This window comes from Eucyclogobius newberryi, unplaced genomic scaffold (genome assembly GCF_026437365.1).
Source record: "Eucyclogobius newberryi isolate DKJ021-1_F unplaced genomic scaffold, fEucNew1.0.hap1 SCAF_2, whole genome shotgun sequence".
In the NCBI taxonomy this organism is placed as follows: Eukaryota; Metazoa; Chordata; class Actinopteri; order Gobiiformes; family Gobiidae; genus Eucyclogobius; species Eucyclogobius newberryi.
The window spans coordinates 36,516,788-36,660,966 of record NW_027315834.1 but is presented as its reverse complement, the minus strand read 5'-3'; the positions used below and the strand labels follow the sequence as shown (position 1 = coordinate 36,660,966).

Below are 144,179 nucleotides of genomic sequence, written 5' to 3'. Positions count from 1 at the left end.
TTATAAATATTACACATCATTGCTCTACCGCAGAAATCCTTGCATCAGATCAGCACCGATATCACATCTTTGTCCGTTACTCCGTCACGTCTTCCTCACAACAAACCATTCCTTCCACAGCAGCCCCCTATTTTGATTCTAGCCTCGGCCTCACTGCGGAGAACTCTTGAGAAATGTCCCGAGTTACCCCCCCCCCCCACGCCGCCGTCAACCCGATAAAGAACTCAGGTAAAGGGAAACATCATCAACTCCACGAGCACTGCGCCATTTCTACTTCTCCTACCCCCTGCATCCTACCTCCTCGTCCCTTCTTCCTCCTCTTTTGCGCTCTCATCTTCCTCTTATGCCCCCCCCCCTCCCCCACCGTCTGTCTGTTTCGGGGGAAAGTAGAGCAACGTCTTAATCGAGGCTTTGGCGACGTGATGGGAATTTATAAGTAGCGAGTCTTCTCTCCACAGTAGGCGCACGCACACACACGCACACGCACACGCACACACACGCACACACACGCACACACACACTTTGCTCAGTAGCAGCCAATTAGCAGCCTGCGATGAGGAGTCAAAGGGATATGTGCATGCGGATGAGCCGAGTGGTGGCGTGGAAGTGCGGTGGCCGTCGAGATACATCCGATGATACGATGAGGGAGAGTTTAAAGTCTTCTATGTGTTTGGTGGAAGGGAGACAGGATTATACGGCATTAAAAGGCATCATCTTGAGGGACATGTTTAGATGCAAGGCCGTCCATTGGGATTGCTTGCGTTCTATAGGGTTTCCTACTGGTGTGGATCAGAATGAAGGTTGTTATAAATAGTAGTGGCGCTTGAGGGTTTCGATGCAGCAAACGCATCCAGTGTGACTACCTGGACTTGTTTGCTGTATTTATTATTGTAGGGAAACTCTTTAAACTAAATTATATGTTCTTATCAACTTCCATAAATCAATTTTTCAGTGCTCGAATAAAGAATTCTAACATAAACATCATTGTGTTATCTGAATACCTTTTAGATTGGTGTATTTTGTATTTGGGGGTATTTGAGTTGATATATTCTCATCAGTTTTGAAGAAAAAAAAAACATACAAATCTATTTAAATACGTGGTTGCACAAATGATTTGCTAAACTGATAAGATGTTTTGTTTCCATTGTAAATCAAACCCTGCTGACTGTGAAACTAAAATCTCAGTTCCATTTTCTCCCTTGGAATATTGGAATGATGAGCTGGTCCAAAGCAGAGCGAAGAGAGATCAGAGTCCTTAAATAACTTATTTCACTTACGAAACATTTCTCTCTGCGCTGCATTTTCCATTTACATGAATATATACTGCCAGAAGTATGGCATTATGGATGAACTCCATCATAATCCATTCAAGGGTAATACTTGCATGTGGTACTTTCAGGTGAGTTTTTATCTAGTCTGAGTTTTGGAATAGTTCTGCATAGTTTTTAGTTCTACATAAATTTAGTCTTGGAATAACAAACATTTAGACCTTTAGTTCTGGATTAAACAATCGTTTTTTTGTGTGCGAATGTTGTCGTTAAGTGCGTTTTATTTGCACTTGTCTATTGAACGCATAACTTTGATGGGCAAGTGTTTTGGTGGAGCTTTACTTTAATTATTTCGAGTTACAAAAAGAGAAAGAAAAAGTGACAGCTCACAAAAATAAGAATAACCAAAAAATACCATCTGATCCAAAATGTCAACATGTATGGATATGGGATTTTTGGAAAAGGTGCACTTTCTAAACATTTCATCAAAATGATCACAGCTCGCCAATATAAGTTCACAATTTGAATATAAAATGCTCAAAAATGTATATGCATTTGAAAAAAAAAATACCCAAAAATATTTAGTTTGATCACTTTTGGTCACACATCACTTTTTGGGGGTTACATTTGGGCTAAAGTCTGTACTGGAATATGGGTCACTCAACTTTAAGCTTAAAAACAAACCGTTTTAGTGCACGACTGAACTTCGTGCCAAATCATTTTAGTTTGGCGGAACGTAAAAATTATACAAATGAGAAAAGTGCAGCATGTGTGTTATTTACAGGCGGCATGAAGAGAACAAAGCCTGAAGAAGCTGAGGTTTGCAGCCTTCCTCTCTCCCTCCTCCTCCTCTTCCTCCTCCTCTTCCTCACTTGTATCTTTTTCCACTGCGAGTTCATCCAAAGGTGAACGCTTCACAAAAAATTCAGAACTTCCACCTCTCCAAAAAATATATAAAAAAAAAAAAAACTGGAATATTCCCTTTATGTGTCAGAAATATTGACACGCTCTTGACACAATATCCCGCAGCACTGCAGGTTTCATCACCCCAGCCGTTTCAGAAGTCTGCAATCTCTGCCGAGAGCCAAAAGAGTGGGTTCAAATCCTTGCATCTTTATTGCAGTGCCCTACTTTCCGTCCACTTGTCCACGCACTTGCTTCCCATGTCAAATCTAAATTCTAACGGACTCACTCGTTTAACACGTGTATGACCGATTAGGCCAAATGTGGGACGCATTCATGTCTTTTATTTTAAATTGCACTAGTGTTTTAATGACTAAATTGGCTGTGGCATTAGGATAAGCATATGGGCCTCCAAAAATAGACAGCGGAAATTTTGATGGGATGATTTTGGGCAATGGACCAGAACGATCAGATTTAAGCATTAGCAAGGAAACAGTGACATCTAGAGGTGATGCTGTTACACGACAAAATGCACCGTACACTATAGAATTAGCAATATTGCTGATGGAAATTCTAATTATCAGCCGTCTAAAATATTTCGATTGAATGCTCTAATTTAGTTTTACAATAACACTGTTACAAAAGCACACATCGAACAAGCTAATTATTTTTGTAAAAGTGATGAATTTGGGGGTAGAAATAGTTAATTGATAAAAAAAAAAAAAAAATGGACTGACTCTGCAGACAGTTGCAAAAAATAATAATACCATATACTGTAACAACCATTATTAATATGATTTGAGACACATAAGATGAACCAAAGGAGTAAATTATACACAATTTGAACTTTTAGAAATGTTTTATGGTTACAAAGAAATGCCACTTTTTTATAATGATAAAAATCAGCAAACAAAACCTATTTGCTTAATTTATTTACATATCTGCACATACCTAAACACATTTCAGAATAAAATATATCCAACATGTGTATATCTTCATTCAAGGAGCAAATTTAATGACAACTGCATAAGAGCAGTTGAGCCACATGGCAGTTATCTTGATATCTGGAGTTTAAATCTACTTTTTGTAAATGAATGTAAAGTTGATTCCCCACCAAAATAAAAACACACAGACACACAAAATCCAAGGCTACAAAACAAAACCACAGGAGTACCTTTCGATTAATTAAGAATGAGCTTGGTAGTTGTTGTTTAAATAAAATAACCACTAGTCTGCAGTAACTATGACACTAATGGTGGATACTATAGTAAACACACCCAAAGGGACAAGACAAGACCACAAAAAGCTCCCTGCTGCTATTCCTTTGGTCAACTGTGACAGCGCTGTATTGAACTGATGTAAGTTTGGAGTTTCAAGTGCACTTGTGTTGACATTTGTAGGAGAACTACGTCATCTAGTGGAGACGTCTCACATTATATACCGTCACAATAACCTCATACTTTATACACAATGTAGATGTAATGTACAGAACATGACAACTGGCAACATTATGCACATGTGCTTCAATTAAAAAAGTCAGAGAGGGAAAAAAATGGATTACTATCATCCATTGGACTTGTGTTTCTTCTGGATCAGGAAGCTTCAAGCGCCCCCTGGAGGCTGACGTGTAACAGTCTTGTTCAACACATGGCATGGGTTGCTTGACATCTCTTATACCAGCCTCAGTCTTGTATAATGTCCACTGTTTTGGGGAAAACGCAAGGGAGCGATTTGACTGATGTGCGTGTTGTGTCCAGGAGAGGGCGCTGTTAACATAAACCCCAACAAGTGTTACTCAAACGTAATCATTGCATGACAGAGAAATCATTCTGTTGCCTTACTTCTGAAAGGAACCGTCTGAAATTATATTAGTCTGCCGCTGTTATGAAACTGGTTCTAATTTACCGCATCAAAGTTGAGACTGAAAGAAACACAAGGGACATTTTAGGAAACATGGTAGTCACAGCATAATATTCATGCGCACGCTTTTGAGTTGAACGTGTGCATTATCCAGACATCGCATCAAACTTTGTTCGATCATCAACGACAAGTTCAACATGCAAAAGATCTCAGCAGAAGTGACGTGACAGCAATGTTTTTTGTTGAGTCCAAGTACAAGGAGCGACGCAGTACGAGGTGAAGTAGTGGGAGGAAACAATAATAAGAGTTGCGAACCATAAACCAGGTATGTCCAAACTTTCCATCAACATTGAGACGCAGCGAGGGGCCAATCAGGAGTTTAAGACAGTGGTCAGCACAATTTTACATTTTAACACGGGTCAGATTAAGCCTAAAGACCTTTATTTGGGGCTTAGAACCTCTTCGGGGCACATTAAAAAGAAAATGCACGACTTTCTCCAGGGAGCGTGAGGAAAGAGCGGGCCACAGTTTGGACAGGCCTGATAGAAACCATCAGAATGTTCATGACAATGACACTTGATACATGCAGTATTAAGGCGAGACACTTCAGGTGAATATCTTACATTTAAAGATATCAATTTGAAACTTCTGTAGTTTACGCTCATAAATGTAAGAAAAATGGTATTACAAGTTTTCCATCATGTCATGTTTTCTTATGGAAATATATTTAAGTTTGTGGAAAATGTTGTTTCCACGTGAAAATCTATTTGTTGAGAAAATGCCTTTTGCCTGAAGTGTTTCACCTTAATATAATAAACACTGCGATTATAATATTGTCTCTTTTATAATTATAATAAAAGGGACAATTATATTAACATGATGATTGTTGTTGTTTTTTCATTTCACAAGTGCCAAGGAACAAACAATCCCATTAAAAAGAACGACAGGAAGGGAAGTTTAATGCAAGCGGATGATTTAATGAATGGATTGGGTGGAAATGTGACATCTAGTGGAGACGAGACAATATGACACAAAACACAAGCTCGATGTTCTTTTAACACGCTTTATCCAGGAGAGGGCGCTGTACACATCGAGAACAAATATATTCTACCACTGTTTACCATTATAGAGAAAAGAGAAAAAACATTCTTACTTCCACTTGGGTTTGAGTGGACGGGAGACACTTTTGAGCATTTGGAGCGACTTGAATCACAACACTGTTTCCCCTTCATACATAATCTCTAAATCCGAACATACACCAACCACACGCATTATTAAACTATAGAAAGTCTGTTCTTACCTCGCAGCAGTCCCACCTCCATCACTCTGGGGCATCCTGTGGGCGTGTCCCGCTCCTGAAGGGACATCCTGTGGGCGTGTCCATCTCCTGCAGGCGTGTCCCGCTCCTGAAGGGACATCCTGTGGGCGTGTCCATCTCCTGCAGGCGTGTCCCGCTCCTGAAGGGACATCCTGTGGGCGTGTCCATCTCTTGCAGACGTGTCCCGCTCCTGAAGGACTGGGAGCCGCTCGTCGCACCATGGCACGTCCTGATGAAGCAAAACAAATTTCACAGAAGCATAGGACACGGAAGAATTTAGGATTAGAATATATTTGTTGCTGTTTGTTGTTATCATAAGTTTTTATTCAAGCAGATCCAACACACTCTTCCCAAATCCTGTCATCTAGAAATTTCAAGAACATTCTACCAGGTTCCAGAAGCCACACTAGAGGATTTGTAAAACTTGTGGAACTATGAATATTGAACATTTGAACATGTATTGTACATTCATGTCTATGTATTATATTGATATATGTACACATTTTATTGTTGTTTTTGTCAATATTTACATTTTTGATATAAAATTATTATGTTTGTTGTTATTGCATTTAAAATAAACGCTAATACTTTTTTATAGTTCTATTTTGGTCAACATATTATGAGGCTTAAATAACTATAATGCTTTATTACAGGTTTGTAATTTTCCAAGCGCCACTGTTTCTGAGATAACGTCACTCCTTCCAAATATTATGGCTAAGCATGGAGGAGCTAAACAGCTGATTGTGCATGTAGGTGCAGTGGACATGCGGCGGGAACAGACTGAAGTTTTGAAAAAAGACTTCTTGAAGTTATTCCACGTGCTTGATAAAATGGAAATCAAAACATTCATAAGTGGACCTCTTCCAAACATCGACAGGAGGATAAACAAGTTTAGCCAGCTTCTTCAGCTGAACACATGGCTGTCCAAAGAGCGTTCCGAGAGGACTACACTACATTGAGAACTTCTATCTATTCTGGAAACGAGAGGACCTGTTTAAGAGAAATGGCCCCCACCTATGCAGAGGTGGAGTGAGGGTGCTGACAGAGAACCTGCTCCACGCTCTGAGGCATTGGACGGGGCCTGGACAGGGTCCTGAGCAGATAGTTAGAGAAGAGAGGAATGAGAGAAGAATTCCTGCTCCATCAGCCAGAGACCGAGCCAATGTTTCAACATCAAAAGCACCACAACCTCAGCCTCCACCAAAGGATTCATCAGCAGCTGCTCCACCACCACCAGCAAAGGATTCAGCTCCAGCTGCTCCGCATTCACCTCCACCGCCTCCAGCAAAGGAACAATCTTCAAAGGCCTTGGACCCATCTGTGACAAGCCCAACAACATCCCTGTCATCGCCCCTGCCTTCACACCAGCCCTGGGTTCCCCCTGCAACATCTACTCCCACTAAAGATTCATCATTCTCCTTCTCATCTCCACTCTCACCCATGGGCCTTCCCAGCCATTTTGAAAGTCTGATCAAATCAGGCATTAAGATGGCTCCACTCACGCCCAATATAGCAAGGGCTATGTCTTCCCTGCACAAGCCGACTACACCAACAAAAGCCCCACCACCCATCCCCCCTCGCCTCTCACCTGGTCCCAAACTCTCCTTGGCTACAAAAGCCCCACCACCCATCCAACCTCGCCTTTCACCTGGTATCTCCCATAGCTAGGATGCACTGGGTCTCAGCGTTGCCGGGACTTATTGTCACATTAAAAATCAAACCAACCCGGGGCCCTATGTAAAAAGAGCCCCCCCTAGTGCTATTTCTGTAGTCACATCATCACAGAGATGGAAAAACAAAATGTGAGTCAGGCCCAATCTGAGAAATGTGATTCATATTCCCTGTGAAAAGATAAAGCCCAGTCCCACTGAAACTAGTCTGAAACTTGCTGTGCTAAATGTCAGATCCTTATGTAACAAATCTCTCTTAATTAATAATTGTATTTCTTCTTATAATCTTGATTTTATGTTTTTAACTGAAACATGGCTTGACAAAAACACAGGAAATGTAGTTCTGATAGAATCTGCTCCACCCAACTTTAAGTTTGAATCTGAAACACGAGAAAACAAAAAAGGGGGTGGAGTCTGTGCTGTCTTTAGAGATGAAATAATTACCCGCAGGTTGTCTTTTGGGGTGTTTTCATCATTTGAGTATGTGTCCTTTAAAATGGAGCTAAAACGGTCTCCATCCATTCTCTTCATTGTTTTATACAAGCCTCCCCAGCACTGCCAAAGTTTTATTGATGATTTTACTGAGATGCTTTCAGTCATATGCACAGACTTTGATGGTTTGGTCATTACAGGTGATTTCAATGTGCATGTTGATAATATTTGTGACAGAAACGCTAAAGAGCTTGATGCTGTCCCTGAAACCTTCAGTCTTACTCAGCATGAGAGAGGCCCCACCCACAGCAAAGGACACACTCTAGATCTCATAATTACAAAGGGGTAAATATTTCAAATGTTAATGTGATCGATGTTGCTCTGTCTGATCATTTCTGTGTCTTCTTTGACCTGTCTGTTTCTCCCCAACCTCCGGTTAGTCCTGCAGTTGTTCAGAGGAGACACATAAGTGATGGCACAGGTGCACTGTTTATGGAAATGATACACTTTGAAAATGTCTCATGTTCTAATGTAAATGATTTTTTGAACTCTGTTACATCTAGTGTTTTGAATGTTCTGGACACCATCGCCCCTATGAAGGCTAAAATGGTTAAAAATAAGCAGAAGGCGCCGTGGAGAAATGATGATTCGGTCAGGGCACAGAAAAGGGAGTGCTGCAGGGCCGAACGGAAATGGCGCAAGTCAAAGCTCCAGGTTCAAAAAGAGATTTACAAAGAAAAGCTGAACATGTACAACCTAATCTTATGTAGAACTAGGGAAAGATATTTTTCTGAAATAATTGGAAGCTGCAGTAACAACTCGCGTGTCCTGTTTGCCACAGTAAACAGATTAACAAACCCTCCAGCTCAGCTGCCGTTAGAACTCATTTCCACATCCAAGTGTAATGAGTTTGCATTATTCTTTAATGACAAAGTTCAGGGCATTAAAAATGCTATAAATCCCACAATGCAAAAAATTACCCTAAAACCACCAAGACACTTAGAGCTAACTCACTTTGCACCAGTAACTGACAAAACTGTCTATGAGATCATCACCAGTCTGAGTTCATCTACATGCTGCCTTGATGTGTTACCCACCAAATTTCTAAAGTCTGTGCTGAACAGTTTGTTAGCACCATTCACTCACATAGTTAACATGTCGCTTCAATCTGGAACATTCCCAATGTCTTTGAAAACTGCGGTCATAAAGCCTCTCCTAAAGAAGAGCAGTCTTGATGCCGCAGTACTGAGTCATTACCGGCCCATCTCTAATCAACCTTTTCAAGGACTTTGCCCCAAAAAGGTTGTTTACCAACAGCTCACAGATTTCCTCTTAATAAACAACTCATTTGATGTTTTTCAGTCAGGTTTTAGACCTCATCACAGCACTGAGACTGCTCTTGTCAAGGTGACAAATGACATCCGCCTGAACACTGACACGGGCAAAGCCTCAGTCTTAATTCTGTTAGATCTGAGTGCTGCTTTTGACACTGTCGATCATGGGATCCTCTTACAGAGACTAGAGGACTGGGTGGGCATCACTGGCACTGCCCTAAACTGGTTAAGGTCCTATCTGGAAGACAGGAAGTACTTTGTTGAAATTGGTAGCTGTGTCTCAGACCACATGACCCTGACCTGTGGAGTGCCCCAAGGGTCAGTCCTGGGTCCCCTTCTGTTCAACCTCTACATGCTGCCGTTGGGTCAGTTGATACGCAGTGAAAATGTGTCCTATCACAATTATGCAGACGACACTCAGATCTATGTTTCACTGTCGGCAGGTGACTATGGACCAGTAGATTCACTCTGTCACTGCATCCAACAGATCAGTGTGTGGATGCAAAACAACTTTCTCCAGCTGAACTCAGACAAGACTGAAATCATCGTTTTTGGCCCACAGAAACAAAGAGAAAGTGTTAGCGGTCACCTCCAGAGTCTCGCTCTAAAACCTACAAACCAAATTAGAAATCTGGGGGTAATAATGGACTCAGACTTGAACTTTAATAGCCACGTCAAATCAATAACATCAGCAGCTTTTTACCATCTAAAAAATATTGCCAAAATCAAAAATATACTGTCAAAACCAGATTTAGAGAGACTTATCCATGCGTTTGTCTCCAGTAGATTAGACTACTGTAACGGCCTGCTCACTGGTCTCTCCAAACGAGCTGTAAAACAGCTGCAGTACATCCAGAACGCTGCTGCTCGGGTCCTGACTAGAACCAGGAAGCACGATCACATTAGTCCTGTTCTCAGGTCTCTGCACTGGCTCCTGTGGCTCAGAGAATAAACTTTAAAGCAGCTCTGCTTGTGTACAAGTCTCTCCATGGCCTAGCACCAAAGTACATCTTGGATATGTTAGTGCCATATGAACCATCTCGGACTCTGAGGACCTCAGGGACCGGCCTCTTGCTGCTGCCCAGAGTCAGGACAAAACATGGGGAATCTGCGTTTCAGTTTTATGCAGCTAAAATCTGGAACAGTCTTCCTGAAGATGTGAGACAGGCTTCTACTCTGACAATGTTCAAATCTAAGCTAAAAACAGTTTTGTTTAGCTGCGCATATGACGGAAAGGATTTTTTCTTTGCACTCTTCTCTTTTGTTTGTGATTTTATTAGTTTAGAAAATCAGTTGGATTGATAATTTTTAATTTAGTTAATTTTATTGTAGTTAACTTTTATCTTTGCACTCTTCTCTTTTGTTTGTGATTTTATTAGTTTAGAAAATCAGTTGGATTGATAATTTTTAATTTAGTTAATTTTATTGTATTTCTGTAATTTCTTTGTGATTTGAATGCATTTTTCCTGCTGTGTGAAGCACTTTGAATTGCCTTGTGTATGAAATGTGCTCTACAAATAAACTTGCCGTGCCTTGCCAGGTTTATTCCAGATACTATTACAGTCTACAGAAGTAAACACCATCTAACGCCATCTAGTGGATATAAGAGCACATGACAGGAGGAGAGTGGAAATTTCCCGAACTTTCCAATGATCTAACTTCGTGTTGACTCACCCTTTGTGTAAAACTAATGGCCTTTTCTAATCTTGATATATAATTACACGATCATAAAGGTCAATATTAATTTAGTCTATCTTTTTTTAATTTTAATCAATTTCTCAGTGACAATATAAATAGAAAGACGTATCACTGTAAACACTTATAAACTCCCTGTTATATCCGGTTTGTTTGAATACTGTGTTGAATATTGTTGTTTGGCAAACGTATATTTAACTAATACAAATATGAGTATGTAAAATAAAATAAAACGATATAAAATAAAAAAAAAATTAAAAAATACAATGAAATACAATAAAATGAAAATAAAACGATTCGTGCAATGATTAGAATAATTATGAGACTTACAGTACAAAAACATAAATATATACGTATAAATGTGTATCTTACCTGTTGAATGTGTCCCGTGTCCTTCTTCATCCCGGTGAGGAACAGTCAGTCATGTCGGATGTGAAAACACGTAGATGAGCAGCTTTAAGCAGAGATAACCCGGAGTCCTCCATCCTCGCGTCTTTTCCCGTCGTCTTCGTTTTCAGTCGTAACTGAGCCTCACTGACGGGCGGCCTGGATTTATAACGTGATGCAAGAGATCTAGAACGTTCTGGGACGTTCTGGTAGTTACCTCGTTTGTCCGCTGGAAGGTGCTGTTTGTCTGTCCCCATACATAAGATAAACCATGAGACTGACTCGGACCCCCCACAGCAAAACCTAACTTCTGTAATAATTTAAAGTTTTAAACAATTTAAAATTAGGTTTATTTGCATTATTTCAGTGGTTTATTGTGTTATCGTCAATTTCACTAAAGCTGGCTGTTTTCAATTTAAAAAAAATAAAAATAACACTTTGGGAACCACCGGCCTAACAACATACTATAATATATTTGTTAACACACTAGGTAATTTCAAACACAAATATTTTGTATGCATTATTTTTTACTATTATCTAACCCATTGCATGCATTATTATTAGTATCTACAACAAAAAGTCTGCTAGTTTAATTATAAAAAAACAAAACAAATACCGGTGCATCTTATACACAATCTAGTGCAAGCTTAAAGGTTGTGCTGATTACAGGATAGGTCACACACTGATGCAGACTGAAAACGTGCAACTAAAGCACAACATCCTTCACACTTAACATCCAAATTCATAATCTGATCTAGGATGTCCAGAAATGTCAATACTTTTTTTAAAGTTTATGTCCACAGAGGGGAGCTGATTTCTCATAAATGGTGAGGTTACAAGAAAAAAAAATAATCAACAACTACGTGCAATAATGCAATGAAACATAACTCATCAACTAATGTATGAGGCAGAGGAATATTTGCAGCACAAAGCCGTTCTAATAATGTAGTTACCCTTCATGTCCACTAGATGTCACAGTCAGCTAATATTGAGGCCCCATCTCATTCCCAAAGAGAGACTCAGAATTCAATTTAACATATGGTATTTTTTCAAGAAAGCCTGCTACTGTACAAGACATGAAAATAGAAGTAGTCAGCTTTATACTTCAACTCCCTGACTTCCTCAAAGCATGAATGAACTCTGCATGGACCCCGTCGCTCCGTCAACACCATCACAAAACACAATATTATTTCAGGTAGCGCAGTGAATTAATAACCCCCTCCCACCCTGTCCCAGGTGGCTCCTTTGCCCCTTTTCTCCCCTTTCTAATGTCAGTAATTACTCTGCTCCCTTGGCTGAGCCTGGCTCCTGTCTGCCTCTCCAGATATTTCCCAGAATGTGAAGATTGTCCCATAAATGTGGCAGAAGAGGGTGGAGTTACAGTAAGGCACAATAGTAAATACACTACCGTAGGGATTTGGTGATTCGTTTGCTTTTATAATAGTGCTTATTCAAAACATCTATACATTTCCGGTTTTGTTTGATCTTCTACTTTAAGATAAGATAAGATAATCCTTTATTGTCCCACATGGGGAAATTTCATAACATTTAACATTGTACTTAGACAAATCTTATTGAAAGGGGAAAAAACATTAAATTTAAGACAAAATATCACTGCAAAAAATATATTGCATGGACGAATGCTTGAACAAGTTCTTGCGAAAATGGACAAATTTGACCAACATTGGACTAAATGGCACTTTTGTTTTGGACTTTGTGTGCCTTCATTTTATTTTCTTTGGATGTCACTCCAGATCACAATATGTTAATATACGTAGCTCAATATTTGTTGTTTGGAAGGCATCAATGTTTGACAGCAATATGATATCAAGTTTGTGGGTAAATGGTATTGGTATTGAAAACAATTACGCACAAACTATCGATACTGATCTAACCTCGTATGCGTTTCAATAAAGATATGTATAAAATGGGTTGTGAAGGACAAACAGAGCACCTGAAGCAGATGGACCAGTCCCATGAGCTGCTGATGAAGGCAATTTGTGCGTTAATTAGTATCAATATTTGTATTGCGGTATCCTCAACCACATTTTACTGAGTCATATATAACTGTCGATATATCAATACTTCCATGTTATTTAGCGTTTGTTGCGTTAGCGTTACCTGTATCTAACTTTGTTTCTTCTAGTTCAGGAAAGCACCCTTTTCTCAGCCTGATGTAAAAGCAGTTACTTCTAGGACAAAAACCATAAGCAGATCTCTACTTGGGACAGACAATTTTAACCAAATTGGAGACACTGTTGGATGAGAGCCATGCGTCCAAACAACTGCATCGGACTAAGTGGGCCGGGCAAGAAACATGATCCTCATTTTAATTGTTTATGTTGAAAGGCTGTCGTTTTGGGCTCTCTGTCCTCTCTCAATCTGCTTGTCCCATTGACTCTGTCCTTAGGCGCTTTAATTGTCCCGTAATGAGCAGGGTGTGTCCGATCCAGACACTTTTTACAACTTTCATGAGCATTTCACCAGTGACTCAAACAGTGTTTTCCTGTGGCTGTCTGCATCTTTTTACTCTTCAGAACTCCAGTCAGCAGTGACCATGCTCTCTAACATAAATGTGATGAATCAAACTCGCGTTCAACTGCGTTAGCTTAATTCCACAAATGTCTGTTTTTCTGTTGCAGTTGTGTTTTCCCAGAGCGTTCACAAAGACAGGATTGTAGCTTGTTTAGAGAAAAACAGGCCCCCCCATTGCCAGGCTTTTCCAATCTGACGCCTGCATCGCACCTCATAAAGCAGCAGACTGGGCATGTGGCGCAGACATGGCACATGAGTAATGAGAGAATATGGATGTATAATGGAATACTTGAATACTTATGGGATAGGGAGCATGTAGTCACACTTTTTTCCAATCCTGCGTCGCTGAAACAATGCATGATTGAAATGTACACCAAATGAATCAGCGACATCTCATTTGGTCCTTTAAATCCATCTCTCCATCCAGCATTAGTGTTCAAAGTTAAAACGCTGTGACATGCTTCAAACTATTGTCACGGTACATCAGGAGTGAGCTGAGATGTGCCTCTAAAGGCCTTGGTTTAGTTTTAAAAAAGGGCAGAAATATCACTCTTGTTTGAAATATTACACTTGAGGTTTCTTTTCAATTGATTTGTGATCAGCTCTTTTTGCTGTTGTTTTTTAAAAGGTTTAATTATAGATTATATTATCAATATTATAATTGTGCATATCTCCAGAATAACAATAGTGAAATTGTCAATGTATTGTGCATGGGGAAATTCCAGTGTTGCTAACTCGTGCTAACGTTTTTTTTTTTGAGGATATTAAACTTGTCTATCTCACGTTTAATTTCTTACAGGGGTTTTTATTGCTCAAAAACACATGCATTATTACTGTGGCTGCTCGCCCCTCAACAGATCTGACCTGTAACTTGTCATGGTGGTGCCATGACAAAGACCATGTCTCCATGAAGAGATATGTTTAATGTCATACTGTGGAACATTGCAAGCAAAGCAGTAACATCTTCATGGAGACAAGCAAGTTACGGCCCCTCACCAGAAAAAAAGTACACAGTGCACCTTTAATACAGGCAAATATTTTGTCTGTCGTCATATATTCATCCCAATTGTGATTACAGGCAAGCAGCCGTTGCAAAAAAGAAATACCGGTGAAGTCAATAAAAATAAAGTAAAGAAAATCTAAATGAATCCCTAATTAAGCCCCATTAATCTGGATCACTTCATTCCATATCGTTCTACTATTTCAAAACAACCATCCACACAAAATGTCAGTATAAAAGGTATAATCCTAACCCTGTCGCTTTTGTCTTCATACCATTTACACACAGCAGGTACACGCCACATTTCCTCTATTACTTATTGTGCAAAGGCCTTGTACACACCTAAAGGTCACTTTTATAAATGATCCTCACAAAGAGCAGATTCTATAGGGTGCACACTTGCTCACAGCTTGTTTCCTGTGTGACTTGGATTCTGTGTGGTATTTGAACAGATGTGGGCAGGCTGAGCGTGCCCAAATCCCCCTCCCTGACCCGGCGGTGCACTTCCTGAGCCAAAAGCTAACACCCAGGCAGAACAATCGTAGCCTGTAGCCGCTCAGCCCACGCTACACACCGGCTTCTACATGCAGATATGAGGTCAGCAAGAGGCGGTAAACATGTGAACACTGGAGGTTTACAGGAGAAATGAAGCCACAAAACAGCTAATGGAGCGTGTTGTGTTTGGATGTATAAGAGCAGGGACAGTGGAGCAGTCATGGGGCTGATCGGATTTGTCGAAAAAACCTATATTTACATTTTTTTGAATGAAAAGTTCATTTCATAGTCATTTCAGTGCTTACTAAACACTTCGGCTTACATTTAGCCATTGTGTTAAGCAAAATTCTTGGTAAACATTAAATTCCTGGAGATGCTATAATGAATGAAGTTTCTGTCCCATCTGTGAGCATGAAAATATAGTTGTGATAATAGTGATCGAGAGTCGTCCACAACAGTTACCCAATAGTGATGATAGTTATGCCCAAATCAGCTCCATGTAACAGTAGTTGTGTTCATTTGATGATGGGCAAGTGCCTGTTAAACTCTATGGGAGATGTAATGTTTTTGGAAGTGATATTGAAAATTTAAATTCTCAACTATTAACCTTATACTTATTTGTTTTAAATACAAACCTGTCATATTAAGGTTAAAACACTTTCAGTTGAGAATTATAACAACTTGAAGTTGAATAATGGCAACAATTTCAGCTATTGTAGAAAAACAGCTGAAATTGGTGCCATTGTTTATTGATACTGACAGAGAAGTTATTGACCTTTGTGCCTGATTCAGTTTTATGTGTAAAGGCCCAATAATAGCAGAGAATCATAAATCAGAAGACAAATCTACAATCAGTTCAACAGCTAATTTTATCATAGAATTTTGACCTGCAAACCAGCAATTTTAAATATAGAAATTCTACCAATTTGTGATTTCACATAAACGCAACCTACGGTATTTTGAAAAGTGAAACGTTTTTTTCTTTTGATTTTTCTCATTTATTATAGCGGATGATCAAGCAACAAAGCAACACAAGGGAGCGCTTTTTGCATAGAAGTGCTTCTCTGTGTTGAAATACCAGGTTTTGCTTGGATGACACATTATTTCAAAAGGTAAACACATCCCACTTCTTTCCTCTCAAGGCCTGTTATTGCTGACAGTATTATGAACAGATTTATATAAAAAAATGCACAGATCTACATTGCCAGAGTTGCCTGACATGCACAATACTAAAGGGGAACGTGTAGAAGAATATGGATGCCTAAATCTTCAGATCATGTGAAAAGATGCTTTAGTCTAAAAACTTCAAAAGAAGAAGAGTTGTCCTATATGTCACTTTGTAATAAACTGTTTGAAAATCTCCTCAATAAATGTTGTGCCCTTTTGCCTCTGCTTCATAAATGCACAGCTAAAACTGCTTTATGAACTCTATGGCTGGGAAATATGACAAAACATGAATCACATTTTCTCTCAATTTACCAAAGATCAAATTTCACCACTTACGCCTTGAATAATAATAATTGTAACACACGTTCTAGGAGTCATGTTAGTGAAACCACACTCTGGAGGTTACATTTTCTTTGTGATGTGTGTTAAGCGTCAAACTGTTTTGGGAACAGCGAGACAGTGAGAAAACACAAGCAAAGACAGATTTCTGAGGTCAAAGTGTGCGGACAGAGGGAGCCTGGTGAAACTGAAGGAATCCAACAACAGCAAAGAAAGAGAGAGATGTTAGAGATTTGGTGGAAGATTACAGCATTTCTGTTATTTCAATCTAATGGCTACATTGCTATTACTTTATTGTTTACTCAGACTTGAGATAGAGTGGTGTTAATAGAATAAAACAAGTATTGTGACTTCAGTCTATTGTACCAGGGATGATTCACATTATCATATAGTGCTGCACGTTATTACTACATATGGATGACATTTACAGGGCTAATTGTTAGCAGTGTTCATTATACACTCTGACAGCAGCAGGAAGGAAAGACCTGCTGAGCCTCTCCTACACACAGCAAGGGAGGATCAGTTTGTTACTGATGCTGCTCCCCAGAGCAGACTGGGGGTCTTGCAGGGGGTGGACTTGTTAATGGCCTTGTCCAGCTTCTTCCTCTCCCTCTCCGAGATGCTGCTGCTCCAGCAGACCACAGCATACAGTCTGATGCCACCACAGACGTGGAGACGTCCTCAGGAGTGGCCCCGCTCCGTAAAAGACCTCAGTCTCCTTCCTTTACAATGCGTCTGTGTTCTACCTATGGAAACAAGTCACTCAAAGACCATTCTTTTGGACTGAGGAGAAGTTACACTTATATACCATTAATTTGTTCATCATTGGCATTAAGTCCTTAAAATCATAATTTATGCAACATTATATTCTTCTGTAAATTAGTTCAATAAAATACAATAAGCACTCTGTATGAGAACATGCAAACTTAATAGATGCTTGACACACTTCTTGTCTGTTATCTTTTCTTTAGCTATAATTCAGATGTCAAAATAAAAAAAATATAGAAAAATGGGAGTTATGTAATAAGGACATTGGACGTTAAGGACATGGGAGAATGAAAAAGGCAACACAGTTCTGGAATCAAAAAAGGAAACCAGCCGTCTCAGGTCCCTGAAAGACTGCGGGTTCATGGACTTTGTAGTGGTGAATTTGGTCCAAAAAACTAAACAAAATGGAAACTGTAGTTGGCCGTAGTCTTACAGTGGGGGAACTGCCATGCACAGCGGCTGTCCTCCAAATCACTCCTCATATTCTCTATTTATATCTTCTGCTTCTCAAATCAATCATTATCTAGGACTTCAAGCATGAGTCTACTTTATAGTATGGTTAAATACAAGATTAGACTAATGTGGCTTCTGGGGGGGTTGGTCAGGCAGTAAAAAATGAACCTATTCAACTGGTGCAATGAAATGTAAAATTATTACTGTAGGGGTCATGTACAATTCAAGTCATAAATCAGAGGTAAGTATGAGATTGATCACAGGAGAAAAGACCTGAAGTGTGGCCACAAATAGCAGTGCACGAGCCACTGGCAACAATATGTTCGATTTAAGTATGAGGCAAATGGATCAGATGTAGACGGTTGAATCATTGGCCAGTATATACATTATGTAAAGCAGGTCTTCCAAGAATTATTCCAGTTTAGTGTGATGATGATAGTAATAGTGGTTTCTTGAATAAATAGGTTATAGATGACCAAAGGAAGAACTAATGCATTCAAGTAAACAGTTGAAATTGTCTTGACACTGAAGCGTTTGTGTAAAATAGATAAAATAATTCTTAAAGAAAATTGCTATTGATGGTATTAAATGGCATATGCTTACAGCCGCAATCCATTTCCGTTCAATTGCCTTCTCCAGCCCTTGATTCCTCGCACCAATCATGTCTCATCATGAAAACATGTCTCTTCTCTCTTCTCTGTGAGAGTGAGTGACAACTGATAAATACAGAACTGATGGAGGCAAGTGAACAAACATGGGATGCAGCCCAGGACAAACATGTATTTAATGTTCTAATTAGAAACTAGAGAAAGATATTGTACTTGCATTGTTGTTGTTGCTGCATTTAAAGAACACATATTAGTACACTGATTGCATTGTCATTATCTTTTAAACACGCTCTTGAGTACAATCAGTGTGGCATCTCATGTTTTACGACTAAAACAAATGTTCAATAACAGACAAAATTACATTTGGATCTCTGCTGTTAGTTTCAGGACTAGCTGAGTTTTGACGCCATCTACTGGCTGCTGGGGGAATTACACACAGTTTAAGGTAAACATTTCAACACATGTTTCAAGCTGGCCTCTCACTTCCAGGTCACAGCACACAGTTGTATTGATCGTGATTAGAAGGGAGATGGCGATGATTTATGGACTTAAAACACAGCAGAGAAGATTCTCAGCCACGTCACAGATGGAGAAAACTTCAGTTACAGAGGAGTGTTTCTGAGGCTCTGCGGGGAGAGGATTTTCTCACCAGGATTCATCAAACTAGCTGCAACTCAATGAAGCTAAATGCTACTCCAGGTTTGTTTTTTGATAAGAACACAATGTTGTGCACAAAGTTCAAAAAAGTAAATTTTGCATATTTTTGCATGGGTATTTTAAAGATATTTGAGTCAACTTTACCTGATAGAGAAAGAGCTTCTGACATTGTTATATCGTAGAATTAGTGTGCAAAATGGCTAGCAGGTTCTCTCTAGAACCAGTTGTGGCCACTTAGCCTTCAAACAATTTGAATCGTACAAGTTTCTTAAATTTTTGGTTAGAATCTTCTCCTCACAACAAGTTCATGTGCTACTTTAACAGGAAGGGCAACATAGAGAAGCTGCTGTAAATAGACTAAAATCACTGTCATGGAGCAAGTTTGTGAGCTCCTTGGTCAGTGATGTACTTGCCTCAGAATCAAGGCTATCACTCAATACTCTCAAAACCAAGCAATGAGTTCACTCTACTCATAAAAGAAATGAAAAGAACATTTACTCCAGGTATTCAGAGAAATGATGGATGTGGCATATTTTACTGATCACCACTTCAAAAGAAAACTTTGTCAACATCATTGTGCAAAAGGCTCGTCAAATGGTTTCTGTAAATGCGAGACATACCTCCACAAATGATAAAGCCAGCACCTAACGATTGGCTGAAGAAGATCACAGCAACAAGGTGGCAGAGAAAAGAAGAGCACAGCACTCTAGAGGAAGAGGTTGGTTTTCAAATGTAAATGTCAAAATTCTAAAATCGGCATAAAATTACCATTAAAAGTCAAAATCAGTGTGTGTGTGTCTGTATGTGCATGCGTGCGTTTGTGCGTGCGTGTGTTTAGTTTACTTACAACAAAAGGGTCGAACACAGATTCATAGTTTATTGGTTCATCATTAATCACAATTAAGTTGGTCACAGTAACCAATTCTACCATTTAATATCATCCTATCTAGTTACTAAAATTCTGCTTACCATAAAATCATGTGGGTCAGGTTGGCCTTTACTCGTGGTGTCAATAGTTGCAGTAGCTAAGGACAAACACTTTTCGTTGTCTACCTTTAATTTTAATGACAAAAAGGCACTTGTTGGTCCAAGTTTAGAAATGAAAATACAGAATCTCCTCTCCTGCTCCCACGCTTTAAAATTGCACTTTACTTTTCCTCCTGACAAACAGCATTTAATACACCATATAAAATGAAGTTGTAAACAGTCGATTTGATAGAGGCATGTTAATGACATTTACATAGCGGCTGAGGGGGGGGGGGGGTTAAATGTGATTTACACTGACAATGCCTGAGTGTGCGTTCACATGGGGCTGTGAAAGAGCGCGGCGTGACATCAGTGTTTCCACAGGAAGTCGTGTTTTCCAAAACTCTGCTTTTCCACTCTGCTGCCTTCCTCTGGGCCAATAATCACTTTTATGTCCCAGGTTTACTCTGTCTCCCGCTCGATGTGCTACTTAATGGTGGCAGTACTGAGTAAGGATAGTTTAGATGTCGATTTGGAGAGAATTCCATATGCATAAGTGTAGCATTGTGAATACATTTGGCCTCTTCAGCATTTGTAATTCATATTTTACAACTTATATGCAACACTTTTTCATTTGTGCGATACGATGGCCTCATAGCATGTCAACCTAAGACATTTTATGGCTAAAATTAGCTTTTATTCTCATTCTTCTCTCCAGAACTTGCTGCATCTGTAGAGCTCCTTCATCCACATTAATACAATTGTAGGAGACGCCATTACGACAGGGAAGAAACTGTGGTAATGAATAGCAACGAACATTAGCAACCCTCACCTGGTTTGAGAATGAGTTTAAAGAGTTTAGATTGCGTAGATTGCATCCTAAATGTGCAAAATCTGATTCACTTTCCACAAACTCACAGCACAGCCAGGCATATGTGCTGTCCCATCGAGCAGCCCACACTTTATATTTAGATTTTAATATAAAGTATCTGTGCTGCCTACAGCTGCTTTTACAATAAATCTGTAGTGGGGCAAAACAGATTTTACATTAATAAATGCAAACAAAAAATGTTTTCCACGTTTCAAAACAGTAAAACTCAGGTTTTGTTAGGGTTAATTGACTTGTCAGTGTAATAAATATCTGAAAATGATTGGTTTAACTTTAGTTTGTAGCTAAGGCCCAACGTCACTGGGATAGGAGAGAACAGGAACATGTGGTAAAAGATGAATGAATCATTATGAGACGATGGTTAAACCATTCCCCAAAGTAAAACCCAAATTAATGCAGAAATACATTTGTAGCTTAGTTAATGTGAGTATTTATTCTCTTGTCCATTTAGTTGCAGAAATCCTCTTCTCTCGTCAATCTGGAGCTTTAAAAATCCAGTAAAAGGCTCTGGCTTTTTTCAGCTGTGTTGATGATTTGAATGAAATTGTTCTTTGAATGGTTGTTTTTCATGTCAAACAGCCCCTGCTGGGAACATGTTGAAATAATAGTTCAATCATTTCAATTATTTTGTTGTTTTTGTTAACACTTTTTACACAACGCTTTTTGCGAATGAACGGTTGAATGAACGATTAAATGTTTATTGAGAAAACACAAACTTCACACAGAAAGACCACGTACATGTCTAGGAATTGAACTGAGAACCATGATAAAAATGTAATAAAAAGCTCACACCTGCTCGATCCATTTACCGCGGTCTCTTGGCTCTACGACACACTCTGGACACATAAACTATCATATGTAGAGAAAACAAACCGCCGATGAAGAGAATTCCACTACTTCCTTCTCAGTTCCCCATACACATACACTGCACACAGCGGACCATGCAATCGCCCCGAGGAGATGAGAGATACTGAACAAACATTCACATCCAATCACCAGCAAATCACAATGAACCAAATCTCTTTCATCCTCCATGATGTCTGTGAATTATGTCAACACAAATCAATGCAGGCATTTTCAGGTCTAATAATCTGTATAATGGAGTGTTTGGATAATATTTGGTTACTGTGGAGTCGTGTGGCTGTTCAAAGTGAAGCAGAGTATTTACAGTACACGAGATGTAGAAAAGGGGAATCTAAGTATTAAATAAAGGTAAGTGTGTTGGATAAGAAATAAGAATAATCTGATTTGATATGTTTCATACAATGTTTCTTTTGCTCTGGATAAAACTCAAAAGCTCTTTGATCTCAGTCCAAGTGAGCTATTCAAGTCTTTTAACAAAAGGTTTTTTATTTAATTCTAATCAGATTAATATGTCAATAACTTCAAAATTTCTATTTTTCAACATTCTCACTGCCACAAATCAAAAGCATTCAAAATAGTTCATAGCTGCATTAGTTTAGTGTTTCTCCTTTGATCTGAAAAGCTGGCAGTTCGAAACCCGCTCCTAAAATATAGCGTAGTGGTCTATAGTGGTCAGATCCACTGGCCCACAGGCTGATGGTGCAATTCCAGCGCCCATACGAGTACTGTTATTGTGTCTTTGGGCAGGACACGAAATGTGTGTGTGTGAATGTGTGAGTGGTTCCTTGATGTAAAGTGCTATATAAATGTGACCATTTACTATTAATGAAGGTGAGTGTCCTGAGCAAAGATGTTTTACTTTTTAAATTAACTGGCCCAAATCAAAATGTTCATTGTTCAAAGTTCACTTTTCCTTGTTTGTTGTTGTTGTACAGTTGTAGCGTGAAATGTGGGAAGAGAGGGTAGAGACATGCAGCAAGAGGAGACCCGGAATTTTACTCATATCATACAAGGAATTCCTGTACCAACACGAGTATGTACAATACACCTGAGAGACTTTTTATGGGGAGACTTTCGCCTTACAGTAGTAGTATTTGAGTCTTCAGAGCTATTCTCACCCACCATCGGCATGTCTCACACAGCCGGAGGTTTACATGGTGTAGTAATACTGACCGACATCTACACTACTTTCTACTGCTGACCTAGTTTTGGCAATCACCTCATTTGTACAACGTGACGTTGACACCCCGTGGCCGGTGTACACATGTGCAAGATATAACACCACAAATACATGCTTTTTTTCTCAAGCATTTATTTGTGGTTCTCCATCTAAATTTTCTGACGAAGATTTAAATGGAGAACTTTTCACAGAGCTATCTTATAATATCTTGTAATATCCAACGTGATCTTAAAATATCAGATAAAATGTGGCTTTGGGGTCACGGCCTATATACAACGCCTCAATACCACCACATCTGTGCAACAAACTGCATCTCCTTCACTTTTACCATGTCAATATATACAGATATATATATATATATATATATATATATATATATACATATACTTTTTGCTACTTTTTAAATGTTTTTTTTATTTTATTTTACCAGGCAAAACCTTATTCTTATTTACAAGGCTGAATGGATAAATCGTAGTCAGTAATTAAGTACAATAGTTACATTTTATAATCGTATTTAATAAACTATCTCCATGTCAATTTATGACTTTGTTGCAATGCACATTCAAAAACAATCCCCTATTACAGTTTTTTTGGATTGCTTCAGCACGGTTTTCAAAACAGGGCCCTTCTTTTCAAAACACTACACACAATCAGCACAACCACACACCCAATTAGCAAAACACTACAGATCCTTTGCAAAATTAAACACTCTTGTAAAAACTATACACTTCTTTTTAAAAACCACACTTTGTTACCATATGAAACGCACATGTTTCACATTACTATACTCTGTTTGCACGAGTTATACTCTGCTGTGATAGACCTAAAACACTTTTAGCAGTTCACAAGACCAATGTTGCAGACTGAAGAAACGCATTTACAGTTTTTTACGATTGAATAAACACAATTTTGACTGTTTTGTTTTATTTAGCAAAACCCTACACACAATTAGCACAACCACAAACCCAATTAGCAAAACACCTTATCTCCTTTGCAAAATGAAACACTCTTGTAAAAACTATACACTAACTTATCAAAACCATATTTTCTTACCATATGAAACACACATGTTGCATATGACTTAACTATGTTTGCACCAGTTACACACGGCTGTGGAAAACCTTAAACACTTTTGGCTAATCCTGCTTCTAAGTGCACAGAGTCGTATGGGTGAAGTACACTGTGAATTTGCTAAACATGGCTCGGATTTGCACAACTGGAAACACAATGTCTGCTCACACTTTTTGCAACACACACAGTGAACACTACACACACTTGTATGTGTTACTGTGGACACCACACAGGACGCAAGACTAATGCTGTTGACAACGTCATTTATTTTTTTCCATAAACTCAAGCCAACATGGCGAAAAAGAAATAAATCCCAGTTTTCATGAACATTACATTTTATCCAGTACAAAAAATAACCCCCCAAACTCCTCCCCCTCTTCCTCCTGCTTGAAGTCTTCCTCTTCTTCTACCTCCACCTCCACCTCTGGCACGGCTTTTCCCTCCTTCTCCTCCTCCTCCTCTTTCCCCGCTCATCCTCACTCTTCCTCTTCCTTCCATTTAGTAAAAAAACTGTATTTCGAACAAAACATCACTTTAGGTATTGTAAGTTACAGGTTTTTTTTTACAAATGAATAAACACTAAAATCTAAAGTTTAGCCCAATTATCAAAACCTTACACTCAAGGAGCAAAACCCGGCCTCAGATCTGCACCACTGTAAACACAATAAGTCAGTTCACACTTTGTGCAAAACAACACACACAGTGATTTACAACACTGAACACACTTGTATGTATTTAGACACAGAAGTTTATCAAGATGTCACTTCTTTGCAATTCTAAAGCATTGACTGTCAAATGACCACACCCATGTGCCAAATGACCACACCCATGTGCCAATCCATTGAACACTGCCATCAGGTGATCAAACACAAGATCGCTTAATTGTAGACACACCAATCAGGTTTAAGCACTATAAAAATGCAGCAGGTGAGTTCATCAAACTGAACCAAAATGGAAGGAAGAGGAAGAGTGAAGATGAGAAGGAGGAAGAGGAGAAGGAGAAGAAGGAGGCAGAGGCCGTGCCAGAGGTGGAGGTCGAGGTAGGGGTAAAGGTAGAGGAAGACTTCAAGCAGGAGGAAGAGGGGGAGGAGTTTGGGAGGGTTCTTTTTTGTACTGGATAAAATGTAATGTTCATGAAAACTGGGAAATGTTTTTTTTTCCGCCATGTTGGCTTGAGTATATGGAAAAAAATAAATGACGTTGTCAACAGCATTAGTCTTGCGTCCTGTGTGGTGTCTACAGTAACACATACAAGTGTGTGTAGTGTTCACTGTGTGTGTTGCACAAAGTGTGAGCAGACATTGTGTTTCCAGTTGTGCAAATCCGAGCCATGTTTTGCAAATTCACGTTGTACTTCACCCATACGACTCTGTGCACTTAGAAGCAGGATTAGCCAAAAGTGTTTAAGGTTTTCCACAGCAGTGTGTAACTGGAGCAAACATAGTTAAGTCATATGCAACGTGTGTGTTTCATATGGTAAGAAAATATGGTTTTGATAAGTTAGTGTAGAGTTTTTACAAGAGTATTTCATTTTACAAAGGAGATAAGGTGTTTTGCTAATTGGGTTTGTGGTTGTGCTAATTGTGTGTAGGGTTTTGCTAAATAAAACAAAACCATCAAAATTGTGTTTATTCAATCAAAAAAAACTGTAAAAAAAAACAAAAAGACAACAACAAAAAAACTAGCCTAGCTGGATCAGGCCAGAGAATTTCATCCACATCGCAGGCAATGTTGTCATTCACAAGACAAGAAACGTCTTGAATGACGAATCCATCCTTGGATTGCTGCATTGTCACATGTCTCCTCCATGGATTGGATGAGGGGGACCTCAGAAAAACTCTTCTATAGGGTTGAGGAATGGTGGAAGATATAAGACGGTGAAATGTTGATGTTGCTGAAACCAGGTCTGGACCAGAGCAGAGCGGTGGAAAGACACATTGTCCCAGACAACAATGTATTGTAAATTATTGACACCTTCTCCTCGTCCTCTTACTCTTTCTCTTTCCATTGTGCTTGAAGTCCGATGAACTCACCAGCTGCTTTTTATAGTGCTTGAACCTGATTGGTGTTTCTACAGTTAAACAAAACGAGTGTTTGCACCTAATGACTGATTTGAACCAATGAGTTTTGGACTGTGTGGTCATTTGACAGTCAGTGCTTTGGTGTTACAAGGAAGTGTAATGTATGTTAAGAGTGTTTAGTGTTTTGCAAATCACTGTGTGTGAGGTTGACAATGTGCTTGTAGTTTTGCAAACATGGGCTGATGTTTTGCTTCTTGAGTGTAAGGTCTTGCTAATAGTGTACTACTTTTAATATTAGTGTGTAAGCAATCCAAAAAAAACTGTAATACTACAACATACAGTTTAATTTTTGTGTCCAAGGAAAGGGCTATGACGTCAATAGCAGAGAGCAGGGGTGCACAACATCAGCATAGCTCTTCTTCCAGACCCATTCATCTTCTTGTTGACTCTCTTATGGCGTCATCCTTAAGTACAGTTTAGTGGACGATAAGCAAGGGTGTGGGTCTCCTGTACGTCTCACAGATAAGCAGAATATACACCCAACTTTTATTAGAAAAATGAAAATATGGCCAAATAGAGCTTCAGTGCTGATCTTTTCACAGTGATAAGCTAACACACACACACACACACACACACAAGCATTTCTCTCGACCCCTGATTGAACCCCTGATAAAAGTCGTAAACATGTTTTAAAAGCGCAACGGAAATTAATGCGCTTTGTAAGTTAACTCAAAATGTTTGTAGTTTGAATTTACCTTGGTTATAAAGTGGTTATAGCTTTCTTGTGTCTGTTGTCTCTCTATCAGCCACGTCTGTTGGTCTTGGACTGAATATGTGTTTCATAGGATGTCTTCCCTTGACTCAGCATTCTTTCCGTTGGCCCTATCGTGTTTCTCTATGGCCTGTGTGCTATTGTTTTTACTTCACATTCTCTGCATTCAAATTACCCCGATTACCTTTCTTTGAATTTAAGATTCCTTCCCATGAAAAGTGGGGCGTTAATACTCAAAGCTAAAAGCGGTATGATGTGATAAAACAGATTCTAATCTCCAATTATGTTTATTTTAACAACAGGTTCTAAGAGGTTGGCCTTAAAAATATATAATTAATATCTGTTTGGTAAATGGAGCAAAACCTAACTTTGTTGCTAGCTTGAGCTTCATGCTGGATAGCTTTACACGGATGTGTCACTTGGAGGAGAAGTGAGTAAGTACTGCCTATTTAATAAATTGCTTATTAATAGAATGAAATGTTTCATTGTCATACAAAAACTAAAACATTTAGCATTCATCTTGTCCAACACAACAGTTATATATTTTTCCCCACAACACTATATTAATTAGATTTTAAAGTAAAAATCTAATTCATATAGTGAATATTCAGCCAAATAATTACCGTTTTTGTGTGGACGTTACCCATTGGAAATACTTTTCACTGATTTGAATTGCTTAATTTCTATGGCGACAGAAGACCCTTGCCATAGCTTGAAAGTCACAAACAGCCAATTTTAAAGGCTACGTGGCTTTAACTTTGGGTTCAATTCATGGACAGGGCCTTTCAGAGGAGTTTCTGTGTTCCGCATAGGCTTCCTCCTGGTATTCCTGTCAGGGAAGCCTACAGTGACCGCTGAGGACTAGCGCTCCATCTGATCCAAGTGAGTGTGTTGTACAACGTATATGTGATTACCAGTAAAAGCACTAGATAGACCCCATTATTGTTGTTGAGTATGTATATATAGACATAATCAAATGAACACAGCATTTACAAACATGGCTGAGACAGACAGCAATAGGAATGTACAGAGAGTTAGACCCACACATCCAGAGTCTGTTCAAACACATGGAAATACACATATAATAATGGAGCAATAAACAAGGATGGTCCTCTCTAAATATGAAGATTTATTTAATATATACCAGTAACGATTGTGGCTCAGAGGCTAGTTTAATGTCTCAAAGTGAAATGAAAGAAAAAAACATTTCTCTATTTTAGCAAGAAGTGGAGGAACTAATAATACAGTTTATTTATGTATTTATTTGTATGTGTTTTTATTATTGTTGTTATTATTTCTGCTATGATTATTATTATTAGTTGTAGTAGTTTATAGTAGTAGTAGTAGTATATAGTATTTCATTGTATGTACTTAACCTACAATTTAGATTATTCTTCACTTTTTACTTGTTTTAATTCTCTTTTTCCTGAATTTCAGAATACCAGACAAAGTATATAGACCGCCTGTAATGTATCCTGTAGAATCATGGTTTAAGCATGTCTCAGTTTTAATCCAGATCTGGCTAATGCTCTAAACAGCTCCGATTGTGTTTCAGATGGAGTTTCAGATAGAGGAAGTGAAGCTGATTTGAGACAGTGATGGAGCGCAACACATGGCTCAAATTTAGGGGAAATGTATTTTACAAAGAAAGCATCTGTCGTATACTTTTCATGCATTCCAGTCCAATTACATTATCTCATTTCATATTTATGTGTATGTTAACCCCCGGTGCCTTTTATATCAAGATAGAACATCTCCAGATTTTGAAGACCTACTATACTGTTAGCAAGCAGGATTTTACATGACATTCGGTACACATGATATAATAATGCCATCTTATAATTAGTTCAAAGTAGTCTAGTTATGTTTTCATATGTGGAGATTGTCAGTTTTCAAACTCAAATGTTCACTTGTGGATTTCTACACAGTTGTTTGCTTCATATAATAATCATAAAGCATCACATCTCTTTGTTTAGCGTTGCTCCTTTCATCATCCCTTCAATCTCTGGCATGAATTCCATTAAAAAGTGCTAGAAAAGTGAAGACAACAACATCAAAATTTCACAAAGAAATACCATTGTTGGTGTGAGACAATTTTAACATATGATTTTTTTTTGTATTTATTGTTTCCCGTGGCATATTTTACATGCATTTAATGGTTTTAAGGCTGTATTGGGAGGTTTTTCAGTTGGTAGAGTATTTGTAGGTTGTTGGATCGATCACCATTCTCACTAATGAATCATTTTGTTGTGTAATTGGACAAGACGCTCATCCAAGCTTTTGCTCAGTGTCTCCCACATGGGACACAAATGTGCATTTTAAAGTGAGAATGATCCCTCACTTTAAAATGCTTTTAATGCCCAATGGAGGTTTATAAGTACTAGAGCAGGAGTGTCCAAATGTGGCCCTCAGATCACTTTTTGTTGGCCCTCAGGCTTCTTGCTAAGTTGGCCCAAACAATAAAAAGTAGTACTTTTTACTGTAAAATTGGAAAAAATCCAAACATGTTGATGTTATACCATCCTAATATTAATGTTCCAAGTCTTATTAAAGGTGTGGAGGCTCATCAAAACTATGTCAAAGGCAAAATTTCGAATGGTTCACTTCATTGTCGGGTTGTCTGTGGCCCTCTGCTCCATAAGTTTCAAAATGCGGCCCTCTGTGAAAAAAGGTTTGCACACCCCTGTACTAGATATAACAATTGACTATGTATCTGTCTGTCTGTCTGTACCATTCTTACGGCACATCCATAACAGACTCCAAACATGCGTGAGGCCGCAGGTTATGTAGCTTTGCTGTACTTGGGGTGTCAAAAAACCCTCCGCCACCAACAGAGTAAAGAGCCAACTCCGACCTGGTGACCTACAAACACTCGGACATATGCTCCATTCAGTCAGGCTGTGTCTTCTGTCGTCATGGGGTCGTGGAGAGCTCCAGGAGAACTACAGGAGCTTGGCTGACTGACATGTTCATCGGCCCGGCTGTGGGTGATCCTCGGCGGGTGACCTCTGATTGAAGCGGGGTGCAAAAAGTCGGAGCTTTGAAGTGAAGGTACAAGCGCTTCTGTGTCGGCTGCGTGTGTGTTCACTTCAGCATTCTTTACATGCCACTAGGACTGTCACACACAGTGGGGTCTACATGCACCCCGCACAGTGGATAAGCAGATGTGTGGGACAAGGCAGTGACAGCTGCTTTGAAAAACATCTGTGACCTAATGAGGTTTTGGTTTTGTTTGTTTCATGGACTGAAACACCAGCCTGGTTCCTCAGACTTTGAGTTAAATGTATAAAGTCTGGTAGAAAGTGTTGCTTGAAAAAGGTGGTTTTGATTCCAACCATTTCCTTCTGCTTTACTGAGATTTTTTTTATTTCTATATATTCAACAAACATAATGTACTAAGTGAGGGTTGAATCCAAGTAGCTTTTCTCTCTTAATTACTTAAACTTTCATGTTTTGTTAGTTTATGAAAACAAAATGATATGCTTTAAAAGGGATGTATAATGATGGAATTTTTCTCATGTTGCATTTAACTCATTCCATCAAAAGCATTCTTATGTTAATTGTGTTTTGCTGAAATAAAATGAGAAATCTGGCAGGGTTTCAGTACTCAAAACACTTTGATCTGCGTCACTGGTAATCCTGAAAGATCTTAAGGCTAATCCAATTTGTTCCTTTTAACCCTCAAATTCCCTTCAATAGACAGCTAACCAACTTCAGTGCTCACATAATATTGTATTGTTTTTACTCAAATGTACCACTTTTCTATACTCTGCAAAATGTATATAACCTTTAATATTAGATTATGGTTTTCTATTTGGCCTTACTATCAAAGCTCTTATAGTGGTTAATATCCTGTGGCTTTTCTAAACCTGGATTCGTGGGACTGACTTTGAGGTGACAGACTGACCAACAAACTACATCACACTCAAATGGTACTTTGTTGGAGCAAACAAGGGTTTCTTTTACCACTCTGGGTTGGGACCACTTCCTCTCGGCTCTCCCTTCCTCCTGCCTCTGTGCTACACTTCTGTTTTTAGGACCCTTATATCTCCATTATGTCCTCTGTCTCTCCGTCCCTGTCCCTCAGATGCTCCTTTGCTCTTTTAATATTCTGGCAGCAGAACTGAGAGCCGAGTGTTACCAAAGGTCTGGTGGTTGTGAAGACATCAAAGCCCAAACCAAAGTCTCCGCAGTCGCGCAGTCCCTATAAATCACACTAAGTGTACTGCAGATAGACACGGCCATAGCAGACAGATGGACGGGTGGAGGCAGGCAGATGAAAAGGGTACAGACAATACTGTTATGTGGAAGGCAGGAAGAAAGACTCCTATGTGATACTTCTGACTTACTTCTCTATCGCTATCAGTCCTCAAAGTCTGAGAAATGAGTCTGACTTATATGTACATTATGTTGGCTAAAAGTGCTGTACCTTCAAAAGTCTACCAAAGACACCAGTGGGTGAGTAATATTAGTTGTAGATTTGATTATTTCACTACAATATTGATGGTACAATCTTGGGACCATTTATCTCTTTAGGTTCTCTGGTTTCTTCGACCATCCGACACATTAGAAGAAACCAGGGAATCATTGACTCTGCAGTGGTAAAGGTTAGGGTAGATTTTATCCCCTGCATTTGTCTTCAGATTGTGAGCTAGGTTTGATCTCTATACAAAAATTCTTGACCGTAAACTGACCAACATACTGTATATCACTACTGTCCAATACTAGAGAAACACAACCTACTCCCCTGGTAAAATATGGTCCAATATGCTCGTCTGTGTCTCATTTACAAAATCTCCCCCACTCAGACACTTCATTAACACTCAGACTTCAGAACAACAGAACACAATAGAACCAGAGGAGCAGCGAGAGGCGACTGCATCATCCCCCTCAGGAAAAGCCTGTTATCTATTAATTGTTCTATGTTGCAACTTAATGTCAAAGCAAGTTCCCAGTTTGTGAATTCTGTTCACTGACAATGGCAATAAACCCCTTGCTGATTTTGATTCTGATTCTGGACTACATATGTAAAATAACCTTCTGCCTAACTCTATCATGTTTGCATATCATGTTGGTTAATATGCACTGTCCTTGAAATAAATAAAGAAGGTCTAAGAAGGTCTATTTTAGCTGGAAGATTAGTCTATTTTGCATATACTATAGAGATTGATGAGGGAAATGAGTGCCCAACCAGACATTGGAAGAACAACCAACTCCACACAGAACGGCCCCATCTAGAGAACTAAACCTGAGACCTTCTTCCTGTGGAGCAGTGTGAGCAGAACCATATGTACATAATATATCCACAAAAATCTAATTATGATCTAGCCCCAGTGATGATACAATTTAGGTGATAGATTGTCATATTGTGATTCCGTGCTTCTCTGTTTAATGCTACATGTGTACATCGATGATTATCAAACTTTGCAGTAAGAACATAATTAACATATTTAACATATTTGACCTTCTGAGTACCACTAGGTCAAAACACTAGGAATAAAAAAGGTCTAAAAGAAGACCACATAATTGCTATAGTTTTAAACAAGGAATAACCCAAAGGAATATATCTAAAGGGGCTTGTAAATTACCATTTTATTTTCTCTTTGATGCATATTCCCCACCCTTGCAATAAAAGTGCTTGCCCCTCTGCCACCCAAGTGAAACAAATGATTATGAAAGTAAATGGTTGTTAATGACACCCCCATCTCCCTGGAGTCTATCCCACAGTTTCTGGAATTTATGCTTTTACAACAACTCACCAACTCCATTATTCCCTTTTTGCTTGACCTATAGTTATCTTGGCCCATTTTTAAATACTTTTGCCATGAAATAGAATAATACTGAAAAAAGAAGATTTCTATTTCTATTTTGTTCTCTTTTGTTGATGCAGCATCTTGGCTTGGCCCATGCATCAGACTTGTCCCGCTGAGATGTCGACTTCTCACAGACCTCACCCTGGAGCTTTAGGAGCATGATGTTACCACGGTGTCAGCACAGTGTCACAATAGGAGGTAGCCCCACATCCTCTTCTACACCATTAAAACAAATACCCTTTTATCCAAGAATGTCTGACAGTGGCTTCTACTTGCAGCTCGGTCTGATTGAAAGCAGACATCCATGTGTTTACCTGCTTCCCGCAACAGGATGTGACCACACAAATTTGCATGTATGTACAAATTTGAGCACCATGCTGCCTGCACATGCTCAAAACTGATGCCTACTGCCATCCACTTTCTGACCATGCTTCTGTGGTTAAACTTAAGCACCGAGCGTAGTCTGTAAATGTGGGAAAGTTCGAAGAAGGAAAATCCTAAACAATTCACACAATGAATTCAGGGATTTTTTTACGCTTGCCAATGTTGGCATAACCTTATCCCAGACACTTTTGTTAGCTAAACATAAAGTGGGTGTATTTCAGTAGAAGTTTTAACAGGAGTAGTAGCAGGCTATCGCATTTCTACTGCAACACTTATGAACACAGTGTTACACCTTGTTAGCATTGTTGGGCGTTATGTCAGCTTGAATGTAAGGAAGTTGCGTGACATGGATAAGGCGTTTTCAGAAAGTTTGCCCCAGACTCGTTAAAGGATGGGTTGAATGCAGAAGACAGAACATGTTAACATGCACAATATTTAGATGCCTATAGTTTTACATCATGCATTATTTTGGCTTCATAAACAATGCTTACTCTGATATTTATATAACTTGGAAATTATTAATCTGTCTCAGAAAAGCACAAAAGCCTTAGTTGGCCTAAAGTGTATTCACAAATGCAGCAGAGGGCGCTGGGATTGCATCTGCTGGAGCAGCAGGGAATAAACAATTGTCAAAATACAAAACTGTGTGCATTGATTTCCAAAGGATTCAAGTAATGAATCATTATTTAAAGTAATGGTTAAAATACAACATTCTTTATCAGAGACTGAATGCTGTACTAAACTAAGTCGGAACAGTACTCTGCAAGACTAAATCTGGCTCTGTATCCAAACTCATTTATAAGGAATTCTCAATATTTACAAATGAGCAAGACGACAGATGCAACAGTTCAGACTATACAAATAATGTAAAAATAAATAAACACAACTGTAGCCAAAGTTTTTTTTTTATTATGATAAGTTACAATATGGTTAAAATCTAAAAATTATAAACTCTTTCTCAAATGGGCAGACAAGCACACCTATTGTCCTGCAGTACCACTAGAGGCCACTTATCGCTATAGCACTTAGCACATGTTTTTGCTTAAACGTTACAATTTAGACACAATAGGGTTAGTAAAATGGAAACACGACTAAAAGAAATTTAGTGAAAGAGAACGTAGCATGGCGAGGAGGGAGAAGAGCATTCAGAGTGTGAGGTTGACCACAGCTGTGCCACTGAGCCTGGTGTTTACATGGCACCACAGCGGCAGGCCCGGCCACAGCCATGGCACAGCCCACAATGTACATGTGCAGCTGCTACTTACCCCATGTATTTCTGTGACCACATTTCAATATGCCTCATCACCAAACCTATGATTTCAGAATGCGGGCTGTTCACAAAAGAAACTGTCAGATGATTGAGGAGTACTTGTATGGGTAAAGTATGGGCAGTTGTATAGCAATGTCAATACTAGTTGTTTGTATTGAAGTCTTTACTAGTTACATTATGGGGTTTTTCTCATTGTGGTGCGTTAGGCTAATGATTTATGTCAGCGGTGTCCAAGCCAGCCTTTCTAATTATTTTAGGAATTAGTCTGGCTCCTGTCAATTCTCATTTATGTGCAGAGGCTGAAACAAACATGGACACTAATTAAATAGACAATTGACCAGGACATCGGAGACAGAGTGAACGATGCGGTATAAAGAAAGGCTCCCATAAAGTGTGTACAATTGTTTTTTGATCATAGCTTCTTCTGTTTTTTAAGAATTAGCATTAATAATAAAACAGTCAGGATGGAAGAGCCAGACTTGTTTATGACTGGATCTAAGTTGACTCAAGTTCCGGCCTATGGACCTTCATTCTCTCACCTGGCTTGAGGATTTCCTTACCCTGGTGGTTTATTTGTTCATATTTTCCCAGTGAAGGAGAATCTAAGGACTAGACTAGAGAGAAGCAACCTAGAATCAAAGCAACTTTCAGGCCAAAGTCAGGGAACAATTCTGATTAAGTGCAGGTGAAATGTTTTCCCAGAAGAAAACAAAACTGGTGGGAAACTATTTGGGTAAGTTAAGTCATCAGGAAAAGGGTGGAGAGTAGGGAGAGTGAAAGCAGATAGAGAGGAGACAGGAAGGAAAGACTGTTCCACCAAGTTCTGCTGAATAGAGCTCCATCGGAAAGAGAGGAAACAGAGGACAGTGCTATAAAACAGATAGGACGACTTCAACTGAAATGACTATGACGGCGTTGGAGATGATGGTGGCTGCTGCTGCTGCTGCTGCTGCTGCTGCTGCGGCTGCTGCTGCTGCGGCTGCTGCTGCTGCGGCTGCTGCTGCTGCTGCTGCTGCTGCTGCTTTCGGGGGTACGCCAGTTGAAGATAATTGGTTCCTGATGTGAACCTGAGCTAAGTTCTCCAAATAAAAGGCCTTCTCTGTCTGCTGTAATGGCTTTTCCATGCCGCGCCACGCAGCTCTGCTCAGGTGGGGGCTGCATTAGCATCTTTGCATGGCCCCTAACCTGCTCTCAATTAAGGGCTTTGCAACCAGAAATGTAGCTTCCACAGCAGCCTAATTAGCTTTAGCCCATGGACAAATTGAGACAGTTTGGATTTAAGCTCGGACATGTCTTTGTATAAATATAGGTTGGTAATTATGCCATTTGGTGGACCGCTAAAATAGTACAAATAACATGTTGAACTTAACCTTAACTCAGCCATACACCATTTGCAAATACAATATGTCTACATGTACTACTAAGTTTATTTGATGACTGTTCCAGTGGGTTTAACAAGCATAAGACATGTGTAGCTTCCAAGCAAAATAATGAGCTTGACCTACATTGTAACATTCAAGAGTTCAAGGTAAACTAACTAACTAACTAACTAACTAACTATCTAACTAACCAACTTTCAATCATGTCGCTTAATAATGGTACATTATGTATTCACTACTTTTGTTGCAAACCATTAACAAAAAGATCTCTGTATCACTACTTCGCTGGGGCAGACTGATGGAAGAGTGACCATCTTGCCCAACGACACAACAATAAATCAATAGTGAAGATGGACTCTTCAACAAAACGCACTTTTAATACATCCTTCTAGTTTGGCAAACTTTGAATCATTTTAGCTTAATAGCTTAAAAAATTACTCCAGTCTTCACTTCAACTATACCAGACAGTTTTGAAATTCTCTTTCAAGTCTTCCATCCAATATTATTCTTTGGTTATGTGGACTACTTTCTGTGTGACTGGTTCACTCAGCAGTTTGGTAATAGGAGGTGGTCAGAGCACTGATGGCAGCAGGAGGTTATAACTTTCCAGCTGGTACAAGAGCACTGCACAGGCCCCCAGCGCTGCAAATGGGACCAAACAATGTCTACCATCTGGTTTTAGGACACAATGAGCAATGACAACAAGTCGACTAGTAGAATAGTAAGCAGTTTTTAGGGTAAGTAAGTACACATCTATTGTTGAACAAGAATATGGCGTTTGAAAAGACATTCTGCTAAATCAACTTTTAACCATCTCATAATGATTTCCCACATCTTAAACTCAGTTACATTACAGTATTATTATTGTTTTTATTTTTCACAATCGTCTCACAAATCAACCTAGCTAACATAAAAGGTCCTCCTGTATAACTTGTACGTCATGCTGCATCATGTAATGGAGATGTCATTGACTTTCTCTGGAGCCCTGACCCTCATGTCTCAGTGAGCGTGTGGCCCACTACAAACACTCGACCTCACTGACCCCAGATCCTCGATAACAAACAGATGTCCCCAAACAAGCCGAGATGTATGTGTGTTTAGCCAAAGCATTCCACCTCTCAGTGTTGTACTGCACAGTTTGAGGTAAGTACAAGTTCTTCTGTTTTGTTGGGAAGTGCCTTATACCTTCGTTCCAACTTTGCTCTTCCTAAGCCAATTTTAAACTGCCCTTGATTGGAAAGAAGTACGCTGAAGAATTAAAGATTGTTCTTATTTTTATTGTATCACCATAGATTTTGAATACAACATTGGATGCCATTTGCCTCAGACAAAATAGCTTTAAATGGACAACCTATAAGTCCATATTTTTGTAAGGTTTCACTATATGTTGTTACGTGTCGGTGTAATCCCTCATTCGTCCAGGCGTGTTCCATAGTAGAAAAAGCTTCAGTTGTAGTCATCTGGACTCAGTTTGAAAAAATAGACGTTTCGACTCTCATCCAAGAGTCATTGTCAATAAAAGAATTTAGATCGAGAACTCCGATATTAATACTGTTCTGTGGTAAGACCCGCCCATTGGGCGGAGCTTTCCTGAAGTAGAAAGAGTTGTTTGTTTCAACAGAAACTCCCCCCTTGTATCTACCGAGCTAGCCTATTCAGAATCTTAATGGGCTATTAGAATCCTCTTTGTCTTTGTGAGACCCTGGCTCAACCACCCTGAGTACCTGATTAGTATCTAAATGTCCTGGTCCTGGTCCTCTACCTTTCCAGGGGTTCAGTAACCCATTATAGATACCAGGAAGATTGAATCTTAACCCTCCATTTCTGTTTAAAGAAGGTCTTTCTTTTTTAACAAAAATAGCTTCCTTGACTCCTCTTTCAAACCATCTTTTCTCCCTGCTTAAAACCTTCACCTCACCGTCTTCAAACGAGTGATTAGAGGCTTCAAGATGGAGATGCACGGCGCTCTGAGGTCCTGAACTTGTATTTCTTCTGTGCTGATAGAGCCTCTTGTGTAGAGGCTGTTTCGTCTCACCTATGTAACGTTCTTTACAGCTTTCTTCACTGCATTGGATCGAATAAACTACATTGCTCTGTTTTTGAGTCGGCAACTTGTCCTTAGGATGAACCAGTTTTTGTCTTAAAGTGTTTCCTGGTTTAAAATAAACAGGGACTTCGTGTTGTCTAAAAATTCTCTGCAGTTTTTCCGAGAGGCCAGACACATAAGGGATAGAAACACCCTTCCTTCTCTGTTCAGTTTCCCTTTTGTCCTGCTTCTTGGTTCTCTTCACTCTGTTGAGAGCCCAAGCGGGGTAACCACAGGCTGAGAGGGCATTTCGGACATGTTTTTCCTCTTTCTTCTTGCCCTCTGAGCTGGTGGGCACACCTTGAGCTCTGTGTTGTAAGGTTCTGATCACTCCCAGCTTGTGCTGTAGAGAAGACGCTAAGGAGAATCGCTTGGCCTTTCTTGATTGTTCAACGATCAGAGGAGAGGACGGGAAACTCCAAATAGAAGTATATAGGAAACCTACACACACGGACCAGTATCTGCTCTTTGGCTCCAACCACCCACTACAGCACAAGAGGCTCTATCAGCACAGAAGAAATACAAGTTCAGGACCTCAGAGCGCCGTGCATCTCCATCTTGAAGCCTCTCATCACTCGTTTGAAGACGGTGAGGTGAAGGTTTTAAGCAGGGAGAAAAGATGGTTTGAAAGAGGAGTCAAGGAAGCTATTTTTGTTAAAAAAGAAAGACCTTCTTTAAACAGAAATGGAGGGCTAAGATTCAATCTTCCTGGTATCTATAATGGGATTCTGAACCCCTGGAAAGGTAAAGGACATTCAGATGCTAATCAGGTACTCAGGGTGGTTGAGCCAGGGTCTCACAAAGACAAAGAGGTTTCTAATAGCCCATTAAAATTCTGAATAGGCTAGCTCGGTAGATACAAGGGGGGAGTTTCTGTTGAAACAAACAACTCTTTCTACTTCAGGAAGGCTCCGCCCAATGGGCGGGTCTTACCACAGAACAGTATTAATATCGGAGTTCTAGATCTAAATTCTTTTATTGACAATGACTCTTGGATGAGAGTCGAAACGTCTATTTTTTCAAACTGAGTCCAGATGACTACAACTGAAGCTCTTTCTACTATATGTTGTTACATTTGATTTGGATTGTTGAGGGACAGGGGATTGCCTGGGACAGTAATCCATTTGCCTGTTGGTTAATACACGTGTCTCTTTTTGACCAATGACTGTTTCATTGTTGATTGTCTTACTTTCTGCAGGCAAATCCAACTATTTTGTGAAGTAGATTGTGATTTTGGGTTCTACAAAAATACATTTTGTGGAAATCTCCTTGAACCACCACCTTATCGTGGTGGAGGGGTTTGAATGCTAAAATGATCTAGGAGCTATGTTGTCGGAAATGAACTTTTGGACAAAACCAACAGCTATTTCAGAAACATGTTCTCCATTCGTGGTTCAAAACTGGGTACAGGCCCTTTTAAACCTGGTGCGGTGGATGTGCCTAAGATTATGGTATTAAAAACACAAATACAAATCAGTGAAATTTCCTTTTGAGTCATGGAAACATGAGCGCTTAACAGGAAGGTCATTTCTGCTGATATTGTCTTAAGCATATGAGTCAATTTGAGGAAAATCTGCAATTTAATCATACTATCTTTAATCACGGCGCAAGGGGGAACTGTATACTGTGGTCACATGATAAATGACTGTGTACCATGAAAACTGCCACCCAACCATGAAGAAACATCTGAAAACACTGGAAAATGACATGTAAGTAGTCTTTTAGTCATATTTTTTGGAGAGTTCTAGTGTTTATTTAGTCTCTGTGGGCTTATTAGATTACAAATGATAAATTATTCATTGCAGAAAATGATTCATGTTTGGAAAGCACTCGCATTTTTTCATTTTGATATATCCCGTATCACTGCATCACTGACAGAGAATCCAATCCTGTTACTTTACTGTCTTTCAACAAGTTTTTTTGCGCCTTTATTTAGGCAGGAGGTCCCATTGAGATTGTGAGATTTTAAAATGCCCTCTTTCTCATCCTTCATGCTGTTACGTAATTCTATTCAATCATTTCATTCACTGGCGTCTCTTCTTCCCAGGGTCTTTGCTCCAAAGTTTACATATATGTACTTATTGTGTCCTCATAGCCAAATTTGTCCTCTGCATTTCACCCATCCTTTACTGCCGCTGGGGAAACCTGTCAGGAGCAGTGGGGGCCACAGTGCAGCGCCCAGGGACCCATCTCCAGAGCTTGGCTTGTTCAGCACTCGCTTTACTGGATGATTTTTTACCTTTTCTTAACGCGGATATTACGATTGTATCTTTGGGCAAGACATTTTTTCTATTTTAAATTAAAAAAAAAAAAAATTGGCCTGTAGACTTTATTAGACAGTAAAGATAGCGTGAAATAGGGGATGAGAGAGAAGGGAGGACACGCAGTAAATTGTCGGAGTCGGGATACAAACACTGCGGTCGGCTGCACTAGGTTCCTGGCATACGTGTGCTGTGTTTAACCACTCGACCACCGGGCAGCACCACGGGCAAGACATTTCATCAAACTTGCCAATATATGAAAATCCTGAGTGATGATTCGTGATGTCCCAAAGAGACAGTCACCGTCCAACTGCAACGTTAACATTAACCCACCTCAGGACACCTATGGCAGTGAAGAATGAAGGAATAATGGCATACTTCTGAAGCATGTTAATGTACTGTAAATCCTAGCTACTGTTGCAATCTTGTTTGAACTGTGTCTTCTGCACTTTTACAACAGCTGCCTGACAACGGGGACAACCATGAGTGTTCTTTTGCAAATGCGGGAAAGGGCTGTAAACCGATATATGATAGTCCATTACAAAGAGACACACTTCATCACCAGCCCGGTCATTTGTGGTGAAAGGCTATTAGCGCGCATCACTTACCTAAGGCACAAGAAGCCAATGGGGCGCTAGTCTGTCATCCCCAGCTCATAGCGTGCTTTCTGCCTGGACAATAATGCAGAAAGATGGTGTCAGGGATGCAAACACGCAAGGCCGGGCGTGTCATCGCTGCCAGCCTCTGGAAAAAGGGTCATTTACGACAGATTGTAATTACAGCAATAAAGGAGAAGTCATGGGGCAGTGAGAATAGCAGGGAGAGCAGACAGGACTGTAGGTTAGAGATGGAAGAAACCAACCAAGTTTATTCATTCAGTTTCGATAATGAGTTGATGGTGCAAAAAAGGCTAATTTATGCCCTTACCTTTTTACATTCCACTCCAAAATATAAATAAATAATTATAAATACTGGCTATAACTGTTAGCAATGTATATATTTGGTGCTTCCAACATTGTCGGCTGGTAGACTTTAGTAAAAATACTGCAAAAATGCTGACAATCTGGTTTCCTTTTCTTCCTAAATTGAATTGAGTCTGTAATGACAAAAGCCTGCTCCTTGCTTTGGTTTTGCAGCAGATTTTGGAATTATTGAAAGATTTTACTTGGATTGGGAATATAATTGAATAAGGAAACTCAAGTTAGATCTATTTTCTTAAAAGCCCTGTCTAAAATCAATTGGGCTTGTGTGTGCTTCCCGTTGTAAGCCAGTGCTATTGCCCAACCCCACGCTGTCTTTTGTGAAATCCAGTATACCACAATATCAAGGCTTATTCCGGGGCATTTAAGGTGATAGGGTTTTACACTTTTTGTATTTAACCATTTCCCATATGGACACAAACACAATAACTCACTCATATTTCCTCAATGGTTCCCAAACAAAATAGTTTATAAAAGCAACAACTCATGCCAATACATTGCTTCTTTACTACCTCTAAATATTTTAAGTAGCTTTTTGTTCGAAAACACATTCATAAAAATCCAAGGTGTACTGTTATTCTCATTTCAATATCAGGGTTTATTGTGGTAATGTGGTTGATGGCTTGTAATCAGGTCTTTTTGCGCTCTTGCCTCGAGACCATGTTGACTTTGTAATGCCATTCATGTCCCTGCCCCTGGGTTGTTTATATGGCCTTGTCTGTCTCCTCCTGCGCGGCCCTTTTCCTTCCATTTCCTCTCCCTTACCCGATCTAACCCTCCAGTCCTTGGCTTCACCACTGAAATACAACTTGCAAAACCCCTGGACCTCCCTTTTATACCTACTAAAGCCTATCTGAAAAAATATATTACTCTTAAAACACAAATATCTTATGTCGGTGTAATCCCTCGTTCGTCCAGGAGTGTTCCATTGTGGAAAAACTGATGACTACAACTGAATCTTTTTCTACAACAAATATGTAATGTAATGTACACTAGATTTGACACTTTGTATTCCCCAGATTCTGATAATAGCCTTGTATGCGTGGCCATATCAATACACACATTATTATATATTTTGAATTGTGAAAAGGTTCTCAAAATGGGGGCTCTTAAAGGAAGCTGAAAGACACAACTACTCTGGCTCGTTATTGTTGTTTACCCTAATTAGATTCCAAACTCTTGATCAAAAAGTATTGCTTGCTAACACAATATCTGATTACAATCATCTGACCTGAGTAAACATTGTGGAGTCAAACCAATAGCGCTGTTGGTTCTCTGGCTCATCTTAAAAGGGATCAAGCCATTTGAACATCTCATATGTGGAGTGATTTACTAATGAAGATTTAAATTATTCAAGGCTAAATTTGTGTTGTGTGTTTGTGGAGATGGATGGCATCTAAGGATTCTGCTTGAGGTTTGATTTATACATTTCATCAATAATGGGAGGAAAATCATTAACTTGTGATGTTTCTTATCTCAATTATCATGACAATAGAATTTGATATCATGACTCCCAACACATGCCTTTTCAGCTTATGTGGCAATTTAAAGGTGCCATTAACAAACAAGCAGACTGATTTCTCCACACAAACATTTCATACACGTTCATTTTTTTTGTCCGACTAGAACACAAGGGAAAAGGATATATTTTTCTCAAATGCCCCTTAAATGGTTCAGTAAGGGTTGCAGGTCTTGTCTTTTTGTCATTACACATACTGATTGAACTATTGTTGATTCCTCAAATAAATAAAGACAATACGAAAAAAAATGTCCATAAACTTCCACCTTCACTGGAGCTTACTCTATCATGAGCTAACAAAGCGTGCTCTTGGTCACCTCTGAAGTAATTTGGTTCCAGCTGTAGTTTAAAATATTACCTTACTGAAAAACACTTTCCAAATTTTAAAGATGTATATTATACAAACCCACTGCAAGACCAGTCCATTTGTTGTCACATAGGTGGGCTCTTTGGAATAAGGCCACACAGGTTCTGCAGACATTGTTTGTTTCTATCACACTCATGTTAACAGTTGTGTCTGAATGAAAAGACCGTTTGTTATTCCATAATGAACGAAAAAATAGACAAGTGGCCTCGATGTTCGCAGCAGAGACTCAAATGAAAGGTATAAGAACTTTGAGATTAGCATTGAGCTCTCAGTCATTATTGCTGTAATTACGTGGGCTTGTTTATTTGAAACACCTCCGTAAATGTTCACAGATGCGGCACAGGGTTAAAGGTGTAATGTTTCAAAAAACACAGGATTTGTGTTCCATCTACCCCTTGCTAGGCCACAATTGATAATGGAAGCTAATGAGAGAAATAGGTTAATATAATATGTAGTTTGAAATAATGGCCTTTAATGAATCATCCCAGCTGTATGAATCATCCGCTCTAATCAGTCTGCTTGTTTGTTAATGGTACCTTTAAATTGCCACATAAGCTGAAAAGGCATGTGTTGGGAGTCATGATATCAAATTCTATTGACATGATGATTGAGAGAAGAAACATCAAAATTGAATGATGTTCCTCCCATTATTGATGAAATGTATAAGTCAAACTTCAAGCAGAATCCGTAGATGCCATCCATCTTCTTCCGTTTATCCGGGGCTGGGTCGCGGGGGCAGCAGTCTAAGCAGGGACTCCCAGACTTTCCTCTCCCTAGCCTCGGCGGAGGAAACTCATTTCAACCGCTTGTATCCGCGATCTTGTCCTTTCGGTCATTACCCAAAGCTCATGACCATAGGTGAGGGTGTAAATCAAGAGCTTTGTCATTCGACTCAGCTCCTTCTTCACCACAACAGTCCGATGCAGCGACCGCGGGGTCTTGTTCACGAGTGAGGGAATCCTTAGATGGCCAAATAAAATCAATCAATCAACTCTGAATATTTTTTTTATGTATTTAGTTTGCTTGAAATGCAGATGCCAGTTTGTGAAGAAAAAATAGAAAAAAATTAAAATTGGAGGAGGTTGAATTCTAAAATGGAATCTCTATGTCATCAATAAGAGACTTTTGACAGTTTAAACAATCATTTAATAAACCAAATGTTCTACAAGGTATTATTATTTGTCAAATGATAACTACTACATAATGTATATAGTTTGTTTACAATATGGTTGCTCGGTAACAGTGCTACACATGCCACATCTGCTGCTCACGTCGGACCCGGAATTAACACGACTTTAATCATATAATATATCATGTCTACCCCCACATGCAGTAAATCCAGTTAAAAATGACATTCAAATCCCTGATGAAAAAAAAAAGAAAAAGAAAATGCTGTGTATCATAGTAGAAATGCATCAACATTATGTTCAGGGAGGGATTTCAAATACCTTAATAAATAGCTCAATCTTCAAGGGCTAGTTTATGACTTTTACATATAGTCTGGCCAAAGCATATATGTATAAATCTCAGTCTGACTAGCGCAGTGTTACTTGACTTCACCCCTTGTATGCTAACGTGGTAGGTGGGATTCTCCTTTGGCACACGCTCCATGTTTGCTTTCCATTGTGGGACACCGCAGTTTAAATTTGGCCTGTTGGACGCGTGCGAAACAGAGAGGCTTCTATCACAACAAGAGCACAAACGAAGCTTAGTGGTTCCTCCAGCATTCTGACAAATCCTTTTAGCAAATAGAGTTCCCCCTAACTGGCATCTGTGGTTCTGCTCCAGTCTAGGTGATACTACACTGCAAACAAATTATAATAATATACCAGTTACACTCATCTATTCGAAATATGTTTCTTGTTGGCAATAGTCTATTAATAGACTATTGCCAACAAGACCCAGGTTCTAAACTTTTACTAACAATTATTTTCGGGTGTTGTTGGTTTTTCATGTTACATCAGGAGGTCAAATTAACTTGGACTGTTCAATCTTTGTTTTCAATCTGTGCCTAATCATTTGACTGCCATATTCATCTTGTAACATCCTGCATTCAAGGTTCGAGTGCTATGGACATTTCCGTTTTCACCTATCACATCGACCACAGCGGAGTCCTGACTTGGGGTTCTTCAAAAAATGTGTAGCTGCCACATAATGATGAAGGTTATAATGTCATAAATGAAAATCAGTTCTAGAAAAATGGGTTCTGCAGTTTTGAACAGGACCATCAGTGAACTCATGCCCAAACAACAACAAACAATAGAGCATCCTCATGGGAACAGAAACATCTTTACATCAGGCTCTGAAATGATGACCCCTCTATTTGAGGCTTGCAGCTCTGATACCCATTTGTTTTGGCTGAACTTGTAGTCACTGATTGTAAACTGAGTGTGCGGATAATCTCCAGTTTCAAAACTGTTTTAACTGAGTCAGGCCTGATTATTGTATTAATGTGTGTATCCAATACAAAAATAATAATATATAATATAATATATAATAATAATATTATACACTTTTTTTTTTTTACAGTGAAGCATCTGGATTTTTGTATTTATAATGGTGAAGACTATTCCTGCCTTTTTCACATGGTGAGACTTTTCAAATTGAAAATAAAGTTCAGACGGATGTGGTTGGCAGTTTTGGGGAAATGATCACTGGATATCTATGTGTGCAGTGAAGAGACTTGAAAGAAAATACTCCATCCGCGGTGGATCCAGCGTTTATAAGAAGACACATGTCCAGATTTTGCAGCAGGCATGTCAAACTAGGTGGTCGTTGGGAGTTGAAATCCTTCTGTTACTTGCCAGCAGACTTGTCACTCAACTCGACGGCTCGCTCCTTCCCTAGTTTAAGCCAGCATTTTTGGGTTCCTGGGTTGAACAGGACAAATATCATGTTCCCTCTGCCAACTCAAGTCCATTTTAATGTTTATACTATGAGTAATCAGTCAAGTCTAGCTCTTTTTTGGGTGATAATATGAGGTAATGACGCATGAACTTGACAGTCTAAAGGAAAGAAGGAAGTAATACCATGCTGGTCCAGTTTTAACGAATGCTAAAATGTTCTCAGTAAGTTTATTTTTAAAATGTTCGTCAAGACATTGCCACACAATTTCAAATTTTACCAGTTCTTCCAAGCAAGATTTTTGGCATTAAATTAATGCATGGGAATAAACAGAAGATACACCTAACATCAACTTAACTTATACGTTTTTTAGGAGTTATACTATTTTTTCCTCATATTTGTTTCTATCATTACGCCTTATTTATTTATTTATAGCAAGTGCTAACTTTGGACTCCTGTCAGTGGTTGGGCTTTTCTACACTTTCTACAGTACAAATTTACACATCTACAAAACTCCAGTGTGTATTTGGCCTTATACGTGCTGTGTTTGAACTACTAATCTTTCCAACCAAAACCTTCAAGTTATTATATGTTGAACAATAAAGATTCAAGTCCATCGTTTAGATTCCCAAAGCCTTAAAAAAAATAATAGAAAAGTAGAGAATGTGCATAAATTCATTACTTGCAGTGGCTTGCTTAGTCTTTGACTTTCACAATCACTGCATCCAAATGATTTCTATTACTGTAATGTTTGCTGCTACTGGACCGACATTGCTCCTACTCCCTACTAAATCTCCTCTAAACACATTTGCATTTTGATTTTGGACCAATTTATGATATAAAATTATAACGGTGCGTCCTAACCGCCCCGTGATTTCTCCACCCGGAGTGCCTCTCTCAGCGCGCTGTGCGCTCTTTGTATTTGCAGAGCACCCAGTTAACTGCATCATGGTCCTTCACTTCTCTGATCTGCCCGGACACTTTACCCCGCTGTAGAGCGTTCGAGGGTGCACACTCGGCGCCTGCACCACACTCACCTGTTGAAGCTGTTGCTGCCTTCAGAGGCCCAACCAGAGGCACTGCTGAGGCGCGATTCAAAGCGCATGTTGCCGCGCTTGGTCTGGTCACGTGACCAGAGGACTCAACTATTTCATTGAAATATGTGTTTTTATTATGCATCATTGTTTCATTATTATTCATAATGAGGCTTAATTTCAAGTTAAAGAGGCAAATTATGATTTGGGGGTTTGTGTTGATTTATGCAATTTTTTTTGTTTAACCCCTATATTTTGTTAATTGGTTTGCCCGGGGGAGGGGCTAGGGGGTTTAAAATGGAGCTTTGCTCATTGTCGAAAAGAGAGAGCCTATAGAGCATGGCTACTGTGAGACCCTATTATTGTCGCTGCTGTAAGTTTTTGGATCCTGTAAATACTTTGTGTGATACTCGTTTTTTCACTGTACATATTCTACCACTGTTTTTGGGACTGGGTGTAAATACAAATCACCACACAAGCTTTCTAGAGGTCCACTGTGGCCCCCAGATAGATGGATCATAGTGAATATAATGTATCCATTGAACAAATCGCAATGAGGCTGACAATACTATGGACTTGAAGAACATTTCGAAGTTCTAAAACCCATGAAATGAAAGTGTGTCACTGCTTTAACACTCCACTGTGCTCCCAGCTGCACACACCTCGCTAAGTGTTCACAGATGGACCAAAACTGGCAGCTCCCAGTCGGTGTCCCGACCAAATAGTTTCTCATCACCCAAGAAGGTGCAGGCGGGTGGACACCAGCAAAGGGCAGACAGGAGGCACATATTTCCTATGCATTATGGGGAGGTTAATTAGTTAGGAATACTATATGTCTTTGAGTGTGTGGGTGTCAGTCGCACACCCTCCTCCTCCATCCCTCACTCCACCCCTTTCTCTCTTCCTGTCTCTCTCGTAACAAGTCACTGAGAAAAAAAATGTGTTTCCAATTAGCAACAGGGACCAACCAACTAATGGCACACTCAAAGGATGACTACAGGGACAACTTTTGGAAAATGCAGTGAGCTAAACTGGACAATTATTCTTGTAGCCCACGTAATCTTGTATTTATTTTTTATTCTTACACATATTTTTTGCATGTCTCTGTTTGATCCTAGTTAATATTTTTAACTACTGACAGTTTTATGTTCCACCTTACAACCAAAGCAAGTTCCTAATTTGTTCACTGACAATAAATTAGTACCCTTTTTAATCTACTTACCATAATAACAAAAGTAAATAATTTAGATAGACTGATGAAGTATGGAAAATGTATATGACATGTATAGCTCAATGGAGAATTACAAAGTCACATGCCTGGAAAGAATTCTGTTGGACAAATGTATCCCGTTTATTCACAACACCATGCTCATTATTTGCAGGGAAAGCAAAATGTTGGAGACATTTCACATCATTACTATGTTTTGGGACTGTCCTGTTGCTCAAAAAATGTTGGACTGAAATTAACAAGGCACTGCCATCCCTCTCAATTTTAAGAACTATGTCCCTGGGCCTCAAAACTCATGCCATAGACACAATACACTGGAGCATACTAAAAAAGGCCACCACATAGAAGGACATAGAACAGGGGTGTCCAAACTTTTTTCACCGAGGGCCACATTTTGAAACTTATATGGAGCAGAGGGCCACAAACAACCCGACAATGTTGAATTAGAAAGTGAATACTTAAAAATGTTGCATTTGTTATTGTTCGATGCGCATCCACACCTTTAATAATACTCGGGACTTTAATAATAGGTTGTTATCATATAAAAATGCTTGAATTCTTCCAATTTTACAGTAAAAGTACTACTTTTTGTTGTCTGGACCAGCTTAGCAGGAAGCCAGAGGGCCAACAAATATTGGTCTGCGGGCCGCATTTGGCCCCCGGGCCGTAGTTTGGACATGTCTGACATAGAAGGACCAGACTGACATACGTAACAGACATTAGACAAAAGGAAAAAAATTACAATCGGATTTAATTGCTCATTGTGTTCTATAATGTTATGTTATTCTTTAAAAAATAAAATCTAAATAATAATTCTAACAAATAATCTATATATCTAAACTGAGTGATTTTAGTCATGGTTATACAACAAGAAAAACTGTGTCGCAAAAGTAAAGTAAACTTGGCCTCTGTCCCCATTATTAAAAAAAACAGCAATGCCAACTTAATCAAACGTTTACGACTGAAAGATAAGCCACAAACACGCGTCAATGCCACTCTTTGTCACTTTTCTGCAGCAGCGCGCGCGGCCCAGGGTCCGTGCGTGCGTGAGAGTGACGTCACGCGCAGACAAAGGTCCTCTCGCGTGCGGAGCGGAGCGGCGGCAGTGACGGGAGAGCGGAGAGCCAGCGCGGAGCGGCACGGGCTCAACTTTACGCACTGACAGGACATCACCCAGAGCAGCAGCAAGTGGACCCGGGCAGCACACCGTCCCAAACACGTCACCTGTGTGTGTGTGTGTGGGGGGGGGGGGAGAAAAGCGCGCGAGAGGAGATCGGATTCACGCACGGACCTAAAATGAAAGGCTTACCTGGCTGTGCTTCTGTGGAGTTTGATTTCACATCGATTCCACTTTGACACTGCGCTGTACAAACTTTTCCCTTGATTTGGTTATAGGAGGATTTTTTTTTGTAAACCAACTATAATTTACTGGACATTTCCAAACAAGTCGTGGACTAATCTGCACTGTCAACTGACCGTTATCTCTTTTTTAGGGGGGAAAACGCTGTAAGTACTTAACCATCTCCTTACATTTTGGTATGTACTGCTTAAATCCCAATGCTACTAAAGTGGGCATCTGTACATAATCCCACTATACCTGCCACGTAGACGCACAAGGAGGGCACCGGCTCCAGATAAATGCTTTGATGTCATGAGCAGATGCCCGCCTTCTGTGCGTCTCCGTGCCGTTAGTTGCCGTTTGTTGCGTGCGTCATGAAAATGTGTGCGCTCAGGACGCAGTGGAGAGCTACTACTTGTTGCGCCACGATTGGATCTTTTTCAGGCATTAGGATATTGACTAATGTTTCTAGAAGCGAGTAGTGGAAAAAGCAGAGCTGGGCAGGGAGGGGAAAGTTTCACACGCGTCTTCATCAATGTTTGAATGGGCTTCTCACTCCGGCACAGACACCATTTGGTTGAACGTAGCTCTGGGTTTGAGTAGAACAAACTTTGACTTTGACATAGACTTTTTTGTGTATTTTAAGGACTAGTTTAGTTCTAAGATTAAGTCCAAACTCTACAGATTTCAGTTGTCTATGATTTTCAATTGTGGTTTAATGTACACTTCATATTGACTTATTTATGTACTCGTGGTTTATTTCCTCGTAGCCAATTAGTACCAGTAATTTACCAAAGATAAACATATTATTACATTATAAGTCCATAGTCCTTTAGTCCTGCCTTGGAACTGCATTTGTTTTTAATTACAATGGTTTTAAATCCTGGATTAGTCCTGGATTTGCCCTGGAATGAGTCCCAGTTTGATCTTGCCTTTATTTTCTCCTCTAAATAAACATAAATCTTCATAAGCACGAGTTATCTAGATTGATTCTAAAGCATATAGTTTGTGTATAATGGTGAAAAGTAGAAATCCTGTTCATTAATAGTCTCAAATATTTCAAGTGGATTTGGACTGGCCCCAAAGTCCACGCCTTGACACTGGTTACTACGACGATAGGCAATGCCCGTGTTGAGTTCTGGACATGGACGTGGACATGGGATAACTATTTTTCTGTTCATGGTTTGCCATAGCAAGGTCTGGGAATGTGGCAAACACACCAAATCCAAGGTGTAGAATAAGAAGTATAAGGATAACTTTGTCTTGTGGTGGCCTGTATATATTATATTCATAGTTTGGGTATTGAGTTTAAGATGATTATGATTATGTTGGGACATCGTAATGTAAGGATTAGAGGTTGAATGGTAATATTGTGTGGTTATAAATGAAGTAAACTACCTTACAAATACATTTATTAATTCATTATTTTTCTACCACTCGGGGTCGCGGGTGACTGCAGCCTATCCCAGTGACTTTGGGCCTTAGGCGGGGTACACCCTGGACAGGGGCCAGCTAATTGCTGGGTTAAGACAGAGACTAACGTTCACATTCATGAACACTCACTCAGGACCAATGAGAAGAACACATGCATGTGTTTAGACGGTGGGAAAAAGCCGGAAAACCTGGAGAGAACCCACAGTAACACGGGAAGAACATGCAGACTCCACCCAGAGAGATCATGTGATGTATATTTTAGTAATATGCAAAAATGGTAATTTTTGGTTGGTAATTGAGATAGAACAGGCACATATGAATCCTGTATAGTTGTGTCCTTGGGCAAGACACTTTCCTAGCCTTAACTTGTTATATTTGTGTTAGTTTGTGCAGTTGTTGAGGTGGAAGTTGGAGTTGCATAGTCCAATTCCAACAGATTATTTTTCAAAATGGATGTACACACTGGAAGTACAATTGAGGTGTCATGATTCAAATCTTAAAGATCACAATAACACATCTAGAGAAGACCAGTTCTTTTGATATATTGCATTAAAATGAAAGTAAAATTGACAAGATACGAAAATCGAATGCTCAATGTACATTACATGATGCGATGTATCTATGCGGTAGCCATTTTTATTTGCAATTATTGCTACAAAGTTTTGTTGCTAGTGCTAAATTACTTGACGTCCCTAAACATCCCTCAGGTTCTTTTAGCTGCATGTAGACTGGGACATGAGTGGTTTATAGGTTTGGGGGCAAAGACAAATTGAGTTTGGCTGTTGAGAGGAATCAACGTTCTATGTGCATGTAAATGTAGTCTATTGCATGTAGTTGTAGTTGCAAAACAAATTTCCCATTGAAGGAGTATTGTATGTTATAATTTGTAATATTTCCATCCTTGATTTGAGTTGCGCTTCAGAGAATGCTAATTATTATTCCTTTACCTTTCCTTTTGCTTCATGCCGTTTGTTTTAGCTTGACAATGTTGTGACAATCACATTAGTATTTATTTTCTTGAGCTAAACTTCCATCAGGCCAAAAGGAGTCACAGATTGCTGCTGCAGTTGTCCATTGGTGTGATCCTTTATGGAGCTGTTGGCCTGCCAGGGTTTATATGTGTTTTGGGGGGGAAAGTGAGACCAGTGTTTACCTGTGCCCCACTGCCACAGACCGCAGGGGTGCTTTGATGCCACAGGCCAGTGTGAAAGCCATTTGCACTTCACTGGACCAGGCGCTTTCATGCTGCTTTCATGAAATGATTCGTTATATCTAATGTTTACCTAAGAGACTTTTACAGATTTGGGCCAAGCCATATGTGTAATCTTGTATCATCAAAGCAAGTTCCTAGCCTGTGACTTGTGTTCACTGACAATGGCAATAAACCTTTTCTGATTCGGATTCTGGGGTATGTTTCTAGTCTTAAGTGAAATATCAGGGGAAAACACAATGTAAAAGTGTTCTGAATATTCTGGAACCTAATGTAAAATGCCTCAGTTGTCCCACTTTGTTTATCATGAAGTAGCATTTTTAATCACTCAGCTCCCTGATGATCCTAGTTGCTCTTAACTTGGTGAAAAAACAATGATTTAAAGCAAATTGGATATATGTACATAGTTGTGATGCAGTATAGTCTGTATTAAACTCGGAAGTCGTATAACTACTAAAAACATGTACAATAGGCACCTCCCCCTGAAAAAGAGATGCTACATCTCAGTGGGACTAATAACGTCAGCCTGCCCAGGGACTAGAGGAGCTACAAACTAGTACACTGTATCTTTCCTGTTAAGGTTAATGCACGTTGTGCACTGTCCATGTCTGAAATAAATTAAACTAACTAAAATGTTATTCAAAACCATGTAAATTAAGCTTGTTCTTAAAAGCTGTGTTTTCACTCTTATTATGGTGATGCGCTGCTCAACAGAATCTCTTAGAAACATTCCCAGCAGATGTTTTGTTTCTGTGCTGTACAATAGAGCTGGAAAATAAGCAGAGACAGGTGATTGAGTCCACAAGAAAGAGTGACTAGAATAGAAGACTAGATTTTATTGATTGTATATTACATATTATCAATAAATCAGAATCAGAAGAGGTTTATTGCCATTGTCAGTGAACAAAATTCACAAACATAGGAACTTGCTTTGGTGATTCGGTGCAACATATAACAATGAACAATAATAAAACAACATACATACAATAAAAAGGGGCATGCATTAAAGAAAAACTATTTAAATGTACTGTACGATAACAATAGACTTAGTATGTACATCAAATTTACAGTTAGATTTACAGATGTAGTGCAGAAAATGAACAGTGCAGTGAGTGATTGATTAAGTTATAGTTAAAGTGACAGTGTTTAAGAAGTGTTCATGAGTCCAACAGCAGAGGGAAAGAAACTTTTCTTGTGGTGGGAGGTTCTGGTCCGGATGGACCGTAGCCTCCTGCCTGTGGGGAGTGGCCTCCTGCCGGAGGGGAGTGGCCTCCTGTCTGAGGGGAGTGGCTCAAATAGTCCATGTTCAGGGTGATCTGACCTGCTCGTCCCAGAGTCCTGGAGATTGTGCAATTCATACATTTGGTCACACACTTTCTGATTTATTAACATTTTTGTATTTTGATCTGATCAGATTGTAACTCTTTTAAACTACTGCTTCACCAGTGATAACCCTTTGTTGAAAAAAAAATGTCACAAGATAATTTTCCACATTGGTGCGCAATCGTATTCACTTGTCCAATCTCTAATGTACAGTGTCTATGTTGTTCTTGTACATAAGACAATTGATTTATGCCCTAAACCAACCTGCCTCAACCCACTCCCTTTTTTTCAAAGCCACACAGTCCAATCATTTGTAGGTTTAAGGTCACATTCCACATTATATTGCCCATTTGCAAGCTCAATGTTGACTGTGCCAGTCGGCTGAACCGAACATCACAAGACAAGCCAATAACACCATATGACCTCTTTACTTCACAATACCAATACAAATACAAATTGAGCCCTAAAGCCACTTAATGGTGTGCTTGACAATGTACCATAAAATAAAATTAAAGTAGAGCAGCTATTTTATATTATGTGCTGTCAAACTACTTCTACTAATGATAATATTCTACTACTAGCAATGTGTTTTTTTATTTTTTTTATTATGTTATTTATTATTATTAGATTAGACGAGTAATGGAGGGACAAGCGGACATAATATATATATTTTTTTCAATTACACCCTATTTTGTTTTGGAACAATAATTGTTTGTGGTTGAATGGAATTTCAGAAGAAATTTCAAAGATCTTTGCGATTTCTGGACAAAAAATCACAAAAGAGAGTAAAACACTGCCCCACAACACATGCTTGCACGCCGGGGCCACCCTGAAAGCGTCCTAATGCCAGATCATCCACCCCAGGGCGCACTGTACAGTAAATACTCCATGCTTTATGTCTATCTAGACTTCACAAACAGCGCAATAGTCTAATTTACTGTCTCGCTAAGAGCACATCTATCTGTCGCCATGGCTTTTACGCTGCACCTTTCCAAATATTGGGATGGTTCACAGGATCTCGACGGTCGCCTCGGTAACCAGGAAGAACAGAGAGCCCAGACTAATAAACACACTTATCCTCAGAGTCATTGTACGGCTTTGGGCCATGCTTGAGAGATCCATCACGGGATGAAAGTGAAGTGAAGGGAGAGGTGGTCCTTCTCTCGACTCTTTGACCTTTGGAGTTAAGCCCAAACTAAACTTTGGGAACAGAGACGTAAGGGTCTGCCCTAGAGATATCAGCTTCATGTTCTCCTGCTTGGGCTCTGACATCCATCAAAAGGGAAGGGTCCTTGAAACATCTGGATCTCCCCCGCGTCCAGCCCCACCTCCCCCAGCGCGACCGAGCATCTACATTCCTGCCATTCCGATACACTGAAGGTCAGGTCTGCGCTCCATCAGTCGGGGCTGGCAACTGTGTCCCTCCTCGATATGTAGCGTTTGGGGCTTTTGAATACATTTGAATTCTGATTTGATTCTGAAAAGTGTGAGAATGTAAAAAAAAACAAACAAAAGAAACAACAACTCCAACTAATCCTTTCTCCTGGATCTCTAATTGTCCCTATGCATGGGTTTCAGCTTCCTTTACATGCAATTTTTCATAATTCTGAAACCCATGGATTCTGCACGATACAATCTAAAACAGAGGTCTTGCCATCTGCTGGTGCATTCAGGAGGGACGTTATTTAATTAATGCTTAAAAAATAAAAAATAAACAAATAAATAAATTAAATATCAAATTAAATATTTTTTTCTGTCAAATATAGACAATTGAATGTATTATTTTATTAATTTCATATCATTTTTTATTAAGGATACAAGTACAGACAGATGCCTAAGGGAAAAGAACAACAACATACATATATATAACATATATATATATATATATATATATATATATATATATATTTTTTTTTTTTTTTAAATATTACTTGGCATGTTTGGCGGGCCGGATTATAAAGACCAGCGGGCCGTATGTAGCCCGCGGGCCGTAGTTTGCCCACCCCTGTGCTGGACATTACAAGGTGGAACGGAGTGTGGTCATCTTTGGAGAGGGCGATTGCCTGAATGTAGATTCTGGAACATGGATGACTGAAACAAAATACCGAGCTAGGTAGAGGTGGGAGATATGTTGAAATATTGATCATTTAAAAATGGATGTTTTGGAGATAAGCAAAATTTGAACAGCGATCTTTAACATCAATAATTTTAGAAAATAACTTCAACCATGTAGTGTAATCTTTTTAATGAAGGTGGATAAAAGTAAGTAAAACATTTGTTCTTCGGGCTATGATTGTATTGTAGAAACGATGTCAGGGTTAGGGCTGAGGTCATGTCAGGTTGGGTTGGAGCTTGGCCTTTAGAACCCAAACCAGTGTAAACCAGCTTGATTTACTGTAAACACATTCCAAATGATGGCGTTACACATATACATACATATCATTTATAGTTTCATAAATCAAATTACCTACTTCAACTTGGGTTAGGTAAGGATAATTACTCAACAAATCCTTCTTTAAAATGGAAATAAGTCACAGGTCAGATCTGTGGAAATCTGTGGATCTGCTCAAATTGAGCCAGAGGAAGTCAGTATTCTCAGGACGTGATTGTTGTCTGGTAAAGGACTTAAAGCCATGACAAGTTTGTGGAAACAATCCCAAACAAATAATGAAAAGGAGAGAAATGTGTGGATTTTTATTTTGGATATTTCTTCCAAAAACAGTAAATCTCACTGAGGCCCTTGCCCACCATCTGAGATTATCATCAAGTTCTAAAACGTGATCACAAGCTATTACATAAAAGCAAGATAGATACGTTGAATGTCATAATGTGGAACAATCTACGCAAAGCAAAACACCTCCAAGCAGAAAAGCAGGCGGCAGACTTCAAACCCAAAAAGTTATAAATATTATTTTTCTCACGAACACACTATCTCTTGACTCAAACCTTACTTGAAAGTTCCATTACATATACTTGCTGCTCATTCTAAGTCTTATCTCCAAACCTGATAAGTGTGTGAGAAAATGAAATTAAATGATATGGTCAATTGCTAAACTTACAACACTCTTTTGCTTTCTTATCTGTAAAACTGTCACTAACTTGAGGAATTAAACGTGTTAGACCAAGAGATTGGAAGAAAATTAAAGAATTAATAAACAAATTAAACTATTTCATATATATGTTGTTTGGTCACAGTCTCAATAATCATGAATAGATTTTTAAATTGTGATGCTCTTTTCTAGCGATAGTAGTAACTCTAAAATCTGATAATGTGACTTCACTTCTCTGAATTAAATGCGCTTCAGGCTGACCACAATTCCTGACATTTGTGTTTTTATATTACAGTGTGGGCGACTGTCAGACTAAGAGGAACTAGAAATATGCAGAGTAAAGGAAGTAAAGTGACAGTTTTGGGTGTAAATCTTATATATATACTGTTGGACATCAGACATTTTTTAAATATATTTTATATATAAACTTACCGAGGTGGATATAACTTACATTTACTCACATTAACTCAACTAACTTAAGTTACTAAGTTAAATTGTAATGGTCAGGCACAATACTTTTGCTTTTGCTTCTACTTCTACTAAGAAAAAAACACAGTAATCTCGTTTTGAAACACACAGCAACAAAAAATACAAAATTACCTATTTAAAGATTTAGGGAAGAAAATTAAATAAAACAAATATTTATACATACATGGATGTACAAATTTAAGTTCACTTATGCATACACACACACACACACACATACATTTTATCTTATACTTATATTAGAATAATAAATAATACAAATAAATAAAACAAATAATAGTTAGGGGATTAGTCACGTCCACCAGTGACAAAAGCTTAGTTGACAATATTAAATCCATTTGAAATGTGTGTTTCTTGCACCGCTCCTACAGAAATGTTAGTTTAGCACATTTTTGAGAGAAAACTCTTGCATATATTATGTGAAATCGACTCTTTTTTATCTCATTGGCAAAAATAATGAACATATAAAAAACAACAATGTATTTGTGCAACCTACAAGCGACAAAAGTCATGTTTGTATTTTGCTGCCTCATTAAACTGAATCGAATGTTTATATCAGTTCCAGGCTGTGTGCGCAACAATTCAAATCACGTCATTCCTGGAAACATTTATTCCTGATCAAACCAAGTTCAAGATCTGGAGATGGTCAGTGCGAAGATGAGCTTGCCACAGCGGGTCAAATGTAGGGGACAAATGTCTCCACGGAAACAAAATGAACATACATGTTTTTTTCTTGTGCACTTTCGTTGAGGACTCCTGGATAACTCTAAAGAAAGTTTGATGAGTCAGACTTTTCAGATCCCTAAAGACCGTTCCGACACACTCCCATCCCATTCTCTGTGCGCTGCGCTGATGTAATAATGCTCTCTGTGTCCAATAATGTGATTTCATCTGACTGAAAACAAGACCACACCCTGTAATAAAGAGCGGGGGGCTTACACATGTGGTACAGCTGTGAGCTCACTGCCATTGTTAGCAGTGGCGTTTGTGAAAGACTTTTTAATGGAAGTCTTTAAGTTGGTGACACACCCAGCGTCGACCCGGTGTTGTAGGCAAATGCAACACTGTGTTAGAAAGTTAGCTTTTGTTTTTTTTTCCTAAGGGTGTTTTATTGCTAACTGAAAGGAACGGTGGAAAAGCGGTCACTGGCACATTTTGGAAGATTGTATTGTAAATGTACTGTGCATTTGTCGCAGTACAAGCAAAATTAGATAAGATAAGATAAGATTTTCCTTTATTGTCCCACATGGGGAAATTTCATTGGTGCAACGCAGGTAGATACAGAGGTAGATACAGAAGAACAGATCACTTATAGGAAGTCTGAAAAACACTTTCAGTAGAAGATCTCCTATAAATAAATAAAAACTCCCATAGACAAATAAATAAATAAATAAATACATAAATACCATTGCATGTGATCACGACAGTAATTGCACATGAATATGTGCACATAGATTGCACATGAATTTCACAGTAATTGCACATGAATTGCACATGAATTCCAACAGCAATTGCACATATGACAGAATTGCACATCAGTATTAGGTTAGGTCAGTATTGCGAGTGTTCAGGACTAACAGTGTTTGTTATAAAGTCTAACAGCAGCAGGAAGGAAAGACCTGCGAAACCTTTCCTTCACACAGCGAGGGTGGATCAGTCTCTCACTGAAGCTGCTCTCCAGAGTGGAGAGAGTGTCCTGCAGGGGGTGACACTCATGGTCCAGCATAGATGTGAATCTAGCCAGGACCCTCCTGTCCCCCACCTCCTGCACCGAGTCCAGAGCACAGCCCAGGACGGAGCTGGACTTCTTGATGACTCTGTCCAGCTTCCTCCTCTCCCTCTCTGTGATGCTGCTGCTCCAGCAGGCCACACCATACAGGAGGGCTGATGCCACCACAGAGTCGTAGAAGGTCTCCAGGAGTGGCCCTGTCACTCCAAAAGACCTGAGTCTCCTCAGGAGGTAGAGCCGACTCTGGCTCTTCCTGTACAGTGCGTCTGTGTTATGAGTCCAGTCCAGTTTGTGGTTCAGATGAACACCCAGGTACTTGTATGAGTCCACTCTCTCAATGTCCCGTCCCTGGATGTTCACTGGTGAGGGGGCAGTGGAGTGGCGTCTGTGGAAATCCACCACCATCTCCTTGGTCTTCCCCGCGTTGATGAGGAGGTGGTTCCGCTGACACCAGTCCACAAAGTCCTGCGCCAGTCCTCTGTACTCCGCGTCATCGTCGTCCGTGATGAGTCCGATGATGGCAGAGTCGTCAGAGAACTTCTGCAGGACACAGCTGTCCGTGTCATGTCTGAAGTCTGCAGTGTAAAGGGTGAAGAGAAAGGGCGCGAGGACAGTGCCCTGGGGCGCCCCCACACTGCAGGTCCGAGTGTCAGACACACAGTTCCGGGCTCTCACAAACTGGGGTCGGTCTGTGAGGTAGTCCAGGATCCACTCTGCCAGGTCATACTCCACACCAGCCGTCTCCAGCTTGTCCCTCAGGAGCAGCGGCTGGATGGTGTTGAAGGCGCTGGAAAGATCGAAGAACAGAATCCTCACAGAGCTGCCAGGCTTTTCCAGGTGAGAGAGAGAGCGGTGCAGCAGGGAGATGACGGCGTCCTCCACTCCGATGCCAGACCGATATGCAAACTGCAGCGGGTCCATGGCTGAGCTCACGGTGGAGCGGAGGTGGTCCAGGACTAGCCGCTCCAGTGTCTTCATCAGGTGGGACGTGAGAGCCACTGGCCTGAAGCTGTTGAGGTCTTTGGGGCGCGGTGTCTTAGGCACAGGTACCAGACAGGAGGTCTTCCAGACCTGTGGTACCACCCTCAGCTTCAGGTTCATGTTGAAGACATGCTCCATAACTCCACACAGTTCATCTGCGCAGGACTTAAGGAGCCTGGGGCTGATGCCATCAGGTCCTGCTGCCTTCCTCACTTTAATCCTCTTCAGCTCACTCCTCACCTGTGCTGTTGTGACAGTCAGTGGTTGGCAGGGGGACCGTGTGCTGGGGGGATGGGTGAGTCCAGGCGAAGTGGGGAGCTGATGGTCCGGGGCAGATAAGCGAAGAGGAACAGATGCAGGGCATTGTCCAGCTGTGGAAGAGGGAGCATGCAGCTGTGCAGGGGGAGGGGCGGGTGACCGATCAAACCTCAAGAAGTGAGCATTTAAATCATTCACCCACTGTAGATCCCCCTCTGTCTGGGCAGGGGGGATTTTGAAGCCCAAGATGGTTTTCAGGCTCCTCCACACTCCCTGAATGTTCTTTTGCTGCAGCTGCTCCTCCATCCCCCTCTTGTAGCCGGCCTCAGCCTGCCTGATCTTCCTCCTCAGCTCCTTCTGCACAGTCCTCAGCTCCTCCTGACCTGAAGGCTCTCTTCTTCTCCTTCAGCAGAGCCTTCAGTTCACGGTTAATCCATGGCTTGTTGTTTGGAAAACACCGCACCGTCCGGGAGGGAACAATGTTCTCAAAACAGAAGTTGATGTAGTCCGTGATGCACTCTGTGATGGTGTTGATGTCCTCCCCATGTGGGTCATAAAGCTTAGTCCAGACAGTGGTGCTGAAGCAGTCCCTCAGAGCCTCCTCGCTCTCAGCAGACCACATCCTCACCTCACGGGACACCACAGGCTGCCTGCGCACGATGGGTTCATACACAGGTCTCAGATGTACAAGGTTGTGGTCCGAGCTGCCCAGGGGAGGGAGGGGGGAAGAAGAATAAGCCTCCTTGGTGTTGGCAAAAAACAAGTCCAATGTTCTATTCTCTCTGGTGGGGCAGGTAACATACTGGGTGTATGTTGGTAGAACAGAAGAGGGAGAAGCGTGGTTAAAGTCACCAGAGATGAGGAAGAGAGCCTGTGGATGCTGTGTTTGCAGCCTACAAGTGCAGGAGAGCAGTGCTTCACAAGCATTTTCAGCATTGGCAGACGGGGCCACATAGACTGCGATCAAAATCACATGTGAGAACTCCCGGGGCAGATAATATGGCCTCATGCCAATAGCCAATAGTTCAATATCCTTGTTACATAGCTGCTCCCTCACTGTGCAGTGTTCGGGTTTGGACCAGCTCGTGTTCACATACACCGCCAGACCTCCACCTCTTTTCTTCAAGCATTCTCTCGTTCTGTCCGCCCGCAGCAGATGAAAATTGTCCAAACCTACAATAGAGTCTGGCATTTCTGCTGTTAACCAGGTCTCTGTGAAAATCAAGACGCTGCTGTCCCTATAAATCCTCTGGGACCGCATGAGGCTCGCTATTTCCGTCATTTTATTTTGAAGGGACCTCACGTTACCCATGACTACGGTGGGAACCGACTTCCTGTTTGTCCCTCTCTTCTCTCGGAGTTTACGTCCAGCCCGTCTGCCTCGTTGCGTTTTCCTTAGGATGTCCGCCGGGATAACGTGACGATCTCCGGGTAAGACGACTGTTCTCCGCACTTTCATGAGTTCCTCCTTTGTGTAAACGTGTTACGGCGCCGGGCGGGGGGCGGGGCCGGAGCCGGGGGGCGGAGCCAAGACACATCGCAACGACACGACGAAAACACTCAATCCAGCCGAATAAAGTCAAAACAAGTTAATTTAAAGCGATTCCAGTGCGTGTCCCGATCGTTCGTGAAGTTCCTCTTTCATATAAACGTGTATATAAACGTGTACCGACGACACGCCATACTTTAGCGCGGCCGGAGGGCGCGGGGGGGGGGGGGGGGCTGGTGGGCTCGCTCGGAGCTAGCTCACGTCACAACAACACAACGAAAAACGCTCAAATCCAGCCGAAAAAAGTCAAAAACAGTTGAATTAAAAAACTATTCCAGCGCGTGTCCCTATCGTACAGTAAAATAGAAAAAATATACTAATTATATTTACAAAATATAGGAGATAAAGCACAATAAGTGTGAGAAAGAAGAGAGAGCGTTTACACCGGGCTGCCAGCTGTACCAGCGCCTTATGACGATAGTTTGTAATTTGTTTATTGAAATACTAAATTCACAAGACTTTTCATCATGTAACCTTCTTGATGTGCCAGGGATGTTTTCTTCATACACGTTTATAATTAATGCCATTATTCTATCCTCCATACATCAAACTGTCAAGGAGATAAAGTTCATGAAAGGAAGGACAAGACATAAACTGATTTCAACCTCATCATCTACTGTCCATAACACAAGAAATTAAATCAACCTAACTCAATGAAACAGTGGGGTTCAAGCTCCCGTCAGTGACCAGTGCTGCCCTTAAACATAACTCTCACTTAGGGCAGTTGAAGCTACCATTATGTGTGGCTTAAAGAGGGCAAAAATCATTTAATGTTGTCATTCCTGTCCTCTGTGATGAAATCAAACAATTTTTAATGATAGATTATAGTGAATAAGTCAATAATACACTGATAATAACATGTGAAATTAACATAAATAGCCAGATATACAAGCTTTTTACATTCAGAGTATAGATTGAACTGAAGTAACTGACATTTTGAACTGAAATAACTGACATTTTAATGCTAACAAATATACTGTAATATATATTGTGACCTGAATAATCATGATCATAATCAAATAATCTTGACATCTCTTGTAAATCCATATCATCTGTCTCAGGAATGCTTTGTTAAATTCAGGGAGATTACGAGACAATATAAAGTTCCACCCTTCTCTGTTTTGAACGTCATTCTTATGTCATTTAGCATGTGAGAGCCATTGTGTCATACCAAGTTTAGTTACAGAACTCTACTTATGCACTGGAACTTATTTCTGTGCTACATTTCTAGAGGATTAGACCGGATTATGTTTATGTTTTTACCTCATAACTTCCTTAAAACCTCTTGGACCCAAACATGTGGCACAGATCATGCTTGTGCTGGTAAAGAAGCTTATACCGACTGACATTCTCTCTAATGAGAGGGCGCCATGTGCCACTCTACAGATAATAACACAGGGACAAGATTTGGGTTGTCAACAGTTGCACCAGATCTGTGGATTTATGGACAAATTAACATGGGATTTATGATTCTGGTTGTTGTTTGGAAATAAAACAATGCTTCCAGTGGTCAATGGACAAAACAAAAGCCACCTTGAAATATGGTCACTTAATCTACAAATTGCTACATCTTCGATTAGGTCTTTTTCTGAGAAATCACAATTTACATAAGCACTAAACAACGATGAGTCATGCTTTAAACAGTTTTAATCACCACGTGCAGCAAAGTAGTGGTCCTAAGCAAAGTCACTATTTTTGCTATGCCCTTGGTATACATTTTAAAATCTTGGCATCAGCAAATATTGGTTTTCAGCCACAGCAGCAAGATAAAGAAAATCACATTTTGCAGTTAATTCCACCATGCCTTTCATAATGGTATGCAGTATGTAGTATCTGCTTCACTGGAACAGAAATCTAGCACTTGGGTTTGTTTGCACAGACTGGTAGCCATTTCAGCCCCAGGGCAGCTGTGACTACAATTGAGAAACTGAGAAGCATTTTGACTAAATATATATACATATATATTTTAAATGCAGGCGTTTGCCCTAAATGTGTACATAAAAGTGAAAAAGTGCAATTTGTTTAAGTAAACTGATTTATATTCAGCCCTGCGACAAGTTGGCCACTGTCCAGGGTGTACCCCGCCTAAGGCCCGAAGTCACTAGGATAGGCTCCAGTCACCCGCGACCCCGAAAGGGAACAAGCGGTAGAAAATGGATGGATGGATTTATATTCAGCTGTTGCTTATCCTATAGCATAATACTGGAGTGTGCATGTTAGTATGTACACAGACAAACACACAGCTCATGTTTGGAAGTGTTAGCACGCTGTTTCAGGTCTGTGCTGTGTGCTGTGGCCGGGGAGCGCAGGGGAACAATGGGGGCATTGTAAGGAGCTGGCAGAGTGGAGAGTGAGAGCCGGGGTACAGGAGGAGCACAGAGAGGCAGTCTGCTAGGAGAGGATAGACCAGCCAAAAGTCAGGGAACGTACAGACGGACGGCAAGAAAAACAAGGGATGAAGAGTGATAGATGTGGGCTAGGTAATGTATAGGCTGGGAGGAGGAAGATGTAAAGCTGGGAGTGAAAAGAATAACATGCCATAATAAGAAATATATAGGGAATTTCAGCAAATCTTCTGGTCCAAAAATTACATTTTTTACATTTCTCAAAGAAGATGGCAGAAGAGGTTTTATAATGTAATAACCTTCTACTGACCTTTATTAAAACCACTATCTTAATATATAGAGATTTTTTAAAACGTTTTTTCTCTGCTATTCCTATAGCAGTGGACTTTAAATATATTGAAAACAAATGTTGACACATGCACAAAATAGAGGGACATGTGGAGACAACAAGTCATTGAACGATTAACTGAATTGTCTCCCACATGTGTTGCATTTGATGTAGGTTCGACTGAGCCTCACTTTTAATAAGACTTAGAACTTTGATGACTTCCTATTGCTATTAAGGTTATTAAAAAATCATGTGAAACCTTTGGTCATTTGGGCAAAATTCAGCAAGATGTGTAAGTTTTGACACCACTGCCCTGTAGCTAAACATAGTAGCTCAAGTTACTTTGAACCATTATTTCATCCCTTCAATAACCTGTGTTTTTTTAACAAACATCATTCGACAAGGCTTCACATCAGCTAACTATAGCCAACATGTATACTCTACTATACAACACTATGGCCGACCACAGCACTGCATTCACCGTTTGTGTTTTGTGTCTTGCCCAATGATACAACAAAAAGTATCAAAAGGAGAGCTGAGATTTAACCACCGACCTACAAGATGACAACTCTACTATTTGAGTCATTGAGCCACCCCAACATATACAGTATGTCTAATTATGCAATCCCCAATGGGCTAGAAACATTTAAGAAATAACAAGTGACTTGCCATTTAGCCAAAAAGTGAACAGAAAGCCCTACAAACAGTTTGATGATAGGCTTTGCCCTTTATTAATGTTAAAGTACTTTCTTTCTTTTTTTTTACATTGACTACTGTCTATTTTCAGTTAAAACCTACTTACTGGCAGAAGTATCCAAGTAGCCCAAATAAAATCATAAGGCAACACAAGTTCTCCAAATAAACTCGACATTTTTGTTTTTGGTTTTGCCGTTTCTACTTTTCCCAGAGCAGTTATCTAGTTTGTGATTAAGTCAGGCCTGGGCCGCTGATATACATTTCAGATGTTATGGCCTCCACTCAAACCCTGCGGACTTCAAAGTGTGGAGGAGCCCTGCACAGGAGCGCTGCCATGGTTTAATAAGTCAGAGAGGCAGAGAGGCCAATGAGCTGAGCCTATGTAATGAAACACAAATGTATTGTACTTTCAGTTGCAAATGACGTTCTTGGCAATGGGAATTTCTGTACAATGAATCATCTTCTGTAAAAGCAAAAAGTTATTCAGAAAAGATCCATATGTTGGACCAATGTTACCACCTGGGTTTTGCTTAATAACATATAATCTTTTCTTCCCAATAAAATATGTTAATGGATATAAAATAGCTTGGACTAAAACTGCGTGCTCTTAATCTGAAAGCACTTTTGTCCGAGATAATAATGAGTGTAATAAATAATGCATGGGTTATGTTTTTAACGTTTTTTTTTTTACTGTTGCAAAGACTGGTCCTGTTGTTGAGTGGTGGCAAATGTGTATAATTTTTGTGTCCTCGGGCAATACATTTCACCCATCCTTACTGGAATGTAAGACGTGAGCACCTTTGTTCGCTACAATGTAAAAAGTGTCAAAGAACACCATGTAAATCAAACACATTTGTACTGTAATAATGTGCAGTTATAGTCTTATTACATACCAGAACTCAATGGAGCGTATGCACCAAAGATCTGTCCAGGCATTTCTCCAGAAGTTAGGGTGAGCAGGCTTAAGTTAAGCTGTACGTTTCTTCAGTACCATGACCCTTTGCCTGACCAGCTGAAGATACACGCTTTGCCAAAACTTTACAAAGATGTGTAGTCTTGGCGGCAAGATTAATACATCAGGGTCACGCCTGCTAAGAAGAAATAAGAAAGAAAATATTGGCCGTCAAATAAAAGATTGAAGCTCCGACCGCTGTTAATCTGAGGTGAGACAAGTTTAATTTTGTTTTAAATCAAAGATGACCAATTTGCTTCTCCAATTTCCATGACGTCACTGAAATAAGCAAACTCTGTCTGGGTTTTGGCTGAGACGCAGCAGAGGTGGGGACCAGACTGAGAGATATACTCTATAGATTATACACAGAGAAGCGGTCTGGATTCCAGGCCATATGTCCCCCACAAAATGACATTAAATCTTGTACTATATAATTAAACTACCTTGATTTGGCTATGGTTACATCATCCTTAGAATGTTCTGTCTACAGTAGAGCATGCAAATTACTCTTTGATATTCAAATACATTTCTCTTTTCTGCTCTAAATTGAAGTGCCCACATAAAAACTATAGCATGCATTCACATGTCTCTTGCATTTAGAACTTAATCCAACATAAGTGCGCACGCTATCTTCAAATCCATCTCCTTAATATGTCCTTGCTCATCCCCAGGGTGGACTTCACATGTGTGCAGCCTTGCAGAGCAGGGAGCAGCCGGACACTTGACACAATAACAAATGTTCTCTTAGCACAGACTAAACGCTCCTTTACAGTAAGAATAACACGTCAAACCTCAAATCCAACCTGCAGCCACTACAGTCGCTAAGTACTTTAGCTTTAGCCATAAGTGGAAGTCCTGATGTCAACACTTCTTAAACATACAGTGTTTTGTAGTGAGATTTCTTGTGATAATTGTAGAAACAGATTCAGTTATAGTCATCTGCACATTGTTTTTAGAAAAACAAAATGTTTCTTGAGTCTTGTGATAAGTTAGATAGTTTGTCAAACCCAGAAATGCAGTTGCCTTTATAATGTTTACAATGTAATATTTCCATTGTAGTGGTAGCTAACTGCTTGTCTGATCTGAGATGTTATAGCTTCTCCTTGACTGGAAGGAAAATGGGAATGATCCATAGTATGACTTTAAACCGCTGTATCCATCTCCATGGAGACAAGCATGTAACATCACCAGGCAAAGTTACAATTCAGATCTGTGTCTTTTTGCCACCACTTTAACAACCTGTCAGAAGCATGGGTGCTGTACCAGATCTTTAGCTAGGCTTGGTGAAGACTACTTTATCTGGAGGATTGTGCATGTTTGAGGTTGGGTTTGTCGTGGGAGGGGATGTGGATGGTAATTGACAGGCTCAGGTGCAGATAAATGAGTGGAAGAAGGTTTACTGATCAGCAGAAGAGATGGGTGCGGGATGTTCCGGGCAGAAGCGTGCATGATGACGCTCATAACTATACCCTTTGGTTACGCTAATTATATTACGAAAAGGAAATGCTTTATTCTTGATATACTGTATATGGATGTAGATATTCCTGAACTGTCTGATATATGTGGATTTTTCTCAAAACAGCAGACTTTAGTATTCTAAATTAATGTGGTGCACATGTTGGTATGTTTGCTGCAAAAGCAACCTTTTTACATATCAAAGCACAGCGAAGTTCAGCAGAAAGTAGATCAACTTATAATAGCATGTAAGACACTTGATAAAATAAAATAAAAATCCTTCTTTCAGTTTCAGTTACTTAATTGATTGTATCAGCTAATCAAGTAACCTGCCTTTCAGCACGTTGGTAAATTAATATATGTGCAAAAGGACAAGAAAACACAACCCTCAATAGATGTTTCTTCAACCCCCAATAGATTGCAAACATGTTCAGTTTGTTTAACCATAAATTAATAGATCTTCCAGTCCCTGCTCTTAATTATACCCCAGTCCATGTTCATCTTAATTGCAAAGTGTCCGCGATAATCAAGTGTGTGTTATGTGCACACACGGATGTCTCTGTGTTGCTGATGTTTGAGTAATGACCTCACTCACGCAGACTGCAGGGTGGTCCTCCCAGAGCTTATTAGAAAAACACACACTTTTGAGGTTGCCCCTTCACACCAGCATCGTTTATCACACATCTGACTCATGGTGGCCAACACTGGGCATTCTGTTCTGCACTTAACACTTAACACATAAACTTCAAAAATGCAACTTAGTCAGTCCCAACTGTTCCTCACACAGCCAGGTGCAGGCCAAAGTAGAAATCCTCAATTTTCTCATCCAATCTTCATCCAGTAAAGTCGCACCCTTGAGTTATTGCATACAAAACGGTCTGCTTTTCCCTCCACTGGCTCCGATGTGATGATGAAAGTGTCAGGAATGTGTTCTGTGAGGCCAGTGACACTTCCTCTACTTTCTAGTAATGGCCTGGAAACACCATGCGGGAGGAAGTACTGCCTTTCAATAGTGCAAGAAGAAAAAGTATCCAAGTAAAAGCACAAGTTAAATTCAAATATAGAAGCACATAGATTCATATCTGTTTTTTTGTTTTTTTTGACAACTATAATATTAAAACCCTGCTGTGTAACATTTGTGAAAGAAAGCCAGCTGCCTGTTGCCACCGTGACATCTATAGTTAAATACATGCTTTTTGATGCTTAATGCTTGATTATTGGCTGAAATGTTACGCAGTGGGGCTTTATTGTGTGTTATCTCGATGGATTATGCAGATGTGATCATTAACATTTGCAACATAATTTACTGGTTCTGTAGCTGGTGTTTCGCAAATAGTTAACCTTTCAGATTGTTCATTTAGACGTAGATTCATAACATAAATAATGCTGTTGTATTGATCATACTTACATAAAAATTATTTACAGTACTATTAAAGACAAAATAATGATCTTAAACAATACTTTTTTAAATGTATATATCTTTGAAGGAATGAACAGTGACTACAATGTGCATAATACAGTAAATTAAATGACATAAACTCTGATTAGTGCTACTGAGGTTCTGCTATGACTTTTGGCATTTGAGGACAGACTATACATAATTCTTCCTTAAAATGGGGTTCAGTACTTGTTCAAATGAGTTTTGATAATGTAATGTATATTTATTGCTTTGCATAGACTTAATACTCGGAATACTTGCCCAAATACATTTTAAAATGTAGACTCATTCAATAAATAAGTGAAATAGCATGCATTGTATTGCTTTGACCTCCTCTAAAAGAAGTGAATTATAGTTTGTGTTATTATATGTTATCTCATGATCCCTCTACATTATGCAACATTGTTTTTTTCATGGATTTCAGAGCAGCGTCTAAGCCCAGTGCTTCCCTGCAGCTGGGATGGAGTTAATGTTCTTTGGCAATGTCTTCCTTGCTTTGAACTCTGATAGATTTCCCAGGAGTGTCATTAATTCTTCACATTATTGTTAACATTGATAGTTTGGACAATACTTCCAACATTGCAGTAACAATAAGGGCTTGAAATCAAAAGGCTGTAACTTTTGGGTCCAAAAAAAACAACAAAAAGACCTCCATACTCAAATATTGCAAAGATAAAAGTAATATTTCTCCAAAACAGGACAGGAACTCCACGAACTTCAAACTTTTTAACCAACTAGTTGCTTTATTCATGTTTTACCAACTGTGTTTAAAAAAGTTGCTCTAGTCTAGAGAAAATATTGAAGTGTTACTATTGCCCTTTTGATCAAATGCTTCAACATATTATTTTGAAAAACAGGTGCTTAGACTACTTATTTGCATGAAAGTCTGGAAAGCCATTGAGAATATGAATGACCTTATTGGTAGTGAAATCAAAGGAGATGGATTCCCAAAAGGCCATTGCACTTTGACCCAAATCCTCTAATGCATATTGGCCCCTCTTTTTGGTGACTTCCTTTTTATCCCACTCGCTCACACTTTGTAGCCTCAGGCCTTGTTTCCAGTCTGGCATGGATGAAAGGGAACATCCAATATATGTGTGACTGGAGCGGCCTTCGCATATGTTCCTATGTGTATTGTTTTGATGTGTTTGGGAGTGTGCACAACGGTGAATATGGCTGGCGCTGGTCTGTGTCGGCTCACTAACTGCACTCTTTGTCCTACTTGTTACATATTTCAAATTGTAACAGGTCATAAAGCCTTGCCAGATGGCAAAACCATGTTTAGCTTCATATCACACCAGTCTTTATTCAATCAGGGCTAAGTGGATGTGGGCCACAGCTGGACTCATTGCAGCCACAGAGCGTCATGAACAAACAATAACATATGTTAAAGCATGAAAGACAATATAGTTCTTCTATTTGATAATTGGTGTGTTTTAAATACACAGATTAGCATCAATCAGGGGAGAATCAAAGGGGATTTGTTTTGTCATGCTTCAAAACTATGGTTCCATCTATCATTAAACACTTACTGTAATAAAAGTGAATGTATACTATAGGCTATGCAGTGCACTTCCCGCTTGGATACAATAAAATGCTGCCAATGACTACAAAATTGAATCTTAATATAACACATCCACATTTGTACTTTGTGACACCCATCAAATTATTTTGTTTTTGGATTGCTAAATTATTGATGAAATGGGAAACATCTTCAACCAAAAGACTTTGAAACCTTTGTTTTTTTTAATGAATACATGAAAAGGCATTAGGCATTGGCTATGTTTACATGTACACCAACATTATTTGTTAACATTAACACTACTACTATGCCAAATTAATGTATTATTCTTCTGTTTTACTTAGAACTCCAGTCGCTACCATGGACGAGTACCAGGACCAGTACCAGGACCAGTGCTACTATAACGAGACCATCGCTTTCTTCTACAACCGCAGCGGCAAATACCTAGCCACCGACTGGAATGCCGTGAGCCGCCTGGTGATGGGCCTGGGCATCACCGTGTGCATCTTCATCATGCTCGCCAACCTCCTCGTCATGATTGCAATCTACGTCAACCGGCGCTTCCACTTCCCCATATACTACCTGATGGCTAACCTAGCAGCCGCTGATTTCTTTGCAGGCCTCGCTTACTTCTACTTGATGTTCAACACAGGACCCAACACACAGAGGCTAACGGTTTCAACGTGGCTGCTGCGGCAAGGATTGATCGACACTAGCTTGACTGCATCTGTCGCTAACCTTCTCGCCATCGCCATCGAACGCCACATCACCGTATTCCGTATGCAGCTACACACGCGCATGAGCAATCGCCGAGTGGTGGTGGTTATCGTGATTATTTGGACGATGTCGATAGTCATGGGCGCCATTCCAAGTGTCGGCTGGAATTGTATCTGCAGCCTTAAGTCGTGCTCCAATATGGCGCCACTGTACAGCAACTCCTACCTGGTGTTTTGGGCAGTCTTCAACCTGGTGACTTTTGTCGTCATGGTTACGCTGTACGCACACATCTTTGTTTACGTGCGTCAGAGGACCATGAGGATGTCGAGGCACAGCTCCGGGCCGAGGCGGAACAGGGATACGATGATGTCTCTGCTGAAAACAGTGGCCATCGTGCTAGGTAAGTCACAGAAAACATTTTAATTTTTAATGCTTATCTACAGTAAGCAAAATAATTTTTTTGGTCTACAATCTTTTACACCAATGTTTTTGTCGCATTTGCTTCCCGCACAAGTCTCGTCAATGACAAAAACTTCCAATTGCTAGTTTGGAATTTGTTTTAATGGTTACGGGAAATTGACTGCAGTGTAAATGGTTTGTTTACATGACGAAACTTGCACAATGCCCCTTTCAAACAGCTACTTAGGTCTGTGTATCACCATTATAAGTCACATCACTCAGCACACCAATCAAAAACGGAAATAACAATTTAACAGATTTAGAACACTAGCCTATTGTCACTTATTATAACTTTTCTTCTTGAAGTTAGCTCTTTGGATACTCTTTTGTGGTGTACATGTACTATATAACATTGCAGTATCACAAGCATCTTCTTATCAACATTGGCATGCTAAACGTCGGTCCTGTGTGGGGCAGAAAGTGGAACAAGCTGAGGTCCAACACAGACAATGGTGCTTTTGAATGGTGGCCCTGCGATGCTGTTAACTTGAGTGGTCAGGCTAACCTCCGGTTTCCCTTTAAACTGATAGGGTTCAAACTGATAGGGGGGGGGGGATATGAGGAAAATGTTGGTGTGGTACAACAAATCATAATTTAGATAGTAACTATATGATCCCAACTTAATCTAACTAAAGCTAAACCAGTTGATGCTGCGCAAATAAGCAAAATCAGGGGATATTTTGGTGTTTACGAACACAACGCACTTTTGGTCCTGCTGAGTAAAATGTTTCCATGATGAAGGAGACATTCAAAACGTTTCACTGCTCCCTTCAGAACTTTTCTAACTGACTTGCCACGGAAGGGTACGTGACCTTCGCTAACTGCAAGATAGCAGTTTCCATGTCGACTCTTCAGGTCAACTTAATCCATTAGTAGTGTTATGGTAACGAGATAACGTCCAAGTTCTTCCTCAGTTAGAGTTTGGTGACATGTATTTGCATGTGTGTGATCGTGTGTGATAAGACCAGCAGTTCTGAGGGCTGTTTCAGAAAACGTGTTGATTAAAGCCAGATTTTATGACCGACTTCTCTCTCTCGACTGAGCATAAACACAGGAGTTCAGTCTATTTCATCAGTCTCACTCTGGACCTTCCCAGTCACACTCAGACCAGTCTCACTTAATAACTGCAGCTTTAACAGCCCACAAAACTGGAGCAAAGGTCATGGAAGTATAACTGACCTCAATATAAGACTACGGAGAAGACACGGCCACTTCCACTCAAGACCCAAAGACAATCACCTGAGAAGAGGAAGAAAGAGTACAAATAGAAGAGGGAAGAGGTCGCGTACTATTCTGCACATGAGGAGTATTTTACTGTCACGAAGTCAGATGCTTAAAGATAAAACCCTCTCACTAATGTGCTGCTCATGTTTGATCGTTTATCAATTGTCAAATGTTGAAATTATGTCTAGCAATTTGAGTCCAAGACCAGTCTAAGTTCTCTGTCTAAATTGACATAGCGACTGAGTGAAACGTGTGCTTTATGAAACCCAAATGACAACAAAGTTAGTCACACTTGGCCATTTGAGTCTGGCTTGGAAAGTAAACATGTTTTATGAAACAGGCCTCAGCTGTGTTCAGAATCAGAATGTGAAAGGGTCATGATTCAGTGACATACAGTGATAGGGGAAAGTACACTTACTACTACAAACATGCTCCATCCAGAGACAGCAGAGCCGTCTTTCACACTCAAAGTATGCACATTCTTGTCTAGATTGATTAATTTTATTTCTAAAATAACTGTCATGTTGAGAAAGTAGTGTAAATTTGTTGTGAATGAGTCTGGTTGCTATGGCTGTAATATTCTCATTACAGCTGTACTTGATATTACAGTTGGTTTTATGGAATGTTGCGATATTCAGACTTTTTATACATACATAAATACATACATACAAAGGCAGGTTAAAGGTCAGGGGCCTCATTTATAACGGATTCTGTAGGAAGTGCATACTCCTAGTGGCCACAAGAAGCGTAAACCACACTTTATGAACCATAAAGCACTAATTGCGCTTTCCACCACACCTTCTTACAGTATGTATGCCTAAAACGTTCAAGCATCTTGTTGCAACAAAACTATGCATTCATTTATAGGATCATGAAATTCTGACAGTTTGTGATTATATTGAGATTTTATTTGCAAAAGCACACACAATGCCATAAAAAAAGCAAAAAAAATACATGGCGACGGCTTAAAATTAATTAAAAGCCAAATTTGTTTCAATGCAATAAAAACAGATATATTATTCCATATCATCTTGAGCAAATTCCTTCAACTATGTTATCAAAGATGGTATTGAAAAACAACAACAAAAACAGTAAACTGGACTCAATGTGAACCAACCGACATTTTCAGACAGTTTTTGAGAATTTCTCTCTTTTCATTACACAACAAGACAACAGTTTTTTTCTGATAAATAACCATTTCCAGTTTGTTGGAAGCTGCTTTCTGGGAAGACTTGCGTTTCTAGTGCTTTAGCTACGATTTTCATCTGCTTAATCAGAAAGCTAAACCCGGCAGCCTCTTCCTGTCCATGTGCGGGCCAGATGACAATGAGTGCTCCCCTGCCGCCTGCCGTCCACTTCCCCTGTCCCTCTGAGGACGCTAAAACCACTCACGCCAGACATTATTTATAACCAGTGGCAGCGATAGAACAAATAACACGGAGCTGGTTCCACACACTTGCACATAGATGTCCAGGAGGTTACACATGTGGGCTCACTCAGGACCAGTAAAGATTTTCACATCAACTCTGACATGATGGTAATTTTGACTAATGGTGGGAAAACTAAACCTCAGAATACTTAAGTAACAACATGTGTATCTTCATTTTTAAAGATAGAGATTAGATAGATAGAGATAATAGCTGTTTATTTGTTTAAATGGAAATGCATGCTAACTGGAACATATTTAGGCCCGAGCCCCAGCAGGGCGGAGGGCCTATTGCTCCCGCAACGCTGCCGAAGGCAGCGTTGCAACTGTCCGACCAAACATGCGGGCGCAGCCCGCATGTTTGGTGCCCCGTCGCCCCTGGCAAGTACAGTGAACTAGCCCATGCCGAAGGCATGGATCATGCATACTTACTCCTGCTATGACAGAAATAGTCAACAATTTGTGAATGGGCGTAGCCCATTCACAAATTGTTGACAACAGCAGCGCAAAGCGCTGCATTCCTCCAAAAACCCTCCTGGCATCGTCCTGTACGCGAGAATCCATGCCGCAGGCATGGGCCATGCTTGTATCTGCTAAAATCAATGGAAGTCTATGGGGAGTGGGCGGGGCATCCCGACGGAATGGGGAGTGACGAGCGCGTAAGCGCTCGTAATGATGATTCCACCCCATGGCGGCATGGGGAAGGCTTAGAGCTTTCAAACGATGTATAATTTGTTGTTATAGTGGAAACGGCTATATTGTTTTTGCTAAAAATATTATTATTAGGCCCGAGCGCCACAAGCTGGCGAGAGGCCTATTAATCTCGTAAGGCCGTGCGAAGCACGGCTGCGAAAGTGCGCACGTAGTGCGCACGAAATCGAGCGCGAAGCGCTCGCCCACTTCCAAACACTCACTAACGCACTCCTTCACTCATGCACGCCCCGTGCATACTAATTAGTAGTAGGAAAATGGAACATTACCGTTGTAAACGGGCGAAGCCCGTGCAAAAGTGCGCACTAAACGAGCACTTTACATTGAGATGACGACCGCGAAGCGGTCGTCATCCCCATATAAAGCACTCATTTGCGCTAAGTAGCTCACGAATACGTTCCCCATCTCTTGCATGTTCCGTGCATATAAGCATGTAATGCAAAAATTGAACATTATTACTGTATAGAGGGCCAAAAACACAAAGTGGGCGGAGCCCACTCAAAATTAACGAAAGTACCCGTCAGTGACCAGGGACCCACACCATGAGGTAGGAAAGCGCCCCAAATGTCCTTTTAACGCGCCCCAAATGTCCTTTTATTACGCTAAACATAACTAAACATTTAACCTCCATATAAAATCTGTAGGGGGCGCTGTGGCGCCAAATTAATGTATTTCACTTCAAGTAGGTTTAGGGCAAAGAGTTTAACAACTGATTCTAATTTGACACAATTCGGACTTTATCTGCGCAAACGGCAGAAATGTTAAATTTGGGAGATTTCTGAAATTCTAGCTACAGTTTGCGGCTTCGCCGCTCAGAGACCGTGACAGGTAAAAATGTAATTTGAATAACTTTTGATGTCCCACTCCTCAGTAACATTTTCACCAAATTTCAGCTTTTTAGGGCCAACGCCCTGGGAGGAGTTCGTAAAAGTACGACATTTGGAAAAACTCCCGAGTCATGCTTAGCCATTTTTGAACCAATATGGCCGACATTTGGTTGGGCGGACGGCGTTGCTGTAATAATATTTTTTACTTCTCTTGTCACCATCTACCTCTGCGCCAAATTTCATGATTCTACGATCAGATTTTTTTGGGGTCATTTCCTATCTCTCAATGCATTTTTGGTACATTTGGGGGCGCTGACGCGCCAATTTTTTTTATTTTAGAAAAGGGAAATAGCCAGAATGTAGAGAGGCACGATTTTTAGAGGTGTTAACATTTTTGTGACTTTTCGTCAATGTTCACTGGGTGAAAAATAGGGGGGTTGGTCCCGAGAAGAAGAAGAAAGAAGAAGAAAGAATAATATTCCGATGCGAAAACAATGTTTCCCATTTTCAAATATCATAAACTATACAGCGCTTTCCTACCTCATGGTGTGGGTCCCTGGTCACTGACGGGTACTTTCGTTAATTTTGAGTGGGCTCCGCCCACTTTGTGTTTTTGGCCCTCTATACAGTAATAATGTTCAATTTTTGCATTACATGCTTATATGCACGGAACATGCAAGAGATGGGGAACGTATTCGTGAGCTACTTAGCGCAAATGAGTGCTTTATATGGGGATGACGACCGCTTCGCGGTCGTCATCTCAATGTAAAGTGCTCGTTTAGTGCGCACTTTTGCACGGGCTTCGCCCGTTTACAACGGTAATGTTCCATTTTCCTACTACTAATTAGTCTGCACGGGGCGTGCGTGAGTGAAGGAGTGCGTTAGTGAGTGTTTGGAAGTGGGCGAGCGCTTCGCGCTCGATTTCGTGCGCACTATGTGCGCACTTTCGCAGCCGTGCTTCGCACGGCCTTACGGGACTAATAGGCCTCTCGCCAGCTTGTGGCACTCGGGCCTAATAAAATGTTCTTTAAACTCTGAGTATACTATTAACACGATATACTCCTTTCTTACAAAATAGTGCCTAAATAAACTATCATCCACCGCCCCAACCTATTTATCTATTCCGATAAAGCTTTTAAATATTGGGCATTCGTGGGCTACTTCATTCGTCTTGGGGACTGTTGAGAATGTATCGTATTCTGGGAAAGAGTGTTGAAGATTTGTGAGAAAGAATTACAAATAGCGCAGGGGAGTGCAGCAAAAGGCAGCACTGGAGGAGTAAAATGCTTACGGAGAGATTGATGGTGTGAGGGAGCCGGACTTCCAGGCTAATTTAATCATAAGTGTTTACTCCATTCTTTAGCGCTGCACGGGAGAACCGAACATTAGACCAAACCTAAGTCGCCATTAAGATACATGAGAAACATGAAGATGAACATGAACATGATGAGTCCATGGGGAGAGTATAGCGTATAATGATCTAAGATGTGGGACGTACTCTTTTAACAGTGCGAGATGAGTGGCTTTAGGAAGCAGTGACGTAAATGATGACAGTATTGCTGCGTTATCGCTATGTTTTTGTTCTTTCTACTGACATTACGCAAGAAAGGAGACCTTCATGACCTTGGAGACCAGTTTGTTCCCGTGGTATCTTGACCCAAAGATAGTCCTGCCTCTGACTGAAACTTGTCAATGCTAGTATTAAAATCTATAAATTTCCTTTATAATACTCAAGAAGTGAATGTTTTTTTTCAGGCTGTTTAAGTCACATTACTTTTACTTTACTACCTTTAAAGTTTGACTTATTTAAGCTGGTCATCCAAGAAGAATAGTGTTGTTTTAGTTCATGTGATTAAAGGAGAATTAAAGATTTATGTTATTAAGGTGTGTAGACATGTTCCTTGTTTTGTCTCTTAAGTACTCTTTGGCCAATACCAATTGTTCATTGTAGAATCCAGAGAAATCAATGACCAATAAGCCCTGCCGATATATCAAGCAAATTTGGATTTTTGATTTAAATTTAATAATGCGTCCACAAACCTGTTTTGTCACATTTTATGCAGTAATCTTCTCACACTTCAAATAAACATTAAGTACATTTTTAAGCTGCTGCGGGACAAAACAAAAGATCAGTGTCTGCTGGAGAGTTGAGGCCAATAGCCAACGCACTACAAAATCCACAACACTGGCCCTACATAGAATTATATAATTCTCTAAATTTGATCTTTATCTCCATGGAGACAAGCATTGAAACCACCAGGCCAAGTTACAGGTCAAATCTGTGGAGTGGCCCCGCTTCTGGTAAGAATGCAAGTTTGTTTGTGGGATTAATGCCATACTTTGAGACATTCCAGGCAAACCATTAACATCTCCACTGATGCCTACCAGAAAAGTTACACTCTTCTAGAATCATATTACATATATTAGAAACATATTCACATGCATATTCACATATTTACTGCCTGTAAAAGTCAAGATGTTGTCAGCATCTCTGTTTGCTGTTATCGGATTCATTGTTATCGGCGCTGGTACAGCTAGCAGCCCGGTGTAAACGCTCTCTCTTCTTTCTCACACTTATTGTGCTTTATCTCCTATATTTTGTAAATATGTATATATGGAATAGTTTTTTAATTCAACTGTTTTTGACTTTTTTCGGCTGGATTTGAGCGTTTTTCGTTGCGTTCGTTGCGTTGTTGTGACGTGAGCTAGCTCCGAGCGAGCCCACCAGCCCCCCCCCCCCCCCCCCCCCGCGCCCTCCGGCCGCGCTAAAGTACGGCGTGTCGTCGGTACACGTTTATATACACGTTTATATGAAAGAGGAACTTCACGAACGATCGGGACACGCACTGGAATCGCTTTAAATTAACTTGTTTTGACTTTATTCGGCTGGATTGAGTGTTTTCGTCGTGTCGTTGCGATGTGTCTTGGCTCTGAGCCCCCGGCTCCGGCCCCGCCCCCCGGCTCCGGCCCCGCCCCCCGGCTCCGGCCCCGCCCCCCGGCCGGCCCCGCCCCCCGGCTCCGGCGCCGGCCCGCGTTTCCACAAAGGAGGAACTCATGAAACTGCGGAGAACAGTCGTCTTACCCGGAGATCGTCACGTTATCCCGGCGCAATACTGACCTAACCTAATACTGATGTGCAATTCTGTCGTATGTGCAATTACTGTGAAATTCATGTGCAATCTATGTGCTGTCGTGACACATATTCATGTGCAATTACTGTCGGGATCACATGCAATGGTATTTATTTATTTATTTGTCTATGGGAGTTTTTATTTATTTATAGGAGATCTTCTACTGAAAGTGTTTTTCAGACTTCCTATAAGTGATCTGTTCTTCTGTATCTACCTCTGTATCTACCTGCGTTGCACCAATGAAATTTCCCCATGTGGGACAATAAAGGAATATCTTATCTTATCTTATCTTATCTTATTTGAATTCATGACTTGCTAAAACAACATTGCAATGGAAACCTTTCAACAGCAACAGCACATTTTGTTCCCATATTTCACATTCTTTTCTGATCCACTCTTCTGTAATACAGTTCTTTCCCGAAACACGGAAGACAATGCTAATGCTAAACACAAGCCTTTGTTACTTTAGACATTCAGTTCCAAAGCCAAGGACAAACTAATTTGAATGATGCAACTTAACTCTCTGAACGTCATAGGCATATTTCTATACGGCACGGATAACAATAGATACTGTGGCAAGGTTGTAGATGTTTAATTGATGACAGATGTATTACTTGCAGTGGAACAGTACGTAATCCTTTTTGAACAAATTCAGTGGATCACAAAGAGGGGCCTGTTTGAAAAAGGGCCCCAAGTGAATTCGACATTCCTACTGCAATTCCCTGTCGAGTTTGCGTTGCGATGACGGTTATGGTAACAACTGGGTAATAGTGTGAAATGCTTCCTCAAATGTGTCTCAAAGTTGTGGTCAGTTTGTCCATATGTGACACTATGTTTTGCCTTTCTTGGGGCATCTCCCTGTAGTCTGGTCCACATTATTTTCCCAATTTTCATCCCAAAGCTTGGGGTTTTTCTGGAGTATTTGTGGTTTATTCCAACAGGATACAGATAATTACTTTTTGGGGGTTAAAATATTTTATTTTTTTTGACAATCCTCTTATCTCCCGAGAAAAGTATAGAAGTCATATGGAAGGAATCATAAGTTACAGACCTATGGAAATAACAAATCTGGTACACATTATCTCTTGAGTTTTTCATTTGTGATATGAGGGTAGATATTTTATTCTCTTCAGCATTTGTCCCATCCCTCAATTCATTTGGCACACAAACTGTTACCATCACTAGATCGATGGGCCAGGATTTGGAGGATTAACCCACAGTTCTTGTTGTAGTTTGATGGGGAAAAAAGTGTACCCTGAGGACACCCAGTCTTGAGAAAACTTAAAAACCCAACTGGAACCTTCTAGCTGTGCGGCAAGAATGCAAACCACTAAGACACATCTAACGCTATATGTGAATGCTAGTAGTTATTTTCAGCAACAGTAGCAATGTCTCAAAAACTACTCAGGCGGTTACAGTAGGCTCCATGCTACTTAGCATAGCCTGTTATGAATGTCAGAGCCCATTTACATCCAGTTTTTTCCAAGCATTCTGAGGCAATGCAGGCTATTTTTATTTACTTTCCCTTGACATTTTCCACTCGGTTTTACCCCATGTTAGATTTATGAGTTGTGACAAGGCAGACTGACTTGCTGCCGTGGCCCAAAATAACATGTTTGTTCCTTCCTTAAACCTAAACAGTAGAAATCCTGTTTATCGATGTATGTTTAGCCGAAGTAAGGTCAAGTTGCAAACGTTGTTCCAAATGAAAGGCGTTGCTTTAAAATAAAATATTTTTTGAATTGTTGCCATTGAACCATGTTAAACAATAAGTGCAAATAACATTGAAAAAATCTGAATGTTGATGATTTCTGGATTATTGAAATGTGAGTAATCAATGTGTGTTTTACAAGGAAAATGGTAAGAATAAAAACAAAACCTGACAAAATAATCATTAAAGTGACAGTTCAATCTTTTATTCTAAATACAACAGTTATTCTAAAATTGTATTGATTAATTGACCATTTCACCTGATGTTTTGATATTAGATTTATCTTAAGTGACACACAAATCTCAAGTAATTATTGAACTATCTGATTATTTTAGTTACTGCCCATGTAACTATTGTGGCATTTCATCCAAAAACACTATAGTCTAATTAAGTTTCAAACTGCAAACCCTTCAGTCAAGACAACCGGCTCACTCTGTCAGTTAAGTTTTGCATTCTTACCAACATAGCTTAATACATTCTGTACTACTTTGGTGGTTGCTGATTGGAACCCCACTACTGACAATGCACTCGTCGTGTTTATAAGAAGAACATCTATTTTGTTGAAGAAGGATACGTCCGGAAAGCATCTTCCCGCCAAAATGAGATGTCCGCTTGAGAGACAAATTCTTGGAATAGTTTCTCTGCTGGGTTGCAATTCTATCGAAATCTATCTAACTCTCAAGGGTCTGGCAGCATTTTTGGCCAGTGAGGTCAAGCCTATGCTGCAGCTGCCGCCTGCTAAACACTAACAGATAACAGGCCTGCATGTCAATACGGCGTCTCTCATCACTACGCCGGACGAATCCTCAAGCCTGGACCGAGCATAAGGCGGCTCCACTGTCTCATAGTTAATACAAATAGCATCTGTTGAGTGAAATCATGGTGCTTAAATGTGACATTCATGACTAATGACACATTGGCCCGGGACAATGTGCTTGACTCGTTCTAATCAGAGAAAGGATGATTCACTGGACTGCAGAGGAGGAGGTTGGATAGTTCTGGAGACAACAGCAGAACAACATGGATAAAGTTGCAATGAGAGGTCAAGGTCAATTCAGTTCAAGGAAGTCATTCTGAAGACGAAAGTAAATGGTGTACTTCAATTTAGGGCTGCAGGATTTTGGAAGAATATTTCATTGCAGTTTTTTCTACAACTTGAGGATTTAATATGAAAAATTAAATAGAAACCAAACCAAAAGCTACGAGGAACTGTTTGTAATGCTTTGCAAACTATTACATAGGTAATGAGTAAAACATTTTTTTTTTTTTTTTTTTTTTTAAAGTTTAAACATGGAAAAAACGTATCAAAATATCATCATAATAATTATTAAACATGCAGATGTCTACACTACCTGGGGAGGTGTTCCGGGCATGTCCCACCGGGAAGAGGCCCTGGGGAAGACCCAGGACACACTAGAGAGACTATGTCTCTCGGCTGGCCTGGGAACGCCTCGGGATCCCCCGGAGGAGTTAGAGGAAGTGTCTGGGGAGGGGGAAGTCTGGGAGTCCCTGATTAGACTGCTGCCCCCGCGACCCGGCCCCGGATAAGCGGTCGAAAATGGATGGATGGATGTCTACAATACCAGGCTATTTTTTCTGTTGCATGATCCTAGCATTTATATCACATTATGAGCGGATTAAGTAAAATTCCATCCATCTTTTTAAATATTCCTTTTCTCCAGGGGCAGTCAAAGCAAGCAGTGATTAATAAATACATTCTAAACTTACCGTGTGTCACAACTATATTTAAATTGGTCCAAAATAAGCCTGTTTTCCCCTCACTTCTGCTGCTGAAACTTGGCTGAAATCACAGTGTCTTTTAGTGGCGTCTACAGGCCACTGGACAGTCCTGCGCAAAGCTTGGTTCTTCTTCCCTTTTAATATCGTGGCCGTTTTCAGAGGCCCATTCATGTTTCGCTCTACAACTTGAGCTTCTAGAACCAGAGCGGACAGCAGCTTCTTTCAGAGGTCGGCACATGCCTCAAACCACGCGGAATAAACCTGTGTGGTAATCTTGTATGTTTTGCAGGTTGTGCCTAACTGCACATGTGCGGAGAATAAGTGAAGTAGCAGCAGCGCCAAGTTTCAACAAACTGTATTAACATCTTTTAGAGACAAGTCGTTGTTTGTAGCTAAGGCTCTGTTCATGTTTCTAATGATGAGACGTTATTTAGAAATACAAGGAGTATTTTATCCACAGAGCGCTAATGTGTAAATGAATAGGTCGGTGAAGTGCGCTTATTAACTCCGTTCAGCACTTTGCAGAGATATGGGAGTTTAGCTCGGTAGGATATGCATCGCCCGTCACGCAGACCAACCAAGAAAGTTAATGTGGTTTGTAAAGTAACAATCGATTTGGGCCATCTTGGACAAATTCATTGTCTTTAGTTGAGGGGGCACCAACTTCACAAATCTCACATGCTATTTTCCACACCATTTTCTTACTGCAGAAAGCTTTTACTTACCATTACATCCCTCAAATCTTGTATGCCTTTGTTCATTTGTGAAGATAATAGGAAATTGGTTGTTGACAGCAATTATCTGGTAGTATTATTTATTCATATTTTCTATTCACTTAAAGATGCATTTTTATGACATTACAGCTTCTTTCTGCCCATGATGGTTTCTCTGTGGCGGCGTCAACCAAAGATAATTCTGCAGGCGTGTGTACTAAAATGTTTTAGAAGTGGTTCGGTGGCTGCAGTGATGTGTTTTTTCCTGTTGACTTATGGTAGTGTGGTCAGCAACTGATGGCTGTGTGGTAGTTGAGTGATTTTTCATCCATCAAAGAGACAAACAGATTAAACTCCTTGAAAGTGTCTTAGAATGTTGCATGTATGACTTTTCTGGTTAGTTGCCATGTTATTACTTTGCTCAAAAATACATTGAAAAACATGCATTCTTACAGTGAACAAAGCAAAGTCATATCCTTGAAGATAAGCGGGTGGTGGACTTTCAAGTAGAAACGTTACATTGTGACATTTTAAGCAGATTTTGTATGCATCTCGCCCAACGTTGAATACATTTTTGGAGACATCATCCCCCTGTGCACCAGATTGTTTTTTGTAGAAACTCTTCCTGTATTTGGATGTTTTTGAGTCAAACTTGTTCATAATAATCTTTGCTTTCCTGCTATTGTTCAGAGGCAGAAAATGTCAATCAAAATGGGCTTTTCTGTGCAAGCAAGTGCAGAAGCAAGTCTAATCATAGAGTATGGAAAAAAGCAACTTCTCTATCAGTGCTTTTTTAAGTCTTGGAGTGTAACATTGTTATACATAATATTTGCATGTTTTGAACAATATGACAAGGTTAGCTACAGAATCAGCTTTGTGAATTTCTGCAGAATTGTTGCTAATCAAGATCAAGGGTTGTTGGAAGTAGTTCAGTTTGTTGAAACATAACATTAATACTTTATAATAAGTACAGTTATTCCGGTCTTCATAAAGGATGAACAAAGACTTAATAGTCAATAGTAGAAAAAGCTTGAGTTGTAGTCATGTAGGCAGTCTAACTGAGTCCAGATGACTACAACTGAAGCTTTTTCTACTATGGAACACCTGGACGAATGAGGGATTACACCGACTTAATAGTCAATAGTTTATTAAGAATTTTTCAGGCTAAGTAACTACTTAACTAACACTCTAATAGCTAATTCCTAACCCCGACCTTAATTAGCTAGTTATAGCCTCAATCATGCTCAATAAACTGTTCATGCTTTGTTAATTCTAATGCTGTTGAAACCATAAACAAACCTTGCTTTTTATATACATTTAATGTATCAAATGATTTAGCTAAATCAAAATAACACATGGAATGGAGTCGGTGAATGGATATTTTTTTGTAATGTGTTGCTTAATTTTAAAAAAGGTCTGCTGCGGATCTAATTAGACTAATTTCTCAATGAATATGAGTTGGATTGTAATAAAAACACAAAGAATTTTGATGCTTAACAAACAGAGAACACATCGCAGATGTCCCTACTGTCCCCTCTGTCCTTGAAGACTCTGTGAGCTGATTTACCTGTGTCTGTGTCTTCACATTTGGTTCATCTGCTCCTGAGCTTGTGCTTAGTGAGTGAGTGTTACGTTGTAACATAAGATATTTACACAGAAATATGTTCCATGGTAATGATGAAGGGGTCAAGTCTGGCCACGAAAGTCTCATTTCAATGCGGCAGGTTCTAAACTGCAGAACGATGTACATCGCATGTTCACGCTCCACGTGTGTCTTTGCATTTTGACACGTCTAGATTCACTTCCTCATAGACTAATATCCCTGTGAATATGAGTCAGAGTGTAATTAAACACACAGCGTTTTGAAGCATAAAATACAATGACTACTGTCCACTGATGTATTCTTCTACAGTGTGTCAAATATTTAAGCTTCCTGCTATAGTGCCCCCCGGTGGCCGTTAGCCAGTGAAAATCTATAAATTAGCCGCACCCTTGTTTGCAAGGTTCAAAGCGTGGGGGAAAAGTAGGTGGCTTAAAGTCCGAAAAGTACGTTAACCCTTTACGTCTCTTTTCCAGGTGCCTTCATCATCTGCTGGACTCCTGGCCTCGTCATCCTCCTCCTTGACGTCTTCTGTGCTAACTGTAACGTCCTGACCTATGAAAAGTTCTTCCTGCTCCTGGCCGAGTTCAACTCTGCCATGAACCCCATCATCTACTCGTATCGCGACAAGGAGATGAGTGCCACCTTCAGGCAGATCCTTTGCTGCCAACGCCAAGAGAACGCCAACGGAACAGTGGCCGAAGGCTCGGATCGGTCAGCGTCCTCTATCAACCACACAGTTCTGAGTGGAGGAGCACATCACCACAACCACAACCACAACAACGAACATTCTGTGGTATAAATAAGGTTACTAACTAGACTGTGAACAGATTATAGACTACATTTGCAGAATCGTAATGAAGAGAAAATACCAATGAAGAATACACAACATTACATGAAATCAATATTTTAAGGACTCCAATAGGCTACTAGTATTTTGTGTTGTATGTGTTACTGAACTATTTAAGAGATATCTGTGAAGTGAAGGTAATGCCAGTATTGTAACTTCTAATATCTTGTTTATATTATTCAGGTCAACTTTCAATAAGGTAATAATTATATTCTTAAGTGAGTTTAAACATCAGCCTGGTCTTGTTTGAATACATAAAAACAACCTAAAATGAATTTAGGCATTCATATTTTCAGAGGGATTGTGTTATCACACATCCCAAAATGATCAGTCCGCCAAATCAGTGGAAAGTTTAAGATGCTAAATACTAAATGTAATGTTTATTCACAAGTATTCTGACTCTGTCACGTGATAAATGCATTTACCAGTAGAGACCCAGCATCTTGGATTTTACACGGCTCTTTTCTTTGATTTTTTTAATACAGGTTTGCTAATGTCTCTGTGGACGTTTGCCCCTCGCGGCCAGTTATGTAAAGTTATTGGCGTTCAATCCAACGCTCTATAGATTATGGGGTGGTACATTAGATAATTCACATTCATTCCAATACGAGTCTATAATCTTACTCTGTAGGTCGAGATAGAAGTTTACTGAACAAATTGGGTCTTGATGCAAGATTGTGTGATGAGAATGTGCACTTTTTTCAACAGAATTTAGCTGTTAGGGATTTTGGAGCTGTTATGATTTTTCTCCCCTTAAAATCAGCACCCATATTATTACCAATGATAGATATTGTTTTAAAAATGTCCACAGTGGTAGAGCAAGTATTAGGATTATGTACAAAGCTAAATATCATCCAAAACCAACTACCATAAACTCTGGATAAGTGGAATCATGAAGGGTCTTCATGAAGTGTTCCACAGATCTGATCTGTAACTTGGCCTTGGGGCATCATCTGATTGTCTCCATTGAGATAAAAGTATAATGCCATACTGGAAAACAATACTATTTCCCGACAACGCCAGACTAAAATCACATGACAGTGCTCTTTGCGAAGCGGATATTCTGCAATTTTGCACTCTATTGTCTCATCAATTCTAATTTAAAGTAACAAAAAGCTATGCAAAAAAAATAAATAAAATCAAATCCCACCTATATCTTTGGGGGTAAATATAAGGAAAACATGACATTCCTCATATCAAAGCTTAAGCCAATATCACTCAGAAATACATGAGGGCGACCACTTTTCCTTTGTGTTTTACATGTCCAGTGGCTTGATAATTCTCTTTTATCAAATGGTTGACCCATTCATTAAATTTTAAGGTGTTAAACTAAAATATGGGATAAGAGTTGCTAGCTCATTGGCTTGTTTTGGCTTGTTGGTTGGGCAGTGGGTGCTTTTACCCTCAATTTCAAACCCGATTTGAGACTAGGGTTAACATTGCTTGCCCAATTTAGCTTCTGAAGTGGGTAACATTGGTTAGAAAGGAAAACGGTCAAGAGACACCACTTAGCAACAAAAGAAAAACACTACTTTCCAGTGTAATAGATGTGCTAGATGCAGTGGCCTTACTCATTGCACAGTCATTCTTGTATTCTTAGAACAACCTTCTAGTCCATCTGTCATCAGTTCGAACTAAAGACAAGGAGGATCTGGAATTGTTTATTTTCCCAAAGGAATTAGAGACAGGCTGTCACCGAGCACACACAGAGGAGGATGTTTGTAGCTTTTTAAATGGAAGGTCTTGTGCCACAGTGTCACGCTACGATAAGGTTGGGGTCATATCTGGGGAGTGTTAGCGGGCTTAAGATCCTGACATGGAGCTTGTCGTCCTCAGTCGCAGTAAGTGAAAGGGCACTGTTGAGAAAGAGCAGAGAAATGTGTGAGAAGAGGAGTTCGTACAAAAATGCCTCCTGGTGACTAGAATGTGGTTGTGTAAACAGCAAGCACTAGACATCCTGGCTTTCAGTTGAGACTTTGTAGATTTGTTGGATAATGCTTGAGCAATGTTGAATTCACCCTTTTTAATTTTTTTTTTTTTTTTAGCTGAGCCTGGCATGTCCATTTACAAACGAAGAGTACATGTTGTGAACAAAGCTAACAGGATCAGTTTTAAGGGAACAAAAGGCTGTGGCTTGTGCTCAAAACAACCAGAAACTTTCCAATAAATGTTATCTAATTAAGATAGATCACACCATGAAATACTTTTATGATTTACACCTGTGATCCAGTAATTTTATCCAAGGTGTCCGCTTAAAATCAATCCAGTTTTCTAATACCACTGATCCAGACTGCGTGTTTTGAGTATGTGTTGTCATTATTTAAAGTCCCAAATTGAATGAGAATCATAATAAAAGCAGCGTGGAAAGGTGATTGACGTCACTTATACGTCAATAAATAGGCACTTATCGTATTAGACAAGTTGCAAGATGCATGTTTTTGATCTAAAAAGGCCTTTTGAAATAGGGGATAGTTCAGTCTTTACATAACACTGCATAGCGTAAAGGACATTAACATAAATAAATAAAAGTCCTTTAATTCTATATTCCAAATATGCATAATTGTATATATTTTATGATCTCACTTCCTTTTTTCCCCCCTGTTAATAATAATAAAGTGGGCGCGAGTAGTCAAAAGAGCAGTCTTATAGTTGCTGTATAGGCTTGGCTTGTTGTTCTTGGACTAAAGGCCAGTGAGCGGGTCAGAACGTGTCCCTGGATGGACAAGCTCCAGTGAACTTTTCAGGAACTTGGTTGGTTGAATGTTTATTGACCAGAGTAGAGAAATAATACAAAATCTTCATATTGTATTTCACCCCAGACATTTCATGACAAACACAAGCAAAGGTCGACCAAAAAGTCTGCCAATATTAAGCTATTTTCAAACTAATGTAAGACTAGAACTTGTGGTTAAGGCGCGTGAGCAATGTCTCGTTTCTGTATCGTTACATCACCTCGTCTGCCTGACTCATTGGGTTGTGTTTACCAATCGACCTTCTCTGTATTAATTAAACCAAAGTATGTCTTAAAAAGCCCGAACCAGTATTATTATTATGTTTTTGTGCACTCTTAAAGCTTCTGGTATTCATTATTGATTTGAAAGTCATTGTGCTGTGACGTACACTGTTAAAAATGCCAGTTGAGTGCTTTGTCGTGACTTGAATCAAAACACATGTCGACCAAATACATGAACACAGCCCCTAACAGCTGACAGAACAGTGCGGCGCTGGGCCAGGGTGAAGCGGAGGGCTTTACGAGAAGCGAAAATCTGCTGTGTCTAAAAAAATGGGTTTTAGCGTCTTTTGGATTAGCCCCATAAGTCATCGCGCTTGACAGGCAACGTAACTTCTTTGATCTCAAGAGTGCTTGTCACTGGCATGATTTGTATTTGCATTTTTTATATGATGGGACGTCGTACAACTGACTGTGCATTTGTAAACTTTCGACTTTGTAAATACATTAAAACGTCAATGACATAGACAGCATATGAAGCCATCTGTGCGTGCACTGTGGTGACATGACCTGAGGTTTATCGCAAAACATAACTGCAAACAAATGCAAGGTTGAGAACATTAGTGAAGGATTGATAATTATTGTATTTATTGGTGCCATGTTACTTTTTTCAACCACATGTTTGTCGCTCCCAGTATGAAAACATGCATTTTTCGAGTTACTTCTGAGTCATAAAAACACAAAAAAAAAAGTATACATACATGCTAGATAAATATGTTTAATACCATACTGTGTACAATTAATCTTTAAATAGATTTCACTGCATTTAAACTTACAATTTAGCATGAACCACCAAAATATACAATAAATGTGGAGTGGACCTATATTGTCAGTGCTTAGGCAGTGACTATTAGCATTTGGAATCATCTTTAGCTGACATACTAAACTTATTCAATGAATTCCGCTTTTTACAAGGGTAAAATGTAATTCTATAACATATTATAATCACCACAACGCATTCCTCAGTCTCTTCAAATCATATTCTTGATTACATTCACTAGTGTGCATTCAGGTGATGTCAACTAAACTACATGTCATTCAATGTATACCAATGTAAGTATATATGTACAGTTTGTGTATATAAATGTGTATTATTCAACTATAATCACCAAAGGGAAGTGTTATCGTCTTGTAAATGTGTGTTGGATGTACTGTAGTGTTGTCAATGATGTCAATATGATGAGCTCTTTTTGTATTGTGAGCGTGTGAAGAAGACACTAAAACACATCTATGTCTTGTCCAAGTGTGCAGTGCCTTTTAAGTATCTGCCTTAACTGTGTGTACTAACAATGTATTTAATTCTTGATGCCTTCAAATTGTGCTGAGAAGTTTTCAATAAAGATGTAATAACAAAAAACGAACTTTAGAGAATTTTACGTGAAGGTAAATCTATGTAGTTCCTATATTCTTATAGTGAAAGATTACATTAAAAAAGGAGCTTCATCAGTGGTTTCCTAACTTTGATTGACATAGGCTGCTAAAGGTAAAATTTAAAGTTTTTGGTTGAACAGAAATAAAAATAAGAAACAAAAACTGAAGATAAATAATTTTCATAACGATATTTAAAACCAATCTTTGTGACCAAAAAATACCCAATTGGATCTGATTGAGATGTTGTGCTTAACTTGAATGTCCAATATCCAATTAAACATGTTGTTATTGCAGTACAAATAAAGACAAACTTTCAATTGGATTTGTGTGGTTTGAATCTATGCTTTCCACACACTGATAATGTAGTCTATAAAATGGTAGAGGCAAGATAAGACAAGTGGAGTAAGGGACAAACAGAGAGATGTTGAACTGTACGTCCAATGGCCTCTAACGGGACCTTATCATCCGAGGACAGATGCAGTTGACATTATTTACACAGCCATGAAAATTAGCAGCTGGTCATTCTGTGTATTACTGCTTTACATTGTTTTTTATATAATTTTGCTTTCGACATCAGCAGCATTCTGGATTATATTGCACAGATGCAGTTTATCATATGTAGCTAAAGTTGAAATCCAATTTGGTTGATAGAAAATGTATGTAAAAAGGCAAAAAGTTCTGATCATGGTTGGTCTCTAGAGATGGAGACAAATCGTATTAATTCACAAGATAAATTACTTGTGGATTAGCATGACACAAAATCTCAACCATTGCAACACAGTTCAAACAATTAAAGTAGCAAAAATAGCTAAATATCCCCCCTATCAGATTAGGTAGAAACACAGCATAAACACATAATAACCCAACACCTAATAATTATTCTTGATGTATCCTTTCCTTTTTAATGTGACGTTTTCTCTTAAACTAAAATTGCCAATGGGAAATAAAGTCAATGGAGATATTTGCTCGCTGTTGTATACTATAAATTAAGTATTACTGCTCCATACTTTTGTTCATGAGTGTAAAATCTAATGAAATGATTCACACATTATTGTGAACACTTCTCCGAAATGACAACTAGAATCCTGACCTTCAAGTTGCTCCTTGTAATCTGTCTTCATTACAAAGTGCAGGGCAAAGCAAAGGTTATTATTGCAGTGCATATTTAGAGCTCCTGTCAGAGCGCTGGGTCACTATGTTTCTAATGTGATGGGACAGAAAGAGCAGAACCAGCAACTCCAGCCAAATGTTTCCCGGAGCTGCATAAGTTTGTGTGCGACAGCAACTAATCATGTTGTTACAGTAGAGGGAGGCATAAATCTGCTGACACTAAACCAGCCAAAACACAGACCACGGTCACTAGATAAATTATCTTTGAGTAAAGGTTAGAGGAAATTCATTTTTTTATTTTGTTTTCAGCTATCTTAAACGAGGCCTTTCTGTGTCCCCATACCAGTATTTGTTTTACTGAAAACAATGATTTAAAAAAAAAAAAAAGTAAAAGAAAATGTGGACATGACTACTATTATCTTGTTTAATTTTGAGTTTTGTTTTTCAAGATTATCCAAATGGAAAACATAATGAGCCTCACATGAGACTCTTGCACTTTCAACGCTGAAATCCAGCTGGTTTCAACCTAAAATGCCTCTTTTGATCGAAATCCACACAATCCTCAGCCAATCACAGATGAGTGCTAGTCTGCAGCTCAGTGAGGGGAATCTGAACTAACTATAACTGCTGTGGGTTCATGTATCACAAGCTTGTAATTAGCCTACTAACAAACATGAATAACAGAATACATTTTGGATCCCTCAATCAAACACGTAGAGGCAGATAAGGTATTTACATAAATTGTTATCATGAAGCAACTAGTTGTGATGAACTAGAGTTTGTATTTCTAAACAACGGCCACTGTGTGCAGCCCTTCTTTCACCCGGAACAGAGGAAAGCGATCACGAATCAGCTGCTTACGCTATTTCCTATTAAAAACACTGTTTGTCATCCATTGGTGGTGATTTCATATTATTCGTAAGAATGAGCGGTTGTTTTCCTGTAGTTCTGATGGCTGGTTCTCAATAGTTCAAGACTAAAAGGAGAGAAGATCCATCTGATGTCCAAATACATCTACACTGTAGTGGGGGAGTTGGGCAGGACAGTGATGATAATGGGCTGAACTTTATTTTTCCAATGTAGCCCCCAGTACTGATCTTTTTGATATTTTGACACATTTCTTTTCTCAATCATAACCATAAGTGTGACAAGTCAAACAACTTCATCATGTTGGAAAGTTCAAATGAAATATGACCTGTTATATCTGAAAAGACTGTCTGATAATCTAAGTGGGCTGTAAAATGCGTGGACAGGCAGACTCAAAGGAGGAAGTGGGAGTGCAGTGCGGAGGGCCACAGTTTAGATGTAGCAGAAGACAGATGGAGCGTCCTAAGCCAAACTACGCTCGCTCTTGTCCAAACAGTTTACTCTGGTCATCCCCTGCTCATGCACAAACTCAGACATAAACACTTTCAACATCCTCCACCAACACAAGTCCACTGCACACGTTTGTGTAATAAAAGTGTTGTGCGTGCCACGGTCATTCACTGGGGACAGTCAATAAAGTGTGGTTTACCAGTTTGAAATGCAGAGTGCCCTCCAGAGGCAAGTCAAGGAACTGTGGCAACATGAGGAAGGTGAAAAATAATGTATTTACCATTTCAGCCATAACTTTATTATTATTTGAATTCATTTTGATTATGTTAAATTTGGGATAAGAGTAAAACATATACATTTTTGGATGTCATGATACATTCTTTTATTTAGAAGTCACATCGGTAATATAAAATTTGCAATAATTGTTAAAATTAGACAAAAAATATATATATATGTTTAAAATACAGACACAAATGCAAATGCAGTATTTTTGTTTAACTATTTGAGGACAGTTTATGATATAGTGATACAGACAACTAATGACACCAATTAATGTAATTCCAGAATATCATACACACATACAAAATTATACATTCTCTATAAAACAATCAAAGTAAATAAAACAATGCCCAACAATGGAATAAACAACAACAATCCTAAAGTGATTGTGTGCCACTTTGGAATTATAAAATGTATTTAATAAAAACACTATTAACTGTTATTATGCATATCAAATAAAGAAATCAGTGAAATAAAAAAAACTAAGTGTGTGATTTGTTGCTCAAAGTTTAAGATTATGGGAAAAAATTGTAGTTTGTAACTATTGACTTTATAACAAAGCCAGATAACGTTATACTCACATTTGATTACCATCAGTTATTTTGAAGGGCCGGTACCTAATTTTGTGTAGAACAATGTTTCAGAAGGAATTGTTAGCCCCACCCACTTCTCTCACTCCGATGATGAACTATAACAGAGAAACAACAATCTGGGATATAGTTACAGGCAGACTTTATCCAACAGCTCTGATTGGATTATATTGTCCGTCCCAGGAAGACATTTCTTTTCTTTTTCCCCCACTTAACACTGTACGGAATCAAAAGTGTTTTCTTGAACTATGGCAAATAACCAGCCCCGGCCCCTTGATATACTGCATTTAGGAATCAATACTTTTTATAAAGTCATGCAAATGTATTGTCTACAGCACAATCTGTACATGTGCTGATCCCTTTTAAAGAAAACTTAATGGATTTTATGAGAATTACTCTCAGAATTACTATGAAATTCTATGTAGAAAATGAAAGGTTTTTAATATTAATTAATAAATCCATGATGACGTTCCCAATTCCCAAGAAAAACAACACATACTGTCTTTGAAATCCATATGGGTGAACTTAGATTAAGAAGACAAATCAAAGATTACCTTGAATAATTGACATTAGTTTGCTGATGACATGAAGTCAATATGATGTCCTCAGTATGGAGGGCCCTGATAAGTCTTTAAGTGGTCACACAGCCTTTACCTCTCAGCAGTCTGCTTCCTTGTCAGGGTTTGGCTTCTCAGTACTGATTATTTCCACGTTAGTGTTGACTGTGGTCTGGTGCATACGCTCCAGTATTCGGTGGATACTGCTAAAGCTCGGTCTGTCTGCTGGATGCGTGCTCCAACAAAGTCTCATCAGATTGTACAGCTCCACGGGACAGTTCTCTGGACAGGATAATATGTGCCCGTCTCTAACATAATATATGACCTCCTCGTGACCCATCCCATAATAAGGCTGCATCCCATGTGAGAAGATCTCCCATAGCACCACACCGTACGCCCACACATCCGACTCCGTGGTGTAGCGGTTGTAGAAAATTGATTCCGGGGGCATCCATCGAATGGGGATGGCATCGTTTTCATTGGCTTTGTAGTAATCGGCAGAGTAGATGTTTCGGGACAAGCCAAAATCAGCGATCTTCACCACCATGTCTTCCCCAACCAAGCAGTTCCGGGTGGCTAGGTCGCGGTGCACAAACTTGCGCTCAGAAAGGTAGGCCATCCCCGCGGCGATCTGTTTGGAGATGAAGAATTGTTCAGCGCAGTTGAACCCGAAGCAGTCCGACTCGGAGGCGAAGCTGCGGACGGACATGCTGGCTCGGCTGACCGCGCGGCTGGACTGAGTCGGAGCGCGGCGCCGGAGGAACTCATTCAGGTCTCCATGGGCCATGTACTCGAACATGAGGCACATGGGTTTGCCCACCGCACACACACCTGCAAAGAGGGGAAAGAGAGAGCTTTAGCAAGAAAACACTTTTTTTTATATCCAAGAACTTTCTAATGCATTAATCAGCATTATGTAGTACAGTGAGTAGTAATGGCAGTACAACGTTTAGTCAAAATTACACTTCCTACTTTATCTATTTAACTTTATTTATTTATTTATTTTATAACATATAAACTATACATCTGCATTTAATACCATGCAAAAATATATTGCAAACAATCTAATTTTCTATTATTAAAGCTTTATGTCTTTCTTATGCCATTAGTGTTCTTGAGTCTTAAATGTATTCCTTGCAGCGATGCTTCGTTCCATTACTTTGGTTCTGAATCCAGGTTTTTGGAAACAGTCTGTTCCACACTTTACGGTTTAAGTGAGTAAAATGTGCAAAACTTGCCAAAAAAATAAAAAAGACTTGTCGAGTCTGGAATGACTACAATACGCTCCTATACAATTACTTTACATTGGTTTTGGCATCATCTGATACCAATTATAGTCACTATAAAACTTCTGCAGACCATTTGCAAGTGTTAAAATCTTACATTGGGCAGTCGGTCAAAGTGTCAAGACCACACAGCTTTATTTTAAATTCTAGTGCTGTCTAAAAAAAAATTGCCAAATACTTTGACCTGACATGCTCGAAGTCAGGTTTTATAATGGGCAGTAAAGAAAGTATTTGGTGTAGTTTTTAGTGCAAAATGGATCTGTTATCACATTCTATACGTTTGTGATAAAGTCTAACCTCAAGAGGTCAGTAAAGATTCAATGCTCTGTAGACTAATCCATTATTTATTTATTTTTTAAAATATTAGATGTTTGTGACACATCTTATGGTTGCCTGCGTCAGACCATTGCTCCTTGGCAAGGCTGGACGTCTTTTCTTCTATTACACAGTTGGATAAACTTAATTTCAACTGTACCAATCCATGTAAACATAACTATTTCCAAGATTAAGACGCGTGCAGGTCATCAGAGTTAAATGTCCTTGGGGGGCCGCACCGTGCAGGACAGTTCCCCAGAGAATCACAGTCTGATTATGGTTCCTCTGCGGCTCTCATGCATGACCAAGAGAAACAAGAGCACACTTCAACAGTAGCTGCCTCAACAAAAGGTCAACAGTGGGATGAAGAGTTTTGACCTTTGCTAAAAATACAAAACACAGAAGCGCCAGCCATTGAATCTAATAAACATATGATCTTTTAGCTCGTGATGATATTTTTACACGGTGTTTGACATGTATTTTTAGTGTCCTAATTTATGTCTTAATTGAATCAACTCGTGTGTCATTGACGGATTCTAAATGTGCAAACTTGATACTGATGTAAAAGGTGTTGCCATTCAAAATAAAACACATGAATTGGTTACTGGGTATTTCCTGTAAACAATATTGGATGAAGAGAGAAAAGTAGATCTCATTTTCTTTGCCTCCATCTGTTTTTGCACTTGCCAATGCACTGATCCAGGGATTCAGAGATGCTATATATGTCAAAAGCAGCTGTGTGTGCTGAAGTTTAGAAATGTTCCTCAGATTTAACTACCGGTAGTTCCAGTTAGGATTAGCGTGTTGCTCCACTTACTAAAATCCTTACATTACCACCCTTGTTTCACTAAAAGCTATAGAGATACTGCCACTGTGTCCAAGAGCAAGACAAGGGACGAACATGCAAGGTTGGGGAATTGAACTCTGGATCTTCTTCTTGTAGAAATATCCATTGCACATCCTCACTGCTTTCTGTCAGCAAAATATAATGCTGAATTAGGAAGATTCTCTGATTTCAAATATCTTCAACATCTGTTTTTACGTTCTTCTGAATACAGATCCAAGAGTTGTGAACTTTTACACGCCATTCTATCACCTGTCGTGACGTTCTGTGATTGCACATAATCCGGTTTATGTGGTGGAAGGCACTAGACTTTATCATTAGATTGTGTCATTACGTGAGCGATGCTGACCAATGACCCCCTGTACGACGTCCATCCATCTGCTCTCACTTTTCTACAATACAGCCAATGCACTGATCCAGGGATCCAATTGTGCTATTTAAAGTCAAAAGCAGCTGTAAGAGCTTGACTTTGGAAAACGTTGGCTTTAGCGAGTACAAATTTGGAGAAAGGAAAACATTATTGAAAAATATACTACATCAATGTTTGGATTCTCTGGACTGGTGGCTTTAGTTTATATGGGTACATCAGTGCTGGGACTATTTCTACTTTTCTATTACGTCACAAGGTTTTACAATCATGGATTTTTCTTCCTCACTTTCTTCTTTACTTTTGAAATTCACTGTAGTTTTAAACAACAGCACTAATTAATTAAAAAAATAGGGAAAAGATGGTGTTTATCTGTGGACATTTCTTTAAAAAAACATAAAAACATCTCTAATTTAGTGTATGTTTCTGTGATAAGTTAAGAATGCCACAAAACATCAATATCAAATAGCTTCATTCATCATTCATTCAATGTGTTTTGTTCCATTTCAATTTTAGGGTCAAGTGAGATCAATGTCAGTAGCAGAAAGTGCAGCGATTGCTCACAACCTTCTCTCTTGAGCTTGTCTTGGCAAATAATTATGTCTTGCAAATCTTTAAATTCAGTTTCCCTACATCTGTTTTTTGCACTGAAAACTACACTCAAAGGATATGACAATGGTCTTGGGAATCTCCACATGCAAAACACAGATGTTGGGATGTGTAATATATCAGTGCTAATATCTGTGTCAGTGATTGTGTTGGATGATTTTTTTTTAAATCTGTGGTGAAAGTGAGTTTTACTTTTTTTCCCATGGTTTTTCTGATCATTTTTTATTTATTTTTACAATTTTTACAAATGAAAAGATAATTTATGAATTTAACAACGTCATATTATTGGCCTTCCCATGAATTAAAAAAAAAAAGATATTGACAACAGCAAGAAAAATGTTGGATCTTGATATCAACTGTCAGTAAATAAAAACATATTGGACAATCTCATTCTTTATCGGAAACCTTTCTACTCACCCAGAAGCTTGACAATGTTGGGATGGTCAAACTCTGCCATGAGCGCTGCCTCTCGTTGGAAGTCATTCTGCATGTCGGCCGATGCCTCCTCCTTCAACATCTTCACAGCCACCATCGTGAATGACTCCATTGGCAGCAAGCCTGGTGCTCTGAAGGAAATATTAGGCAAGACTTTAAGCAATACAGTGCTAGAGTAGAACTGAGTGTTTTCTTTAATAACATTCCCAAATCCAGGAAGCCAATATGCAGTACACATCACTAGGGGGATAGTTGCTTCCTGTAGCGTCTCACGAGAGGAACAAATTCATACATGCAGTGTTGATGTATATTTAGTTTAGGTAGGAGCTCATGTGGTGATAACTCATCCACATGGAGGAAGTGAAGATAGGAGCATATCAGCAAGGAACTGGCCCTTTATTAACTGCCTTACTGTGACACTGTGTTCTGTATGTATGCTGCGTATTGAAACTGAATACATAATATGTAAGTGTGCTGTGTATTGATATAGATATATATATATATATTCCGTCAGGAGTTACAATAGAGGCAAGGCAAGTTTATTTATAGGGCCCAATCTTACACAAGGCAATTCAAAGTGCTTTACACAACAGGGAAAAATGCATTAAGACCACAAAGAAGAGTTTGAATAAAATCTTTTCAGTCATATGTCACAGCTAAACAAAACAGTTTTTAGCTTGGATTTGAACACTAGAGTAGAGGCCTGTGTTACATCTTCAGGAAGACTGTTCCAGATTTTAGCTGCATAAAACTGAAACGCAGATTCCCCATGTTAAGTCCTGACTCTGGCACCAGCAGGAGGCCAGTCCATGTTTAGTCCTGACTCTGGCACCAGCAGGAGGCCGGTCCATGTTTAGTCCTGACTCTGGCACCAGCAGGAGGCCTGTCCATGTTTAGTCCTGACTCTGGGCACCAGCAGGAGGCCGGTCCATGTTTAGTCCTGACTCTGGGCACCAGCAGGAGGCCGGTCCATGTTTAGTCCTGACTCTGGCACCAGCAGGAGGCCGGTCCATGTTTAGTCCTGACTCTGGCACCAGCAGGAGGCCGGTCCATGTTTAGTCCTGACTCTGGCACCAGCAGGAGGCCGGTCCATGTTTAGTCCTGACTAGCACTAGCAGGAGGCCGGTCCATGTTTAGTCCTGACTCTGGGCACCAGCAGGAGGCCGGTCCATGTTTAGTCCTGACTCTGGCACCAGCAGGAGGCCGGTCCATGTTTAGTCCTGACTCTGGCACCAGCAGGAGGCCGGTCCCTGAGGTCCTCAGAGTCCGAGATGATTCATATGGCACTAACATCTTGTTGAGATGTACTTTGGTGCTAGGCCATGGAGAGACTTGTACACAAGCAGAGCTGCTTTAAAGTCTATTCTCTGAGCCACAGGAGCCAGTGCAGAGACTTGAGAACAGGACTAATGTGATCATACTTCCTGGTTCTAGTCAGGACCCGAGCAGCAGCGTTCTGGATGAACTGCAGCTGTTTTACAGCTCGTTTGGAGAGGCCAGTCAACAGGCCGTTACAGTAGTCTAATCTACTGGAGAAAATCTCTCCAAGCCTGTTTTAGATGCTATATTTTTGATTTTGGCAATGTTTTTTAGATGGTAAGAAGCTGCTGATGTTATTGATTTTGATTACGTGACAGTTAAAATTCAAGTCTGAGTCCATTATTACCCCCCGATTTCTAACTTGATTTGTAGGTTTTAGAACGACACTCTGGAGGTGACTGATAACACATAATAACATAATCTTTGTTTCTGTGCCCAAAGACGATGATTTCAGTCTTGTCTGAGTTCAGCTGGAGAAAGTTGTTTTACATCCACACACTGATCTGGTGGATGCAGATCTGTGTTTCACAGTTGGCAGGTGAAAATGGACCAATGCAGAGTGTCGTCTGCATAATTCTGTCCTCGACAGTGTTTCTCAAGATGTGGTATGTGTAACACTGGCAGTACACAAACTTCCTCTGGTTGTAATATGTGGACACGTCTTCGGTCGGTGTAATATAAAACTGGGAAATGTAGTTTTGTTGTGTGAAAGAGCACGGAGGACTGCGATTATGAAACAGAAATTCCACGATGACGGGGCGAAGACACAGAGGCTAAAGTGAACGGCACACGTAACTAATGAAATATTCTGTTAATGTTTATTTCCTTTTACTTATCTTGTATTGTCATTGATTCATTTATTTACACCTGTGATGTCCATTTTATTTTAACTTAAAAATTAACAATAACAAATTATACAAATATTATAAATACATGTTATTCTAGTTTATTTAAAGTTTTTTTTTTTAAATGTATGATCTTGTGTGCTGTCAGGTCTTCACTTTGCCCCTTGTCACCCTTGCAACAAAGGTCTTGAGCTCAGTGGTTTTGCTTACCTGGTATAATAATAATGGTTAATGATTAAATACAACTATATTTGTATCGCTATGTTGTGTGTTATGATTGTTCTCAACTTCTGCATTCTAAAATAACAAACTCAACCACAGAGTAGATATCTATTTATTCTCCACAGCCCCTTAGAACTTGAAGCAGGACAGAGCCTTGAAGTGTTTGGGACTATTTTAATATGTCTCATCAAAGTCACACCCAGCCATGTGTTCCCAGAGGTGTTCATATGTGACACCAATCTACCTCTCACTTCGGAAGAATTAGCAGCTGGACAGTCCTCAGATCAGAATACAGGACACATGATGCTTTTATATGTATCTCACTCCAGCTCAAGACATTTCAAGACATTCTGGCTTCAATTGGGAACTATTAAGACTTGGATATGTGTATTAACAAAGAGGCAAAGACAACAACACGTGTAGACAATATTAGAAATGTGTTTCAAATTGTCTAAAACTACAAAGTTATTTCTCAATAATGTTGTGATTTGCAGTTTGGTAGTGTATCTTTGTCCTTGAAATCTACAAGTGAACTGGAATACCACACGTATATATATAAAGAAAACATCTTGAATCCTCATTACCAGGTTGTCTTTTTTTGGATGTTCAGAAATCACTTGTTCTTTGCATTTCTTGCATTCAAATTTCAGACATAGCATGACAGACAATTGCTAAATGACTGCTAAAAGGCTTTTGTCATGGTTCAAGTTAATTGCTGTCAGCAGAGGGAGCTCCACTATAAAGCTGGAAACACGTTTTAAACAAAGCGTATTGAGCACGAGATTTTACAGAAAAAAACAACCAATACCGTGTACATCCGCCATTTTCCCCCCGCAGCAGCGCAAAACTTCCATAAAGACTGTAAAACAACCCAATAAACCGTTTGGTCATCACTGGTAAATATATTTATCACACTAGAGTCAGAATACTTATGGCATCTCATCGCCATTGTTTGAACATTAGGCTAAATGAAAAATAATCACAATCCCCTTTTAAAGCAAGTTTAAAAGCCAATGAAGGCCAAAATGAAGCATGTTATGTCCACTTTGAAATAACTCAACAAGTTCCGTCATGACCTCCATATCCAAGATTGTGTTTTATCCCAAACAGACAAAATTCCGTTTAGTTACGTCCTGACCTCTGTTTCAGATGCGTTTGGGACCACAGTGACATTTGAAAGTGACACCTGCATGTACTGCACCGTGTCACTTTGTAAATGACGCACTAGTTCTCAGTATACGAGCAGCCTGGCCTTGTCTTAAGTCTGCCTGCCGCTGGGTCAAAGCATTCTCGGCATTACACCGTGCACTTGTGTTCTTTTGTGCGGTCGGCCCCACTCACCGAGCCTGGAAAACCCTCCCAAAGGCGCCCTCTCCGATGTCCCGGACGTATTGGATGTTATTGCGTGGATATTCCAGAGCCAGCAGTTTGGAGTTGAGCAGCAGAGGCACCCGCTGGTACATGGGGTTTGGGTGCAGGCGGTCTAGCAGGAGCTCGGAGGGGAGAGTGGTCAGTGTGGGGGTCTCCATTACTCTGAAAAACAAAATGATAAAAAAGAATGAATCTACTATGCATGTTATACAATGCATTTCCTAAGAGTGGACTTTATACAATGGTAGGTAGCGGTGTAAATGTTTGCTTAACTGAGGCAATTTGAATCTTGGGATGTGTCTGAAATGTTGTAAAGGATAATTTATGTTGCTGTGCTGATATTTATAGATGGATTTTTTTTTTTTTTTCAAGACTCCCAAAGAACTTAAATTCCATTAAATATTCACTCCTTACTCGCTTGTGGTAAGTTACTACTTTAGTCACAACTTTCCAAGGATAGACTGACAGAAACCAGTAGAGCTGCAGTAATTTAATCCTTTATTAGTAGTATTAGTTGTATATTAACTTGATTCAAGATTATAAGGATTTATACGTATCCTCAACAGCAGAAATGAGAATGCATGGTCTGGGTTAGCTGGAGGAGTTTTGGTGTGACTGGACAGTTAAATCTGTCTTCCCTTTTCCCAAGATGCCATTTTCTCGTACTTCTCTGAATATATAATAGTTTTTGCGCAATACATTTTTGCCAGCGCTCCAACCCCCTTTAGTTGATCAATCAATCCACAGGGCAGGTCTTTAGTCAACCATTAATTTCTTTAGTCAACCACAACGCTTGAAGCCAAGTTGCTAATCTGCACTTTCAGCCCCTCGGACAACCACCAATCACTTACTCACCACATTCATGATAGATTATCTTATAACATCATTCTGCAGTACTATGGCCAAACCCTGCTTAGCTGCTTAGTTTCCTTTTTTCTTTTTGTATAATTGTAAGAAAACAGAAAGAACAAGAAAAGACGGGTGAAAAGATCAAATCAAAAGGAAATAATAAATAGAATGTCAGTCACGCATACGTCTCCCAATGAATCGATCCTATACGACCCAGAGTCTATTCAATTTGTCCATGTTTAAGTTCAAAGTAAAAGTCCGTTTTTCCTTTTAATAAATGTCCGTTATCTCAGTCCAGTCCTTGACGGTCGGCTCAGTTCCCGTCATCCATTTATTTGTTATTGCCATTTTTGCTGCAGCCACATGTACACTCCACATGTATCCATTAATCATCTCCATTGTTGGAGTTTTGTTTTAAAGTCAAGCCAGCAAATTTACATATTAATACTGGTCGAGGAAACCAGAGCAACCAACATGCAAACGGTTGGTATTTAACCCGGGACCTTCCTGCTGTGAGGCACAAACACCACTACAGTATTATATAGAACAGCTCGTTGGGGTGATGTGTTGTACCTCTTCCTGTTCCTCCAGTGTTTCCTGCGTCGGTGACAGGCCAGAATGAGCCCCGAGAGGAGGACGGCAGCAGCCAGCGAGGTAATGACGATCACTATGACGGACATGGAGTAGGCTGGGGAGGTGGAGGTCACGGGAGGGAACCGAGGGATCAGCCGAGGGGGAGAGGGATCCGGCTGCACCACTACAACGAAACAGTAATGCAGGACTTATAATGTGTGTTTGTTTTCACTATTGTATAACTTAGATGGACATTATCGACTCTAAAAAGCGCTAATCAGTACATATTCATCAAATTGTTTGTGTTTGCATAGATCACATACAATTTAACCATTGGATTAAATGTTGCTAGGATTTTGGAGAGGAAACATCATGATTCACAAAGCATAATGATTAACAACATGACCAAAGAAGAATCTGTAATTCAATATAATTCATTAATGTTGATCACCATTTCTCTAGTGTGTGACCAACTTTACAAAAACGATGAATGATGGATTAGAGTTAATGTGACATAAATGTACATTTAAATACATGCTCACGCTTTTTGGAGAATACATTTATACTCGTATAATCACATTCATTGACATTGTGAACTTGCTTACTTGGATACTCAGTGTGAGTTCTCAACAGTTGACCCATGTCTAAAATGAGACCCATTGATTTTAATATTCAGAAAATCTTCAAACCTTCAATATTATTTTGTTTTTATTCCTGAAAACAGCTGTACCTCTCTCCGTCTCTCCACACTGGGGCACGGCACAGTACTCCCAGCGGATGTTGGGATTTGTCGTAAAACACCAGGGTTTCTCACTGATGCCTCCAGGATTCCGGCAGAAGTTTTCCGAGTCCTTTAATTCAGGAATCACATCCACCGACAGTCGATGCTGATGAGGTACCTAAAATACAGCATCATTTAGTTCAATCAGAAGTACAAATATTTCTCTACTAAAATCTTAAATGCCGTTCTAATTTAAGATGATTTGGGGATAATAAATGTAATCCCTCATTCCTACAGAAGTGGGATTTGGGACTCACTTTCAGGTGTTTAGGTTGGCCACAGAGCAGATTGGTTAACGGTATATGCACATTAAATAATATTGTTTTAATATGAAGTACTTTGTGGACTTTTGAAATCCTTGTATATTTTGGGGGGGAAATGCAACCCAATGCAAGATTCATAATCCTACATTCTTCGACAAGGCAATGTTTTTAGAGGGAATCCAAAAGCTTAGACAGAGATTCAGATGGACATATTCCAAAAATTGTGATATTCAAACAGAAGTGGGCAGGCTATACTCAGTTGCATTCATTTAACCATTTACTTGAGCAACTTTTTAAATACAGTTGTACTTCTTGAGTGATATATTTTTCAGTATAGCCGTTAAAGTTTTGATTCTTGAACCGCTCCTTCAAATAGTATGCAGGTGTTTGTTTGTTTTTCGAGTTTTTGTGGTCTATCTTTTTAAAATACCAGTCTTTGCTCATCATTTAAAGTTGTGTCTTTTCAATTACTTCTAACTTCCAATTATAAGTCGTTGAACACCAAAATCTGATCATTTCTGGACCTTTAAGATGTATTAAATGACACGCAAACACTAAAACATGATACGAATAATCCGAGCGACATTGATCAGAAAGAAAATATATTGTTCACATCTGTTTGCTGTTTAAATGTTATTTTTATAATTGTGTAACTCTCTTCAAAAAAAGAAAAAAACAGATAATAATCAGATTTTGACAGTGCTTGTAACCATAGCCAGTTACTCTTACTTGAGTTGTAGTTTCCACAAATACTTACTCTTAATCGTGTAGTTTATTGGACCACTACTTTATACTTCTACTTGATTAATATCATTTCAAAGCAACAGTACTCTTACTTGTGTACTATATCTACCTACCCACCTATGTATTTGATGGGCTCCCAGTGTCGGGTTCAAGATAACGCTAAAGTTCACCAAGAACACAGGAGTTCACCAAGAACACAGGAGTTCACCAAGAACACAGGAGTTCACCAAGAACACAGGAGTTCACCAAGAACACAGGAGTTCACCAAGAACACAGGAGTTCACCAAGAACACAGGAGTTCACCAAGAACACAGGAGTTCACCAAGAACACAGGAGTTCACCAAGAACACAGGAGTTCACCAAGAACACAGGAGTTCACCAAGAACACAGGAGTTCACCAAGAACACAGGAGTTCACCAAGAACACAGGAGTTCACCAAGAACACAGGAGTTCACCAAGAACACAGGAGTTCACCAAGAACACAGGAGTTCACCAAGAACACAGGAGTTCACCAAGAACACAGGAGTTCACCAAGAACACAGGAGTTCACCAAGAACACAGGAGTTCACCAAGAACAGGGGCCGTAAAACGCTCAGTCGTGACAGACGTGGACAGTTGTCTGCTTATTTTCAGAACCTCCGCGCCAGCTCAAATATTGAACATCTGGTGACTTTGTGTGTCAAGATACTCATCAGAAGACCAACGCAAAGCCGATCCCTGAGAGCAGAGCAGAGATGGCCTGCGCTGATTGACTCACAGGCCTCATTTCCCACATGGTCATGGTCCAATATAACACCGTTTTAAGCTAATGGACTTAGACTACACTTGAGCTTGTTCAAATAATCTTCACTACTTGGGTAAATAAGTGCCTGTGTTTCTACTTTCTTTCAACAAACTGAAGTGTACAATAAAGGAGCCTCATATGGTTCCAGTGTCATGGTCTTGTGCTGCCAAATATTTTATCTTTTCTATAAAATGATTGACTCAAAACATGTGTTGCTTTCTTGGGTAAAGGATGACCTTGGACAAAGTTGTGGCAGAGTTCACAGTATAATACTATGCAAGGAGGATTTATGATGTCACATATAAAGCAGGTGCTCTCACTGAGGCCGTCCCATGCAGTCAGGGTGTAAAATCTGATAGAATATCCAAGGGTAGAACTAAATGGAACATGTGTTTTAAAATGAACTTATGACACCCATTGCGTTTTCTTCACCACAACTGATGTCGTTTTATTCCATAACCAAGCTTAGAAATGTATGTTTGTATAGACCACAAGAAGACTACATTTTGCCATGGTGACAACATAAAATACTGATCCAAAAATATGAATTTGATCTTCCTTAACCCTAGAGTCTTGCAGACCAATGTTTGCTTGTTTGTTGTCTTGTTTGTTTGTTGTCTTGTTGTTCTGATAGAGGAAATATGTATTTATTTAACCTTTATTTAACCAGGTAAAAACACTTTTGGGTTGACATCTACTTATACAGTTTGGATCAATAATTAAGAATGAATAAGGAAATCCAAAATAACAATAGAGTGAACAGTCCTTTGCGGTACAAATTGAACAATTCAGTCACAACACTTTCACTTATTTACAACATAAAACAGTTTGCTCTCCGTACATTTAGACTAAATTTGAAATTGGAAAAACAGACGTGTCGGACTACAAGCCTTTTTAAAGTTGTTTAAATGTCCTCGCTCTGTCTTCTTTTGTTCATTGCTCTGCCTTTATTTTTGCTGTATTAAAACAAAACAATCGTCACGCTTCCTCCCATTCTCTAAAGCAAAATCATTCATTCAGTTTTCCTTTACTTTAATGTGTTCTTGAGGCTACCATAAATCACACATCTTTCTTTCCACTAATTATCTAAAACAGAAGTTAAATACATGACCATCTGTGTGGAAGTCTCCAATCCTCTACGTCACTATTTTATTGCACTCAAAGAAGGAAATGAATTCTTTGATGTCGGCCAGGCTCTTAATCAGCCAAATAAAGCTACAGTGTTGAACATGGCTCACTTTCCAGGCTATGTGAATAAGCAGTCATCTATGGCACTTCCTGGTAGCAGCTCGGGATCCGGGCGCTCTATGATGTCACTGTATTTTCTCAGTAAACCCAGACTCTAGTGGAGCCCAAACAACAGCATTCAGAGTGCGGATAAGCGCCTGTTACTACTGCAATAACACCATTTAGAACCCCAACACAGAGATTAGGCAAGAGGAGGAATGCAAATGAGGAATTGTAGGCTTCCTGGGTAAAGTTACAGCAATATATCTTCAGTATAATTAGTCTAATCAAGTATGGAATTACCTTTATATTGAGCTTCCAGAAAAGCCTTTCACAAACGAATAACATGGATGTGAAAATGATTAGAACCGCTCCTGAAGTTGGGTTAGAAATGCCAGAACCAGAATCCACCCTCATCTTAAAAGATGGAGATTCATTTTTCTGATGAGTCCACTACCTTGTTGTTTCCATGGAGATGTTGTCATTTTGCCTGGAATCATCCACTGTAGGGTATTGAATATTTATATCTCAACAGAGAAAGCCAGATGACAGACAGATCATATCTGTGAAGAGGTGGCCACACTCACATTAGCGATATGTGCTTTTTAAGGTAGTTTGAGCAAATAAAACACCATTACATGCAAAAGTGTATATGTAATATGTGTAATATCAAGCAGGAGAACATTCCAAGCAGAGCAAGATGCAGCCCTTCCACCAGAAAAGTTAAATTATCCACCTTTAAGTACAAGATAATGTACTCAAATATATTGCAGAGTACAACATTGTCAAGCTTACTGTATATATTTCCAAAGACAGTTCTATATTGGATCCTCAAATAATGCATAATAAATATATATATATATATATATATATATATATATATATATATATATATATATATATATATATATATATATATATATATATATATTGTATGGCTGTAGCTCATTCACTAGTGTACAACATACTGTTAGTGTCTGTAGTTCATGGCCTGACACTAAACAGCGTACAGAGTTGTTTTGCACGTGAACATTGGAAACGCTTCTGTTTAACTGTAATTTGCAGTAAACAGCGGCTGCACCACACTCCAAAATGATGGATATTGTATAATCAACTCTTATGATTTTATGCAGTCCAAAGGGTTGAAGCAGCCTTAATCTCTAGCTCATTGTGCTCCTCTAATTTAGTCCATGCTATATTTGAAAGCACGCCACCGCGCTTCCATGTTCATGTGTGGCCATTTTAGCACATATTAAATCTTTACTCCGTTCATTCTTTCCGTTTTATGCACCGACACAACTTTTACGATAAGTGACTGGGAACATCTAACCCCGGTGCGGTATGACTTATCTGGCTAGTCTGGGTCTAATTGTGGATTGCATAATATAACCTTAATGTTGGGTGACTTTCATGTACCCGGCGCTGCTAACACTACGGGGTTCTGTGCAGCATATGCGTGTGAAGCCTAATTGCTTCCAGAACCAGGATGTGAGTGAAGCGTCCCCCTCCCTCACTGCTGACCTGGCACACAGAACCCAAAAGCGAGCGCAGGAGAGCAGTAACAGCGGTCCTGGCAGTAAAAAAAAGAAGCATAAGAGCGCTGCGCTTGGGCCGCTGGGAGAGTGTGTGATCGTGCATGAGGAAGTGGCTCTGCACGTGTTAACACTTAGAGATATGTATACGTTGTCAAGTTTGTGGGGAGGAGGAACTGCAGGGAGTTTTTATTGTAAAAGACTAAGCGTCCGTGAAGCAGCATCCAGGAGTGTCATCCATCCTGGTCAGAAGGTGAAGACACTTGGATTGTAAATGGTAAAATAAGCATTGGAACCTGTGGGAGATTCCATATAGTTCATGCATTTCATAGGTGTTTATGTTGGTGACATCAGTTGGATATCTGTCAAATCTACAAGGACAATTCAAACTGAAGCTGTTCCTGAACCCCTAACAATCGGCTGGACTCTGTGCGATGCTGACCCTCTGTAGTTTTGGCCCTTGACGTCTGATTTTGTCTAGTTATAAGTAGAAACAAGCTCTGCATCAGATTTTAAATTCATCCTTGATTTTCTTTGTTGAATAGTAACCAATAGCTTTCATTTTATTTTAAGTTAGTTATGTATTATATCAAGTCACAACTGCCCCACCATGTCCCACCAAATCCTCTGACCTGTCTCACTGTTTGAGGTGGATACCCTAATGACCAGCCCAAGTCAGCTTTCTCATTCATAAAAGTCGCTATATAAATATACGCTAAACGCCCACCATACAAATGCAAAAATTCAATTCCATACAAACTAAATATTTGCAAACACTGAAAGTACCTGCTGGCTCCAGGCCTGACATGGAATTCCTGATCTTGTCACGTTTACATCTCCCTGGTAAAAACGGCCTCTGTCGTTGTAGCAGAAAGCTGTTACATAATACAAGAATAATACAAGATGTAAGACTTACTAGGAAAGTTTAGTGTGAAGATTTGTCAGGGAAGGACATGACTTACCTGTTACTTCATTTTTCTTCATGTCTGACAAAAAGATAAAAAGTAGGATTTTGAATTATCAATCAAAATCACATTCTTCATTGCATTGAGAACTATAAAGAGACCTGTATAAGATATTACTTAAACAAGCATCTTTGAGTAAAAAGACGCTTGTTAACATATTATTATTATTACTATTATTTATCTATGTAAATTCTTTAAATAGACTATGACTATAACTTACTACTAGCTACATTTTCTGTATTATGTGCATATGTTATTTACTATAAGTCGCACTTTTTCCACAGTTTTGGCCGGGGTGCAATTATACTCCAGAGCGACTTATATATAATTTTGTTATTTTCACCCTGGCAACCGCATGTCACATGTTGATTATTGAAGAATCTGCACTTCCTCTACCTCCGGAGTTGGCCGAGTTGTTTAGAAGTGACTGACGCTTTGGTAAACTTGTTAGCGTGTTCTTTATGCTATAGTTATCTGAATAACTGTTACGTTCACATACCAGACACTTACCACAGTTCTGTCTGTGCGTCATGTAGCTGAGGGTGTTAGCGTTAGCATACGTACACCTAGTCACCATGTTCTCTAATCTGTTATTATTTTAAATTGCATTTCAAGATGAAATGTCTGTTCTTGGTCTTGGATTTGATCAAATAAATTTCCCCAACTTTGACTTATACTCCAGTGCGACTTATACATGTTTTTTTCTTCTCTATTATGCATTGTTTGGCTGGTGTCCGGAAAATACAGTTTTCATTTTAGAAGAGTTACTTGTCACATACTGTGTCTGGATGAATGACCAAATTAACTATTGTTCACATAAATCATGAAGTCTAATAAAACATACACACCAACAAAAGGGACGTGTGTGCAGGTGTCCGGGTCGGCGTGGAGACTGGATAAAGCCAGGCAGTTGGGCAGGTGTAGAGAAGGAGAGAGAGGCCCACTGAGAGGACCATAGAGACCAGACTGCCCCGAGGTGGCACTCTCCAGAAGTAACCACTCTTTATGGCAGTACAACTCCTTCACCGCCAGGCAATGCTCCCTGTCACACACACACATTTATGTACTGTTCAGTTAGCCACGTTTTGGTTAATGTGCATTGTGAGGATTAAAAATAAAAAAGGCTGAAGTGACATTTTTGGGAGAAAACTGTTGTAAATGAAAGCTTTTGTTTATGGTAACGACATTTGTTGAATACCAATGAAATACACACGTACATTTCTGAAGCTACAGATACTTTGTCTATGTTACGACGCTGCCAAGTTGAAAATAAATCTCTAAATATAAAATATACATGCAAATATGTCTTATGTTCTATGTATTTACCAAATAAAAACAATGCCATCATTTAAATTGTATTATGATTATCAATATATATCAAGTTTTTTTGTTGTTTTTTACATACACATTTCTGCACTTGATACACTTATGCAAATGATGGAGACAAGGTGAGTTTAGTGTCTTGCAAGGACACAACAGCAGTATGTACCGTGGATAGTTGGGATTGGAACATCAGTTTTGTGCCAGTGGGCAAGTGGATAAAAACAAATGCGGAATAAACTTTTAGGACACATTTGTTCTAATAAGTCAGAATGAATAAAGTGGCTTCAGTGTTACTTGGACCCTTTGAACCGCCGCCCTGGCCTGACTCACCTACAGACGGGTTTGGGAGCCGGCCCTAAGCCTGAGGGGTTACAGTCGGGGAAGGCGGAGTGACACAGCAGCGATCGCACAGCCGGACGACACGTGGCACTGAGGCCCTCCAGGTCGTTCCACCAGCTCTGCACCAGGAACTCCTGCATGTCCTCTGGATCCGACAGCGACGAGTTAAAGAAGACAAGGGAGTAGTCTCGAAGGACGCCCCGACACACGTCACCTCGGTAGGCACTGCAGTAGCCGGTCACCCCCTTGTATAGTCTAGGTGAAAGGAAAACATGAATTAATGCGTGTTGTTTTGTTGTTGTGGTTGGTTTTTCATTGCAAAACTGGTTCACAGTGTTTCCACAGAGGCCACGTTTTGTAACCTCTTGTCTGAATATGTGCTAAAAAGCAGTTTAACATCAAACCTCCAAAATATTGATTGGAAAACTCTTGAGGAACATCAAAAACACCCACGACTTCAAGCAGTGAAACCCAGCCACCTCACTCCAGCGGACATTAAAACTCAACACAACCCAGTATAAAACCAACTAAAGAAGTTCTAAGCCCAACTTCAGACACCTTTAAAGGTCAGCTGGCAAAACCTCACATCAACACACACTCTTTCTCCTTTTATTGGCATTATTTCCATTTGACCTTTGCCAATAAATCAACTAGAACCATAACCAAGAATTAGATATGAATGATTTTCAGAAGAAATCCTGTCCAAGAATTGTCTGAAAAGCCTGACAGAACAATATCTAATCTAAAATATAGTACATGCAATATCAGCAGAAGCAATTATGACAGAAACAAATTGATAACATTTAAATTTGTCCGACTTTGCTTGAATACTTTGACTTACCTACTGTATGTCAGTTTGATATTACTAGTCATATTAATTCCTATTGTCAACATTTCATTTTTCTTCAGCCGGCATTTTGTAGACAAAACCATGGATTTTATACCCAAAAGTTTGCACTGGTCTTGTTCAAGTCCACTATAATATTGTAAGACTTTTGAAATTGCTTCAACACATTTTTGCCAGATTTGTCCAATCACTTTTACTCTATTTTATATTATAAACCTTATCTACATACAGGTTTGTAACTCTCTGACTTCAGCATTAAATACTTTGCCCCTGTGACCCTGCTGTACGTCTGTGCTTTAGTCTGTCTGTCTGACCACACTGTACTTTACTGTGAGTTCTCCCAGTCCAGAAGGGCCTCTCTGGGGGAGGCTTCTCATTCACCGCAGCTAAAGACTGCATCAAATCCACTTCGACCTGTAAATCAGTCAGCTCCCCCGGTCAGCCGAGCATTTGTTTCTCCTCTATCATTTGTTCCTCACAATCATTGTACATGCTGCCCTATAAGCTCCAGATGTGAAGCCAAAGTTGGAACATGTTTTGAAATAATCACTATTGTTCAGCAATGGACAATGCTACAATAGGGTATGTGTACTTTTCTATGTTCAAATAGATGGTCATTTGGCATACATTTCATTTACATAAGGGTGCATTCACAGCAAAAACTGGATTAGATTAAGGCTAAACCATTACTAAAACAAGACCAAACCAAGTGTACAGTTCTAAACGGGGCTGTCAATTGATTCATAGATTTCACTTATTCAGCTACATCTTACATTGAAGATACTTCAGATAAAAGGTCAAATCACAAAAGTGCACAAGTATCAAGTGATTAAAAAAAAATACCGTACTACGGAAGTTGAATTGGATCAAATCATAAAGGCGGAACTTTTTACAGCAAATGTAAGTAATTTTACCACAATAACCTCAAAAGCACCACATTGCATTGCGACACAGGCCTAAAATGAACATTCCAATTCTTATTAAAGGTACTTTGATAAAGTCATTTTAAACGCATCCATCTGAATGATCCACTGTATTGACCACCAGTCTGTGGTACTCTGCTTTGAGTGAGCAACCCTTAGTGGAAAAAATATATATATTTTCAAATCTTACCTCCATTCTATGGGGAAGTGGCAGAATCCCGATGTCACCAGTTGAAGAGGCAGGAGAAAAACGATAAACAGAAACATGTAAATTAGAGAATAAATCGTCAGTTTGGACTTAAAGAGAGCAGCCATGATGCTTCTGTCACAAAAGCAGTGACAGTGTGTGTGTGAGCGTGGGGGTGTGCGTGGTGGGGGTGTGCGTGTGTGTGGTCTGTGACCCACGGAGTGTGTCTAGGGCACATGGTCAGAGGGGGGAAGGGGGTGAGGTGTGGAGGTTTATCTGTCGGGCAAATGGGAAAACCACAGCTGAGGCTCCAAAGAATAACACAAGAGGTAATGAGTGCAACATTAACACTGCAACAAAAAGGATTTGTGCTTTCTAAAGTGAGCTGTGGATATTAAGTAACTTGGGCGGGGTACTCATGACCTGTTTTTCTAATCATGGAGATAGAAACATTTCAAGAACATGATGCTCAGTGAAGACATGCAAGTGGTGGACCCTGCACCAGAGCACTTCCATAGTTCCATAGTTCCATAGGCCTCCTGCTGGTGCCAGAGTCAGGACTAAACATGGACCGGCCTCCTGCTGGTGCCAGAGTCAGGACTAAACATGGACCGGCCTCCTGCTGGTGCCAGAGTCAGGACTAAACATGGACCGGCCTCCTGCTGGTGCCAGAGTCAGGACTAAACATGGACCGTCCTCCTGCTGGTGCCAGAGTCAGGACTAAACATGGACCGTCCTCCTGCTGGTGCCAGTGTCAGGACTAAACATGGACCGGCCTCCTGCTGGTGCCAGAGTCAGGACTAAACATGGACCGTCCTCCTGCTGGTGCCAGAGTCAGGACTAAACATGGACCGGCCTCCTGCTGGTGCCAGAGTCAGGACTAAACATGGACCGGCCTCCTGCTGGTGCCAGAGTCAGGACTAAACATGGACCGGCCTCCTGCTGGTGCCAGAGTCAGGACTAAACATGGACCGTCCTCCTGCTGGTGCCAGAGTCAGGACTAAACATGGGGAATCTGCGTTTCAGTTTTATGCAGCTAAAATCTGGAACAGTCTTCCTGAAGATGTGAGACAGGCTTCTACTCTGACAATGTTCAAATCTAAGCTAAAAACTGTTTTGTTTAGCTGCGCATATGACTGAAAGGATTTTTTCTTTGCACTCTTCTCTTTTGTTTGTGATTTTATTAGTTTAAACAATCAGTTGGATTGATAATTTTTAGTTTAGTTAATTTTATTGTATTTCTGTTTCTGTAATTTCTTTGTGATTTTAATGCATTTTTCCTGCTGTGTGAAGCACTTTGAATTGCCTTGTGTATGAAATGTGCGCTACATATAAACTTGCCTTGCCTTGCCATAGTTCCATAGTTCCATAGTGCACATTTAAGTACAGTACAGAACTGTGGCTCTGGGTGTGCAATGAGTCAATTACATGTGATACATCGCTAAACTGAATAAACCTGAATAGCTGAATAAAAGACTGCTATAAAACTGCATAGTATTTATGTTTATCCTTTGAAACTGAAACAGACGGGACCCAAATCATGAGGACTCATAAAAGATGTCATTGTTGACTCACACAGAACATGTAATGGAACACAACATGATTACAAATGTCTAGAGCCTGATTGTTACCGGCGACGGTGACTCTCGCTGTGGCTTTGACCGTGTTGGCCCCGGCGCTGTGCTTGTTGGAGGCCAGGCAGGTGTACAGGGCTGGTTTAGTTACCGTGACCTTCAGAAAAGAAAGAATCACATCTGCCACCAGCGTTTCATCCACCGAGGCACCGCTGATCTGGAGAAAATGAAGAAATAATATTATATTAGGCGAAACCTGCTAGACATTGCTTTTCAAAATAGGCTCTGTTTATTCTATATCTCAGTATTCAGCCAGAGAGTTTTTGTGTTGAATGATGACATAAGACATTGTTACATAATCCAAGCTGTCATGTGGTTAAAATGTGGCGTGCGTTCATTGTCAGTGATTAATATAGTCTTGTTTTCATTTCCAGACGTGCTTGTATTCACGCATGGTCAAAGATAGGAATAAAATGTACATGTTGTTATTAGATCCTGTTTTACACATACAAATATAAATGATACATGGGAGCAGGAGAAGGTGTTGATTGGAGATACGCTGGTCACACGTTTAGGGACAAGTTCTTTCAGGCAAGACATCAACATGCAGCCAAAATCATGCATGATTATAATATAGTGGTCAGGGGGGTCAACGTCCAGTGCAGTTTACTTGTGCTGGGTGCACGTCACACCTAATGCAGTGCACATTTGACCCACGCAGCGCAGGGTCATGTAATAACACAGAGAAGTACATAATGACTAAATTCAGATTCAGATGTTTTGGTCCATTTGTAGGGTTACTTATAGATGAAATAAAATATACAAATCTGCAAGACATTTAGACAGAAAAAAAAAAAAAATTGGGAGGAAAATACATGCACATTTCAGATGTTTAATATGCAAATTTGCTAAAAAAAATAAAAAAAATAAATTAAAAAACCAGCAAAGTTGTTACTTTTCTCTAATTTTAGGCCTATTTGCTTCGTTTTTTAAATATATATCATACCGGATCCCACTTTCCAGTGCAGCAGAGGCTTATGGCTAGAGAAGGAGAGTCATTATTCCTCTTTTCTAGTAAATTTGCTACATTTTCTAAGAAATGTTTAAAATCTTGTAATTTTTTTTTTTTTTACTAAAACAGAAGGGAATAAAAAAGTTTAGTAATTCTTTAAAAATAAATGGTTTTGTAAAGTGTGACAAAGCTAAAATATAATATTTTGCCTATTAAAGACAAAAGATAAAGATGACTATTGACTTGTAGTGACAGAAGGTGCTTCCTTAAGCGCAACAGCACGACTCCTGGTTTGGTCTTGGTTCTCGTCAGACACTTCAGGGCTGTTGTGTTCACACATGAAAACTGATTTGAGTCACATCTTAAATGCAATGTGAATTTCTGATTTGTTCAATACGTGAACATATCATTTTTTCTCTCTCAGTAAATCATTCAATCACTTACTGATATGAAAAGAGAAATGCCCAATAAATATATTTATTTTTGATTTTGACTTGTTTTGACATGTTTTTTTTTATTTTCTTTCATTGGTTGCTCTTGTTTAAAATCAACCATTTGATTTTTTACATTTCATATAATTACAGCACTTTACTTCATCTCCACAACATGACAGTGTGGAACTTCTTGACATACCTAAACTTCATAAATTAAGGCATATGAATGATGAGAGATAAATGGGAAATAAATCAAGAAAAATCTGACTCTACAAAAAGCTCAATAAATGTGAGCCCTCAAACTGCCAAGCGTTGGGTGTTGCCTAGTGTTTTAAGTTATATGGGAACATATTAAAACCAGATTCCTTTAAGGGACCACACACGCATAAAGGCAAGTATGTTTTCATTAAATCCATTCAAAGCTGTTCTAATCAGAAGACTTGATGAGCATCATGCAGCTTCATCTGAAATAATCAGTCAATATAATGTAATCACCCTATGATAACTCCCCGTATTAGTGACTAAATGAAAAGCAATCTCCTCGATCCTCTGTCAACATAATGGGAATTCCTGCTCTGTTTGGATAACTGATCCTACAGCTGAAGCACAGAGAGGTGTGAATGTGTGCACTGGACAGAAACACAAGAATATACACAATATTTACATCATACACATTTTAGGAACACAAATAAAGTGTAACATTTAAGATTACACACCGTAGTTTTTTTGAGAAAGAGATAGTGCTGTGCTTTTTGTGTACTGGTTTCTATTTTGACAATACATTTTCAATATATAGGAACCTAATCTTTTAAACATTAGTAAAAGTTGTATTATGTCCATTGGAGTGGACATTTATGGCCACTTTTCACACATTATCCGCAATTTCAATAATACAACATTATCCAAGTATCTAACAGGACTAAACAGGTCAAACAAAAACTTACCCAGTTACGCATTGAGTGAACTAATATGTTACAAATGGCAAAAAACATTTCGATTTAATGGGATCATGGGCTGAGGGCTGGACCAGACGGACCAATTGAAGAGGCCTGGGTTCTTAATTGTGTCACAATATCAGTGCAATGTTTTGTCATTGATATTTACTGAAACAAAAGGCACTGACAATAACGATGACAAAACAACAGACTGTTTTATAGCAACCAATTGTTATTGTCACAGCGTTACACATGAGGATCGGCAGCTGACAATGTGTGATAATGTACGCTATGTGACAAAATGCCTGGCAGTATTACGTGACAACCAATGGACTGTAACAACTATTGTCCAAACTGATCCGCGCTTTATTTTCCCGATGCGCATGTACCAAACTAAACCACACATTGTTTTTTATATTCTTGTACTTACAGTTACCATTTACACAATTAGCATATCAAGCGTAGCATCTATGATAATGAAACTGTCAAGGCAAAAAGAATAGCTAAAATAATATGTAGCTCATCTAATTTATTATGCTAATATTTAATTGTGAAGGTGCAATACACTGCTAAATGATTATTACTTTTGTGTGTTGGATTGTACATTTATCACGGCGCACTTGAATTAGGGCGCACGTCCATGACAGGGGCTGTACCTGGACGGTGTGTGGAGTTAAAAGTAGGTCAGCCACGCCTATTTTATTGTGTTGAGTGTGGCCCAGGTGTGTTGTGGGTGTTGTACCCCTGCGTGCCTCAAATATGTGTATTCAGAACCGTGCACTTATTAAAAGTTGCAAAACGGAATTTATCATCGTATCATTCGAGGGTGCAACAAATACATGATTATTGATATGGATATTGAAAAATCGATATTTGGTGCCGATATTTTTTTGGAGGAGGTGCCCCAGTCTGTGTTTCTCCAGTTTTATTTTGACGAAAGTGAAACGTTCATTTGTGATCTTCTTCAACATTCCTCCAACTCACAGTGTTTCCGTTCTCCAGCCAGGTGATGGTGGGGATGGGGTTGCCGGTAGCGTTGCACTCCAGGGAGATCTGGTTGCCATATGCTACCCTCTTTTCTTTTGGAACCCGCAGGATCCGAGCCGGCGCTGCAGACAGACACAAATCACAGGCAGACGATGGGGACACTTTAATGCGTTGCACGAGGCATATGCGGATCCATAAGGTTCTGTGATGAGACAACATCCATAACTCACGGCCCCCGCGGCGGTTATGTGTCTGTGGGGGGCATACGTGTGTTTGCAATAGTAATAACTTTGTAGTCAAGGAAGTAATGAAGTTGGAATTGGATATCAATGACGTTTTAGTTACTTCTTATACATTTTTTTGCTTGAACCAATCAATCTATTACAAACGTCCCAAAGCATTTAAGATATACATTTAGCTTGTCAGTGGCCTCTTTTGAATGAGGATTACAATATTGAAGAAACATACCTTGCACTTCTATGGTAACCGGTTTGGAGAAAGCCAATCCAAAACTGTTCCTGGCCACACATCGATAATGGCCGGCATCCTCCTTCTGAATGTTGTGGATCTTCAGTGCTCCATAGTCTAAGATGATCACACGCTCGCTCAGCTGGGTTAGGATCAAACAGAAAGAAATGAAACTGACCTTAAAAAAAGCGTAATTCTTCTCAACAAATCTGTGCACACCTTGATAATCTCATCGTCTTTCAGCCAGGTGATATCGGGTTTGGGGTTGCCGAACGTAACACACGGCAACACGGCTTTGGAATCAATCAGCAGGGTGACATTGGTGGGATGGCGCTTGATTTGTGGTTCTAGCAGAAACAAATAAATACAACTTTTTAATAATCCTCTCTCACCTGTTATTGTCGGCCAATCACAACGTTCTGTCTTTTACTTTCAACGCATCAAATCATTCAAATAAATGCACTCAGAGCCATCAGTCATCTCGAGAGACTGAAGTTATGAACTGCCGGATTGTGTGATTTGAGCAGATCTTTCCTTTATCAATTTTAACCCTGCACAGAGCTAGCCATGCTATCTAGCTAGCTCTGAAAAGCAACAGACTTTTTACACCAAACGCAACAGAAAATGTTCCAGAGGAAACAACAACAACAGAGCGGGATAAGAGTGACGTTTAGTCGAGAGCTTTCCTGTTGTGGCTCCCGCCTTTTTTTGAGTGTTTCGACATATGCTGTATTTAATGGCTCAAAAAAGTGACAGTGATTGGTGGAACCTTTGCTCAACTTCCACCTTAGCAGCAAAGGCATTAGCCTCCTCATCCAGCTTCATCTTCACCTTCACCATCACCAGTGTCTCGCCTCCAAAAATATATATTTTCACCAACTAACTCATCATTCTCTCCCTGTATCTCAACCTCTCTCCATGGCCTAGCACCAAAGTACATCTGGGACATGTTAGTGCCACATGAACCATCTCTGAGGACCTCAGGGACCGGCCTCCTGCTGGTGCCAGAGTCAGGACAAAACATGGACCGGCCTCCTGCTGGTGCCAGAGTCAGGACTAAACATGGACCGGCCTCCTGCTGGTGCCAGAGTCAGGACTAAACATGGACCGGCCTCCTGCTGGTGCCAGAGTCAGGACTAAACATGGACCGGCCTCCTGCTGGTGCCAGAGTCAGGACTAAACATGGACCGGCCTCCTGCTGGTGCCAGAGTCAGGACTAAACATGGACCGGCCTCCTGCTGGTGCCAGAGTCAGGACTAAACATGGACCGGCCTCCTGCTGGTGCCAGAGTCAGGACTAAACATGGACCGGCCTCCTGCTGGTGCCAGAGTCAGGACTAAACATGGACCGGCCTCCTGCTGGTGCCAGAGTCAGGACTAAACATCTGCGTTTCAGTTTTATGCAGCTAAAATCTGGAACAGTCTTCCTGAAGATGTGAGACAGGCTTCTACTCTGACAATGTTCAAATTTAAGCTAAAAACAGTTTTGTTTAGCTGCGCATATGACTGAAAGGATTTTCCTTTGCACTCTTCTCTTTTATGCCTTAAAATTATTTGTGATTTCTTTCTTTTTCCCCCTGATGTGTCAAGCACTTTGAATTGCCTTAAGTACAAATTGTGCTCTAAAATAAACTTGCCTTGCCTGGATCTGGATTTGGGCACAAACGTTCATCCATTCAACTAACTATTCACCACAAATTTGAGGAAATAGTTCAAATTTAAAAAAAACATACTCATTTTTAGCTGCAGCGCCCCACAGCTCTTGGCTGGTTCCCCAATACCATTACTGGCAATGCAGCAGTACTCTCCATTATCAGCCTCTCGCACGTGTGGGATGATGAGCATTTGGCCCTGCTCCTTGGTGATGTAACGCTGGTCGTAGTACCTGGAAGGACAAAGCAAGAATCCAAATTACAATGGATTTTTCTTGTTTGATAAAATTGTAATAGTTGAATACTTGGTTACGACGTACATAATTTGATGGTTGTTCTTGGTCCATGTGATGTCAGCAGAGGGGCGGGACTCCACTTCACAGATAAACGTGGCATTGTGGTCCAGCAGCACGTCCACTGTCTCCAATAGTGTGATGATCCGAGGAGCTGGAGAAGAACATTGGGAAACATTAAAAAAGATGCATTTTATACATTTTTCCGTCTTCATTGAATATCCACAATATTGACAGTATTTGTATTCATATTGATTGATCTCATATGAATGGTTTTAAAAGCATTTTAGCCACAACGTGCACAAATGTAAATAAAATAGGTTTGCAAAAGTAAAACATGTGTCCCTTTCATTTTTGCTTTCAATTGTTTATACTAATATCAGAAAACAATGACTAAAAATGCTTTTCTTAAAGCTACTGTGTAACTTTTCAGATTCCATGGAGAAAAGCTTCACCAGAAAACTAACAAAGAGCACCTTTAAACACAGCGGCTTGACAGTTACAGTTATCTACATTAATTCAATACAATAACACTTTTTTTTTCTCCAACTGAATCCTCTAACTGTCCAATCCACATTAGGGACATAATGGTAAAACATGTACTTTTGAATTTACAATTTCATTTAGAAATAAAAAAGTGTTAAAAAGACAAATACACCTATGGTTTTTACTGTAGAGGGTGATATTTGAATTGATATTGTGGAGCAGCCTTGGTTACAAATGATACATTACACATTCTTAGCAGACAACTGTCACTAAACGCCTACCAGATTAAGTTACAAGAGTGAAAATAAATATTAACAGTCTAAAATCTGGCCAATTTCGAAGTTCTTTGTTTCAGCAAGAATCAAGAATTCAAACAATCTGAAATATTTTTAATACAAAGTTCAGGACCAGGTTGTATCTGCTGCACGCCTCCTGTTCTGATCAACTTTTAGCACTCGATGAGAGGAAATCTGACGCACTGTTGGAGTTTTAAGAGAGTCGAGCCTGGTTTAATCATGTGACGATCAGGTAAATGACTTGGTAAATGACTTGGTAGAAGTAGAAGGTTTGTTTTTTGGATAAGTGAGACAAGAGTTAGGAAAGAAATACATTTGTCAAGCTTAAATCATGCTTATATTGAAACATCTGGAAATGATAGCAGAACTGCAGATGTAATTGTTTTATATACTTGGGGAAGACTTTATGACTAAGGAATACATATACACACACAGATATATTTTGCACATAGGTGAATAGCAAATAATGGAACATGTTCTAATATGCCAGATGTTTTATAATGGTAAATCGTGCTCAGGACTAACCTTCCATTGACATCTACACAGTTTAGTACATTTAAGACGTATACACCAGTTTTTGCTTAACCTTTTCAGACCAACCGTGGATGGGAATCTGCCCATGGGAATATTATACCAAAAATAAACCTTACTTATTCCAAAACAAATACGTATCATTTATATGATGTCACACACAAGCAAAAACAAGTTTCCATGTAAAATAATTTCATTGTATCTCATGTCATTCACAGTGAGGCACACACATTATCTTTGCCTGGGAACAACATAAAGAGTACGCTGACCTCTGGTGGCCAAATTACAGTATGACATAATACTTTACTTATCCACTACCTTTTCCATTTTTACCAAACCGATATCGTCTCTTAAAACATGCGTATAGCATCTGGTGCCTAATATTATGATTTAATGTGCACTTTCTTCACTTTCTCTAAAATCCCAGTAGTTCAAAAAAAATCTTATACTAAAATAGACAATACGACTGACATATGGACATCATTTAAAACAGCTTTCAATTCCCAAAACAGGTCCAGATGCCTGTTTCTACTTTTAGCACTCTCAGTTGGACGACGGCATAAATTACCATGATAACAAAAGGTTTGGTTGTGTTCTTTTCTACACATAAATAAATCGTGATGTACGACGGACATTTTGGCTCAAGCTTCCAGAGTATTGTTGACCGTTCTCAACTCTGTGCCCAAATATCCAGTGCATGCTCTGGCCTTGTCCGCTGCCCATTGTCCTGTCCACCAGTGACAGCAGTAAATCTGATTCTTCCATGTTAGTTGCCAGTTTGGCGCCCGGTTGCATCAATGTCACTTAGGCCCAATGTGTCATGTGCTTTTCTGGGTCAGTCAAACTGCTAAAACAATACTTCATTTAATCCATTATCACACAAGTATTAATGAAACTGCATTATCTTCAATACATTGTTGGTACAATAGCTTAACTTGTGTACATTTTTTTCTGATCTTATTACTTTTCAATAGGCTATATTGAGTTCTAAAAGTTGGGATGGAGCATTTCACTATGTCATCAGTAGCTCTTTCTGTCAGGTTGTTGTCTGGGCAGATTCAGGATCTGATTAAAAGTCCATTATTAAGAGAGACAATGCGTTTTGACCGTTGAGTGTCAGAAGAGAGCAATGTATTGTATGTATACAGGCAATTCTTCAATTATGTAAATTCGATATCTACTTTACTATGTAGAATAGCCCCCATTAAAATAAGTATTGTGGTATCGATTCAATACCAATACAAATCAATGTTGTACTAAAATGCATTGCAACTGAATTTTACCTTGGCAATTATTTTAGAATGATGTTCTCTTCACCCCAGCTTTACTAATATGAACAAAGTATTCTTCTTTTTTTTTAAGTTTAAAAAAATGTTTTTAAACATTTTAAGTATTAACATTTTTGCAGAAGTATCGATATATATTAATATACCCGTCACTATCCTAAAGCTTGAATGTGCATTAGGGAATGTACAACTCTTCTCGTGAAGGGCCCACCCCCTGCTTGTTTCCACAGAGATAGATATTTCAAAGCTTTATGGAGAAAACAATAACATCTTTATGGAATCTATCAGATTAGTTATTTTGTATTGCTTACATTGCACAATACCTTTGCAGTAAATAGAGTATGATGTTGCTAGTTTACTGTCATTTAAATACATATACATTGTTACATATGTTTGTAACGTTTAAATGTTGTTCTTAATTTGAAGCAAATGTCTTCATTTAGAGTTTGTCCAAAGCATAGACCATGTCTTTCATATTATCAAAACTTTTTCCATTCTTTGAGTCAATATTGCAGGACAAATCAGATCCGTCAGAGCCGTCTATTGTTTGTGTGGATTATTGTTAGCAGAGACACAGTGACAGCAGGAGAGTATCTGGTCCACAAATATGAACAGGGATTATAAAAAAAGAAAGAAAGACAAGACAAACACCAATGTAAAGTAAAAAGTGAATTAAATATTTTGCATACTGTATACCAGCTAGTGATACTTCATATAATGTATTACCTTGATTGTGTCAATATTGTTGTTCATCTGCACGTTTTTCTTCTTTTTTAACACTGACAAGATATCAGGGATGTAATGTTAAAGCTGCTCTAAGTTACATTTCTGATGTATGAACACCTTCTCTAATGAGGTGATACCATTGGGCCGTTAGGTATGTTTAATGTTGTACTATGGAACATTCACGGCAAAGAAGTATTACTCACTACAAGTATGGCCCCTAAAAAGTTTACATAGTGCAATTCAACTATGTCATAGCAATATCAATTAAGTATTTTCCCATTCAATAAAGTGGATGGACACTGTATTGAATAACACAATCTTATTCATATTCACTTACAGTCCATATGACATTAAAGCAGAGGGGATTTGATTATATTTAAGATTTTACCAAATATTTTGCCAGTTTATAATATGACTTCCTGGTAAGACATGGCCAGAAATATGAAGGTATACGCCCAGTCCCAATACTTGCACTTCACGGCCAGCCGCAGAAGTGTACAAAACTGGTGATATATATATATATATATATATATATATATATATATATATATATATATATATATATATATATATATATTTATTTATTTATTTATTTATTTTTTTAAATATGCAAATGTTCAGCAACAACGATGTAAAAACCTGTTCTCATTTGTTTGTGGTCAACACATTATCCAACCTAACTGAGCTTTGTGATTAATTCAACTGCAGTTTTACTTAAATATTTTATAGTATTTATTTATTTCAATATACTGCAGTTTAACAACACACTGGCAGCTGTTTTACGCAGCGGTTTTAGTTCACCAACGCCATGAAGTGTGAAAACTGTCCCAGTTCTCCAGTTTACCCGGTGCTCCCTTGTGCACTCACATCTCATGCACTCTCAGAAAATGCACACTTCAGTCAAGTGTGTAGTGCGAGTATTGGGACAAGGGCCGTAATTCCACAACTGTTACTTAGCAACCAGATTGTAAAAAAAAAAAGAAAGGGCCAAAATCAAGTGAAATAATTAGACCTGACAACATGTTTTTGAATGATTGTTTAAAGTGTCATGAAAAGGTGTACGTTGTATGTACATTTTCTCTGCATTTGTGTAGCACACAGCCTTTTCTTTTTCACAAACTGCAACTTGACTGATGAAAAAATATGATTAATTAACTACCACTGGCTCTCATACTCTTTTTTTACTCTTTGAACCGCCTCCATCCACCGAGAGGTAATCTTGCACTCTTTGACCGATAATGGTCTGATTGGATGAGTCAGCAGGAGGATCTAGCAGGTCACAGGATCTCTGGTGTACTCTCTGACAGGATGTGGTGCAGTGCAGTGAGGGTTTTGTCAGATTTACACAGCACTGTCTTATAAACACCTCCTGCTCCATTAAAGCCGGCACAACAGGTGAGTGCTGCTGTCCAGGGCCTGCGCAACAGAACGGACAGGAAATATGTGCTATATGAGTCTATCTAGTCTAACTACATGGAATATTTTGATAATGCAGTATTATAACAACTACACATTTAACGGCCTTAATAAAGCATTAACAAAGACTTAATTGATATGACCAAATTATATATTAAGAATGATTCAGTACTCTTACGTGAGTAATAACTACTTAATTGATACCCTTAAACTCTTTTAGTTTGTAGTAACAAGCCTGAATAATTATTTAAAAAACGATTTGTTTGTTATGAATGAAGTCTTTGTTCATGCTTTGATTCATCTTTGTTCATGCTTTAATTCATCTTTGTTCATGCTTTAATTCATCTTTGTTCATGCTTTAATTCATCTTTGTTCATGCTTTGATTCATCTTTGTTCATGCTTTGATTCATCTTTGTTCATGCTTTAATTCATCTTTGTTCATGCTTTAATTCATCTTTGTTCATGCTTTGATTCATCTTTGTTCATGCTTTAATTCATCTTTGTTAATGCTTTAATTCATCTTTGTTCATGCTTTAATTCATCTTTGTTCATGCTTTGATTCATCTTTGTTCATGCTTTAATTCATCTTTGTTAATGCTTTAATTCATCTTTGTTCATGCTTTGATTCATCTTTGTTCATGCTTTAATTCATCTTTGTTAATGCTTTAATTCATCTTTGTTCATGCTTTAATTCATCTTTGTTCATGCTTTAATTCATCTTTGTTCATGCTTTGATTCATCTTTGTTCATGCTTTGATTCATCTTTGTTCATGCTTTAATTCATCTTTGTTCATGCTTTAATTCATCTTTGTTCATGCTTTGATTCATCTTTGTTCATGCTTTAATTCATCTTTGTTAATGCTTTAATTCATCTTTGTTCATGCTTTAATTCATCTTTGTTCATGCTTTGATTCATCTTTGTTCATGCTTTAATTCATCTTTGTTAATGCTTTAATTCATCTTTGTTCATGCTTTGATTCATCTTTGTTCATGCTTTAATTCATCTTTGTTAATGCTTTAATTCATCTTTGTTCATGCTTTAATTCATCTTTGTTCATGCTTTAATTCATCTTTGTTAATGCTTTAATTCATCTTTGTTCATGCTTTGATTCATCTTTGTTCATGCTTTAATAAGGCTAATTAAGGTGCAGTTGTTACAAAATGGGGCAGATTTTCCCTACTTATTTACAGTATATATGTTAGCGTCATAGTATAAGTAGCTGTCTGAAACATTCATTTAATGCTCTTTAGTGGGAAACAGACATTTCCTATGCAATGTAGAACAAATATCGACTATCAAAGTTGTTTAACATGCATTATCTCTGCATGTTAAACAACCAATTTTGACATTTTAGCATTGGAATATGATATGAATGCTAAAATGTCAAAAGGAATTTAAAGTTCATAACTACATTGTATAATACTGCAAAACGTCTGCCCGCAACCAAACTGCAACAAAAATGATTTAACATGGGAACAACACCTCCCTTTGGTCCTGTTTTCTATTCTATTACTACTGAATTACGACTTTTATAGCCCCATTTAACCCACACCTCTAACATAATACATAAACGTCTTGTTTATTTACATAGAAAAGCTCTCTTTGCATTTTTTTGTCTTCTCTGCCAACATCTGATACAAATACACAGCCAAGTCAAGTATTTGTGGTTTTCAGCTTCCGGTTTACAGTTTTTGAGAACATTTGAACTCATTTGAAAATATTTTTTTTTTCCTCACTGTGAAATCCATGGATACATCTTTATCCAAGAATGAGCCTATAATCCATTAGTCCTATAGTCCATCACTTAAAGAACACAAAGTAATATTGTTCTTTTCAATACTATTTACAATGTTAACAACACCATTACAAGAAAATAAGTTTTACCTCTTTGAAGTCCACAACTCGGCGCGGTGACAAGTAACAAGAGAATGAACTTGAAAACCAAAATAGCTAGAACGGATTTCATTTTTCCTCTTGACAATTCACTCTTTGAACCCTTTTGTTATATCCCCATAGCAGAGGACGGGACAGTCTGCAGCGGCGTCTCTCCAGTGGACAGACATGCACTTTTGGCTGGGACACTGTCGTACACTGTGAGTGCGTTGGACGGGGTGATGGACAGGGGCAGCTGGGCAATGTCCTCGTGTACAGTCACTCTGAAAGCAAACCCAGCGCTACACATGCACCGCCTTCAGCTGTGCACCCGCACTCACACCCGCGGCTAACAACATTCCAACGCTACTGGTAAAAACATGTTTAATAAGAGAATATGTGTTGAGTTTTTATTGGACCGTAGATTTTGAAGAATCCCCAGTGGGCTAGCATTTCCCCCAAAAGCAGCAAACTAGCAGAACACCAGGGGCCAGACTACAGCATGTGTTATGTTAACCAGAGACCAGACAGTCTGTATAATTCTAATTGATTCAACCCTTGTGTGCTGCCTGCATATAATTATGAAGTCATTTATCAAGCGCAAACCCAGAAGAAAGTGTCGCAAGGTTGTGGCAGTGTTTGACTGCTTCACTTTAATGTCTGAAAAGAAGTTGTGCACGAGTCACAATTAGGAAAGAGATGGATTGATTTCAGTACATACTTCCTACTTTCATGATGGCAACTTCAAGTGAATCAATTTAATCCATATTGGTGTAGCAGCGGCTCAGTGATTAGACCTCGAACCTGAAGGTTAGCGGTTCGAACCCTCCTCAGAACAGTGTGCTTTGTGCAGGACTCTTTGCCCATCTTGTCGTTGTGTGTGGAGTGTTTGGTTGTGGTCAGTAGATTTTATGTGTGTCCAAAAAGTTCAATAAAATGCAGCTTTGACAAGGGAAACTTGGCTTCAGAGAGCAAACTTCTGTTCTCTTTCCGTGGAACGTTTGTCTTGTTTTTGTTGAGAGATTTGTATTTTTTGGGACCATCTTAGCTATTTTAAAATGTATTGGCTGTCCGCTCAGATATCATATCATCCATGCTACCAATGAGCATGGCCCGGCTTTCACACACAGAAAAGGCTTTTTCAAACAATATTCAAGACTTTTTGGTTTTAGACTTATGACGTCATCTTTTTTGGATCTACAGATTGGCATTGAGGCCACGACTATTCAGGGATTTCCTATTCATTATGCACATAAACTGTACAGCAATATATGACACTTGTTTCTGTTGTGTTGTTTCTGGTCAATGAACATGCAGCAGTTAAAGTTGCTTTAGTCAGTTTTTTTTTGTTGCTTTTGTCTGAACTCAATTTAAATGTTCAATCTGGCTCTACTTTTCACCACTTATTTAGCAACAAACACAGATTCAGTTTGACTCGAAACACTACCCTATTTATAAAAACTCCATCTGCATGTTTTTTTTGGCGTTAATCCGTTCCTTATGAGGCTTGGGACTTTTTTCTGTCACATTATTCTAATGTAAGAACCAGTTCCAGGTCACTCTGTGCATGTTTATGTCTCCTGTAGAATGTCGATATTATTAGGCTGCACCGGACCCGCAGTTTTAGTTAAACAAAACAAACTTGCTGGTCCTGTTTTAGCAGTTAGCTTCATGGACACAGGAGTCAGGAGGCCCTTTGTGTCACCTGTCACTGCTGCCTCTGTGTCTGTGTGTCAGCTTTATTTTGGGAAAGGAATGGCATTTCACGTCATTTACTCAAGTTCCACCCTGCTGCCAGTGGATGTGGTCAACGATTGTACTCCTCCGGTGTACAGTAACCACTTACAGTCCGTCTGCGCTGACAACATTGAGAAAATAGGTTATCACTTTTCGGACTTCATATGCTACTTGAGTTATATGTTTAGCTATGAACCAGTGCACTTATTTGAGTGAATGTGTTGGTAACTTTCCCCACATTTGGTATATAGTGGACAGTATTAAATCATTTAAAAATGTCTCGCTCTCAGAAAGGATTGTACATGATTCAGTTTTTATTTTATTTTTAATTTTTTTTGCCATTCATATTACATGAACCTCAAATTATAGATCTTACTCTTTTTTGAGTAATTTCTTAAACCACTTCTTAGTACTCTTACGTGAGTAAAACTGATTTTGAAGTACTGTTTTACTTGAATAATTTTTGGCTATTTTACCCACCTCTCAAATTAAGAATACATTTATTTTGTGTCATATTGGGGGGTTAAACTGAGCACCTGATGGCACAAAATGACCGAGCATTTCAGTTTCTTAAGACCATTTGGCACTGTGAAAAAAAAAAACAGTTCAGAAAGGTCCAAATGCCAGACATAATTGTAGGTGACTTAATAATTGGTTAGTTTTACCTTAATTTAGATGAGCTTTTCCAGAAAAAAAGTTGGACGATTTGGAACAAATAATTTCAGGCTCATTTTAGTTCACTTGTTATTTAGATTAGTAGTTAAATCATTATTTGTTTTTACCAACATTATCTGAGTATATCTTGGAAATGCACCTTCGTATCATCAATATGCTGCTGCCCTCTGCTGGTAAAATGAGGCACTGCAGTACAAGGATATACGCGTCTTTCCCATGAGTCCATCTGCACTTTATACTCTTACACTGTCCACTTCCTGTTTGGAGGCAGCACCTTTGGCAATTTCAAAACTCTTTCAAAACTTATGCATAGAACAAAGGGTGCTTTCCAAAAATTACAGAGAACGGATCATTGTAAAGTTTGGATTCTGTTGTACAATATATTTATAGATGTGTGAACACAACATTATAACCACATGGACATTGAATGCGGTTCAACCACAGCCATTATTGTGCAAAATCATGTAATACAAGCTGTTCTCTCAACTATTGCACTTGTTGACAGTAGCACGAACAATAAGCTAAATAGATGGTTAGTGGTTCAAACATAGGTTGTGTCCCTTGGCAAGACACTTCCTCCACATAATCATGTTACGATAATGTAGACATGGAGTGGCAGGTGAACACCTTATATAACTGGAGATTCATGGAGATGCTGTATTTGAGCAACGGAGAAAACCCACACAATAATATTGATTTACAAGTCATGTAATCCACTTTAACTGTGCACTGTGTGTCTTCTTCTGGTAAAGAATCTTCCCCTGATGTTTTTGCTTTGACTGGAATGTTTCACCATATGAATCAGAAGCTTTTATTGCTTAAATGCATCTTTAAAAACATATATTGTTACAGATCGGACCTGTAACTAAGTCAGGTGGCATAAGCTGTTACCTGTTTATGTGTTTGTTTATTTTGGATCTATGTTAAAAAATCATTACATTGAATAGAGCCAAAGAGAGGTACTAAAATCTATGGTATATCCACCCTCCACCACGTTACCTTACGCACCTTTAAACTCTTATGCACTGATGTTAAAATCTACCTTTCAATAGTGTTGTAAAAACAGTAACATGGCTGTCAACTCTCCGTCTTGTTTACATGACCCTCCCGCCCTTCCAATTTTTATCTTCCCATCCTTCTATCTTTCTGGATGGTGGGTTACCAAGCCCAAGATTCGATCGCCTCCTCAGAAGCCCCAAACTGTCCCTCGATATTAGTTGTTGAACCTCACTCTGTATTCCACGATCATTGCGTTCATACTGTACATTCATGTTTACACCGTATTCCCGAGTTTGTGGCCAATGAACATTTATTTGAAGCAAGTTTTGCGAAAGGTGCCGTTCCTGATTTTTCATCATGTCTCAAAAACATGGAAAATAGAACTAGTTTGTCTTAAACAGTGATTATAGTTACATACCTATAGTTACATACCTAATGCATGCAGAACACAGATCATAATGATTCACCAAGATGAGTTTATAAGCACTTTTCATGTTTTTTGGTCAAACACTAGCACACTTCCTGAAGAATTATGTACTTTGGATAAGATAAGATAAGCCTTTATTTGTGCCACAATGGGGAAATTCCAGTGTTGCAACAAAACGTAGGCACAGAAGTAAACAACAAAGAACAGATAACTTATAAAACTTTACAGGTCATATTTTTTAGTTAAGTAAAACACATTTTGATATAGCTAGAAAGGTATAGAAGAAACAATCTGCAGCTTGTTCATGTAGATCATTCAGATCAATATGAGACATTGACTGCTGCCAAGAGCATTCATCAAGACGTGGCATTATGGATGTGTGATTAAGATGCTCAAATAACAGCTGTGGCAGTGAATAGGACAAATGTAATTTGTGGAAAAATGATTGCAGGCAGCTCAGATGGATGACGATATTTTTAAATTATAGCATTTGAACAGTCGATTTGAAGCTGACACTTCCTCAGCCTTGTGTGGGGCGTAGCATATACAATTTCATATTTAGTATTGATTAAAAAAAAACTCACAGAAACCATAACTAAGCCATGCAGTAAAATAGAAAATAAATATGAAGTATTTAACAAACCTTTGTCTTTGGTGTGATTGTTCACGGTTCAAAGACATTACATAATCGTTGCTGTTTCACACAAATGGATGTTATTTTGGAGCCATTTCATTCAAATACTTAAATTAGAGGGAAAAAGGAGCACATTTTTATACAATAAAGCAAAATGCTATTCAGATTGTACTGCTATCGTCTTGGAAACAACTTTGATGGAGATTCAATGATCAAATACAGCTAATTGGTAATGTGTATGCTTAAGTTTATACTTCTTCCCACTTCCCTTTTTTAGATGTATTGAAATGTATTTGAATTTTTGTTTATTTTTTCCTCTCTATGACTTGTAATTCACTACATGCTACATGAACATACTCAAATAAATACATCATTAGTTTACATAAATGTACAATAGAACTCTCAAATCTGAAGACAAAAATCTCTTTCACAAAATGTAAGATTCCAATCAGAATAAATATTGTGTTACAAAGTCAACAGTGTAAAACTGAGTGTTTGAATGAGCTACGTTTTTCGGTCAGGCTTTATTTTTCAGGGTCATCTATTTTCTTTTAGTAAATGATCTAATTGAAAGTTCTGGCTGTTGTAATTGTTAGATCGAGTCAATTGTCAATGAAAATGTGTGTTTTGAGGTGTCTGTACTGCCATCAAGGGGTCACTTTAGGTGTTGCAGCTGAGAAGCACAACAGCTTTAGAAGAAAGCACTTGGTTTATTCTGCATTTGACCTTGCAAACATTGATTTGTGGATTCATTCTTGCTTAAACCTTTAATATAGACCCACCGCAGGATCAATACATTGTTGTTCAGGATGCATGTAGCCTGGAAAGCCATATGACCTTCTCATTGTATGTCTGGCACCGCTTTGTTTGACTGTAAATGTAAATTCAAGGTTGGACTAAACTACAATCTATAAGAGAAACTAGTGATGGGTTAGTCTGCAGTGGTATGGAATCAGCAATTCTCCAAGATCAGTGGCAAATCTTAAGCAATTTTAGATCTATTTTCTGGGAACTCAAGACTCTTTGAAAAGGACGGCCTCAAGAGAAACAACATCTATGCACACTTCACTACGGTTGCTTTTAAAGGTGCGCTATGTAACCTCTTTAGCCACAAGCTTGTGTCAGTGTCTAGATTTCCCCCCAGAATGGAATAAAGTGATTGCATTTATTCATCCAGTTGAAGTTGTTTCTCATCCCCTTGGGCACACCTCCCGATCATATGAAAACCATCGCAGTGTGCACCAGCTAGCACTCAAAACTCTTCCCAAACCTATCCTTCACTTCTTTGAATCCCCGTTTTGTTATATTGGACCTGTCAGTTGTGTTCTGTTGCCCGGAGACGCTTGAGTATTTGATGCATGGTTTTGATCCGGCGTTATTCATCTTGCTCCGCCGTGATAGAGCGGCGTGCCTGTCTGTTAACAGTTTCACCTGAAGGCAAAGCCGAGAGGTCACCGCGCCAATACAACAAAGCGGCCGACCCCTTCTCACTTTTCGCCCTGTCACTTTTATTAAGACAGCTTTTGGATTCGGGCCCACACAAGAGTACACACAAAAGCATCTCTTCCTACAAAACCGCATCAAGGTCTCGCCATGATTCAAAAGCTTGAAAGGGAAGTCAAGGTGCTGCTTTGTCGACGCGCTTCTTCAATCTGCTGGCTGACTTTTTGAACTGTTGCCATGGTGATCACTCTTTTACTGATTAAGAGCCTTGTAAATGCTAGTGCAAAGTTTCGGAGCGCTACGGTTTCCATCTTCTGCGGGAAGTGAAAATGCAAATCTTGAATAGGTGGTTGGGTACAATTGTATTTAAGTCTTGTCTTGTATCCTCTGGCTTTTAACGCCGCGAGTTCTGTTGTCCTCAAATTAATTTTACTTACTTACAGCTATTTTTATGATTTTATGGTTTGCTTTTATTTGCTTTTAATTATTCTATTGCTTTAGGGCCCGTAAAATCGCAGTTTTTCTGTTTGTTTTCTGTCTCTCTGCAGCCCTAATTATGTTATTGCTTTGCCTATATTGTTCCTCAGTATGGCATTAAAGTATTCTATCAAGCAGATGATGACGTGACAACACCAGGCCAAGTTACGGGTCGGATCTGTGAAGACGCAACTGAGCTCACAGTAAGAATGAATGTTTTTCAAGCAGTTAAATAACGGCTGTATTGGTTGAAAAGCAAGCTAGATACGTTTAATGCCACAAAACTCTCAATGGTTAGTCCCCCAGAAAAGTTTGTGCACCTTTAGAAAACAGCATTAGGTAACACATTTCAAAATAAACAGAAACCCAGTCAATGAAAAGCTTTCTCATCAGTAGATTGGACTAAATGGTGCAGACAGTGGAGTATGGAATCAAAAGCTCCAAGATATTGTAACCTGTGAGCTACAAATATTGCATTTTGTCAAGAAAATAGAAGAGGAGTGACCAAAGTAGTGTCAAATCTTTTTATTTTCAGCACATTTTGTACTGAAAAGTCTGAACAAACCGGCCTATTTCCCTTTAAAACACAATAAAACAAGACAAATTCATCTTTATCTTGATCCAATGAGGAAAAAAGTATGCTATAGATGGAAAATCAAATTCGAGTCATTTGGACATTTACCATGGTTTTGAAATATTGCACACTTTGTTTTCTGTTAAGAGCTGTCTCATTAAAACAGCCAAAATCAGAATTACAAAGATAAGATAAGTACGACGGTAGGTGTACCAGACAGAAACTACTAAATTACACTCCCCTTATTGGTCTTTGAGCTAACTTGTTTGTTTCATTACACAGTGTAATTGTCAGGAGAAAGCCGTGTGTTTGAACCTACAATCTCATCTATCTCCAATAACAGAAGTGAAGTGATGGATGTTTGTGAGGCAGGATGAGGCAGCACTCCGCAGCTCTCCGTCTCTGTCTGCACAAAGCAAACTTATATTGTTCAGCCCACTCACAAGGATGACAGGGAGGGCAAAGGTCACGCTGCTGGCATCGATACCACTGTTTAATTTGTCTCACAGTGATATATCAATGCAATGCCAGTCCAAGTATTGTGTTTGGAACTTAATGCTCAAGTTATTTTGTAACGTATGTGTACGTACTGGGAGTAACATTAGTGACGTGACTTGAGTTGACCAAAGACACAACAGTAACATGGCAGTATTTGGAATTGAACCTCTAGCATTCAGGTTAGTATTGTTTATTTGTTGTTAAAGCCATCATTTTAAAGTAATAAAAAACTGCAGTAATTTAATATTATAAAAAAAAGTTAATGTTACTTCCTGATTATAGAATTCATGAGTACAGTTTTTACGTCTTTTTCTAGGGAGACTGTCCTCACACCAAAAACACTTCCTGTCACAGACACAAAAGGACATAAACAAGGTGAATTTAGCTCTTTGATTGTGGATTATGTTTGTGAACAGCACAAAAGACCCCTGAATATTATGTGAAAAATTTACATTTAGCAATTGATTTAATGTAATTTAAACAAAGCCCAAAATCAGTGGGACTGGCTCCATGCAGTCACCCGCGACCCCTAACCCAATATGTTGTTTTCGGATTTGGAAGACTTGTTGCTTTGACCGATTGTTCCAAATAAAAATTCAAAAGAAATAAAGAAACAAACAAACTACATAATATTATTTTTTCAACAAATGTTACCATAGGCATTTTATTATGTATGTATGTATATATGTGCTTAAAAATGCCTGATATGAAACAAGCTCTCTGCAAACACAAACATTGCCTTCTTTATAGTTTGTACATAATGACAGAAGTGAACATTCATTTTGCTTCTAGCTTCGTAAAAGAGAAAAAACAGAATCAAACCTATAACAAAACATAACTGCAGAACAACATGCGCATTTATGGTGCTGCACAAAACATTTCTGACTTAAACATGCTGCAGAACGCTCGTTACCTAATGTCTTCTGTCACAGTTCCTAACAGGCATAATCACATTAACCCTAAACATAAGAGATGACTGAACGACTAAACAATATCCTAGCAACACACCAGCTCTGTCACTGAAACGAAATGCGGAACAGATGGCACTGTCCCCCCTCTTCTTCCTCTCTCCGTGAGATGAGGTGAGCTCCCAGTGGGCAGCAGGGGGCAGTGTGGCCTCATTGCGTTGTTGGCTGGATGATATGCGTCCTCTCCATGGAGACACGGGCAGACGTGACAGTAACAGATTTTTCTTTGGTTCTGTCTAATTCTTTATAGATGATCAAGTCAAGAACGTATTTAATTCAATGGTGTTATCCTTTGCAAACACTTATCACTTCAATGTTTATCACCAGCTTGAAACCACCTTATACATGTTTTTCAAAGATCTGCTGCTGTAAGAAACAAATGCATACAAATACAAAAGGTCATTGTATGCATATAATAAATATACATACAATTAATAGTTTTTTTAATCAAATGTTGGTTAATAGACTAACTGATACCAATCATTGTTAACAACTGCATTAACTACTAACAACGTACTCAAGGTATTTAGCGATACATTTCTAAATGCTTATAACCAAAGACAAGCAGAAACAAACAGCAACAATAAGTTAATTTAATGTTGTAATCTTGTCATCCTTTTCATAAATCTGTCATTTATTTTGCACACATTACAAAACTTCCCCCATTTTTGTTCTTCCCCCCCAGTCTGTGACTGAATCAGACCGTGACACACCGTCTCTGTCACTATATGACGGTCTGGGATAAGAGTTGATTGGCTGTGCAGGAGTTGTCCTGCTTCACTTTTCCGTCTGAAAAAGCAGCGCTAATGCTGTGCTAGAGCGGCCAAAAATACCGTACATACTTATGAAAGTGTCAAAGGGTTTGTAAGAGCTAGGAACTTGTAAATATCGACTTCCTCCTTTCACGGTCTGAAAATGAGATACTCCAGCTTCACATGAGTCACAAAGAATATTACATATACAACACTCTTGTAAAAATGACTTTTTGGTTTCCATGAACACAATCATCAGATGTATAAACCTAACATCAACAAGACAACAGAGCCCAGAGAATGTTACGACATCTAAATGTTTTGCAAAAAAAAAATCTGGTTCAGTCATTTACATGATGGTCTCTACTACTAAATCTAACTATAATCTAATAGTCTTCACGTTGAGATTCTTGTGTGTTCTGTTTTGTCTTCTTTGTTGTTGTCTTTATGATAAAAGTGTGCATTCTTTTAGTGGGCAGAATACAGTATGTGCAAAGTATTGCATTTGCAATCTATTTACATGCGCATAATTGGATTAAAGATAACTGCAAATGTGTTCTGTAGTTTTGAAATGAAAACCAAGGCTTGAAAAAGGACATAAAGTGTGTGTGTTTCATCCCTAAGAGACAAGTTTTGGAAACGATGCAGACATTTTGACATCAAAGTGAACAACTGTGACCCTCTTTACTCTTAAGACAAAAAACAAAATGCAGTAAATGTGGGAGTAATGGAAACACTGACGGCGAAAGGGGGCAGTCTCGTCACATGGCTGCCTCCTTTGACAAACAGGAGCCAGTGGAGAAGGTGAGATGGGGAATATGGGTTGGAGGTCAGACAGAAGGGCAGAGATTGTGATTGTGACGGTAGAGAGAGCCGCGGTCACGTTATCCACAGGCCTACAGGAGAAGTCAAACTAATTGCATTATTAATAGGCTTTGATTATACTGGGAAGGCTTGACGACCACCCCTTCCATGGCCCTCTGCTCTCCAATCAGATGACGGCCATGCTTGTTTGTTCAAATTAAATGTGCGGCGCATTACAGTGGAGGGGTTTCAGATGACATCGCGGCATTATAAGCCTGTATTTGAATGGATGGAAGGGCAAGCTAAATGAGTATTGTTCACGCTCATGATGTAGCATGAGCTCAGGTTTAAAAAGCTTCTATTTGAAACAAAGCAATGGAATAAGACCTTTTAAGGACTACGACAAAGTCTGAGGAATAAAGTCTGGCGGTAATGCAACACGTGGATGCCAACCGCCATAAAACAACAACAACAACAACAACAAAGTTAACATCTTTTAATGAACTCTTGAACAGGTGTATTTAGTTACTAGAGAAACCTTTTTGCACACCGGTTTTAGCAGTGGAAAAACTTAAAGCGTAGTGCTGCTTCTTCTTTCTGAGCATCCGAACAAAAATACCATCTTTGACAGCTTTTACATCAACATCATTTCTAAACGTCTAAACGCCAGCGGAGTGGTCCATGGTAAATGTTTCAAGGTCCTCTGTTTGTTGTTTTAGAAATCAAGACTTTTCAGTCATTTTCAATCAGACGGAAATGGTTCTTTTATGGTCTTTGGAGCTCAATTTGGACCTGCCCAAATGGAGAAAAACTCGCTTTACCCTTGTTTCCAAGTCCGATAATTGTTTTACGTTATCTGTTTGCAATTAGTGGATACATGTATTGAAATAAATAAGAACAAATAATAATGTAAAGAAGGTGGAATTGTAGAGGTATGTTGATTAAGGATTAAAAGCAAATGATTCTTAACCACGGCGAAGTCTGACATTATTGAGTGGATTTTCATTGATTTTCACTTAAAACAATATAAGAAATAACAACTACACATGGCTGAATTAAATAGAAATCTTCAGCACACTTGCAGACACTAGCAGTTAGGGCTCCTGCCTCACAGCGCCGAGGTCAAGGGTTCAATTCCCCACGGCTCTTCTGTGTGGACTTTGCCAGCTTTTCCCTGTTTCTCGGCCTGTATTATGTGAACTGCTGAATCTCATTTGGGCTGAGACGTGGAAGTGAGCCTGACTGGCACTGTGCAAATGTCAGCCCTGCCGTTAACCACTTATTGTCTTGCGTGTAACCTCGAGCTTGGAGATAGCAAGGCTGGAGACGCCAAATGCAGAGATGGAGAAGGTTAATTTTGTTGACTGACGCTGTTTAGGTTTTAGTCAATGTAACATTTACACCAGATAACAAGATACAAAAAATAAAGATGAGAACTCAAGTTTTCTAAATGTACAGATGTTTTTGTGGTCAGTATTAGATCAATCCCCCGCTGCCTCACAGAAGTCAGAATTGGCTCCAATATGGCGGCCCTCATGGCGGCCCAAAAACACAATAATTATATGTCGGCCCTCAATACGCTTCAGACACTGGGTTCAATTTTATTTTTTATTTTTGTGATGCCCAAAATCACAACAACAGTTGCCTCTGAGTGTGACAGTGAAAAATGAATCAACAATGTCTGTGGTGGCGGGGGACGATGTCCCAGGGTCCTCTGTCCTTAAACCCTCCTTCTCGGCCAGGAAAAACTACAAAAAACCTCCTTGGGAAAAAGTAGAAACCTGGAGGAGTTCCAGAGTGAAGGAGAGATCTGACTCTCACAGACGGACGCGAGGGAGACTGGAGCTGGACCCACTCCTCAGGCAGATGAGGGACCGTCCATACGGGGCAGGGGCCGCTTCACCAGGAGAGGAGAATCTGGGTCCACAGGTCCTCCGGAGTGAGAGAAAGAAAAAGAAAAGGCAATGAACAGTTTGCAAGTGGAATTAAATCTTGTTTGATAGAATAAGTAGTCAGAAGAAGAGGATAGTGCTCAAGCTGACATACTTCCCCCAGCCTAGTTGCTCCTAGGGCAGCGTAGCTAAAGCTGTAGGTTTATGTTTCTGTTCCTAACTAGTCTGACCATAAGCGATTTCAAAGAGGAACGTTTTAAGCCTGGACTTAAATGAAGAGACTGTGTTGGCCTCTTTAACATGGACAGGAGCTGATTCTATAACACAGGAGCTTGGTAGCTAAACGCTCTACCTCCTACTGTGCTTTTAGAGACTCTTGGGACCACCAGAAGGCCAGCATTTTGAGAGTTAGGGTTAGGGACAAGAGAGCGGATTTGGAGTCAAGAGAGAAAATTATTGCCATTATCAGCAGGACCGGTCTCGGTCGCCGCCATGTTGAGGCCAGTAACTTCCGTTTCAGTCGCCGCCATATTGGAATTCTGACTTTTGTGAGGCAGCGGGGGTTGATCTAGACTTAACCATGTTTTTGTCAATAAAAATCATCCTCCATGTAGTCTAGGCGCTAGTCATATCTCCCAGAGTTTGGATGGGTGTGATTGACATGTGGATTAGCCAGTGAAACACAAGAGCAATGCCTAAAAGAATTTAGACAAAGTAAATGAAAACAACATCTGCAGAATCAATGAATGAAGCACTATACACTGTTCATCTGAGGTGAGAGAACATTGATTTTGTTTTAAATGACGGAGGACTTGTTCGTTTCCGATACAATGCAGAAATGAACAAACGGCTCTGTTTGCGTTTGGCCTGAGCGAGAAAGGGGGAGGGATTGGTGACCAGACTGACGGCCGGGCCACTTATGAGCCACAGTATCACTTAAAATTCTTGTAAACAACACTGGCAAACACCCTCCTTCCTGTCTCGTATCAGATTCTGCTGTTTATGCAAAACTCAACATGTTCACTATCATGTCTCATTTGCATACAGACACAGTACAAGCGCATGAGGAAAAAAAAATCTCAAAATGCCCAAAATGCAATCAGGAGTTTACTCAGCATGTTCTTCTATGATGTGTTTCGCATCAGTTACCCTGCCCTCGGCGCATATCCATCCCCAAGAATGCGACATGCTGCCAGTGTTGTGCAATTAACCAAATGACCTCTTAATCATGTCATCTCCACCTCCCTTCATCACTGACAAAAACAGGCAAATCTGATCGTTCACTAGGGCCGATCACCCGAAGCAAAAATATAATGGAAACCTAATGGACTGCGCTAAATGTCTTTATATTATATTCTTACATATTATCAGAAGCAGCAACACAACAGGGGCAGGCGCAGTGGAGACGTGCCATTTTCAGCGCAAGATGAATGAAAATGGACTCGGAATTGAATCTCTGTGATGCCTTTTTTGTTTGGTGTGTATATATCATGGCTTTCCCCACAGTGAACGGTAGTTAGACAATAGCCATAAATGTGCATTGATGGAGGAAGTAGCTTTTGTGTTTCTATTCAGAGTGTGCCTAGGCCGAACATTCGTTTTCATTAGTTGCTGTCACGAAGGGCCATTAACCAGCCCACAGGATAATCGCCTCTGCAGGGAGTTGACCTGTTTATGGCAGCCCAGGTAAGGGTTAAAAGAGACAGCCCACCGCTCGACACAACACCGTGCTCATGCGTGGGAGTTATTTATTGTTTTACTTTCTTTAATCAAGAAAGCTAATATTTCCCCCTTTGAAACGTTACTGGAATTTAGTATCAGTATGTTGAGGTTAATCTTGCAATGTAAGTGGTCTAAATGATTCTATCTCTCTGTTCCTTTGTTATTAGAACATAAATCCAATCCCTGTGTTTTACTCATTGACCGTGTGAACTTTGTCCAGTTTTTATAGAACTTTTGTCACTGCGTTGTTGTATGTTAGCTAGGTATTTGTGTCAGTGTAGAGCAGGGGTTCATAACCTTGTTGACCCCACGGCTCACAATATTCAGTACAAAATGTCCTGGGGACCATTCAAATTAACTAGTATTATATTATTTTATATATGCAGCCCTCAAGATGGGGTTTGAGTCAGATCCAATGGTGTAAAGCCTGACAACCCTTTTCTAGATCCTCTTGAGCCGGGTACAAGTTGAAGAGTGCCTAGCTGGGGGATTAGGCAGCTGTGCATGTTTTTGATTGATGGGGTAAACAAGAGCACCCATGGGAACCCAAATTAATAATAACTATAATCCTTTGCACTTACAATGCACTTACAGACATGTCAAAGTGCTACACTGTAATCCTTATTCTTTCAATCCATACTTGATGGTGGTAAGATAATATGTATGTACTGGGGAGAACATGCACACTTCACACCAAACCCACACTTTAGTTACACTGGTTCCCTCCACCAAACTAAAACTTGCACAGACGGCAACATTCCCAGCTTTAGTACAGTATACACACTCTGGAGAAGGGTCTTTAGGCACTTTGGCTTTTCCTCACTATTTTTGACAATTTGTTTGTAAGAGCAATTTTAAGTATTTGAGTCAAATGCAATAATATATATTTTTTATAAACCAAAGTATGAGTACACCTACTATTAATTGACATAACTCATGCATGTAGAGTGACAGAATTTCACATGGTCATCTTAAAAGTGGAAATCTGGTTGTTCGAAACCTCATCTTGTCAGTGCAAACTTGTTGTGTTATTCACAATGGTGATCTTGGTCATGAGCAGTTATGGCTACAGAAGCGTTCTACTTGCCTGGGATCCAGAATACACACTTCTCCAATTCTTTAAAAACAGTGAGTCTGGTCACTACTGGTCACTACACCTTCAGTCGTCTCTCGAGTGAAACTTAACCGGTACCATGTAATCAGATGAGTTTATTTCTGTGACACATATGAAACAGGGTAGCGCATAGGCCATCTATAATTAAAACTAAATCATACGTCTCTCACCTCAGATTAAGGGAAATGTCTGCTTCACTCATTAATTCATCAGAAATCTGCAACGTTTTTCAGCCCCTGTGATGTTTAATTCCTTGATTGGCTAATCCACCTGTCAAATACAGCCAACTGAACTCGGAGAGATGAAAACAGTGACCGACTGATATCTCTCTGTAGTAAAGTTACAGTGCAATATCATTCTGGATTTTCCAGGCAAGCTTTCTACCATATCCAATCGGTTATCATAACAGTCAATCAGCCAGTGCCGTTCTAAAGTTAGCAGTGATTAGCTCACTTGGCAGTCGGTTTCAGAGTTGGAGATATTTCAATCCAGATGGGATTTGAAGGATTATGCTTGCTACTTTCTTGCGACTAGTCTTGGATTATCCCGTGTATATGACATGCTGGCCAAGTCATTCAGTGAGAACTAAATAAAAGGATTTCGGATTATATGGTTTCGAATGTGCTTTATATCCACCATACGGGGGCTATGTCTGCCCATTATCCATCAATATGTCAAACTGTGTGCAAGGGAGCAGCTGTCCATAGAAGGCCAGCCAATTGGTCTGATACAGGTGAAAATTGATGTATGATTGCCTGAACAAACCTATCACTCTTGGGCTGCCAGATGGCACCGCCACCATATTATAACTTGATTTTCTCTGTGACACTATCTTTTTCCATTGGGTTTGTAGCTTTGTTGATAGTTGACCTCCTGACCCTAACTCTCTCCCTATTTGTCGAATGCTCTAGTGCAGTTTAATTCAGGCTTTCAAAACTACTTTTACACCATAGCTTTGGCATGACATATAGATAAATGTTACATTAAACCATGGTTAGAGATATATATTTTTTTGGGAGGTTAGGTTTTTTTAAACTGATTTGTTTTATTTTATTCATTTATTTTTGTCTCATTCTCCAGACCCTGCTGCATTTGTGGGAGTCAGTGGCTCTGTCTTCAACCAATCACAACTTATTTTATTTTTTTACTGCCTAAGTCAGGGGTGTCCAAACTTTTTTTCACCAAGGGCCGCATTTTGAAACTTAATCGGGGCAGAGGGCCACAGACAACTTGACAATGTCGAATTTGTTGAATGACAAAGTGAATCATTTGAAATGTTGCTTTGGACATATTTGCGATGAGCCTCCACACATTTAATTGTACCTAGAACATTAATAATAGGTTGGTATAACATCAATTAGGCCTGAATTTTCCCAATTACACAGTAAAAAGTACTATTTGTTGTTTGGGCCGACATAGCAGGAAGCCGGAGGGCCAAGAAAAATTGGTCTGAGGGCCGCATTTGGCTCCCGGGCCCTAGTTTGGACATGCCTGGCCTAAGTCATCTGCTTCACTTAGTTGGTTTTTGCTCCATAGGAACACTTTGAAGTCTTTGTAAAAAAACATTTGGCTTTGCTGTCTCAAAGTGAAATATGAACAACATGAACAATCATGATGATTTAATTGCATGTTGCACCGAACATATCTCACAAATTGAAGACATATTGTGTAGAAATGACTAATCTGCCACGAAAAGTCATAAGTCTATGGCTATAACTTGTGATGATATGTTGTGTCTGATTTGAACCACCATTTTAAACCCCCCAAAACTCAGACTTTAAAACACTTTTTTTCTAAAGACCAAAAGTCCACTCTGATAATATTTGGTATATAAACATAAAATGGTTATTATTGTTGTTGTGAACATACATGATACACATGCTGTAAACATGCCGGATTGTAGCCATGCTGATTTTCATCCGTTATCCCACATTCATGCATTTAACAACTATAATATATATAATTTTGTTCTAACAAAGATTTTTTTCTTTAAGCTTAGGTATTATCTTCAGGGGTACAAACATAAAGCATTTACACAATAAAATGATCATTAGTAAAAAAAATAAATTCAAACCAAGACATTCTTTCAGCCACTGTAGCTCATCTTGCCCATGAACCTGGCACAAGATCCGTAGAATGCTCTTCATTGCTATACTTTACTGTTCCTGACCTAGCCAAATGCAGCAGTATAGATGTACGAGTCCATTGCAGAGGTAAATTATTTGCAAAGAAACAATAAAGGACAACGTACTTACCATAAAACATATTGCATGTTTGTCTTGGTTGACAGTGAGTACAACTGACCAGGACAATGTTATAGATACATTTCCAACAGCATTAATAGTTAACATTATGCCAAATCAACTATTATGAGTTTTTAACCATATTTACATTCCATTCTCAGAGTATATTTGGAATGTTTAATGCATTGTTTGCAGTTAACATTGATCATAATGTAAAACAAGGATCAATATGTGAGAGTTTATCACTACTTATCATGTTTTCTTTAACATAGTTTGACAGCTAAGGCAAAAAAAAAAAAAAAGCAGGTGTAGAAAACAAAACGATTTAGGTATATACAGGCATAGCTCAAATAGCAAAGACCTACTCACCCTACTAAAAAAATAACATAATGAGATTGGTTGAGATAGCTGCATTGGTAGTGATTTCCATGTCAAAACAAGTTTAATTAGGATAATTATTAAATCAAATTGAATTAAGAAAAAGAACATAGAACATCCGAACAGTTATATTCTTTCACCATCTATCACTGCACAAAGGGGCACAAAAGGCTTTGTGAGTGAACTGGCTCACTCAAATTGAGAATTGCAAAGTCTATTGATCGATTGTTGTTTTTTAGAACTTATATTCAAAGACCTGGAAAGGATCAATATTTTAAATAATGAGGATTCTCTCAAAACTTTGAACCACCTACTTTCTTCTCAGCAACAATGCCTTTTATCACAAAGTTTTATATTATTTTTCCTGGCTCACTGGTTGTTGATGAAACCCATTAGTGCTTCTGAAATAAGCTATTTTGTCATTTTCAGAATCCCAAATAGGCCCCTTCTTTTTGGATGCCTCAGCTATTGATTTTGGAGCAGCTTGAAAGATCAGACAATAATAATCTAAACATATTTTTGAAAATCCTTTGTACAAAAAAACTTCCAAGATGGAGCTGGAAGCAGAGTCGTGATTGTCACTTATCCAGGGCCTCATACACAAACAGGGGAAAATGGCACATCTAGTCATACAAAAGCTGCCGGGAGCAATGTTAGGAAAAAAAAT

General features: G+C 39.4%; 2 protein-coding genes across 2 annotated transcripts; one reads left to right on the top strand and one right to left on the bottom strand.

Moving 5' to 3' along the window:
* The first annotated feature begins 49,051 nt into the window (after window positions 1–49,051).
* On the top strand, window positions 49,052–87,065 carry lpar1 (lysophosphatidic acid receptor 1). Its single transcript, XM_072455220.1, has 3 exons — window positions 49,052–49,323; window positions 70,257–71,029; window positions 84,648–87,065. Exons 2-3 carry the CDS (start codon window positions 70,273–70,275, stop codon window positions 84,971–84,973), a joined length of 1,083 nt encoding a protein of 360 aa, XP_072311321.1. The 5' UTR covers window positions 49,052–49,323; window positions 70,257–70,272; the 3' UTR covers window positions 84,974–87,065.
* Window positions 87,066–92,322: 5,257 nt separating this feature from the next.
* musk (muscle, skeletal, receptor tyrosine kinase) lies at window positions 92,323–126,351 on the bottom strand. The gene is made up of 17 exons (XM_072455212.1): window positions 126,188–126,351; window positions 119,588–119,714; window positions 119,349–119,500; window positions 117,836–117,963; window positions 117,617–117,758; window positions 117,146–117,270; window positions 113,838–113,997; window positions 112,210–112,216; window positions 110,241–110,504; window positions 109,436–109,629; window positions 108,585–108,608; window positions 108,409–108,497; window positions 103,022–103,190; window positions 102,292–102,475; window positions 100,840–101,031; window positions 97,094–97,242; window positions 92,323–94,086 (listed from the first exon to the last, which is right to left on the bottom strand). Exons 1-17 carry the CDS (start codon window positions 126,267–126,269, stop codon window positions 93,356–93,358), a joined length of 2,919 nt encoding a protein of 972 aa, XP_072311313.1. The 5' UTR covers window positions 126,270–126,351; the 3' UTR covers window positions 92,323–93,355.
* Between the last annotated feature and the right edge of the window lie 17,828 nt (window positions 126,352–144,179).

What these genes read in the sequence shown, in the direction of transcription:
- lpar1 (XM_072455220.1), top strand. Translation starts at nt 70,273, where the DNA reads ATGGACGAGTACCAGGACCAGTACCAGGACCAGTGCTACTATAACGAG. An exon ending in AACAGTGGCCATCGTGCTAG is followed by an intron (nt 71,030 to 84,647) that starts GTAAGTCACAGA and finishes TCTCTTTTCCAG; the next exon opens with GTGCCTTCATCATCTGCTGG.
- musk (XM_072455212.1), bottom strand. Translation starts at nt 126,269, where the DNA reads ATGAAATCCGTTCTAGCTATTTTGGTTTTCAAGTTCATTCTCTTGTTA. An exon ending in GAGTTGTGGACTTCAAAGAG is followed by an intron (nt 119,715 to 126,187) that starts GTAAAACTTATT and finishes GTTCTTCTCCAG; the next exon opens with CTCCTCGGATCATCACACTA. An exon ending in GGTTACCATAGAAGTGCAAG is followed by an intron (nt 117,271 to 117,616) that starts GTATGTTTCTTC and finishes GTCTGTCTGCAG; the next exon opens with CGCCGGCTCGGATCCTGCGG.